This window comes from Diuraphis noxia, unplaced genomic scaffold (genome assembly GCF_037042655.1).
Source record: "Diuraphis noxia isolate RWA-SAM2 unplaced genomic scaffold, SU_Dnox_SAM2 contig0003, whole genome shotgun sequence".
NCBI classification, from domain to species: domain Eukaryota; kingdom Metazoa; phylum Arthropoda; class Insecta; order Hemiptera; family Aphididae; genus Diuraphis; species Diuraphis noxia.
The window spans coordinates 61,559,657-61,667,640 of NW_028301713.1; the positions used below are offsets into that span (position 1 = coordinate 61,559,657).

The window sequence follows — 107,984 nt, forward strand, 5'->3', positions numbered from 1 at the left end:
TATGCATAAAATAAACTTAGATACCTACGTGACGAGTAGCATTATTGCGATGCGTGATGGCTTGTAATCAATTTAATTTATTTCGACGAAAATCTTAATATTTTACTGTGATGGTACGTGGACGGACTTTAAATCAACAAATAAAATTGTAGGTACTACTTTAAAGCATATTTATTTTTATTTTCATATTATGTTACAATAGAAAACCATAATGTCAAACTAAACATATTCTCTAGAACGGAACACATAATAATCATAGATTATAAGAAATAAACTGTGTGCGATTATAGTGTATAAAATTTAAATGTTATAATTAGTAAAAATGTGGTTCAGAATTAAATGCACAAGGTATTTATAATAGGTGCAGTATAATTAATTAGATTTGAAAAGCTTGGTACTAATGCTAATTGATTTCGGTACTTATTTGTTATCACCCCACCAGTATAATAAATAGGCTATGGACCAATTGCGCCTAAAACAAAATTTGTATTTAAGGGTCAATATACCAATTGCGCTGCATATATTTTTGGGTCAGTGTACCAATTGCGCTGCATATATTTTTGGGTCAGTGTACCAATTACGCTTCTTATATTTTACGGTCAATATACCAATTGCACTTGTATTAAAATTTGCCTGATATTTATTGATCAATTGATTACTAGCTAAAGTGACTGGTTTTAATATATTTTATACCAGTATCGGGAATTTTATGAAACATTATTATTATCACGCACATATTTTGATCACGGAAGTATGCATTTGAGTGATGTACGAAAATTGTATTATATATTTTTTTAAATTAGCATATTATTATTATACCTCGTGGTGACTAAATGAATTATTTTAATATCTTAATGTAGGCAATTGTTCTTTTATACTTATGATGATTATATTCTCCTTTCCTCGTAGTGAAAAAATGTATTATTGAACAAATATATTATTCTGTAAACTAACAAAATTATATTATTCTAAATTGTAATGCCATGTTCAAATTATAATTAAAAAAAAATATTATTATTATTAAAGCATGCAAAATACAAATATCATGTAAACATCATATAAACTCAAAATCTTATTACTTTATGATTTAACCACCTATTCTCTGATTATTATTAATATTATTTTATTTTAGATTTCATTGACTAAACTGCATAAACCTTGTAAAACTGTATAATACATGTAAAAAATGTATAGAGCGCAATTGGTCTATCGACCCTAACATTTTTAGAGCGCAATTGGTCTATCGACCCTAAAATTTTTAGAGCGCAATTGGTATATCGACCCTTAAATGTTTAGAGCGCAATTGGTATATGAAAAGGTAATTTTAAGCGCAATTGGTAAACTCCCAATAAATAATGTTAAAAATAATGTTATTAAAGTGAGTGAAATTTGTGGAAATGGCCATATAATGATCATTGAGGGATCGCGATGGCGGTGTCAGAAAAGAAGTCGCTAGAAGGAAAAGGGCTTAAGAGTTGGAAATTGGCTAACTGGTTCTAGACTACCAATACATACAATTGACCATTTCATATACTACTGGGCCTGAGAAATGTCTTCAGTAACTTTTTGTAAACGTGAACTTAAAATGGGGCAAAATGCTGTGGTCTACTGGAGTAATTATCTACTTGAGGCACGTGTATGGAAGTTAGAAAATAATCAAAATAAAGAAATTGGTGGTCCCAATGACCCAATCATTTTATCGAAATAGATGAAAGTTTATTTGTGCGTAGGAAAAATAATGCTGATCGTATTCTGTCACAGCAATTGATTTTCGGTGGGATATGTCGGGAAAAAAATACGTGTTTTATAGTTATAGTGAACCTTATCGATTGGAGAAAACATTGCTACCTATAATGCAAAAATATAATATAAGACCATCACGCTCAATAATTATGTCAGATTGTTGGAAAGCTTACAATAATTTGTAGCAAGCGGGATTCCAATATAATGCTGTTAACCACATCTATAGTTTTGTTGATCTGGACACAGGGGCACACACCCAAACATCGATAGGTTGTAGGAATCTGCTAAATAGGGAAATAAAAAGCGTTATGGAACTAATAGAAATTATCTGGAATCTGATTTGGCAGAATTTATGTGGAGGACACGTCTCGGAAAAAATGATGCATTTGATTATTTGAAAAGATATTTCTGAGTTCTGGCCTCCTTTGTATATTATTATTTTTTTTTTAAATTAATAATTGTAATACATTTTTAAAATTTTTTTACTGTATTATGATATATTTTTTTCATGGCGGGGCGATGACAAACAAGTACCTTGATTTCTTAATAACCATATATTATATATTGATGGTATATAATTGCTACCGGTTAAACTATGTATCTTAATCTATGACTGATCTACAGCTATCATACCTAACTATTGAAATTTTTTTCTACCAACAGTAATAATAATAATAATAAAATTAATTCGTGGATAAATTTAATTTAAAAATCTTCAACCACCCGAGGAAGCGAATACTTCTTGATTTTAAATGTACCTACTACAATAATATTATAGAATAGAACATGAGATACGAACGCCATTCTGCAACTGTAGAGGAACTCCATTATTATATTTTCTGCTTGATATATTATTATAGTATTCTGTATACATACCTCTATACGCTCTTAACATAATCTCTACCGTATAAAGTTATAGTGTTTATATATGGTCTCCAATAGTCAGAGATTTGTAAAGTTTTCACTATGATTCATCATTCTGCGAATAAGTCCATGTTTTGTGTAGAATTTTGTACGTGCAATAGAAAATATAAACTGCAGCGCGCACTGCTCAGTGCTCACTGCAAGCACCATTGATCGCCACAGGCATTATATTAAATAATATCTACCTCTTTATTTTGAAAAGTAAAAGAGTTGGTCGGTCATTTTATTTTTTACTTTGAAAACAATTGATAGCCATTGACGTTATACAACAAAATGCTATCTACAGGTTATTGCAACTAAAGTTACCTGGGATATAACTTCGTAAAGGTTTATTTTACAAGAATTTCATTTTTTATACTTTCTATAAGATTTCCAATAGTTTGTAATCGATTAATACTAAATTAATTTCATATCAATTGCGAAAATATATTGCTTATAACTTATAAGTTATAAGTCGCGTGTAGTTAGATACTTTAATGAAGCAATTTAGGAAACGTATAGATTTTGATCGATCGTTGTTTGATTCGCTTTAACCCGACTTGAAACTGAGTAACAAATGCATACAAATATTATTATTATACTGAAAAATAATAATAATTATGTGTTTCTAATATCTACTCATTTTTAAACCCTGACAAATTCCCACTATTATTAAACAATTACAAATAGTATACATTTGTTAATCATCGTGATAAATACAATCATTTCTACATTTTAATTTTTAAGTAATAATACTCGTGAGAAATATTCACATGTTATAAAAGCTAGTGGATCTTCAAATTAACAAATCGTGGAAACAATACATAGTTTAATTTCAACACTAGTTATTTTTTTTTCGTTACGGTATGTTATAAATTGTAATATTTATATATATACACTTTATACATATATAGTTATTATATACATATAATATATATTATACTATGAAGTATTTAGTTATATTATATAAAATCAAAACACAAGTATTAATATATTTATACATATATATATATATATATATTTTTTTTTTTACTTAGAATTTTATTGTCTTAAATTATCTGTCAAAAATATAGTCATTAAAGTTGGTAATCATGTTATACATTTTGTATTACATACCTTTAAACAAACTTAGATACATTACACTATACAACGTATACTAAATAGTGAGCGCCTAAAAGGCCTATTATATGCATATTTTTTTGTATACCACTATAATTATTATTTGTTTAATATTTCACTTTTATAAAAAAATTTTGAAAACCCGATTGCAATATTTTGGGGTATATTTGTATTAAATGTATTACACAATAATAATATCATAGTTTAGTTTTGATATTTAATGATAAAGTATTAAACACAATGAATATGATAAACTTATAGTATGTATATGTTTCATGTTTATATTATGTATTATCAGTATAAACCGAAAGTACATTAAAGTAAATAGAATTGTATTTTGCCGTAAGAACGACTTTCCAATCGTGTCCCGTATATTGAAGTGAAACAGAAGGGGCCGTTTAACTTACCGGTAATTTGAACCAATTTCATAAAATAAATGCCCCGATAATTCGATAGAATGATGTCTGAGCCATTAACAAAGAATCACTTCTATAACGAGGCCACTCTAATCTTTGTTTTGTAAATAATGTCTTAACTCACTAATTTGTTATACTGTTTTATACTCATTTGTTATACTGTAATAAATTTGTTTTTCAGTTATATCTCTTATGTAATACTGTTTACTAATATCAAAATGGCGTTAATTCATAACTAAATAAATAAAATTATTATGCATTTATAATAATATAAATCAATAAAAAAATAAATATTTCTTTAACATGAGTTTAATGAATAATTTTTTGAGTATAAATACACAATTCCATGTAATAACACGTGGTCGTAGTGTTATGTTTGAAAACACAAAAAATTATAGATTGTAATATATTATTCGTAATCGGTTGACATCACGTAAATGCATTGTCGACGAATTGTCGCATGGCGTGCATTTCGTCAATGTCATTTCCAGATTTACGTGTTTGTGTCAATGTTTAATTTTCTACCGATATATCATAAAATCATAATATAATATTACAAAATATACTACGAATAAAATAAACGATGAAATTGTATGTACGGCCAGCGAATCAAGTCCGTTTCTCTGATCGTAGCAACAACATATATAACAACGCTTACAGTCGTGTTCGACTATGATTAGACTAGGACACTAGGTGTAATAATATTACACTATACCTATGCATCACGTTGAGTGAAAAACAAATTACATTAAAATATTATACAGATATTTTTTCGATTTTAAGTTATACAAATTGTTTGCAAAAAATCATAGATTATTCAAAATAATTAGCTTCATTTTTTTTATCGTCAAAACTACGAGTTCATAATTCAAATCTTTAGAGCCAATCATTGTTGTATATTATACAACAATACAACATGTTAAACTTACTTTCGTCGTTTATGGTTATTAGTTTATGATACAAAGTGAAAAGTAATGGAGAATATAGTAAATTGCAAAAAGTTTAAAAACTAAAAAAAAAATATGGAGGAAGAAAATATCAAGTGAGTTAATACTAAAATTTCATCTCAGCGCGTGTTTCTGTAAATTTATTCGAATTGTATTCTATATTTGAAATACACAATCATGGTATAATAATTGTAGTACAGAAGCAGTATTCCATTCCTATATTATGTTCTATTTAAATATAATAACGAATGAAATAACTAACCTCTCAATAATGAATTAAATTTTAACAAATAAATAAAATAAAATCAATAATTTGTTACATATTTATTCACTATTCATCTAAATACATCTCGAAAAGCGTGACCATTGAACAACTAAGAAAAATCCAAAATTAACTTTAAAATATACCGAGTAATATATGATGTTTAATTTCTAATATTAGAAAGTCATCCTTCTGACTTCAACTACAACTAAAAAGATTTTAATAATATCAGAAAAAATATAATAAACAAACCAATACATTTTTTAATTGGTTCAGAATTTAAAAATAAATATAAACTCAAAAGTGAGTAAAATGTTGATAAAATAAATTAATATGAGTTAGTTAAATTAATTCGACGTTAAAAAACGTTCATTTACAACTTTATAAGTTTGTATATAGTTACTGAACGCTAAAAAAATCTATTTAGAATAATTTATTGAACATTTCATTATTTCAAGTACGATTAGTTATTGTATTTAAAATATCAGTCTATTTGACCATTCCGCGTATCTCTCTATCACCTTATCACGTATAGATATTTTTACTGTTCAATTTTTTAACCGCGAAAACGATACCTAATAATATATTGATTATATAGTTCTGGTAATACATATTACAATATTTTCAACCATAAATATACGTTACTTATGACGTACCTAACGTAAAATTATTGGTAATATTGTGTAATATTCGTATTTTACACGTTGAGTAAATTATTATCGTGTATGTTCTATATCTACATGAATTCTATTGTTATATATTTTTTCGATAACGATCAACGAGTAACGACTACGACGAAAGTTAATAAACTGCAACAAATATGAAAATAACAAAATAATAATGGTGTGTGCTTTTATCTTAGTTGTTATTCATTATTATTTATTACAAATAAGATTATAAAATATTTAATATAATCAATCAAAACTGAAAAACACGATTTATATTTTAGCAATTTGGAGTGGTTGAGAGAGGGAGGGGGTTGAACCATCAAAACTCCCCCTTGTGCACGGGCTTGTCCATACTCGTCTAGCGAAGATCCTTCAGATATTATATCATCAGATTTTAGTTTACCAAGAGGAACGAGTTTATAGAACCGTTAAAAAATTGATGTACATTACTATACAACGTTAAACCCCTGTACCTATATAATATATACAGCTAAACAGCTTTAGGAGAATTGAGTATAATGTTACCCCACTGACTCGTTCTATACATCGTTGCAATATACCTATAAACTGTAATCACCAGGTATAAATACCGTATAAAACTGTCTCGCAAATCCATTCAAAAAAACCATAATTTACACCACTGTGTGCTACACATATTTTATTTTGTTGGAATCTCTATTAATATTCTGACGGAGCTATGGTGGGGAGGTTAGGACATGGTAGCTTATTGAACTAATGCAACTGCAGCAGTCGGTACCGAATTTCTAGATACACAGCATACGAATTGTGATCACCGTGGTCAGACCCAGTTATTATAATAATAAAATACAACAATACCTATAATGCAGGTATCATATACGACCGTACACATTATGACATAATAATAATATAATGTTTGAGCAGCCACTATAATATGTACAAGCCAAAGGGTTGGACATCGAAACGCGCAGTGGTTAGGGTCGAGGTGTTCCACGGTACTATTATCACTGGTACACGTCATTATTAATATATTTTACGACCGGTGCATCGACAAAGGGTGGTGCGGGGGTGGCCGGAGAGGATCAACTGCAGCGCAATCGGCGCAGCCCGAGGATGACGGCGGCGGTGGAACAGTATTCAACACATGGCCGGCGTCCTCGTTCTCCGCCGCCGAGTGCCCAAGTGCCGCAGACACTCGACAGTCGCCGACACACCGTCACGGAACGAGCTCGCGTCTCGTCTGTAGCTCACAAGCACGACACATCGTCACCGTCGTTAGCCGAAGTGCGTCGGAAGCGCCAATATAATAAAAATAATAATAATATTATTAAATAGTATTAGTAGGATTTTCGGTTCTCGAAAGTGTCGTCTCGATCACGGGGATCGGTGCGAATTTTTTATCGTTAAATTAATTTTCTTTCGATTTTTGTGGTTTTTTTTTATGTGCTAGAAACGAACGCAGCAGTATACGTCGTCGGTAAGTTAAACATGTAATAATTTTCGAAAATATTCACTGAGGGCCCAACGTATTGTAGGTTTATAATACGAGTAGTTTTTAATTATTATATTGTCACCGATTTTAATCCTTAGATGTAACCTATACCGTCGTCACCGTGTAGAGACTTCGTTTTCAGATTTTTGTAATTTATTATACTTATTTCCGATATTAAATTGTCTCTGGACTATTTTTATTTTGTTCACGTGTGACATTACAACTCTTTTAACGTCTATATAATTATTATTGTCAAATTTTTATTTGTCACATACCTACACTAATTGCTTTAATTATACTTTATAGAGAGACATGCTTAAACGTATTATTTTGTAATTATTTTCGTTTGTGTACAAATTTGAAATTAACTTTTGAATTTATTATATTTGAATGGATGCAGTGATGCAGATCACTCGGTTTCACTTGTGTGTTCCAATCACTCGTTTTTGAATAATAATATGTGCCTATATATATTATAATAATATGTGAAATACAGTTTACGCAGTTGCCCTAAATATATTTTTATTAAATATAATATTAACGTACTATTTATTTTAATCATTGTTTTGTACGATCCAGAATTTTAAAGTTTCATATTTCGTGATTCATATAAAAACGTACCTACATAGTCAACATTTTTGCAAGGCTTGAACAATTTTTACGTTAAACGTTGGATTTAGTTCATTTTTAAAAATTCGCTGAAACCTCCTCTGATATTTTTTATTCTTTGTATACTTATACTTGTTGTTATATACACACAATAAAACAATATTGGTTACTTGGGTGTATAAGGTTTAAAGTTTTCAACGATTTTTTTTTAACGCCAAGTCTGCGGCATCGGACGTAAAGACTAAAGGGCAAAAGGCCATTTTCTCCCCCACAGTGGATCAACAAATCGCGTGACACTCGGCCTCGGTGGCTATTCGGTTTGCACGCGAATATTCGTCGACTTTAATTATATCGCGGCGTTGCGCTCGGAATATTAATTACAATTTCAAGCCTTGATATAATATATTATGAGTTGTGTTAGAACGCGTGGTAATCCTCGTCCCTGCAGCGATGGTTTAATATAGTTATACAAAATCCCGTAATAGTCCAAATGCGTTCATGTATAGTATCATGTGTACGACGTTATATAAATTGCAAACAACACCGTACGTATAACGTGGTGTTTGCGAATATATAAAAGACTTATTGGTATACGTGCCGGCGAATATCGCAGCGGTGAGCGAACTAGAGATCGCTGGACGACACGCGCGAAAATCAACGCGGAGAGTCACGCATTGCGGACTTATTGCCAGATGTCAGCTGTAGGGTAACCATTTGCCGTGGCGCCAACACTACCTCGCCGCCATTTGAACCTCAGACCTCCACCTCACTCCTATCATCCGCCATCGCCACGATCGCGATAAGCCTTTTTCGAAAATTCGAGTTTATTTTCATTAAAAATGTATATTATATGAATATGTAGGTATGTATTTTTTTCCATTGAACAATAAAGCGCTCCAGGTTAGTTTCCATACGCGTGCATTAGCGTTTTGCATACAATGCCCGGCTAACCTAACCTTTACGATTTTACCACATTTCCATAACGCGTCGCACTCTGTACATGTTATACCTATATAAACGGATATTATTTACGAGCCTATTGACGTATGTTAATATTGTAAATACAAAAATCGACCCCAAGTTGCATATAATGTAGGTAATAGGTATAAATAACAATAATATGTACGAGAGACTTATTGCTAGCCGCGCGTGGACAACAATCGATCGACTGTACTATACGGCATACGCACAACCAACCTACCAATACCCATATTAAAATAATAATAATAATATTTCAAACGCGCGCACAACAATCAGTTTGCCGACGTTCGTTGCTATGTATCGTGTATGCGTATACGCGCGCGCGCGCGTGTGTGTGTATGACAGTATAATATTCTTATTTGACGAGGAGTAAGCTACCACCTAGAGGGTGGATTTCAAATATCATTCATGTCTACGTATGTAATACGTACTAAGAATATATATATAGGTTTACGTCGTTGGACATGCCCTGGGTAGATATTGGAAAATGATAAACATTTATTAGTTAGGTATGTCTTTAACTAAAATACCTAATCGAAATATAACATAATACAATGTCAGCTGTATATAACACAGCAATGGCATTTGTACGATGGCGAATGTAGTCTCTAGTCAGTAGGGTCATTTATGGCGGTGTCTTTCTTCCACACCGTGGACACTGACGACAAAGCGGCATATTTTGAACTCGTGTAAACTTAAAATACGAAAAATATTACAGAAATAACACCACGCAAGTGGAGACACAGTGAACGTAAAGTAAATTTACGCAATACCTATAGTATATATTATATTTATTTATTTATTTATAATAATTAAACGAACAAAGTTATTATTATTTGTGTGGCATACGGTGCACGCTAGATAGTGTGCCGTTCCGAAACAAATTCATCGCACGATACTGCAGTTATAATAATATCATATTAATATACCTACTTGAGCAAGATGTCGTTCACAGTCTGGATTTCTGTGCGCGTACAGTTCTACTGAGACTTCTAGATACCAGATGCGGCAGCAAGAACAAATAAAGCCCCCCCCCCCACACACGTATTTTACATAATAACAATAATATTACGTATATATACATATATTATACAATATGATGTTATATCCCTTTCTGGCGCGACCGGTCTCCTCTCCAGCAATAGCGATCGAAGTTAAAGACCTGCAGCGGTACACGCGTTACTTTACTGTGCGTCGTTCTAAAATAACTCTTTAGCCGTGCGTAATATATTGTGACCGTCTGCCAACATTCGGAGTACAATATTATTATACTCTGTAGACGTTTTGTCAAATGATTCGATCGGCGGCTACCACGTGTGTACACAGAACACACGCACTCCGCAGCAACCCGTCTCGAGAAACGAGAGCTCGTCCAGTCACCGTCCGCACCAATGACGTCGCGTATAGTCGTTGGTTATTCATATTATAATAATAATACCATGGCGATGACATCGGTGACCAGACGTACTTTTTTTTTTGTTTTTACGATTGCCCTAGTGTCCTTGAAGAATAATACGTATGTAAATACAATAGTAGTATACTAGCTGTACCTAATCCAAGTGAGGGGGTGATTTTGTAACGAAGGAGAACACAAATAAATGTTAAAATATGAATTTTTTAGTATTTATTAATCTTTCCACACATGACATAAGTACTTACAATAATAATATGATCGAAATAATTCCACGATTTTGTTTCTCTCCCGTACTACACCTGTAACGTAAAATATTGTGTGTTGTTTACTGAGAGTATTGTGTGTATTATCATGGATAGAAATTAATAACGAAATTGCTGGCAATAGATCAAACGAATTACATTATAGTTTATAATATATCGCGATTAACATAAATATGCGAACGTCTCGGAACGTATTAAATGGTATAGGTATATAATAATTAATTCCGACATCGTAAAAATGTTTGATGGCAGTTAAATTTTTAGTATTCCGCCGGGTGTTTTATTTGAGTCTTAAAATAATAAACTACGGTGTATAGGTACGATTTTGGCGTTCGAAGGGTATCGTCTAGTGTCTTTTACCAAGTTAACATACCTATAATATATGAAATACATCTTACAAACGATGATGGGTTCGGTGAATTCGATTTTGCCTTTTTGAAAAGAACGGCAAAAATAATTTGTAAGGGTCGTATTTTGTTGAATACCAGTCTCGGGTCCACACAAAGTCGGTTTTTTTTTTTTGCACGATACACCGCATTTGAAAAGGTGGGATATTCGATATCCTACGCTATCAAAAACCATTTTACAAATAATTTTTCTGTCCACTGTGCCGAGGGTAAATATATTTTGACAATGGCCAGGTATAGAGTACCTATACGTTCATCCACGACTTCTTAGTTCACGTCTGCGCCGGATGGATAGGAAATTCGAAAATACCTTGCCCGGGCGTGCACCGCGTAGAAAGTGTACCTATATAATATCATGTGGACTGCATATATACCTATACATGTCTTTGGTAGCTATATGTACACTATACACTCGCGTTATATAGGTGTACTCTGTGTTTCCGAAAACCGGTTGCCATGTATCTCTCTCTGTCTAATAATAATAATAATAACAACAACACATAATAATATAATATGATGCATATAAACAAACATTCTTCTATCCATCGTTCTCATCACACTGTACATCATCCATACAATACTTGTGTATTGTGTTATAAAACGAAAACATTACAGTTGCATAAGTTTATGCATAATATAATTTATATATCATTATTGTTGTTGATCGCGATGTTTTCTCAAATCTGGGTTTTTATACGGAATATTTCGCGTTTCAGCTGCATCTCGCCGCCATTCAATTGCGTTATTTTTACGACCGTCACATATTATCGTTATTCGAAAACAATATTAACCTACAAGCAGGTAAAGCGTACAAAAGATTCGGATTATTATTAATAATCATTAATCATTGACGTGTGATTAAAATTATTTCATATTAATTATACATTCATGTAGGTACATGTACATTACAATATATGTTAGCGTTTTTGTTGTATCCTCCATCGCTCTCTCCCCGCTTCATGCTGTATTTCTGTCTCGTCCGGTCCAGACGTCCAGTCACATTGTTTTATCGTATTCCGCCCAATACACTTAATGTATAATACATGTCTTGTCATCACTGGGCATACAACACACTAACACACGCGCGCACGCATAATACCCAATACCTGATTATCGGCGCTATACACAATATCGTGGTTTTGATATTTTATCGTGGTGGACATTATATTAAATACTATTATTAGTATTTTCATCAATACTACTTTATATCAGGTATTACCTATGTGGCATTGACAAGAATTATGTATTTTTTTATTGTATTCATTTTTTTTCAAATTTATTTTATTTTATATTAATTATTAATTTTACTATATATTATATAATTATTTTATTTTTAGATAAGTACTAGTTTATTACAATTAAAATCAGGATATTATAATCCTCAATAACGGACGATGTAGTCATATTAATACCATTTACTTGTATATTAACATGTTAACAACTTCAATAGTCTATTACTGTAAGATAAATAAATAATTCACTCGGTAAATCCCTCCAATCACTGCAGCAGCTGTGAATAATTTAATATAATAATATAGCCGTCCATATTCCTACGTCGAGTTATCCGAGAGTTGTCCGCGAAACGAGCACCTGTCGGCCATGATAGTATAGGTCGCGCAAAATACGTAACATACTTTTAATTTTTCCAAAACAAAATGCTAAGTTATAAAATGTGCACACTCTTAATCGTTAAGCGAATATATCATTATTAGCTCAATCATATAATTTACATCTATATTTGATATTAGTTTTTTTTTAAATCAAAATCGATATTATTTGAGATTGAGATGAAAAAAAACGTCCAAATAAACCTGTAGATCACATTATCGATGTTTACAGTAAAAAAATTGATGATCATTAAAATATCTTCCTTTTAAATTTTAATCGTTTTTTCTACATACAAGGCGTTAAAACAAAACGTGAGATGATAACGCGAATGCAAAATGTATATCTTGTTATAATATAGGTATGGTTACATCCAAATGAAATTTATTTTCACATTTTCAATTTACTTACCTCGTTACCTATTGTACACACACACTGAATAAAAAATAACAATTTCCACGTACATTCTCTTATTTTATTTGTACAATATGTAGGTATGAACGATAACTTTTTTCAATTAAAATCAACGTCACTAAAGAGTTGTGCCACGCGCGTGTCAAAGAAATTACCTTCCTTGGCGGATTGGCATCTTGACTGTGTTGTTCGTAATCAAGTGTATATTATACAATACACTATGCATCTATAATAAATATTATAAATTGATTACGGTGTATTTCTTTGAAATGTTAGAAACAGTGCCACATACCCACCCACGAGCCGCAGGTAATGTTGCCAAGGCAGTGTATCATATATTTAATCAATTTATCCAGGCCTTTAAGAAATAACAATAAACAAGGTTTTTACATTTAGCGGTCTAGACAGGTTTTTAGTTTTTACTTGTTATACATACATAATACACACACACACACACATATATATATATATATATATATATAATAATGTACCACGTTTGTTATTTTATTGTACCTACACGCATACATCTGTACAGTCTGATTTAATAATAAATTATATTTTTTTTCTTACACTGAAATACGTTGGAAATCATATTTAAAGTTTAATTGGTGTCCAAAGTGGTAATTATATACAATCTCCTTGTCACCTGGTAAATACAACTTAAAAATACTAAGAATATGGTTCATTTTCTAGGAACTATTATAATATTATAAACGGCATACATGTGCTGCTCGATTCAGATACCATCAATTATAGTGTACCTATCATAATATATTATAAAACTATTATAACTATTCGAAAATTATAACATCTCAAGGATGACTTCCCAAATTACATAACGGTTTATATTGAAATCATTTTACTTACCTATCAAAGTTATAACTATTATAAGTTAGGTACCTATATTTATTATTTTACACAATACACATTACAAATGTTTTCTGAAAAAAAACATTTGCATTAAAAGAAAATATTTAAATAATTACACTATATAATGTTATGTAAGGAAAACTCGTTAATAATAAATAAAAAGTTAAAATCTATTACTTATTCAAACGTATACGCACTTAAATTTGAGTTGGAAACTTGGGACCAAGATTTTCGAATATGGTAACACGAAATCATTAAATTTTTTGGAAACTAATTAGAATAAATTATTTTAACTGCTAAAACTCATTTTAATGTTGGTAATATCATAATATTTCCAATATATGAACTTTTTTACTGTTATTACGATTAACGAATTGTAGCATTGAGATTGAAATAATATTATACAAACAAAATGGATACGATCTTACAGAAGTCATACAGCAAAAATTATAACTTGTAATTAGTCAACTATGCAGTACTAATATCTACTGTTATGGTGGGTATCAATATTAAACCGCACTTTCAGTTGCACTTTTGTAGGCGAGCCCGTTCGATTATGCTGTTTAGTATACTACGTCCACTAAACGCGGCTCTACAGCTCTACGCTCTGCTGTATACCTTTAAGGTTTTATTTTTTTTTAAAGATTTTTCCACGTAAAATATACCCTAAAATGAGATAACACACCATTAAGACTTGAAAAAGAAACGAATGAGGAGAACACAAGTAGTTTTGGCTTCTCTCCAATAGCGGGAAAGGTGCATTTAGGTAAATATTACAAACACACAACGGCTACCATTTCGTCTTATCCCAGCACCATCCACACATCATCATAGAATATTAAACACCTGACCGCACACCGACACATTATACGGAACATTTTGTACATGTTTATTTGCAAATACATTTATTATGATATTGCATTATTATAATGTTGAAGTATATAGAGGAACTGCAGTATACATTATACCTACATAATACACGCGCACTGTATAAAACATCAATTTATATACACATAAACACGTTGCCATTTTAGTGTGGCCCACCGAAAGGCTACTGTGTCAAAGTTCAAGGGCTCGGCAGTTTTTTTTGATTTATATAATGTAAACATATATAATGTGATGCATAAATTGTGCCGGATATCGCAGGTAAAAACTAAATTTATAAATGGGATAGAAAAAAGGATATAGATTATAATAATGCATAAGTACATAATATTATACTTGCATGAATATCGATAGTTTTCAAACTACTATCATAAATTAACGTATATAAATATATTCGGCAAAGAACTATGATGTTTGGTGACATTAGCTTTTAGAAGAAACTTAATTCTTAAAATACGTTTGAATTCAAATTCTCCGTCTTATTTTTATCAAATTCAAAAATATTGTAATCTTTATATAATAATGTTAGGTATTATTTCATTGTTACAGCATAACATGCGCCTTATAATAAAACTTCTAAGATTAATGCACGTACAATATAAATCCGTTATATTCATGCCAACGTAATAGGTATTATTACATTTCAGACGATTTTTTTGATTTTATCCCGTTGGAATTATGTATAGTTTGATTTAAGATTTAACTATAAAATTATCAATTCACCACTTGGTCTAATTCTATAAAATTATTAATATCGACGCATATATTATAGGAGTTTCTTTAACGATTTAGATTTTTATTATGTATATAGGTCGTTGTAATTCGATATATAACACTGTAAAATAATATATATATTATAACTTATTTTGTTCTTATTGCATCAATCACGAAAACTATGTAATGTTTGGAAAAATATTTACAGGAAACTGTGTATTTAAATGCAGTGTATACAAAAATAATAAACATTTATATACAAACGCGGAGGGACTTATATACATGTATCAGGCATAATACGAATTATTGGATCGACCTATACTCTGCCAAATATCATCACACTGTTTCACTCTACTTAACACAGTCAACAAAGTTCATTAATGATTTTAAACAACCTCAGATTTTGGTTTCAAATATTTTTGTACATTTTAATCAAACCAAACATAATATTATATGGAGGTACATATTTATGTAAATGCGCATAGTAAGTACCTACTTAGCGATCTGCTCACGGCATGTCTTCTTATATTATGACTAACCTAAAATTACATGGTTATTACCTATGTTTTTTTCTTTAAATATATGCTATTAAAACGTCACAACCGACGTGCGTAATATAGATGCGACGTAAAGCCGCAAATCCCCCGAGGGGACGTATCTCGTAACTATTATTTCATTGAAAAGTATCGAAACGAATTCGTACATTTAATACATTCATATTATATTATATTATGATCTACGCCAAACAAATATATATAAGTATGCGTATTATGCATTTGTCGTGTGTGTATTGTGTACACAACGCTTTGATGTATTACAAAAGTATTATTTGATTATTCTAATAGTTTTTTTGGTATTACTTATTAATTATATACATGGTATTGAAATGCTTTTAATTTATTCAAAATATATTATACATTTTATTTGTTTCGTCGTATACTATAATAAACATTAGATAAATGCGCGTTTCACTTGATAATATTCTTATAGTATTCATGTATAATGATGATACTGCATCGCATTGAAACTTAATGAATTCGTGACCAAAACATTCGATAAATCTTTAAATGTTATTATTTTTATCCTTCGAATACGAGGAAGCATTAAAAATGAAATATTTGTCTTGTATAGTTGTATGCTTATATATATTACAGTAATGTTTTTATAACTTAAATGCAGGTGCATACTTAATAGATATGTTAGTTATAGGTATTATATTATATATGTATGGGTACTGAATAAATCGTAATTTATTATAAGCATTTATATATTTTTTTCAAAAATAAATTTACCACTGCCATTTGAGAAAGAGGATCGAAAATGAAACTTTGTGTCTATGTAATAAACAAATCGTCACATATTGCATTTAACCTAATTCAGTATTTTACGTGTTATGAATCTAATGATGGTTGATAATACGATTTAATATAATATGGCATGTACATTATAACTATTATTACACAATATAACGTTTATTGCGTATGAACAATAATAATATATTATAATTGAATATATTATACACTTTCTGCTATAGAGAAATAATTAATTGTTCTTGTATATTCGAGTTAAAATTTAAAAAAAATATTGAATCGCTATTGTTTCGTAATTAACTTTACCTTGAGGTTTGCCGAGTGTTAATAAACTAATTTTTAATTTACTATACGCGCATTTCTTCATATTATAAATCACCCTTATCGATAGAGCACTTTTCAGATTCATTCAAATGGTACGGTAATCGCGTTAAGTTTTATTGCCAAAATGAATAAAAGTATTAATTATTGTTCGTTGAAACACGCGTAAGGCACTGCAATTATAATAATTAATAGGTGCCTAATTAGTTTTGTGTAATTATACGATTGTATTTATTCCAAAACACTGCTGCAGCAATCGCTGCACGATGATGTTCAATGACGTTCGCAATGATAATAATTATTTAATTTCGTGTGACGTGTGTAAACCATCAACACGGCTTGTGCATCCGTTAAGAAGTATAGCGGCTATCGTGAATATTGGCATCGTGTGTTATTGCAATGGGCTAACGACATTTTCAGCAGGTGTTTATAAGTATATTATACCCATCAACATATTTGTAAGTCGCAGGAGGATAGTGATAAAAGCAAAATCGAAATATCGCGAATTGATTGCGTCGTGCACAATCAACAATCGTTCGAAATCAATTGCACCTATACGTAAAATATATAATATTAGGTATACTATATTATAATGATGAGTACTGTACCTATTATGTTATACTCTCGGACGCGGAAGTCGAAATTCGAATGTCGTAAAATCGTGTTGTCCGTCACGAATCGCATGGTCTCGGCGGCGTAGGTACCATGTACTGAAAATCTCAATTATTGCGATTATACTATTATATTTTATACTTAACGTCGTCGAGTACGTCCACCGCGGGAAGCCTTCAAGCGATAATCTTCGCGCACCTAGACCCATCATTATCGCAGTCGTATCACGCGGCAATTTGTGTACCCAAATTGTGTGCAATTTGAGTGCGGCGTGCATATCCGGTCGTCCGTCCGCGGGAATCATAGGACGCACCACTTGTTGTTTTGATGTTAATATAATATTATGTTGTGCGGCCGTGACGATTTGTTTCCTCGATAGTCGAAGATTGAATAATAAAAATAAAAAGTTATTGTGTTTACGTTTCCGCGTTACTACGACGCATATAACATTCCAAAATTGACATCCAGCACCAGTTACGATTTGGTGTAGCTTAAATATCAGAGCGAAATCACCTATTATCAAACTTAGGAACGAGTTATTATGTAACGAGTGTACAAAATATTAATACAAAAAAATAATCATATAACTCGTATAAAAATTAAAACATATATAGTAACAAAACCATCGAAGAACACATTAAACAGTGTCAACTCTTCCCGTTGATATTTATGCAACTTTAGTGTACCTATATATAATCTCATAGCCGGCTCCGGTTTACGTAGTATCATTAAAATTATTGATTTTTAATTTTTAATATTTCCCTCACGTGGGCTGTGGCCAGTCGCAATATTGTGTATAATACGACACGTTTAGCTAAATAATAAAATAACATTATAATATACGTATTTTTATAACAGTATGACAGCTACTTATGGTTTCGAGTCAACTCGCACATGCACACAACAATAATACACACGCGTTTTCAACCACTTTTTTGTCGCCGTGACGATCGTATACGAACACAATCACCCCTAGCACTAATAATAATAATAGTAATATTTACTGCGGCGATGGTGGTCGACACCATTCCACCGCAACGTGCACATCGAGTGACAGTTTCGTGTGAGCTGTCCGCCAAACGAACGTGGTCGATCGTTCTGCAACACGCGGAACGGAAAATTTACGAACCCTATCTAGAGCTGCGTGCAATAATTATATATGACCGTAAACCACGTATATACCGGGGGATGTAACCATATACCTGCTTAGGTTCGCCGTTCTTTTTTTTTCTATTCCAAATGTTCCCATGCCAACGTACCGATCGAGTCAATATTATATGCCTTACTGTATATAATAGGTACATCTAAATGTTATATGGAATCGTTACCAAGGCACAAAATATTATATCATATTATTAGAAGAGCCTTGGCGTCCAAAACAGCCTATAACACTTTTTATAAAAATGTCGGTTACACGCTAAACAATTGCCATAAAATATTCTCAAAAATACGCGAAATCGATAAATTATAGTTAAAAAATAATCATTTTACTTTGGCACAAAGTTTATTTTCCATGTGTTTATTGAATTATTTTGATCATTTCCCACAACGATTACGAGTGTGCCTGTACTCTACAGTGATTTGCTGCAGATGTGTCACCACAAAGCTGTGGCACTAAAATTTATCTTAAAGATAGCGATGATTAATGAAATTAGAAAAAAAAAATAAACGATCTTCAGTATATTATGCATCGTAACTCACTAAAATTTAAAAATTTCACAAAATTGGTCGTATCTACCTACCGTTAAAAATGTTGAAACCTTTATTTTAGACTAACGCGAGTACGGGATTATGTTAAAAGTAATACATTTTGCCTTCCGAAATCATACTGTAATGTACTTCAAGTTGTGTTTATCTTTTACGTATATTGAAAAAATAAACAAATACTTAGAAACTACTAGTAAAAACCCTTCGTAATGATAACAGGAAAATCATACGTATCCTGTCAAAATGTCAGCTTCAATAATATTTTTAGTTAGATGTAGTTAGGTGCGCAAATTCATCAGGGTCGCTTCTAATAGGTTGGCGTGTTATATTTCTTACCATCTTGGTAATATTATTGAAATTTGGTGCTCAGCTGGTCAGGCTTTTAAAGATATCAGAGCAGGATATATACATCCACGAAGAAATACTTCGACTGAAATTACATAGGAAAATGTGTACACTATCAACGAATAATATAAAAATAGTATTAATATAGTAGGATTGTGTTTGTGATGCGTATTTCTATTGCTCGATTGCTCCGTTGCAACGATTCATCCATGTGTTAATAATATTATTAGCTCAGACAATATAATATATTTTGCTGGTACACATTCCACATACCCATTTTATTACTTCCAACAAAATTATACGGAGCGATAGAACACGTGTTAGTCAAAAATAAAAATCGCAAACATCAAGATACCAGTTTTCATGTAATTCATAGCTGCATATGTACGCCAATATAATATTTATATTATTATCATGCACCTATACTTGTGAAACACAGGGAAAAGAGATTAAACGAGATGTGGTGATAATATTATGCTAAGGAGATGGGATATTATAAGTCCGCAACATTGGTGGAGATAAAAATCCGTAAAAATATAGGGTGGTTAGAGTCCGTGTCACTATAATAATATTGTGTCTCATAAAAAATCATTTTTTTATTTTACATTAGGTTTACAAAATACAAATTATTAAAGCTCATAAATGTTCATCACGCGGAGAGTTTTTGACAGGTTTTTTAAACGTAAATTTAATGTGAAATTGTAAAAATCTTCGTATAATAATACATATATGACGTGTATTTTCTACCACAGGCGTAGACCAGAGTTAAAAATAATAAGTACGTTATCATCAAGTACCTAAAGCACATATATATGTATATATAGTATGTATATGAATATGTTATACGAATTATACATGTTATACGATGTGTATAAATAAGTATATATATCATGTGGTTTGGTGAAACTGATAAAACTCTATACAGCAATAACTTAAAACTATAGCTACACATCCTGTGGTCATGCAGTACTGTAGGGTACAATATTTCGAAGAAATAAAAACACGAAGAAAAAATAATAAAAATAATAATGTGTGATAAGTCATGACTTATGATTTCAATCTACACGTGGCGTTTGACCAACTCGTGTGAGGCGCCCCACACGTCCACACTCACATATGGTGTCCGCGTTTAATTTTTCTGCATCGTCCCGTCGGCCTTCTTGCATCGTAATATAGTGTTTTTATTAACATCATATTGACCGGGTTCATTCATAACGATTTACTGCACAGCATAAATAATAATACTTAAGTAACATTATGTGTTCATCGGATGTCTTATCGGCGTACATTATAGGACGATTTGGCACATCTATATGCCGGTCGAGTACAGTATTATCAGTTATCTACATATATATTATATAACTAAACATAAGTTAGAGGGAGGAGGGTGAGACTCAAATACATTAAACAGTCACCTTCTCACATTTATAACAATATTAAAATTGAATATATTATTTTAATATAGCAGTTTGTGTAAGTTTATAAATCAAACATATAATAATAATATGTAAACTGCACATTTGTCAAAAGAATATGGGTAAACAGTTGTGGGAGGACTTCATCCCTCTCAAGTTAAACCTGTAAGACTATGTAGTATGTATAGTGACGGTAGTACGGAGGTAGTTTGGTTTTTTATTTAATTTATTAAAGCGACGTGACAGCAGGGGGCATTGTGCATATAATAATGTTATTATTATTATTGTAGTTATTTATTTTAAAAAAACACGTGACGTTTTTAAAAACGAACATTCTGCACGCGATTTACACATTGGTTTAGGTATTTTAATACATATATTTTTGAATTTTCCCCATAACCGAATACAATATAATTATAATTATTTCAGTGCGAAAATGTCGGCACTGAATAGATAGTAAAATTGTTGGCAAACAAGGATAATTCAAAGGTAGTCGACGAAGAGGGTAGCGATTCGCCACTCTTCCCCCAAGGTTAAAAAAAAAAAAGTAATTATATTAGGTAGATCGTTTAATATATAGTAAATAATAGCATGCAGTCTTTACTTCAGATGTTTCGAAATTTTACCGAAATGTATGATATCGACGAACTACCCTCTAAAAGACGAAGTCGACCATATTTTATTTTGTCGGTTATTTTGATCAGACGCGAGAAAATCGCGCACGCTTCTGCTTTTATATAAAAAGACCGCTTTCGTCGTAAAATTGCATTATCCGTCCGAGACGTGTGTTTGACGTCGTAACCGCCACAGGGGTAGTGCGTTCGTCGGCACTTATCGATACGTTTTTTTGCGACATGCTTTCTCTATATTTACGAGCACGTGAAAAATATTTACTGTTGCTTTTTGTTTTCCCGTATACCTATACCTACTGTTAATATTATTATTCGTTTTCTTTCTCTCTGTCTTTCTCCGCTACCGCAGTCGCGCTGTCCGTCCAATAATCGTCACCGAACACGTAACTGTGTTATTTTGTGCGCTGCTCACAAACCGCGCGATTGTCCGCTGCAACTCCCCCCCCCCGCCCCACACACCACGCTTCACCCGTAGTCGGCGACGTTCACTTAACCCAGATTTAATTCGATTATACTACACACACAATCATTATGTATACCTCCGTATACTGCACGCGTGTATTATGTGTATATACATGTATATTATTCGTGTGCACCTCCAGCAATAATGTAACGCTCTGTTCCAGTTCCCCGCGGACACGGTCAAGGTTTTTAGGGTCTCCCCGCTGCGGCACAGTATGACGTGTGCGTGCTGCTGCAGTTTTACAGCCATGCCGCACAGGGTGATCCGTTTAATGGTGTCTACGCTCATTATAATAAGATCTTAAATATTTTGGAAAATATGTATTAATTTGTTCACGATTCAGTGTCATTGTATAATAACATTTTTTAAATAAACTCATTTCTTACCGCCATTCGTTTTTAAATTTATCAACGAGACAATGACGTATATTTTTAGTATCATATTTCTACAGCGATCTCATTAAATAAATATTGCATTTTCAAAGTGGTTAATTATTTTTAAATTAAGATTTGTTTGAGAGAAATATTATTAATAGTGGAACTACATTATGCAAGGTACTCCACAACACTACTTCAATCATCTATAAGATGAATATATTATATATACTTTGAGTACTTATATAATTCATAACTAATTAACTACTCAGTGGAAATTGAATTACCTATGCATCGGAATTTCCGTAAAATATTATGCTTCTGAATATGTTATGTTAAAAATATAATAATTTGTTGTAATTAAAAAAAATGAAATTTTTAAAATTTACCAGTGATAAATTTTTATAATTATTTTTCTTCAAAAATATTATTTCACAATTAAATCTACAAATTGTAATAAAAACATTTTTTTAAATGAAATTAATTCTCGCATAATACATACATCACCTTGTATATAGCGTATATTATTAATTATTTTAACATACATAATTCGTTTACTGATAGACGGACAAACATTATTCTCTCCACAGAGACACATCACGCTGCACGTTGGTATACCAGCTATATGATTATATTATAGCTAGGAACTCTAATAATAATATGATCGCAAATATTTGCTATTACAATATATTTGATATCGTATACCCAAAGGACTGTATAGGATAGAGGATCCAATATAGGATCGTTGAGTCTACGACGATCACTGCACCAGGCTGAGAGTAGGTACATGAAAAGCGGTTGCACGATGGACCTGATATATAGGTAATTTAGGGAAATTGACAGTAACGCAATTATAATTATTATGTTATCGTTCGCCCCAGGCCCTAGTCTTGGCCGTAGTACACACTACACACGCGTAATGCAGCCAAATTATTTGAGTGATGTTTGGCACTCGACGTCCATCGTTGTTGCAGACCTTCCACGGCACCGTTGCTCGTTGATGATTCACTTCATCACTACATAAACTATATACCTGGTATATAATATATATAGGTATATAAATATTGTCCTATATTATGATATTGTATACACGTGTACGTATACAGAACGGAAATAATATTACATCTATCGAATCGTGTTAGTGCAGAATTGTTAGTACCGGACGGTGCTGGTTTTTAATTATTGTTCTATACGTACCGTTTTAGCTACGACCCGGTTTTAAACAGAAGTCTAAAACGTAAAAAAGTCAAGTCCGCAGTGTAAACTGACAGCTATAGCTGGTACCTATATGTCCTGGTAACATGGTGTGCACTGTTGTACCGTAATTTTTGAAAATTTGCTATACAATATTATAATTCTTATTAATATTAACTGTTTTTTTTTAAACGTTTATATCCACTTGCTGCCAGGAAAAACGATTACAGTTTGTCCCACATCCTAATACATCGCACTAGATAGGCAGATTCGACTGACTCGATATTTTGCCTCATTTTATACGTGCATGAATGTACGTGGCGACAGTTTCACCGGTATGTAACTTTTTCTCCCCTGAGGTGCGTCTTCTAGTATAATTATCACTCGAACGCGCAAAGTGTTCGCATAATTTTTTTTCCAGTATAAATTCACGAAATCTTCCGAAATTTATTTAATTGCATCTACAGATCCTTTACGACTTTCGCTCAAGTGGTAATATGCGCTTCGGTGTATGTGTACCTGCCTAATTTAAAAAAAAAAAAACTGCACACGCACACTCATAAAATATCTTTATAATAACATGTCGATAACAAATTATACATTTATAGATTAACAATTTCGAAAATGCTCATCTGCACCGTCTACTGTCGTGACTATAATTATTTATAATAATATTATGCATTTAATATCCCAAATTATTATATGAAAGTCAAAGTACGTTGTGTTTTTATTTACTATGTTTAAAAACGTGATGACCATTGTAGTTAGAGGCGATATGAAGGAATTTCGTGAATAAGATGATTGAATTGTATATCGAGAGATTTACTTGGGTTTGGAGGAGTGATTTCTAAATGCTCTATGATAGCATAATATTATTCGATTATAAAGTTAAACCCTACAGTGTGCCTTTCATTAATAATCGTATATTGTTCTAATTAAAATAATATATTTTATATCTAATGGCTGTATATGGGTATTATATTAGATATTATACTATTTTGTAATTGATAGCACACTGTGTGCTGTGTTAATTGTGATAAAGTATTTTTAATGATTTTCTGTGTGAATGTTTATGTGCAAATACTAATTACTATTTTATTATGAAATCCGTGAAAATAGAGCGTATACCGAGATAATAAAATGCACTATTGTATCCACGTGCGATTTACGGTTCATATTGTTATGGCCACGTCACAATCCAAATATTATCTTTCCTCGCCGATGTTTATACACTTCGTGTAAACTATATTATATACATGAGTCGATATGCGCTGATGTTATTCCAACGCGATCCAATATAATATTATATTGTGTATTTACTATTTACTATTTCATGATATCGATAATATTAATATGCAAATATTACAACCATTTGGCTGCAATAAAGGTATGCGCATATACAGAGTGTAACTTATATGATAAGATTGATAAGTAAATAATTTAAGAAGTATACTCATGTCACCAAATTCTCAAAAATCATATTAAAAAAAATATATTATTACGTTCCAAATTAATTTAACCAAAAGAATATTGAGCTTTAAAAAAATTTAAAAAAATAAACTACTTGGCTTAGATAAATCTTTTTACCCTAAAAAATGTTCTTATAATTAAATTCACGAAAATACGAAACTTCTTTAAATCATTTAAGAATCGGACACACTAGATTTACCTACGGATATCTCATGGCTAATGACGAACCCTCCAGCTGCGAAGCCTGTCGTCAACTATATCCGTTTGAGATACAATAATAGTAATAATGCAGTATCCTAAAATATAATATAATATTGTGATATATTAATTTCTCGGAGATGGAATTCTACATTTGTACCTACAATATTATTATGATTATTACGCGTTTCAAAACGATATATTGTGAATACTGATGCATAATAATATTATGAATAATGAATGAACGTTACGCGGATGACTGGCGAAAGTGATTTTTTTTTTGTGATCGCCTCTGATTGTCCGCGGGATGAGAAAGACTTGAACAACGCACCCGCAGGATACTGTGCGCAGGATTAACGGTTATAATTTTAAATTAACTGCGTGTTACCCTATACCTATTATGGAATCAATTCGAGTCTATAACACTACACGCGCAGAATGACTGCGGCGATGACGACGAAGACTGATGTCGGGCCGTATCTGGGTCGCGGCGAGTACGATGAATGAAATAGCAACAATGACCGAACATGTCTGACTATACAGAAGCCACACTCTAAACCGACTATATAGATTTAACGGCGGAACTTGTGTTCAGAGATTATATTATGTACTAATCGTATTTTCTGCAGATAATGGAATAAATCGTCGTGATGCAACGTCGTGTGTTGTGTGTAATAATCATTCGGGTCAGAAAATTCGATTAAAATTGAGGATAAAAAAAAACCATTTCCGGCGACATCTTATCAGAAAAATATACAGCCATATACGTCATGGTAATCTTAATGATTTATTTACCAAGTCAAAAGTTGTCGTTTGATAATAATATTATATTATGTCAGGACATCATTATAAACTGAGACGGTAAATTTTTCAATGTTGACGTCTTAAACTGCAGGACTCTAATTTATAAACATTCCCTTTTTATTCCAAACAGCAAAAAAACATCAATATACGGTGGTAACAATAACATCGATCTTAAAAAGGCTACGGTTATATTACTGTTAGGCGAATCGTCCGAAAATTCTAATTTTATTTCAAACACATCTAAACCTATATACCTATAATATGATATGTATACAGTAATGTCATTATATAATTATGTTTAACATAATATTTACCGAAGCAATGGTGTTAAGTAATACGTACTTAGGTGTACCTGTGCACAGTTTTTAAAATGCAGGTAAACTGATATATTATATTAAACGTCGGTATTATTATGAAGCACAGTTTAACGATGATTTGATTTTAATGAGCCGTTTAAATTTTAGTGCCCCAAAATGTATAACCTCCGATTTAATGATGCGTTTAACGATGGTTTTAAGAACCTATATAAGTAGCCGTTACTGACGACTGTAAAACTATATCTATGTAGGCAATAAATATTTATTTCGTTTTTCAGATTATTATCGTATAATAACATCTGACCCCGATTTTAGAAATATGCGCAATTTTCGAATGTATTATATATAATACTATTGACTATGGATTTGATAAAAATGTACGTTTAATATTATAATACATTGACGATGTAAATGTATTCACATAAATTCCGTTAAGGCAGTCACTTTCGGTTCTCCGCAATCAATATTATAATATCATTATAGACACAATATTGTTGAAAACCGTACGCGCCTATAATACCATTCTGGTGATAATATGAAATTTGCAGTTATTTGTATACTTATATATTATAATGATTTATGTTAAAAAATATATAGTATGATACATTTTTTGTACTTATAGTCGTGTTTTTGAGAGTATATTTGAATTCCAGCCCTAAAATTTTTTAATGTTTTAGATTACACACGCTGATCAAGGGCAAACAACGAAACCTCTTATAATAATGAAATGTCGCAGTTCGGTAAAGAGACCAAAATTACATTCATGAATAGCGCTCAACATTATAATGGATTAAATAAATATAGGTTCCTCCTATCTACTTAATTTATTTTTATGTACCCATACAGAATACACATCGAAAATAAAATATAAAAATGGCACAAAACAACTGAAAAATAGCATCATCGAACCCGTAAAATAATTATGCAAATATGGTATATATACACAATATAAAATCATTGCACATACAATTCGGCATCATATATAATATTATATTTCATTATTTCATTATTTATTGAAGCGCTTTTAATTTGAAATTAAATTAAATTTTTCACTATTTATATGTATTTTTTTTTTTATATTTTATAATAAAGGCTTCAATTTCTAGGTGATATCAACTTTCATTTACGACAAAAATATCGTATCTTAGCTTAAAGATTTTATTATTAACCCTCCTTTTTATTCTGATACTATTATATTATTGTTAAAGTTATTATTTTACTTTTCACTGGCGAATCAGCAGTCAAAGATATTTGTATACCAATGGTTTATTTTTGGCACGTTTCTGCTCGCTTGGATATACGGCCGAGTGTCTAGAGTCACGCACTTTTACAACTTTTTTGTTGACTTGATTTATAAATCGAAAGTAGAGTGTGGCCCCGAATTAAAACCGCAATGCTAATATTCTTCTATTTCTTCCATGGTTTAGTATAAAAGGTCAATTTGGCCTCAGTTATTTTGGCACTCAGTTTTCCTGGACCACGGTGCGGTGGCAGCGTTGTTATATAAAATATAATACTAAAAAAAAACGTATCTATCAGTGCATAGAACTGTACATGATGGCGTGGAAACTTAAACTATCACTGTAGCTTAACACACGGAAGCTTAAAATGGGACACCGGAAGTCTTGGCGCGACAGCTATAATCAAATCGCGGTCATATCGCATGATTTGACGAATTTTTTGGGGAAAATCCAAAGAACCGTCAGTTTGAAAACGTCATGACGTGGGTGGCTGAATGACGTCATTCAATCAAACGTATTTTGACACGATTTATTTCTTTCTCAAATGTGGGAGGACCTCATGACGTAACTTCCATCACTTATTGCTAATTAACTGTCCCGCTCTGTCCCTCATTAGAATACATTTAGAACACCTTCTTTCCTATCTTAGTCTCAATTTTTCTCATTCAAATAGTGCACTTTGCTCCAATAGCATCAGCCAAATAAAGGTCTTCGTCTTTTTTTTCGTTCTTTATATTTGTTTAAAAATATAAAAATGTATGAACTTTGTATATTAACGGTGTTATCTACTTAAATCTGTTCTTTTATTTGTTTTGTTTATTATTAATTATGTAGAATGGTTGAAAATGGTCTTAAATAAAACAAACAATAATAAAAAGTATTAGTAGGTAATTACTCTATTTAGAACACGACACGACATGACATATAATTTTTATAATAATAATAGTATATAGATACTAACTACTACGTACTAGTTAATAGTTACCTATATATCTATAATGCATACCTCTAACGCGATACAGACGAAAGCGATAAATACTTTACAATTACCGATGAACGTACCTATATAGGTGATATTATATTGCGATACGTAAATTAAGTAAAATTGGCTGCATAGTGCATACTCATGTATATTACTCGTATGATATTATATCAATGGTTCCAACGAGGTATTGATGCGTACGATCGGAGAATGGGATCGTGACAGTGTATTTCGACAGCCGTCGTTTCTTTCACGGGTCCTAAATTAAATTATCTACCTTATTCAATTAATATAACGTAAAAAAAAAACCCAAAATACATATTTTAGCGTAGTAATCTCAACATAATAATATCATGCCGGTGGTAAATTTAAATTACGGTCGAAATTTGACGGTAACATGACTATAATAATACTTAATAATATGATAATAATGTTTAGATACGTACGCAGTTTAAACGCGTTCGATATTTTAGTATCTATAATACGCCGTTCCCCTTATACTTATGTGTCGTATTGGTTTGGTTGTTTATTGCGAGAAAAAAATCTGACACATAATCGCGTACCTACCGTTATATCGCTGATTCATTACAGGTACCAGATACTGGTTTTTATAAGTATGCGCCAAATACGGCTTATACATGTTGTACACTCATTATATTATTATAGTTGACTCTCTCAACTTTGTATATTATATATATACTATTATTGCCTTGTACGCGAATCCAGCGACCGCGAGACGTATTAATCTATGTACGAGCAGTCGGTCATCAATTTCACCGTACGCAAGCAGTTTTGAGAATACAAATAAAATAATAATGTAATAATACAACACTAAAATACTACTGTAATAATACTATGCTGTGTAATGCGCAGTTTCAGCATAAATTCTTGACTCCGTCTTGTTATATTACGTATAATATACGTCTTTATCGGAATAAACCATTTTACTGTCTTTCTGAATATTATAAAAATTTTAAATGTTATACAATATAAAAGTTCATCATCCAGAGTCTCGTGTTGAATTTCTTCAATATTTTAATTTTATAAATAGGTATATGAGAATTTGTAGTTTCACAAAAAAACGTCCAGTACTATAAAACGCTAAAAATAATAAAATAAATATCAAATGGACTTACGAGTAACGCGGGATAATATTATTCGGAAATCAAAAATTGTATAATACATCGATTTATTTTACTAAATTTAAGTAACATGATGGTTAAATGGATTATTTTAAACGCAACATTTGATATATTGTGTTTGTATGAAGGAACACTACACTAAAACGAATTCTGCCTAATATAAATTATTTATAGCCATTGGAGTGACTTTAACTAGTACTTTAAATTTGTAACTTCGATGTTTTGTACAAATTAACTATTACATTTACCGATACTTACATAAACTTTGATTTGTTCACATCAAAATATATCATACATAATGCTGGTCCCAATTTGCATCGGCCTAGCCATGTCCCAAATAACGATTATTTCCTGGATCTATATTGCACGTTATAATGCGTAACAATATCGGACAGAGACCGGAGTGCATAGTATTTTTCCACAGTGGGTTCTGAAATTAATTCGATCAATGAAAGTATGAAACGCACGTTTCATGCTCAATAAAAACTATACCTATATGGAATATAAAAACTTACCAACAAATGTCACTTGAGCTTGTTTGATTTCGTCATAATATTTCGATAACGCGTGTCGTTTTAAGCGCCGACCTTGCGACAACAACCCACACCCACGTACACACGCACCAGCAACAGTTTTCATTGTATGGTAATTTTTCGAACCTGTTTAAATCGGGCTTGAGATAAAATAATCCGTCGTGTGGAAGGGTGGTGGTGATACCAGAGCTTCCGAAAAACCCATTAACCATATAAAATATATATAATGAAATAAAAATATATATTCACTCATAGGAGAACAATGATCTTGTTTTTGTCGATGAAAGGAAAAACGAACACGGTCAACCTCCGCAGACGTTTTTCGATTTCACCATCGCGGTATTCGGAAAACTGAAAAACACCCGAAAATATATAATGCTATAGTATATGAACCTTGACCAATAGAGTATTACAATATTTTCAATACAATAGTTGACACAAAAGGTTCTCCAGAGACTTCCCACGTTTATAAAGTTCTGGAATTTTTTTTTAACAGTGCTCTTATAGCATGTGTTTTTATTTTAATTATATGTCAATGAAACAATTATTGTATTATACAATCATCATGAAAATATGGGAAAAACCAATAGGTAACAAACTCCGGTAGAGACAGTTCATCCATCGCCAATCTCGAGTTTGCCACTGCCGTTAGGTGTTGCTTTATATTATATTATGGTAGGTGGGTATATTGTGATATTCATCCATGCTATTATAATATATGTTAATAAAATGCTAAACGCATTGGAATTTACACGAAAACTATTAAAATTAACAATATAAATCACTATATTACGACGGATGTCAAATGTAATATTATGCAATATATACCTACTACATATTGTAATAATGCACTGCAATTAATTAGAAGGTCCGCTTTAAAATGGCATAATGTATTGATGCATTAGATTAAACCTCGCGTGCGTTTATATGAGTTCTTGGCTCGGCAGTGACAGCGCTTGTTTGATGTATTATTAAACGTATTTTCTCCAATATCTACAATATATCGTTGTACTTACTGTGTGCATTAGTATGTACCTAATATACGGTGAAGACCCATACAAATATAATGCTGAAACTTAACTCTACTGCAGCAGTTAAAGACTTTCACGTGAAAATGTTGACAAATTATAATGTAAGAAAATTGAAAGGTTATTCAAAAAAAAAACTTCCAAACAAACGTACAAACGGGAAAAAGTAAGTAATGTATAAACGTAAGTAGGAATAATTGCGTTAAAAAATTGTTTAGATATTATATTCATTATAAAATATTGTCACATATTATGTGCGCTAGTATAACAACGCCCAGTAGTGGTTCAAATACCTTTTACCACATTTTGTTGTTGATGTTGTTGTGATGAAAAGTATAAAAACTCCATTCGATTAAATGTGGCGCGGCGTTGTTGCGTGGGTGAGAATAACTAGTTTAAAATATGGTCCAAGGTTTTACTGTAGTTCTAGTCAAATCGCTATATTATACTATGAAAATAATTACCGAATACTTTAAGTGTACTACCTATTATACTAAGTGTATGTATTATATTTAGTTGTTTAATATTATAAAATAATTTCATTCCGACGGGAGTTTGGCCAAAAAAATTAATATTAATAATAATAATCATGTTATGATACACCATACGAGTAAATTATCCTACACACATACACACACGCATACATTTATGTATAACCTATACCTCTACTTTGCATACAATAACTGAAAAGTGTAATAATTGTCTTGTTTTCATCGGCCTAAGGGTGAATGCCGCGTGTATACCTGGATATAACCATATTATTATACCTGTGTACCTACCTACCGGACGTATCACATATTCTAATAATAAATTAATTGTGTGTATGTCTAATTAATATTGGTATTCTTGGGTATAACAATCTTAAGAATATCAAGCGAATCATTTCATTGTTCAGCAATATTCGCTTGAATAATTTACTATCCATCCGAATCTTCAATAGCGTATGTAGTAGGTATAGGTACAATAAAATCAATCGTTCGTCTTCGTACTCACGGGGTGTCCCCTGTAATATATAATGTCCTATTTTGTTATTTCTTTTTCATAATAGTAAACACGATAAAAATCTATCCGGCGGGTATTAATGTATTATAATGTGCCTATATCATCAGTCTCATAGAACGCATTTTGGGACACAGACAGTGGTCTCTACCTCTCTCTCCTTTTCTTTAAATCAATTTGCTCGTCTACACAAGGCAATAAAAGCGTAACTGTTAATAAAGAGTTTATATCGATTGAGACAATTGATTTACAACTGAATGAATTTTTTTTTTAAATTTAATTTAGGTACATTTATTAATATTATTAGCACCTATTATTTATTAAGGTTGCTTAGAAATTTAAATAACAACTGATTACCAATGTGTAATGTTATTATATTTATTATTTATTTTTTATTTTTTTATAATTTATTTTTTTATTTCGTTTACAAAATAGGAAATATTTTGTTGGTATTAAGTTTAAAATATACACATAAATACACTAAAACAAAAACTAATTAATTAATCAGCAGCCTTAATTAAAAAATAAAAACATTATTTTATTGATTACGATATTTATATCTCTGTGCGTCTGTGTTTGTATACATTTTAGTAATATTTTCCCGTTCACATTTATACATAATAAACGTTCGGTAATTGCTTAGAATGATTTTTTTCCATACGAACGAAAATAAATAAATAAAATATGCTAACGTCCTTACAATGGGTAAAAAGCAAAGTAATAGCTGCTGATATTGACAAGAATATCTCAAGGCTGGACACTGCTATTGTGGAGAATAGACATATTTATTCTCGGGGGAGCAATTCTCGCACCGTTTTCTTTAGTGTATTGGCTATACGAAGCAGAGGGTTCGCTTAAGCTACGGCGGCGTGCCGGCGATGCCAATAAAGGATTTTTTTCTTTCCAGGAATCCTTAGAAAATGCGGAACACTCAGTATCCAGCGCCAATTATATTTCTCGAGACCAATAATCGGAGCGTTTATAATATATAATGTATATGAAATATTTGAGTTTGATCAATAACTAGAGGAGAAAAAAACAACAATAGGTATAATAAATAATAATAATAAAAATAATATACCTGCAATGATATACAGATTATAAGTCACGTAGTGATTTTTTTGTTGTTTCGGTTTTTGTTCACGTCGACTTACACTCGTCGTCGTCGTCAGGCTATTTGGCATCTAATGATAATTTCGTTTTTTCTTCGCTAGCTGATTCCAAATCTCAGTTGTAATCACAACGGATTGCACGGGACTTCAACGTTTTGTGTCCCCTGCAGAAGAGCTTTTAATTTCTATCAAGTTTTCATCATTTCCAGCTTCATCACGGAGTAGATCTAAAATTATTATTTTGAGAGTATACGTCCTCTTATACATTATACCATACTGTTGACTGGGACTTATAATTGTGCCGTCTGTCAGTTTGGCTTATTTTTTAAATATATTTTATCGATTCCACTAGGTACTATAATTTATAATACACAGTTTATATTTATCGCATATTCATTTAAATGGGTCTTTGTCCGATACGTTAAGAATTAATAAGAGTAGGTTTTAAGGTGGACATAATAATATAATATAATATATAAATATACAACATACTACCTTTATGACTTTTAAAAAACCACCATTAACTGCACACTATGTTATTTTTAAATATTATATCCCAGTTATGTGTGTACACAATAGTACTAGTAATAATCGTATAATAATAGTATAGTAATAATCGTTAACTAGTAACTACCTAATGAAAATAATATAATATTACGTTATACTACCCATATTTTAGCAAAAGGCTAATGTCCTTTTATATTACTAAATATTATTGATTTTACCATTTATATGGATATTACTTTTTAATTTTATATTATTATATTTGAATAATAAAACATATTACGACGTGATTGACTCGTAAATTTTAATTGTTAAACGTTTGTAAAAATTTTCGAAAATATTCTATAATCTATCGAGATTCGCACCTCAGTGTATAAAATAATACAATATTATTAGGCATGATCATTTGTGCAATTGTACCCTGTCAAAACTAATTAGTAGAAATTATAAAGAGTTTATTTTTTATTTTTGTGCGCTCTCTGTTGTCACTACAACGTATTTGGATGCTAGTGAGCTATATATAGTTACGAACTATAATTATTATAATATACACGACGGACGACAGCGACCACATATTTTCTCGCTCGGCATCGGAACTTCTAACTTTGTTACCGACTGAGACGTGAACCACAATATTATCGTACCTATTTACTATAAATATAAAATTTTAATGGCCATAACAGTCTGGCACAAACGTGCGCGTATATAAACACCCCAAGTCTTCGTATATAAACTTTGCAGAGAAATAATACGTAATATTATATATATCATACGGTAGTGCACGACTTTTTAATATCCTCGAACGGTGTACCGCGCATTTCGCGCCGGAAACGTTCTATTTATGCTAATCGAACGACGTGTGGAAAAAAGAAATGTTACTATTTTTTTTCAGTCGACTACCGTGGCAGTGGCGAACACTCGTATTATAATGATATTATTATTTTATATTCAATGACGATTCGACCAAACCCTACCCGATCCGAACGAGACTGGGCCGCACTATAGGCCTTCTATGACTTATACCATATATTTTATACCTATCACATGCATATACGTATATATGACGTGCACCGAAACCATCGACAGAGTGGTCATTATAATAGGTATAACAACAACGTGTCGAATTATTCCTGCAGTTGCAGCGTGTTATATTGTGGGTATAAAATATGGGTGTACATTTACCGACCGTTTCGGAGTTTCCAGCGGCACAAGAAGGCGAGTATATCACGAATTTTCGTTGCTGTGAGAAGCGAAAAGTCGTATTATCATCGTCGGCTAGCTATATAGGTATACATAATATACTTTTTGACGTATGTATATACGGACGACGGATATCCGACAAGCAACACCATAGCGACACCCATATAACAGCTGTAGACGACGTTGTAATAATATAACGTGATAATTAAATTCTCCTCACACTTTATCCTGTGTGCGCGAGTGGAATGCACGGGTGCGTTAAATAATTTTTGCCCGTGGGGCTTCGCGACCGCGACGCATAGAAAGCTGACCCTGGTCTGGAAGAAATCGAGAGCAGTTGATCAGCGCACGGACACGGCCAAGGCAAACTTTTCCCCCTTTCTTTTACCCATCTCTTTCCGTGTATAATACTCTGTGCACATAAAATAATATAATACATTACGATGTGTACCTAAGTCGCCGCATTATTATCGAGATTGCACCATTGCACGAGACGTAATGAGGAAAGTAATATTTACTCGATCATAATATTAATGAATTTTGCAGTTTAGGTTAGCCAAATAATAATCTTAGTGTACTGCAGAGTGTTACACATATTGCTATAAGTCTGCTACTAATATACCTATGTATGCCTAGACATATGTATATCTACCAGATATCACGTGTCGTAATACTCATCGATCCCCCCCCCGTATATCACACAGAACATGTATATACATATAATGATTTAAAATGATATGCGTTATTATATATTATTATACTGTCATATCATTGAATGTCGCGGCGCCTGCGAATCACACGCGTTTCGCTATGGTGTGATATCTGCAGGACAAGAGAACGACGAGCGAATAAGAAGGAGCAGAGGACATCGCGTGGTCGATTCGTCACGCCTCACGCTGCCCCCTTCGCACCTCCCGCGCAATAGTATTGCAGCGTATGAATAGAAAAAGACGCGACGAATGCGTTGAAAAACTCGACGACGATATAGTACCCAAACGTAATCGACCTCCACTGGAACACCGTCACCGCCTCGTCCGATGGTAATGAACCGCCGCTGACCAGTGTGTTATTATTGCCTATATATATATATATATATATGCACGTCTTATCTATACATGTGGGTGTGTGCGAAGTCGGTTCACGTACTGCTATAATGATGCTATGATATGACATATACTGCACACTCCGACAAACAGCCGGTCGGTTTTTTCGTTGATATATACATGACAATAAGGTAATGATGATAATATTTTTTATATAATATTATTATTATAAATTGCACCAAAAGTATTGTATACTTTGCTCGGACGTTTTGTGTACATAATAATATATATCACCCATGATGCATATTATATAAATAACGTAATGATAAATAATAGGTGGAGCCATAAATAATATTATATAGCTTACATATAATATATAGCATGTATATTGTATATTGTATACTGCGCGACAAAGAAGTATAAATACTATAATAGCGGGCGATTATTGTTTACACCAATATTTTATACGGTGACTCGCACTTTTCGGAGAGGACTTTATAACTATAGATGAAGAGCATTAGACGACGCGTTTTAAGTAAACGCAATAATATCTTAATAACAATAATATCATGACAATAACTAACATGCACAATATCGCACGAGTACGTGATTTAATCATTACAGCGAATCGAGAGTAAATCTAACGTATTCAAAGAAGATCGAAGCAAGATGATAGAGTCGTGGACCAAATTATCAATTAATATTATGTACCCGTATGTGCTTTAAATATTTCGTTCACATGCATTTTTTTTTCAAACTTGTAAATGTGTGTTCTGAAATCTGATAAACTGTTAAACTCGTTGACGTTTCTGATAAAATGCATTACATTACAACGATTCATGCAAAATATTTTAAGTAGGTATATTATGATACATGAAAGACTTATTATGGTTAAAAGTGATTAATATAATGATATGCGTGATTATTTCTGGATCAGGTTCGTCTCTTTGAGCAGTTGAAGAAGAATCGATGTTGTCTCTGGATTGGGTTAGGTAACCTAGCCTTCACATGGGTTTGGGGATCATTAGATGTTCGTGGGGTCATTCGTCAGGAGGCATTCGGTTAACAGACGCAGTTATGATGTTGCATGAAATGCATTTCCGTTGTTCATTTTAGGTTTATAATATTTATTAGGAGTTTTATGTTGAGATGAGTGGTAATTTGATGATAATTTTTATTTATGTAAAGCATGCAATAATTATTCTTAACACATCCCCATTTTGTCATCGCCAATTGAGCACGTATATCGTATAAAATAAAATATAATATTTATAAAAACTTTGATCGAATGGAATATAGTGAGTAATTGAGAGAGGGAAATGGGGGCTAAAAATATAATATTTACGAAGCGTAAACGGTATTTTTTTGTCGGAAAAATCTATAGTGTATCATACTATAAATTTATTTCTATTTTTTTGTTTTTAAAATTTTATTGTTCTTTTCGCCGTTAAATAGGATTATGCGACGGCCGTTTTACTCGGAATTAACATATTATAATATCGATTGAACAACGGCCCGCCCGCACAAAAATCGTTCGAGTGGAATGGTCTAGTTTGTTTTTTAGCGGACAGGTCACGCGCGTAGGATTTACAACTATTTAGGACCGTACACGACGAAGGAAACTTATAACCGCTATATTCATTGGAATGTACAGCTAATACAGCAACAGCCACATCATTGACTAAGACATAGCGGCGTCAGCGTGGCTTAGGATTTTCAGTTTTTTTTTATTATTAATTAGCTTTCGATTCGGAGCATCGAACCGGTCTACGTCCTAGAATGTTTGGACAGACGGTGGCGCCCGCGCGTCCTTGGCTGGTCTTGGTGCCGGATGTGCGTGGAAGCTCTGCGGGAATATCCGCAAATGATAATTTACGATAATTATTTTACATTACAATATTATTATATGCCATAAACGTATATATTTACTACGCTATAACGTTATAACATTTTGGTTTCTACATAATATTCTTCGATAAAACGTGATTTTTTGATGACATTTCATTAAAATAAATGTCATTGTGTAACATAGAAATTCCTTCAAAACAAAATATGTATTAAATAGGTATTTAAGCAGTTTTCTTTCACTATTTTATTATACTATTATATATATATATTTGATAGTTATGCTAAGAGTTTTATTGTTAAAACAAAGGAGTGACATTTACATTTAAGTACCATAATAAAATTTTAGGCGCAATATTTTATGCAGTTGCATAACAACAACAGGATATTTTAGATGGATTCGTGATGAAAAACCCGATAGCTCTAAGTATTGGAACACTAAATTCGATTTCCAGCTCTATAAAAAAAAATAGTTTTCATTATTCATACCTAATAAGTATAATATAATAATTTATGCATCAAAACCATCGTATCAAAATACATTTTTATTTGTCGACTTCAACAGTCAATAATAATAAATATTGCAGTAGGTGTTGTGTAACTATGCTATCCAAGTGATTTTATGAACGCTTTGAAAAAGGCAGTCGATCGTATGGTTGCCGATGATTCATATCATCGTTTAACCATTGGGAACAAATATTTAGCTTAATTACAGAATATTGTACCTGCATTTGTTCTCTCGTTGGTTTTGTTTATTATATTAATTTAACTTTTAAGTGAATTATGAGATTATGACCATTTTTAAATATTAATATTTTGAATATTCATAACCCAGACTTGAGATTTTTTTTTTTTCCTTATTTGTAATACACAATCTGTACACAATCGGCACAATAAGAGTATGAGCTAAGACAATAAAAAAGACTTGAGATTTAAATTTAAAACATTGAAACATCTTAAAGCTCCAACGGAAGGATACAGATGATATTATGTTCTTGTGTCTTTAAGTTAGATAATGGTATGTCAATTAACGATAACCACAAAAAATCGAAAATACCGAATAAAGATTATGGTGTGTTATGCACTTATGCTTTAGTATGATGGAGATATAACATGCAAGTACGACATGTTCTTAATGTAACGTATTTGAGTCTACCTTGTAACGCCTTTTAATAGAGTAGATCGGAATAACTTCTACAGCATACTTATAACATTGCTGCAATGTTCCAATAGTTTTGGCCCTTGTGATGAGATCCATAGTCAGATCAACTATCTTTGATTAATGAACCCTTTTATACCTATTAATTTGACCAGTGACCACATACTTGTACAGTATTATTATTTATTATACATAGATTACAAGAGAGAATACTACGGTACTGTCCTTGATCAACGTTACCCAATTGACTCATACTTATACACTCATACGTCAAACATCAAACAACAATAATAATATGATTGGTCATCTTTGTCATGATCGATAACAAGGTCTAACCCATAATATGATATACACATATAGGTTAGGTATTTATATAGGTACTTATAGTTATTTGTACACGCATACATAATATTATATACTTAAACAATCTACTACAAACACAAACAGTATACTACAATACTCGTGTGTATGAAATGTGTGTGATTCTTAAATACTATAATTATATATAAAACCTAATATATTTTGTAAACACTTAATTTTGTTTATCTTCATATTCACCTATAATTCAAAAAATCAATATTGCACGTAAAATGTCAATAAAAAAAAGGTGAGAATGGTGCATGTATTATGCTGTGGACGCTGTGGTAGTTAGTCTTAAGACAGCGTTACCTAACGGCTAACTATGAATTATGATACCTAATTGTTTCATTTTAAAAGTCGACTTCTGTACAGTATTTGAGGTTAATCACCGAGTTAAAAAATAATTGAAAAAAAAGCAAACACGTGATATACACTTGTACAACATTTCGAAATTATATAGGACCTATTGTATACCAGCTACTATTTATTATGTGGATACCCGCCTCTTACATTCTTTTTTATCGGCATTGCAGTGGCTACAACTTTTGTTGCGATTATTATTACTTCAAAAGAATTGCAGTGTTTATCGCATTAAAACCTTGTAACTGGCGTTTCATGCGCGTGTTGTAATCCACCGGCAGATTCGAACTAAGACAAATTCGCTCAGACCTCTCATGTAACAGCTACTACTATATAATATGCAATAATAATATTACAAGTATGTAGTGAGAAAAATAATAATATAACAGGACACACAACCTTTGTGTACGATAATCCATATCCAACTGTTCCAACTGCAAAAATTTAGTATATATTATTATTACATTGTAATATAGTGTTTATATGGTTTTTTTTGTTTTTTTCTAACGCATATTGGTATTGTTTTTGTTACAGCCGGTAGACGTCGAGGTCTCCAAGCTAATGATCAATGAAGTAAGTGCAGACATGACGTGATGAAAACGTGTGCAATTATTATTTACATTAAGTACAAGTTAATACGCATATTAGAACTCACTCGGAGAACAATAATATAATAATATGTGGATTGTGTCTGGGTTGTTATATATATATATATATATATATATATATATTCTAAAATCTGAATTCATGGTGTTATAACGATAATTCATGTATATAGTATAAACAAGTACATACTACATAATATACTAGTTTGGTATATTCACACCAGATTTTACACCTATATAATGTTATACGTATTTTGCACACGTATCAAGTATTTTCTGTATGTCTGAAGTAATGAAGTATATAATATATTATAATACAAAACGTGTATTGGAGAGTTATGAAATCTATATAATAATTATAAGTTATATCGTTGTGTATAATTTGTTATACAGATGATTCTTAACTATGGCTCCTCAGTCCTCATAAATTTAACGCACCTATACTGCAGATATCGTTTGTATATAAACAAATACAATTTTAGACTTTTTCAGATAATATCTTAATCATACTAATATTACAATTAAACACAATGGCTATATACTTCTAACGTATTAATTCGTTCAAAGAACACCGAAAACACTTTGAAATTTTCTTGAAATCGTTGTATTCTCCTTATAGTCCCAATAGCTGCGCTACTAACATACAAAACTTGTGGGGTGATGGGGGCTGAATCGATATACCAGATACCTATTATACCTTGGTTGTAAACGGGGAAACAAAAATAATTCACTGCGCTGTACAATATAAGCCGGTGGTAACAATTTTACAGTCACTACGGTATACCTACTTATAATCACCCCGCCCTATATATGTAGTGTATAGGTCATACAACAATTGTCTATTTGTCTTGTAACGTGCACACATAATAATATAATATTATTATCATTATATTGTACCTGCACATAAAAAGCAACCGCCCACTCTGTCACCACTCGCCGGTATATTACAATACTTTAATTATTTACAGTTTCGCAATGCTCTTCGTGTTCATGCGACAAATTCATTATACGTATATATCTCATACTATAATATACACTGGCCGCACATTGTTGCGGAGAATTTTGGTTTGATGGCAATGATTCTTGTACATGAGCGGTCCTCGCCGTCGTCGTCGTCGCAACTAAAAGGTCTTTTAGATTATGGCATCTGTCACGATTCTTCGCAAAGACTAAAAGAGGAAAATATTTTATACAACAATTTCACAGTCCATAATCACGTCCTCATACAGAGGCGTAGATAGATAAATAAATCGAGGGCGGGGATGAGTGAGAGAAAACCAAAACCGTCACCGATATCCACGACGAGTATATAATATTAAAATGACGGTAGCGCAAAAAATAAGTATCTCTGGTCTGTAATCCTGCAGTAGATAAATATAAGCAAGCTTGTCGTGTAAAATATGTGCATAATATATATAGGTGTATACGGCGTATGATATATAATAATATTATATTGTACGGTTCGCGCACAAAATTGCTGTAACGACTGACCTTAAACGATTTAAACGCGCGTGTATTTCAACGCTGCGGGTTTGTTTTTTCTCTCTTCTATTCCCAAGTCCATCGTCGCTGTATATTTTTATTTTTTAGTCTAATCCTAATTGTTTTTATCATTATTATTGTTGTTGTTGATCGTCGGAGCGAGGTGCTTGACCGAAAACGTATGCGTGTACACATACACACACATTTCACACGTAGGTTTAAGCGATGACAACAAACTGCTCGTCCTCAATTATTATCCGCGTGTAAACGACGATGACGGCTATATAATATGTATATTATGCGTGTATATACGACCACGTCGATTGTCAATACAGCTCAGCGATGTATATACGACTTTACGATGGTAATGATTACCCTATGCGCGCACATGTATTGGTCGACAATACGTAAAATAATAATAATCATAATAATATACCGTTTGATGAAAATTAATATATTCATATATATTCATCGTGTGACGTTGTCATGATAATTTTACAATATTATTCTGCTGAACATGCGTAGGCGCAAAACGAAGACGATCCGGGTTTCTTTTACACAAATTACTTATACCAGTTATACCTTATACCTGTGTATGTATTTTAATACGTCGTCGCATATTATGACGAGAGTCGCAATAAGCTACCGATGTGACTGATGCATTTCCAGCCTTCCAGGTCATAACTAAATAAAAAATGTATATTGTATGTATGTATTAGGTTAATTAATAATAATAATTGTGACTTCAAAGTCTTCTCTCTAGAATAAAAGAAACTAATGAATTATCTGCAGTATTAATAATAAAATATAACATATCATAATATAAAAAATATCTGACGCAAATTCTGTGAAACCAATTTTTTTTTCTAGTTATTTTTTAATTTTACATTTTACATTTTTGTGGATCTATAGTGCGGCAATAAATATCGAATACTTCAGTCCCCTAATTTTATTAATGATAATGATATATAATATATATTCAATTTTTCATTGTCCTAATGTGAAGAGAATTTCTTATAACGTAACTTTTTTTTATAGTCGCTAATATAAGATTGTCTTATTTTATTTATGATTTTGTTTCGTTGTCGCAATATTATAATAATATTAATAATAATACAAGTACTAATCGTCGTCGATAGCTCAATTTATATGCGAGAGCGATCTACTGTGGGCAGTAATATTATAAATTACAATACGTACATAATATACGTATTAATTGTTAATATAATAGAGACGTAATAGAGTGATGGTAATTGAATCTGTCTGTTATCAACGGGGATGTCATAAAAATATAATACGTTCATCAAACTCTAAAAGCATTTTAAATTTCAATTAATCCTGAAATTCCGGTAAAAACCCCTTAGCCCCACTACAAAGGCACCAACAAAATATAGCTGAGGGGGGGAGAGCTAAAGTCAATACCTAGTTTCTGATAATAATACAGCTCGTATTATTATTATTATTATTTTGTAGAGAGATATAAATAATTGATATCAACTAAAATAGAGAGGGGCGTGTCCCTCCCGGCAACCCCTGCAGGCTCTCTTGCACCTTGGTCTCATCAGCACCCCCTGGCTACGCCACTGATGTTATAACAAATACGCATATATACGAGCTGACTATTATCGGCAGTATAACGTCATTAAAATTACGATTCGTGCATTGTAATAACCTACACACAGGTCGTTTCGAGCAAATATCAATTTCGTTATATAATTGATGTCGCTCTCGCCACTGCTATGATTCGCGACGCTGATCACAGAGTCCTGATGACCCGGTGCAGAGGAGACTTTTCTATGGAAACGTTGAGTCGTGATCTTCTGCTGCAGTGCAGTCGTCGTTTCTCTTACGATCTTCTTCCGCTTCTATATAATATCATTATCATAACACTCAGACGTAAACCGTATACAATTTATATGTGTATACTCACAGACCCAACTGCGACTCAAATTTTACGTACTTCCACCATACACGTTTCACGGTCTTGCATTTAAGAGTTAAGACACGCCAAGTTGTTTTCGCTTAAGATAGGAAAATAACAATTGGATACAAAGTCGTCGAAGTTTTTTACGGCAATCTGAGAGAATATATTTATTATACATTCCGAAGTTCCGTACCGCCTGTTGTAAATATTTAGATACATAGTTGGTATATTTTTGTAATAATATAATTCGGTGAAACGATGGTCCCTCATTTTGTAAAAATTGAAATTATTTACAAACGTAAATATTTGTCTTAATTGAAAACCATTGCATGTTTTAAAAATAAAAAATAAATAAATAATTAAATACTAATTAATATTGTGAACATAGTTAGCTATACATTGTAACATACATATTATATATTATTGAAAATTTTGATTTTAGTAAATAGTAATTACCTATGTTATTTAAAAAAAAAAAATCAAAAATTCTACTTGATAATTATTCTTTTTCACCAAGTCACAGGCATATACAGACATATGTTGTTGCTGAGATCAATTGCAAGGCAATCGAGTGGAAACACTAAACGGTGTAATATTATATAGTCTGCTGCAGTTGCTTGTAATCTGTTGATTAAAGCTGATATACACATAATAATATCTATAATCTGAGTATTATATTATCGTCCGTGAAGTGATGACAATTACTCATACAGATCGAGTTTTTCGCAACGCTAATTATTTTTTTTTTTTAGTTTATTAAGTCTTCAACAACACAGGTTTTTAGCCTACTTTAAACAAATGTTAAACAATAAGAGAATATATGTATACATTATAATTTAGTATGAATTTTACAACATTATTATTATTATTATTATTATTATTATTTATAATGGATATTTAGTGTTCATATTATGGAAAAATGTACCGATTACAGCTGTGTTCTCATCTTTGAAGCCTCGGTGGAGAAAAACAGGATTTTGAAGTATCTTGCGCGCTTCAGTGTATTTGGGGCAGGTGATGACAATGTGCTCAATCGTTAATGTTGTGTTGCATGTATCACATATTGGTGCTGGTTCTTTTTTATTAGATATACGCATAGATTAAGCGGGAATGACCTATTTTGGCTCGAGTGACGGTTACTTCTTCTCTTCGCTTAACCAATTATAGTTAAAGTTTTATAAAAAGATATTCTTTTTCCAATATATTTAATTCGAATTTCCCAAACAAAATATTTACGCGTAATTCTGGTCTATGCGTATCAAGATGCAATTATAATACCTATGTTACCACTTTAAAAATAGCGTATCAGCTGCAGTATCCACAGAGCATATAGCGATATCTCGAGCTCCCGAGTAGATGATTTACACACGTGTGAAATATATTAGGATGAAGAAAAACAACCTGGTGAAACGTCAATATAATATTATCTATGATAGAATATAATATAGTTCCTAAACATTTATGTCAACATTCTGTTACTTATAGATTTAATTGATGACTGAATAAATTATAAGATATTATCGCACAATTTTTGAAATGATTTAAAATTAGTTCAAGTCACACTTCGTGGTTTACCCCAGTTCAACTTCAATTAAAAGCAAACGGGAATCAACAACTCCTTCATTTATCAAAGTATAAGCCATGCCATGACTCATGAGTGAACTTTGGCTGCAGATTTATACAATATACGTATTATATTATTACAGTTGAATATCATATACTGCTCGTCTGCTCGTGTCGACTCTGATTTAAATTTATAAATTAATTATTGTTGAACAAATATAAAAGTAGGTAGGTATAAAGGTATAATAATATGTATTATACATTGTTTTATTCACAATAAATTACCAACGGTATAGTTACACCTTACGGCTTACACCTAGCAAAAACCAATTAAATATCTGAAATTCATACACCGTTCTATTTAATGCATAATATTAATAATAAATATTATACTTTTTCTTAATAAAAACGCGTGTTCATTAAAATAATATAATGTACCTACATCATACACATTACACTAATTGTACTATGTGTCTAGAAAGTTAGTAAACGTTCTGCGCATACTGACGAGCATACAGTAAATGGACCTATATTTCAACTTTCTAGACACACTATACACAATTAATGTACGTATGCACAATATATATACAGACATTCCAATAGATTTAAAATCCATTCGTTTATAATAATTTATTTTAAGAAAATGAAAATTCAACAGTTTAACTATGCATAATTTATAACTTTGTAAACCGATATTCAATAATTATAATTATGCAAAACACATTAAAAAAAAAAAAAAAAAAAAACATATATTAAATTGTTATATTATATTTGAACAGCCCATTGGTTGATAAAATTAATGATCTACAATAGTATTACATATCATGATATGAAGTAAAATAAAATATTGTTTTAAAGTGGTTTCAAATTTCAATACCTAGGTATTGTGTAATCAAATAGATCAACATATTATAATAATGTTCTAACATACTTAATAACGTTAAAAAAAAATTGTATTTTGCATTATTTTATATTATTATTATTATTGTTAGTTCGAAAACGCTATAAATTTCCAACGGATAAACAATAACCAAAGCCAAAAACCATTAAATTCAGATTTTAGCATTGCAAGAAATATTGTCTCGGATGTCTATACGTATACGTGTATTGCTGAGGTGTCTGCATTGCAGTGTGGCCCTTGGCATACAATCGAACATTTATAGAAAACCGCATTTGCACCGGATGGACGGCATGATAAATAATGTATATGACAACATTGTGGAGGTGAAAAGTGTGCTGCAACCGTGTCAACGAATCGTGAGGTTTTTTCATGGGCAGTCCGTGCAGTCGTGTACATATTTAACTCGGAATTTTATTTTTTACTATTCATCTAACAAAAAGTTCAAACAGATCATCTGAGACGGTCGGGAAAATTTCCAAAAACATAAAATCTACGGCTGTTTATGAGATAGAAAAAAAATCAAACGCACATATGACGACAGTCGCACTAGGGACGTGTTATTTACGCGTAGGGGCTAATATTTTCTGTCCCCCATTCGCGTAAGTTTTCCGTCACGTTTTCCCACCGCATTTGGATGCTGAAAATCAGGTTAAATTGCGTTTTCGAAAAGTTAAATGTGCCTAATATTACATAATATATTTCAAATGTCGAATCGGTATCATAGACTATTATAGCAGACCTTTCAGCATGTGGTCTGCAGCTGATTACGTTGACATCACAGCGATGTAATGTTTATTATAATATTCACTGATCGCGTTCTTCTTTCCATCACGGGTGAAAAAAAAATTGAAATTGCCGCAATACCGTCTACACCGGAAGTCGACCACCTCTTTACTTACACGGGCCATATATTTCCGGGCTAGCTGTTCGGAGAGAGAGGATGAGGAATTACACTCGCTTAATCGCAAGATCATTCTAATGGTTAACCATCATAAGTGTAAACCTAAGTACCTACTATAGTGTATTATAGTTTTGTAATATACGTTTTCACCTTTTAAGGGCTTAAGGATAACCTTGTGCATCCAACCCCACCAAAAAAAATAACCATCTCATGATACCACGTCTTGGCGCTGTTATTTATCACGTGTACCGCGAGTGGTATAGGTATGACTAAAAAATATAAGCATATTAATATAACGCACACCATACGTTTTTTGGACCAGTATAATTATTACTTGTATTATTATTATTATTCTACCGGGAAACGGTTTTAGTTTCATGTGCGTGTTGAGTAACGACACGGCGATTATACGATGTATTATTTATTAATCATTATTATAAATGGTATTATAGCACGGCGAAGACGCGTTTGATTTTGCGTTATTTTGCCGTTTGCCACGGACTTCTATATGATATTATAGGAAATATAATATGCAGTAATAATAATAATATTATACTCGTCGTTCGAATATAACATACAAAACATAGATAGGTTTTCTCTCCGGAGCCCGCCGAGTTTTGCATAACGTTGTTATTACGCGTGAAGTTCCATATGAAATAATAATACGAATTTATTTTGTATACCTATAAATATTTTTGTAATATTATTTTGTTTTACGGCAAACGAGTCGGACGAGTGACAAAAAATAAAAATAACTAAACGTAATATATACCTATAATACAGTTAGGTTTTTTAGCGGAAAAGAAAAATCCGGTCCGTGACATTAAACGCGTGTAGGTTCCTGTTGTAACCGCAGTGTAGGTACATAATATTATAACCACTGCTTTTAAAGGTTGTCGGATGAAAGTGATGTTCCTCTCGGCTTCACACCAAATAACAATGACCAACTGCAAGACCATCTGACCTAATTGCAGTGTATGACTTGTTGGTACGCACGTAAAATATAATAAATATATAAATATAGTATATGGGTGTGTGACATGTGTTTGTGTGTGTGTTTACTCTGTCATGTAGATATTATTATAAACATCAACCCCTTTTTTTAAATATTTGTGAATCATACTGATAAACATCGAAATCATTTTTCCGCACCGAGTGGTATAATATATTATATGCATGCGTACAGTGTCAAATGTGTGTATCATTAACACGCATGTCAATGTTTTCCCGAAATAATAAAAAAAAACCACCTTTCTAGTTCAAGGCAATCGTTGAACCGAGTGACTGCATTTATATTTTTCAAATGTATGACTTAAATATTAAAATATGAATGTATACCTACATAATATATGCATAAAAAAGGGTAAAAAACGTAAGCGTATCAAATTTAACAAACGATTGTTTAAAAAAAAAAAAAAATGTTTTCGTTTTGTAGGTAATATAATATAAATAAGACATTGGAACGTATGATAATTTCATTATGTTTAGACAACCTATAATACTTTTTTTTTAATGAGAGCAGTCACATAATATAACATTATAACTCTTAATAAAGGTCACAATAATATGTGAATATCAACTTATAATAAGTACGAGAACTTAATCAATAAGTAACTATTATAGTATAATAATTGAACGGCTGCATCTGAGTTGAGACCAGTCAAGTCTATGATGTATTTTTTACCACAAGTATGGTTAAAAATGATTTTCATCCAATAAAAATATTATATTATTATTTATTACAGTTTAAAAAAAATATGATATAGTATACGATATGAACTGAAAATATATTTAAGTGCTGAAAATCAAATAATAAATATGTAAACTATACAATATAAAGTTATTTTTTTAAATTATATTTAAACTTCTCATACCTATAATTAATTTACATAAAAATATTTTTTACCAATAAAACTATGTATCTAGGTACATCATTTGTTTTTACAAAAAATGTTTATCATCAGAAGCATGATGTTTTCAATGTATTTTATAATATGGGATATGTATTTTTAGTATTTTATTTTTAACCTTTTGTGTTATGTAATATTATATTTTGAACAATTTTAATAATTTATATTCATTTTTTTTTTTGGCCAAAAATATATCATAGGTAATACTAAGTCTTTTAAAATAGGGGGGAGAATGTTATTAGGCTAATTAAATTTGTGACCCAACTAGTAAACTACCAGTGATTAATCATTAACACCTAGTATTTGGGATCCCACTTGGATGCTCCGAAGTTAACGTAGCTATTCCGAAACAGCTGATTGTGGTGTGTGCTTATTTAAAATTAAATTAGCTTTATAGAATTAATATCGTCTTAATAGGCAGTATAACACTATCATAGTAAACTACAATATTCAACTATTCCACCATGGGATAGTTTGTTTTTTAAAATGTGGTTATTAATGACTATAATAGCAAAATCGTTTTACCCAAACACTATTGATTACGGTGACAATTTAATAATATCTTTAGAGTTTTAAATATCAACCACTTACCTTACCAGTAACCATTGTATTTGATTGTTATGTGATGATTACCAGCTACAATTAAATATTTATTTAATAAAATTTTCAACTGCATTGATCCGTGAAAACATTGATTAAAATACGTAGGTATAATATAATTCGTTCCAGTCGAAATATATTGAAGTATTGTTTAGATCGATTAATTTATTCTGATTGCAGATTTTTTTTCGATAGGTAATGGGTTTTTGAAGAACTCTTTTTATATTAGTCATCAAATTTCCTTTGAAATATTTATGAAACCGGGGTGACTAATAATTTGAATACGAAATACAATTTTTAAACGAATATTACCCACGGTTTATTTATTCTCGTAATCGTATTCGACAATTGAACGGTACGTTAAACTTTATGATATTGGACATTCGAAACAAACACTTTATTATTTGATTAATTCTATCTGTAAAAAATGAGTTCATAATCAACATAGTATAGGTACTCTATGATAAAATACAAAAAGTATAAAAATACCTCAAGGTTTAATAGTCTACTATTAAAACGCGTTTAAAGTAAATAGAAAACGACGGTCTATAAAAAGTAATTCAAATTGGATGAGGAAAATATGTAAAACAACCTAAGTATGTATTTATACTTAATTAATGTAGCTCATTTATTTCAATTTTCGATAAATTAAATCATTTAAAATATCAATAACAATGATTATGTAAATTATATTTTTTTAATTTTGTGATGTATCACTTCAATTATTATATTTTTAGTAGTTTAATAATAGTATCATGGAGATCTATTAAAATGTTGATAGGTACCCTTAATTTCAAATGACTCATCCTAGGTATGATATTTAAATGATTTTTAGTTTAGATTAGACTAGAGTAGAATGGGCTATGTCATATAATAAAGCCTAATAAAAGTTCTGAAACTGATTATAAAAACACTCATTTTTATACAAAGGAAATTCAAATCAATCAACATTTAAGATTTAACATATATACTACATAACTAAACTTTATATTGGTACTTCATTATACACATGAATAGGTTCATGAATAGGTACCTACCTTTTTATGTTACATATTGCATATAAGCACTTGCAGTAAAGGAGTATCATACAAATAAACTATTTAAATTTTATTTTCTTCAGTCGAATAATAGCCGATCAACGAAGTAAAATAGTGAGAGGGGGAGAAAGTCGTGATTACCCAAGTGGCGTCTGGCGTATGGCGTATTGCAATTATTTGGTACTGTGATCGTGCGCAATGTATTTTCCGTCATTCCAACTTAACGGTACACTTGTTTGAAAAATTAGATGGATAACCTCTGTAGACTGAGGTGAATAAAAAACAATTCTCGTATAAGTATATACCGCTGTATGTTCTAAGTACAAATTTCTAAATAAATATTAATCATTTTATTAACTTTCAGCAGAGCTTAGACGTCTTATATTATATATGTTGGCTTTAACATTCGTAATACGGTTATATAGTGATACACTTCATTAGAATTTGATTGGAAAAAAAAGTACTCTCACCGTCATATGATGGTTGTACGCATGTTAATATTAGATTCGATCTATAATTACTAAAACCTAGTTTTTGCAGGATGTTTTTTATTTACAATTTACATACATGTCAACAAATAATAAACAGTGTATTAATTAATATTATTAATTAAATAAAGTTTAAATTGCCTGATTCTGGTGCAATATATACGTCAGGGTATGCTTTGAGCAAACATAGACAAAATGAAATATATCGTGTGTACACATATTAATAAATAAACCAGAGAGTAGGTAACGCAAAAACGGCGAGTACACACAAGCCGATCGTGTAGTTGATGAACTCCGAGAGGCAAATTTTTAAATTTTTTTGTTGTGTTTGAGAGCTTATGACTATAATACATACATTATTTACATGGTATAGCGGACACGCGATTCCTGGTTCAAACTATTTACCCTTTTAACCCTAAATATGTGTGGCGTGTCAGCTAATGGTGTGAACAAAAATAAACCCGTAAAGAGAAATTAAGGCGACGGCTCCGTTCAAGTGGATAGACAACTAAACTCAAACGAGATGAGAATAATATAATTCAATGCAAATGACATGGTACACAGGCGGACAATCAAAATAAACGTTAACCGGCCACGTCGTGTAATAATGTACGCATGTGCTATTTAGCGGAATCGATATTAGATTGTTACTTCAATTGGGATTTATACAGGTCGCATTCGATCTATACACACGGTACATGACATTATTGTTATAATACTGCGCATAATATAATAATATATTATTACGATGTGTATTACTTCTGGGTGAAATATTCGATACGTGGGCTTTATATAATGTCGTACACTATAACGATTGATATAATTCAATCATTAAAATATTATACATCGACGACAAACCAACATTCTAATCTCTAGGTCACGCGTACAATATAATAATAATAATAATGGTAATAAAAAACACTTTGTATACGAAAACATAGAATTTGGCCGTATCGACATCATATTCGTTAAGTAGACGCATTATATATACATAATATCATACCTAGTATTATTATCATAGGTTTCGAGTACTATGTGTAGTACTAGGTACTTGATCGCCCATTGAAAAAAATATTTTTTCTTCTAAATAATGAATATTTTTGTAATCATAATATCATCTTTCTGAATATCCCCCTCCATTGTGTATTTGATAACATGCCATCACCATGTGTCGTATACCTATAAGTAATACGAGTGGTAACACGTTGTTCAGTTTGGCGTATAACGACTATCGAGACCAAAATGCTTAAACATCGACGGTCATCGAAAGTCAAAAGACGCCCACAAAAGTGTCGGATCGTTGTATGAATATGTTAGGTACGGTATCTGCCGCTGGTAGTCGTATACAGTGTGTAACAGAAAGATATGAGAGAATGTCATACATATTTTATATAGTTTTTATAATACAGAGAGGAGAGTGGTTACTTCCTTATTTAAAAAAATCATAATACAAAAAGTAATGGCAATATTGATTTAATTATTTTTTTCTGTGTATAGGGGTACATTTAAAGTTTTATTTTATTTGGTTTTAAAAATGACATCTCGGAGGTGGCCACCGTTCTCGTCAATGCGCTGAGATAGTCGGAATTTGAAATCGTTGTCCACTTTTTCCAACATATCTGTGTTTACGAAGGCAATGGCAGCACGAATATTGTTTTTGAGGTGATGAAGGGTCTTTGGACGATCCGTGTACACCAACGATTTAAGGTAGTCCCACAGGAAAAAACCACATGGGGCTAAATAATAAATATGTATGTTTTATCTGTCATATCTTTTTGTTACACTCTGTATTATATTAAGACGCCAAACCAGCTCTTTGATTCCTCTGGGAAGTGATTCATGATGTTATATCGCCGTCACGTGGACGTTCCGGAAACGATTGTTATGTATTATTATTATTACCATTAGATTTTGGTGTCACGCTCGCGTGTGATTCGGAGATTCGCTTTCCCCTCCATCGCATGAAAATAATAATAAAATACTATATGCACGTCGCTGTCGTCTGTAATCTGGTATTTATGTAAATGTCGTGTGTTTCAGGTTCGGTAATGGTGTACAAGACGTCGTTACTAGCGAGCAGTTTAGATTATGCTGACAAGACGCAACTGGCTACTACGACTGAGCGTCGTTTTGAATGTAGCTGTATTGTTCTATTTCGGGTCCTACTTGACCATCGGGTACGTGAAACGATGACGAAGATTTCTTTTTCTCGTCCTACGTCGTCGAGTGTATCTATAGTACTGATTCTGCAATTGTAGAATTCGCGGATTCAATTAATGCGTTAATTGTCGAGTGCATTGTGCCATTTACCTATTATTATAATACTCTTCGATTAACGTGTTTATCGTTGTATCATATTGTAATAATTATTTGGGTAATGTTTCTAAACGGTTTTGCTGTTGTAGAAATGGAAACTCAGAAATCGTGGAGGAGGTGCAGATGTCCGGAAGGAACTTGGCCTCCATCGCCGAAGCCTCTCAAAACGGGGAAAAAGAAACGGCGGCGTACTTCTACCAGAGCGCGTCCGGCGGATCAGCCAACTATCCTGAGTTAGCGCTTTTGGGCAGCATACAGCCAATCGCTGGGCAACCACAGCAACAGCAACAACAACAGGGTTCATCTGCCCAAACACCCGTTCAAGGTATGGTTAGAAAAAAAAGTGCACAATAATGTACAAAAAAGTTTTTGTACCGACGTGACGTCGTACGTTGTTCAGAACAAAATCAATAAATAATATTTCTATATTGGGCCTGTATTTTCCCGCTAGAGAAACTGAATACCTCTTCTGGTTTCAAGTGTGCAGCCCGTCGTCTTGAATCACTTTCAATAATATTCACTTCAGTCGTGTACTCGCGTCTACTTGCAGCAGAGTGTATTTTATACAGCACGCAGCGTGGTCGATATTATTATATTATATATATATTATAGACACTATCAAATACTTCCTCGCCCATTACCTCCACTTGTCACCCCTCCACTACCCTTCCACAAAACAGAAAACAAACTCGCTGCAAACACATGATGCCAAATACAGCAACCTCCCACTTGACCAGACGTTGCGGGTTTCCAGTAGACCACAACATCATATTATAATATATATTATATAGCATATTATAGCTGCTGCCCACGACGATACGCGTTTGTATTTATAAACATAATATATACGTATAACATTATTATTGTTATTATATGTACCTACCACTCCCCCTACCTGCATGTAGGTGCTCTATAAAGATGTCAATATATCATTTAGATATTTCTTTTTTACACTCAACTTTAACGAAAGCGATAAATTCGCGGTTGGCGATACCACGCGATTCTGGGTGGCAGACTGCGTTACAACGAGTGTCACTGTGTCAGAGTATAGACCGTCTTCCTTAACAATATTATGTTGTGTACGATAAATTATTCTCCATGCACTCGTAGTGGTTGCTGCACACCCACTCTTATTATATAGATACTCTATAATCCTCTTAAATATTACATTCTGCACCTCGGAATTTCATCATAAATTACACAGTGGAAAGTAGACGACACAAAAACCTAAACTAAAACTAAAAAAATTCCGTACGCTTCCAATGTTGTCCCTATAATATAGGACATTATATTATAATGTGTTGCCGTATTCGTATATGTTGCTCTTTATGTAACACGTTATTTTCTTCCCTTTAACATAATTCTATAATCATCATATTATAAACGGTCATTGTGGAACAATAATATTTAATTGCTATTACCCCTTCGAAGAAATAACCATAAGACACGTGAGTACAAGCGGAATGTGGGGGTTGGTAAATATATTTTACTCGATATAATATCGATTATGATTTATGTGCCTGGAACACACTGCGCAAGAGGACGCGCGCGAGTACCTATATTTTACATTGAACGTTGCATTTGAGTTTTAGTTAGCGTTTTTAAATTATGCCCACTTAATGTAAAACATATACTTATATAATAAGCACCGTAATATCGTTTACGTCGTTCATACAATTATCTAATATTGTATATAGGGACTTGTATCATGATCGTTTCGAAACAAAATTTTTGCACGTTTTCAGTATGCCCTAAAACCCTCCGGATACATAAGCAGGCGCAGGTGTTTAAAAAACGAAAAAAAAATGGTCTTTATTGTTCACTTCGGATGACCTGACGTGGTGGGGGTTAAGCGCCGCCGTACTTACGTACACAATGACGAAAATGCGACGGACGGTCGGACACGGCCATCGTGTTATATATGCGCTTTGTAGTAATACGCGAAATCCGAAGGGGAAAATATCTGAAACAACGGACAGTGTTTGTTTTATAATTATGTTTTTTGTCCAATTACCTCGTGCTAATAAAACTCGTTGCTGTCCAGAGGTCGTCCTTGGAGGAAAAAACACGTTACATATAGCTATACGAGTATAATATAGCTGCCCGTTTTTGATAAGATGGCGACCGCGCTCTTCTCGGTGCGCACTGTATAGACGCATTCACCCGCCAAGGTGACAATTGGGGAAAAGACTGAAGTGCAAAGCCGAATAATTTGATTCGGTGAATAGGAAATGAAATTTTTCGCAAGGTCGTGAAAACGGATGACATCACTTATCATGCGGTTAACCCGAAACGACGTTAAGTACATTGCAATATAAATAAATATATAGATACATAATATATATATAGGTACCTAATCCATAAATAATACCACTTATTGTTATAATGATAAATCGTGAAATATATTAAGTATTTAGTATAGATAACCGTTAACCAGAGAGTGGCAACACAATACGACAATTTAGATCATAATTTATTCTGATTCGATATCATAAAAAATATATTGTTAGAATTAATCACTTTACATAGTTTATCCATCATTGAAACCTGAGCGATTAGGTATAATAACATCAATTTCTAATCTTTTTTTCACCGAGAAACCGTTATTTTACAACATTGCAATTTCATTACATCGACAAATGAAATTATACAGCTGCATGTACCATACAAAATCTATTATAACTATTTTATGTATATATATTATTATATGTATACATAATATTATAAACTCAGGTATTTGATAAAATTGGATTACACTAAAAATAATTTATTATTAATTTAAAAAACCCTAAATAAATAACTTTAAAAATACTCAAATTCGTCATAATTGAATTGATAAAACATAAAATATGTACTATAAATGTTGAATAGTAATAAACCTATAACCTACTCATTTAATTACGATGACATGCCCTTATGATTCAACTACAATTATAAAGCTACCGATTTCTAAAGAGAAAACATATTATGTGATATAATTAATAAGTAATTTCATATTATTAAATTATTTGATTCGAGCTTCTGGTGTTTAACTATCAAGTTGGACAACGTATAAATAGCTTAACTGCAAAAGGAAAAAAATCAATTCAAGGATTTCGTACGAGTGGCCAAATAATTTTCGAGCGAGTATAGGTATACTTGCATCATCACCGTCCGTCTCAGTAAACTCTCGCCATTCTAAAACACTTGACATATAAAATGGGTAAACAAAATAAATACATCCGTAGATTATCTGCCGGGATACAGATAAGCTAATCCGTGATTTTAAGCCAATGATTGTGTTTTACAGAACACATTTTCATGCAGTTTGTACAATATGCAATATTATTAACGCTGTAATAATATATTATATACACTGCTGGGAGTATTGTAACACTAATACACATGCATAATAAACATAAAAATATAGTAAATAAAAAACATGTTTACAAAATCATAACTAGTTTAAACAAATTAAAATTGAACTTCAAGGCAATCCACAATCACTATATAAGTATAATATAGGTACTAAACGGTGGGAGCGATCAAAAGTTATACATTTTAAATGCATTTATTCTCGGCCGTTGCTATTTTTACCGTATTTTAGCTAATTAAAAAGAAAATTACTGTGTAGCAGTTATTCCCGATAATGTAAATTGGATTCCGTTGCACGGCGGACTATCATTATTTATTAAAATGTACGGCCACGTAGTATTTTTAGTTTATGATATGATGATGTATATAAAATATTAGAGTTTTGGGCACTGTGTTAGGTGTACGTCATGTACACGTCATGTATTTTACGATGTGTCTAGTGTATGCTTAGCATAAAAACATGCGTATCAGATTCTAACGGTGCAGTTCGTCTGATTAAACCGACTGTATTATCGAACACGAAAATCACGAACTTTTTTTTATCCCTTACCTATATATTGTGGGGACAAACCAAAAACTCGTCTACATGAAATGCTGTAACGAAATCTGAGTAAAAAAAAAATGTACATCGTTTATTACTCAACACGATTGCGTGGTGTATATTGCAATATTATATTTTATTATTTATATTCGTGAACCGCCGTGGCTGCCCCGCCGCAGTTTTGTACGCCACCGTTTTAAAGCTAAAGTTTTTTTCTAAGCTATCCGTATTAAGCATATTTTACATAATATAAATAATTCATGTATTATAGCTAGGAGGCACGAGTTATGTGCTTACGTTTAATCATAGTAAAACCATCGTCGTTATTGCGTATTGTGTTTTCCCAGCGTAGGCCTCTGCCGCAGGGTTAAAATATACATTTCCCCTCGAATTAAAAAAAAAAAAACGCATTTAGTTTTGTCTACGCAAGGTATAAAATATATGCGTTTCGTGCCGTTTTGACTGACTGTTATTATTATTTTGTACACTGAATTAATACAAATCGTAAAACATATACCCTCCGTGTACGAGGATCCTCGTCGACTACGTTCATGCGGTGCTTAGTAATCGAGATCATCGTTTAAAGGCACAGTATATATACAAAAACAAAAAAAACAAACAAAGTCAACTGAATGCAACTTGTCACGTGGCGGTCGTCGTCAAGGGCGATTTCCTTCCTCCATCCACTTTTGCTACAACAAGTACAATACACAAAAAAACAAATGATATTTCGTCGTTATCTCTGCCGTGTAATCGCCGAAATCCCACGCTTGCTATGCATTGTATGATGTATATTACATAGGTAGCTTTTAATTACATATAATACATGTACGATGGGTACGACGTAATTATTTTTGGCCATATGAAAATTCGTGTTGACGTGTTGTCATTATAACATTATTGTAATTTTATATAATTATCTTTGGTCACATTCGTGCGATGGCGTATTTCGAGGAGCTATTACATATATTATGCTATCATTACGTCGCTTCACAATCACACGCGCTCGTCAAATTGCGGACTTGAAAAAAAAAATCGAAAAAAATATATGTATATAATTGCAGCGTGCAGTTTTTCCACACACCCTACCTCTTCCGTTCCTCCTACCTTCCCGCTCACGTTTGGCGGTGTTCGCGTTTACGAGACAATTTTCACGCGCAAGATCCACACATTCGAACGACTGATTACACTGCGACAATAATATACGTTTTATCGTCGCAATATTATGCGTACGTAAACATCACACTCTCCAGCCACTACAACAACGAAATCGCACAATATGCAATAGTTACGACGAGTGCATAATTAAAAACGAAAACTGAGCGCGAAGGAATTCAATTGTGACGCGTGCCCTGATTTACCGATTTACATCGCTTCGGAAACCACACAACCTTCTACCTTGCGAATTCCTCCCTCCTCTGATGATTATTATTCACTTATTATTCATTATAATTTATAGGTGCTATATATAACATGTACTTACTATGTATAGTTGCTACTACTATATTACCACATACAATTTCGACCTTATGAAAAATGTTTTGATATTTAGGTATATATTATAATTTCGATCGCAAGCAGCGTCATTGACTTATTCACGCGGACGTCGATGACATCCGTCGTTTCTGTGGAGTGGTCGAGTGGTGGAGGAGTACTCCACAGACTAGTTTACTATTATAACGTGAATATTATGTTTTTGAGCTGTATACATATTTTTTTTTTTGATCAATTTTTCGTGAGGTTTTCGTTGTCGTTTTATAGTTACTTATAAACAAAAACAAATTTAATATGATTCATAGATTTTTCTTGTAGATGAAAAATATTGAGTAGCGTGTTATGTTTTTTCTTTTTTTTAATAATTAATGGCGTTTTGTTTCCGGTCGTAACAACCGTTTCGGGCGAGCGTCTTTATCGTAAAGATACGTATATATACTAGTACCAGACTATATTAGGATATTATGATTTTCCGAGATTTAAGCCCATCGACCCTCCGCCTTAGCCATTGAGATTTTCGTAAAAACGTTTATCGGCAAGTAGTTGTTAAAACGATTTTCTGAGATAATAATAATTTAGGTCGCTAGCTCACCGTGAAAGTATGTCCAATTAATATAATATCATTAATAGTTTACCTAAACAATATCAAAGACGTGACGTGTTAATTTGCAGACCGTTCTGTGACCTGAATCTGGGAAACTATATTTCAAATTTTAAAATAAATTATTATAAACCGTACTCATCGATTTATTAAAGAATTAACTGTAATTACATGGTAACATTTTAAAAACTCTTTTCATAATAAAAAAAATAATAAGAATATATACATCAATGTATAACTAATGTATTTTTTACGTACATATGACATTGAAACGCAAAGTACCAGAACAGCTTAACTGATAAAAAGCTATTATTTTAGGAGACATTTTTTGATCTCTCTTGGCTGTGACTATAATTATATTTTTGTTAGTTGAGTTATCATCTTTTGTAGACTGAATTTTTAAAATAATTGAATTATTTCAACGTTTTAAGTTTGAATTTTTTCTAGGTCAAGCTTTATAAGTGTTAAAAGGCAAGGTCATCATATCAGACCATGACGATCACATGATGTACCTTAGCCATGTTAATGCATGTGCCTATAAATAATAAAATAATAATAATTAATAATCGTGGTTTACAGGGACGACGTTGCGGGACGATGGTCATGTGATGCGCATCAAACCCAAAACAGTGGTCGCCGCGGCCGAATCGTTGGACGCGGCCGACACTTCGTCCGCTTCAGGCGGTGGCGGATCGGCGGCGGCCGCGCCGGCGGAATCGTGGACGCCCGAAAAAAAAGACGCGCCAACACAACAGCAGCAGACGTCGACCACGACGACCACATCGGCGACGACCACCGCCGGCACGTCGTTTGTGGCCGCCGTGGCCATGGCGATGACAAACACGGCCGTGGTACAACAGGTCCGACCACTCCGCGAGCTGCTCGGCTGTCAGGACAAGTCCAATCGCCGGCGGATCGCTCAGCGTGGCGATTATTGGGTGCTTTACAACTACGTGCCGGCACGCCGATGGTTCCGGTGCGAAGAGTCCATCACGTACACTACGCACGCCGACTTCACGTTCCTCGACAATCTGGAACCGCTTTTGGACAGGTAAATTTACAAGGTGCTTCCAATCCGACCTCAAACGTGGTTCGACGTTTGAGGTGTATAGAGGGAAGTTTTAGTTGGAAGCCGGAGAGGTGGTGGGTGGTAGCATGACGACAATTTCAGTGGTGATCGCAACGTGAAAACATTTTAAACAGCTGTTTACCGTTTTGTTTCGCCGTATTTTTTCCAACCATTTTAACATAAAAAAAAATGATGAAAACGATTTTTCGATTACAGCAAAAAGATGAATTAGTTTTGAAATTACAGCTTTTGACATTTATCATATATGTGTACATCGTCTATTTTTTCGAACAAACACTCGTATATTATAACCTACATAAACAATAAATAAGAGCTTCAAATTTTTACCTACTATCAAAAAAATCAGAATTAAAACCAAGTGATTTAACATAAAAACACTGACTTATCTCAAAAATACCCACATGTATCGAAAAGTTCGATAATTTCTTCTTAGTAAATGTTATCCACCGTTGTGGTCGTAAACATAATATTTATTGACAATCGTTATCGTATCCGATCGGCAGGTGGCGAGGACCAATATCGGTGGCGCTGTACACGCCGGGCAACGACTTCGTGCCCACGCTGGCCTCGATCCGATACTTAAGGCAGTGCGGTTCGCCGCTGGTGGCCGAGTACGTCACGTTCCACATGTACTTCGGGTCGGGGCACGTGCCCAAGTCGGTGCCGCACACGGACCACGACATCGACGCGCTGGTGGCCAACTGTTCGGCACCGCCGCCGTGGACGAACGCGACGACCGCGTACAAGGGCCAGAAGAAGCTGCTGTATCCGGTGAACGTTGGCCGGAACGTGGCCCGCGAGTCGGCCACCACGCACTACGTCCTTCCGTCCGACATCGAGCTTTACCCCAGCCCGGGCGTCATCGATGGGTTCATGGACCTGGTCCGGAGACAAGACCCGCCACTCCGGCGCCCGAAGCCAATGGTGTTCCCGTTACCGATATTTGAGCTGGCGTCGCACATGAAATTGCCGGCTGACAAAAAAGAGCTGGTGAGTAAAAAAATATTATTTTTTTTTATCAATCAAAAACTGTCCACGACATCAGCTCTGGCCATATTCGACGTGACATTACATTGCAAATGATTTTACAAATCACATAATATTGGTTACTTAATAAATGATGATTACAAAAAAATTGAAATATACTAAAAAAGTATTACCTAGCTTTGTATGATGTATATGGTTCCTATTTCTAAGATGAATGGAGCTGAATGAGCTTATAGAGATCCGTTGTTGGGATCAGAGTTGAGTATATTTCATCTAGGTGATCGGATATTTATAGAATTGCCCTAACTCCTTGTCGTCGTATATTAAGTTAGAATATGTTTTTCTGTGGGGTAGGCCCCACGACATAGAGAATCTTCTTAGTCCATTAAAAGTGAGTGGTCATTATCCTAAGATGATCTCATGTTTTCTTGTTCAATCATGGTTTTAAATAACAGGAAAGAGAAAAAGTCGAACGGATTTTTTTACTTCGTTTAGCTTGGTTCATTTGATTCCATTTTACACAGAAATTATGCGTCGTTTTGTGTTATTACTCTCTTAAGTCTTTATGGAAAACGATAGGGGGAAACGATGAGAGCATCTGTGGATAAGTGTAAGAGTTTAGTGGTCGAATCTGAAGGTTCGTTGCCATTTATATATTTCAGTGGTCAGGGACTATATTATATTATTATTATTATTATGACTACCGTCTACCATTGTCAATGTATAATACTTATTATTTCATTCAACGACGACGAGTCACCGCAACTGATATTTTTTATAACAATATCTTCTACACCAATATCGCGTCGGTACTTACGATTTACGACCGCGATCGGCCGCCGCCGTCTTTTCATAATTATACGCGTAACATATTATAATGTATTATTATATTCATCTGAAAATAGTTTAAGGTCCGACAATATAATATAATACGAAAAGTTATAGTTTTTATTTTATGCAACAGTTTACGGTTTTAAACGAGTTTTTAAATCATTGTAAGAGCTGAAAAGTATAAGTTTGCTATTCAATGAAAATCTCGTTAAAATAACTTAACTTTTTCTTTGCATGTGCCTAACAATAAAAATACGCTCAGTTATAATATTATATATAGTGCACTGGCACCCAAAAGAAATAATGATTTAATAGTGTAAATATAGTACTTTGACGATATACAGCGAGGAAAAAAATATAGTAAAATTAAAATAACTAAATGTTCTGATAATAATATGTATTTAGGAGTTTAATTAAAATTTTAAGGTGATAATTATTATTGTATACCTAAAATGCACTTTAGAGATATTGAAAATGTACACTGTTGTGTGCATTGTGCACTTACACACGAAATAACATAATAATTTTTACTTCACAAATAATTATCGCATAATATCGCCAAATGTTTCTGTATTATTACAGTTACATCACGAGATGTAATATTATTGGGTGAAAGCAAATACGCGTGCTACTTTAAACGCAATCCAGTGATCCACCGTCTTGACGAAGTCGTCTTTTAACGAAAAGTATACTTTAAATTTCAATATTTGTTATAATAATCTCTCTAGTCAGCGACTGCATTAAGCGTTTAATTTAATATATAAACGTCGTGGCGTTGTAATCACTGACCACTGATTTCTGATCAATAATCAGTGAGTTACAAGAGGTTGGAAAAATATAGTACCTATTAACGTCCACGACGATATTATTAATCGATCTATTATTCGGTTTGTCTGAAAATTAAAAATGTTTTGTTTTGAAATTCGTGCGTTTGAGTTAAGATTCCGAATAGCTGCCAAGGTATAATAATAAACGCTGCACACCTATACTTGCTTTCGTGAGAGTTAGATTCGTGTAAATTAAAAATAACGCCAAGAAGATTTTTATTATTCAAACCGCGTCCATTCCGTCTTTGTACCATTACACAGCGAGCACATTAATTATTGCAATGTACAGACAATCTGTGGTAGCACATTTAAACACATCTCATGTTTTTTTTCCCTTCAAACTACTTACGAGTACATAATAACAATAATAATTGGAAGTTACGAAAATAATAATTATATATTTAAAGCGTATTGAGTTGTATGACACTTCGATGTATTTTGTCCGAAAAGACATAATCATCACATCTTCCGCTGTATACGAACGATAGTATAATATACTATATAGTATATACCAATGCCAATTATTAATTATTATCATCTCAATTAATCAAAAAAATTTGTTGGATTAGTTAAGATTTTCTTCCGAAAAAATTAAATCGTAAGACTTGAAATTTCTAATGGAATTCCCTGGTCGTTTGTTAATTAATTATGATTATCACTGCAAGTATAAGCTATTTTTAAATTAACATTCAGACTACCTACAAATAAAAATGTATCAGAAACTTCAAGTATCGCAAATTTTTGGTTATTCAGACTTTCAATTTCAAATATTTCCTAATTTTACGGTTTAATTTATTATACAATTTAAGATTTTAATACTTGGGTGATATCGATATGGAATCGGGTACTAAAATAGTAATATTATACAGAATTAAAACTTCAAAAATAAAGATATTGATTTGAGATTTTATCTATTGTAGCCTTCTCGTGAACTCGTGACTAACAATATATTTTATAATATTATACGTATTTTCAAAGCCAATAGCTGTCTTAAAATGCAAAGTATACCTTATTGTACATTTATCGTAGATACTGAGCTGAAGGTACCAAACTATTTACGTTGATATTTAAAATAATTTAAAGCTCACTCACATTTAAAATACATTCATTTTAATTTTAAATGTAAAAATTTACATATTAATCCGAGAATAAAAAATGAAATAAAATCTAAATGGATATTTTGGTGCTTTTAAAGCTCATAATTGCATGCACACATATTTAATAGATTTTTATGGCATTCAAGTCCAATATTTAGACATAGTAGGACTTTCCACGGATCAAATCGAGATATTTTGTTCAATTTAGGAATAATAATATGTTAGTAATTTCTGTTCATGTGTTATATCAAAGGATGGCATAATAATAAGACAGTGCTTAATAGGTAATAAGCTATTACAAAATAAATTAACGATTTTTCCTTTAACGATAAAACAAATACAAAAAAACACGACCGAGATACCATGAACGTTAATGGGTTGTATAGTGATATACCCACGGTAACAAACCACGCATACCATTCGATATCTGTACACGTAGAGTAGGTAGGTAAAACTCAGTTAAAACCAAAATCTGAAAGTACATTATAATTTTTTATAAGCAGGCCTACGAGTGCAAAGTTAAAACAATTACAGGAAAAAAGGTGTTCGTCAATCGTGCTGAATGTTTTAGACTATACCTAAATAATATTATTGTGTTATCATTATGCATACAGATATATAATAAAATATACGTCATACGTATATAGTTAATTATAAATGAATAATTTATTGAATTTACGTTTTAGTCGATTTCGACATTTGTGTAATTTTATTACACGCATAATATGCGGTAAAAGTAAAAAAATCGAATAAATTATAAAAACAAAAACACGTTTAAAATGTTAATTAAAATTTGTTTTTATATATATACAATGCGATTATGACGCATATTTTTGATAAATTAGAAATTTTGAAATAAAACACTGTTTAAGTTTCACCTTTAGTTACTAAACATATACTTCTATCGTCTATTACTACTTTCTCAGTAATTATATTTATTTATTATTTTTGAAACGATCGGCTCAATATTGGCGACTATGAATATTTATTACCATCAAACATCGTTAGCTTAGCTCAATGAATATAACTTTTTCCTATATTCTATCTAAATTAATATACAAATCGAATCAGATTGGAGTAGGGCCGAAATTATGAAAATAATATCATCTGTTTAAACCGTTATTACCTATTATTGTTTCTCATTATGAAGTTACGTGAACGCTGCAATATTTATTATATAAAGCACAAAAAGACTGGGTTTTTGGCTCGTACAATATATTATTGTTATTTTTATTTCATATACTATATTGCTGTTGTCCGACCGTTTTACATTGCGCAATGCACCGGTTGGCAGTAAAACTTGGTACAGCATATCTACAGGGTGTTTTAGCAAGTATAGTCAGTAGTCACAGCTAGACATTTAAAATCTGATTTTTGGAATTTTTCAAATATATTCATATAAAGACCATATTTTCAAATTCTTGAAATTGTTTGTGTTTCGTAAGAGTGTTCTGTGGAGATACAAACTTAGTAGATACAAAGGTCTATATGACACCTAACGAAATAATGAAATAATATATAAATAAATAATTTTTTATAATATTGTATGCGTAAATTATGTTTATCAAACACGATAGATAAATTAATATTATAACGAAAATAATTTTCATGTTGCTTTTTTTTGTATTTCGTAAGGATCTTCAATCTAAAAAGCAAAAAAATACGTAACAGTATTATTTCTAGTTACAAATTACTCAAACATAATTATAATAATTACATACGTTAATTATGCAAGATATATTATAATGTATTAAACACTAAAAACCTGTGATCAAAATTTCACCAACAAAGCCTTTAGATAAAATGGTTAACCGTGTATGGCTAAATTGGGTTTTTTCTGTTGTTATCCAGTACCTATATATTATTTTAGCCATTATATAATATTATTATTTTAATAATTTTATTTGTGCATAATTTTTTAAAATGAAAAATTATAATTTCCTTTTTTTTGATTAAAGTCGTTCATTTATATTACATAATACCTAAGTCATCTCGTATATTATAGACTATATAGTGCTCAACCTTAAGAGGATAAAGCACTTAACTTACTCTGTCAGGTATCAGTACTATAATATGCGTATATTATTATATTATACAGAAACCCATCCTATAAAATAGTGTGATATAGTAACACGCTATAACAACACGGCTATACGCTACATAATAGGTCATAATGCATGCTTGGTGAATCAGGCTGTATAATGTACACGTATAATTTTATATTATTTCTTCACCAATGTACCACGTGAATTTGCACACAAACTGCGGGCACTGCATTATAATGATTTATCCAAATCATTGGTGTTCTGCTGGCATAGCTTTTCGGTAAAACGACGTCCGAGAGACGGACTAAATATAATATTTAAGACGATTGCGCAACATATTTCCGTGATGGTTTTTAAGGGGATTCGGTGCGTTAGGGGTACTAAGCAAACCTACCTACCTATCATTCGATCAATACGAGTAGAATATTTTCAACAAAATATTAGATAAAATAGACGGTCAATAAAAGCAGATAAATATAATATTATAATATTATTTTTGTAGAATTATGTCGATAAAAATTGTATTAATAAATTAACGGCGTTTGAAATAGAAACATCTGCGGTGTTTTTCCGGAAACATTTTATTTTTTAAAGTTCCTTACTTTAGACGTTGAGTTGATTGGCCCAATTCAGACATTTGGCCAATACGACATATATATTATATTATAATATTAGCATCGGTAGTTTGAGAACTTGGCTTAATTCTTGATTTCTTTTTTTTGCGAAAACATTTTTATATTCTTGAAAGCTCTTCGCTATTCCGAATATCGAGCGTTTTTTTCGTGCGAAAAGTTCCGTCTCGGAAAAACTATACAGTTTTGTATACAATGCACGATTATATTATTATTTTTATTATTATTCGGAAAACGCCACGACGTACATTAATAAAATCCAGAGGTCGGTCATAAAACTCAAGCGAGAACCCAATAATTAGCTGGAAAAAAATACCTTAACGGCGGGGGAAAAACTAATTTCGGTTTTACTACTCAACATGTTCAACCAGCTATAGCGGTCTGCGGGTTAAATTCTGTTTATCAGGTATAGGTGCACAGTATTATTAAAATTCGATGGAGCCGGAGGTGGCGAAATTTGTTTTACGATTTTCCGGCAAAACGAGTGAAGACACCTATAATAATATTACATGGTATATTATAATATAATTATAGTAAATCAAGGCCTCCTCCACTACGGTGACACACGGTCAACCGCGTCGAGGACGACGACGATGACGACGACGTCAATATTCTCGTCTTTGATTCGGTTTTAAAGTTCAAGTTCAAAGAGAAACGAAACCCAACAGCTAACAAAGCCTGTAATAAAAATATACAATACTAATACGCGCGTATAATGTATATTTTCACGGTTCGTCTGTATTGGCGGCGACCAACTGCAACAGGAAATATGTTATTATATAAAAAAATAATAATAATAATAATATGTAAGAACAATCCGTTGTTAACGGTATGAGAACGGCGGTGGATCATTCTTATATGTACGTATAGAATACTACAGAGATATTACGGGTGAGCGCTTAATATTATATAGTGCTATATTATTAGGTGCATTACATATTATTATATTATGATGTATACAGGGTGGTGATTTACCAAGTTGTTCACCTAATATTCATTATTCATTAATATTCTTTTAACTTCCATGCGCAGGCAGGTGCTTTAGTAAAGACCATGTTTTCGAGTACTTACATGAATATTTTGTAACTGAGGACCATTCCTTTTTCACTGTAGATCGTTTTAAAAACAGATTTTTTTAAATGTTGATGTATATAACCTGAAAAAATGTCCTTAAGTTACTTTTTTTATTATTATTAAAATATAGTAATTATAATCTATACTCTACACATATGGTACGAAAAGTAATTTTGGTTAAAGTTACAATAAATAGCCAGACTGTCAGATTGAGAAAGCACTCAGTATAGTGTCACTCGACAAGTTATCTTTAAAATTCAAAAAACGAAATTCGAATGAAAGAGAATAAAATGGTGGTGCGCGTACTCGATAAATCATCCTGTATATATTAAATTTAAACCTACCTACTACCCAGTAGCGCATAATCCGATGGTTATCGTGTCATCGCCATCCTCGCGCGGATATAATATTATCTCGGCCGCCGGTAACTCAATGTTATAATAGTATTATGTACCTACTACTGCATTAGATACCAAATACGCAGAACAATAGAAATTTTATAAACAAATACGAATATTTGAATTATGGTTCCATTGATGAACCGCAAGGTTGTAGATCTGCGGATGCACAATAGAGCGTAAGAGCGAGAAATAAAGAAAAGAAAAGGAAGCATTATATTATATTATCATTATATATACCATTTCGAGCGACCGACACACAGATTCTGCCGTTGCCCATAGACGTTTTGAAATACCCGTATAAACGTACTTATATTTCGCAATAAATTTATCTGTTTGTTTTAGTCATTTTTTACAGAAATACGCTGTCCAAAAGACTTTCCACAATAAAAAAAATAAATAGCCGATGACATTATAGAGATAAAAAAAACTGCATTTGTAAATGTCTCACAGCTCCTCGCGTAGCTTGTTATTCGATATAAGAGCAAATAATTGTTAATTCAAATTTCAAAACGATAAAATTCCTACGCGGGCGTCAACTTTCTAATTAAAAAGTTATTCTTTTTTTCAAAATCTTTTTAACTTTTAGGGTGGATTTTGAGATTTGATTAAACTTTTAGCGTTAAATATAAACTTATTTTTCGTTAACTAATAATACTTCGCAGTATAAAACTGTACAAGTAAAATAAATAGTTAATGTATGCGAAAAAAAATGTATATTGTATTATTATATTAGTACTACACCATAACGAATGCTTTCTGGAATCGGTTGCCTTGAAATTCGTCGCGGGTCCGGTTGAGGAGAGGGACGGACCTGCAAGAGTCAGATAATAAGTGTTTAATTTACTTTTCATTACTATATTCAATATATTTTTCATGTTTTAATTTTTTATGATGGTCTGAAACTTAAACAAATAATTGTTTTGTTAATCATTGTTCTTTATTTTAATAATAATTCCGGCGATTGAGTTCTATATACATTTTGGAACCGATACTAAATCATACTGATGTCATAACGGGGTGAAAGAACTTTTTATTAAAATGTATATCATATACAGCATTATTAAAATCGTCGACGGACGGTCCGTGAAAAACTATACCGCACATAATATATACATTTATGTAAAGTGTTATGAGTTATAGTATATTTTCTTCGTTTGGGGGATGAAAAACGATTGTCCACACCGAATTAATATATATCATAATACATTTTCACATTTAAATAATTGGGTTCAAAGTTGTAATGTGTATATATACACCTAAATAATTGACTAACACCTCGACCGTTTGTGAAACACATTCCAAGGTCGATAATAATATTACATACCATATTATATCGTAAGCACACACGTGCAGGTAATTATAATACATAGGTATCATCGCGTTGTAAATCGCTGCATTATTTCGTTTTTGTAATTCACACCCCCTCTCACGCCAACAGACTGCAGTCGCTAGTCGACATTTCGATCGATATATATACCGTATGTGTCCCAAAAAACAGGGGCCACTTTACCACTCATTACCATGAAAATATTTTTCAATTCTGTTTGCGGGACATTAAACTATAGACTAATGGATCATAAATTTCTATGACTTACAATTTTTTTAACTCATGTATCTTGCGCATGCGCAATAAAACTTAAATTTTTTTTAATGGCAACCTGTAATTTGAATATCATATTCGGGTTTATCGATTTTTTTCAAGCCATTTTGATGTATCAACTTGTGTCCTAAACCCAAAATTGACTAAACTAGAGCTATGGAGAATTTAAAATATTAAAAAATTAAATTTATAATAAGTTCCACATTTTAATAGGTATAGGTAGGTAAATAACAAAAATAGAAATACCAATGCTTATTATTATTTTAATAGATACTTAATTATAGGTAATTCTGATGGAAACAAAAATACACTTCTTCTTCTTTTTTGGTCTCGGCCAATTAAGACCATATGCAATTTCATAATGTGTAATAATAAAATAAAATAATAATTCATAAATAGTAAATAGTTAATTAATTTAATAATAATAATTTTGAAAAAAAATATGTACGTACTACAGTTAGAAAAAAAAAATTAAATAAATTAAATTTTTAAATTTTTTTAATTCTCCATAGCTCTAGTTTAGTCAATTTTGGGTTTAGGACACAAGTTGATGCATCAAAATGGCTTGAAAAAAATCAATAAACCCGAATATGATATTCAAATTTTACAGGTTGCCATTAAAAAATGTAAGTTTTATTGCGCATGCGCAAGATACATGAGTTAAAAAAATTGTAAGTCATATAAATTTATGATCCATTAGTCTAGTTTAATGTCCCGCAAACAGAATTGAAAAATATTTTCATGGTAATGAGTGGTAAAGTGGCCCCTGTTTTTTGGGACACACGGTATATATATATATATATTCTGCCATGCGACTTAATTATATTATTATTATTTTAATCTATATTATTAAAACATTTATCAATACGGGTACACATATTTATGTTATACACTTACTAGCATAACGAAAATCAAAATCATCTCAAAAACGATTACCTATATTACTGTCGTCTAACATAGTGTTCTATTATTAATTATTAGTCGGTTATTTTATATATATTTTTTAATTTTCCCGTACACACCACTAGTGTAGGATGATATTTATGAACTTTAATATTATTATATTGTCGTAATGGATTCCTCCCGGGGACAGAATTTACTGCTTTATATATGGAAAATACGCGTTTCCGGAGCGTAATTGATTCAGTCTTAAATTACGAGCGCATAATAATTACGAGACGATGGCATTAATTATTACACATTCATAACAAGCGGCCGAACTCGTACTTAGAAAATAATATCTAAAACGCGTCTGATTTATTTATCGATGACGTTATGTAGGTAGTAGGTACGTGTTTTATGTTATAAAAGTTATTCATTTACCCGAATCTGTCTTAATATAATTATACGCTCTGCAGCTCTACAGCCAACGGTCACTATAATATGAGGAAACTCGTTTGTCTCCGTCGTAGTTTTTAGTAAAGCCACGTGAAATTATCGAAAGAAAGAATAACAAAAACGAGTTTGGAGTGTGTACATCAAAAGCGAATGTAAAATTATTATTGTGCCGTTCAATCTATATAATATACATGTATATTATTATTATTATATTTAATAGGAATTATAATAATAATAATAAAAATAATTAAAATTGTTGTCGCGAATACCACGACCTTTGGCCTTTGCGAAACAAAAAAGCAAATGCCAAATGATGACTATGTACTGCGGTAAAATTCCCAAGCGTTATAATCCTTGTGAATCGCTTTTTAATACGTCACCGGTCGGGTGCAGTGCGGTGGCGGGTGAAGTGGGTGGTGGCTGATGGTTTTAGCCATACTCGGCAATAATATTATAAAAGTTTGGCTTATCCCCCTGCCCCCTAACGTTATAATAATAATAATAATAATATTAATGGTACGGTGAGAACTGAAGAGACGTGTCGGCGCGGTTAAAAAGAAACAAAAGCCGAGCCTCACTGGCGACGAGATTATGCGTCGCGGCGTTGGTGTTCGGCATCATCATCCGTGACATCGTTCGTCCGGGTGGGCGTACCATTAAAATAATATTGTTTATGAAATAATAGTTCATGGTATTCGCCTTTTATCGAGATTATATTATAATCCTGACGCGTTTGGTGGAAATTAATTTGACCAGAAGATATTGTTTTATTAAAATTTAATGAACAGTCACGATCATATAAAACAACAAACTTTTTTCAAACGAGTATCACCATTTTATTATTTATATATAATTTGATAATTAGATGAATTTTATGACTATAACACTCCGTTCGGAATCTAAAAAAAAATTAGAATAAAAGTTACCAACGAAGATAAATAAATACCGCAAAATAAAAATAAAAATAGACAAAGTCATAATAAGTGCACCAAACCATTTAAAATTATACGAACGTTGCGTAATAATTTATGGACTCCATCACGAGGACATGACCGTGTCGCCATGGAATAAAAAATAATAACCGTATCATCGGTGTCGGATACAAGGAGTGATTAAAAACTAAACAAAACAGATTTACGAATCAATCTCGTCCTAATAACGGATCCATAAGTGTTTCAAATGTGGGAGGAGGGTGATTTTTTTTTTTAATTTTATGAAGTTGCAAACATCTTCTATGCCAAGTCGTGACCCCTGTCTCCTGCTATAACCAAATAAAAATAAAAAATAAAATTCCCAGACAAAATTAATCAATATTCATAATTTTATCAGTAATAGGTAAATTATATTTTATATTTTATTTACCTATTATAGGTACCTATAATCATTTAAATTTAGTACCCGCTTCCATAACTCTTAATTTTGAATAAATTAATGAATGCAATATATTCTTCCTCATTAAAAAAAAAACTTCGTTTAAAACTTACAATTTGATGTTCTATGCAATTTGATATTGACATATAATTTTTTTTCGGAAAACTCGGCCCAAAGGGAGGGGTAGACAATCGCCCTCCTCTTTGTTATTATCATCGTCTCATCCTTTGGCAACCGGCTCCATCTCATACACGTATTTCATCTATCTGTACAACCACGACTGATTATATATATATATAACTCAGGCGTTACGATATCATAAACTTTCACTCTGTAGTCTTTGTAGGATATTGATCTTTGTTGTTATCGTCGTCTATACCGATCCCTCGTTTTATCTGATACAATCGTATAATAATTAAATATTTTAAAACACTAATTACGATCCGAACATATGTTTGCTATAATTTTATTTTATATGATACCTACACTCAACGGTGCGTTGGCAATTTTCGATTCATATTTTATATTTACTTCAACAGGTGTCGATGCTTAAGAACGGTTCGGCCATCACTTTCCACAAAAAAGTGTGTCCCGACTGCCACACAGTGCCCAAGTTCAAGGAATGGGCCAGCGCCAAACCCAAGCCTGGAATCAGCGTGTTCCACACGGGAAAGCGGACTGGATACCATCTGCACTGGGAGCCGATATTCATCGGTACACACAACGATCCGTTGTACGACGAGAGACTGAGCTGGGAGGGTAAAATGGACAAAATGACCCAGGTATGTGAACGTGGATATAGATTGTTATGACCGACAATATATTAAAATTAATGATTATTTTAATTTATATAATAATAAGTTGGGTTTGTACATGTCAATGTGTATTTTTCTTTATTTACTTGGAATAATTGTTCTGATTAAATAGATATGTCGAAGTTTTGAAATAGGTACAATTGGTACATATTTATTTGGTAGTTAAATTGTTTTTTATATATTCAATAGTTAACATTAATATACGTTACGTACCTATTGTAATACTTATAGATAGTTTCATATTTTATAATCAAGATAAATTTATAATTTTCAGAATATTTTATTGGTGTCAAAATTCATACTAAATTAATGTATTACTTGGTAATTATTGTTATTAATTCAATTAATTCAATCGTTTTACAGAAATTCGATAAAAATTACTAAAAATTAAAAATATACCTTTCGATTGTTACAATTTACACTTACTATATTTTTAAGAAATTTACGCTGTTTTCCAAGTGTTTGTATGCACCTTTACCTATACAAGTATAAACACATTATCATATCATTATGCATATTATATTGGTATACCTTTAGTATATATTGACGGGTTTATTGGTCCCGTTGGATGTCTTCACGAAAATCAAAACAATAATCGATCATCGTGCCTTAACAATATTAAGAATAATAATAATAACACAATTTAGATATGCTAATTCCCTATCGTAAAAATATTATTATATCCAATAATAATTTAATATACACGATGAATGCCCTCGGGATCATCGCGATCGTAATATTCCAGCCTCGCTCCGAGTAACACGTGTAATATATTCGTGTGATAAACCTTTCCTTCTACACATGATTGTTCACATAAAATTTATGAATCGTACATAATATCTAATTTTCTATTCATGTATTAAACGTTTATATTAATATAATTTCATAATTTTGCTATCCCCGATAAAATGTAGTTGCATAATACACGAAATAAGAGCAACAGCAAAATAACGTTTGATGAGCAAAAAAAAAAAATAACTTTATTCTGTCAAGTGGCACACGACAATTTTCAAACTGAGGTGTGCACGCGGATCATTAAAGGTGGTGTCGATGATCCGATGCATAATCGCTGATTACGGTGGGGGGGGGAGTGAGGTGGTATTAATCGTGACGATTGTGACATAAACGATTATAGAACGTAAAGTGCGATCGCCGTGTCTCGGTGCCCACACCATACTCATTGTTTCGTTTTTTGTGCACAGGGTTATACGCTGTGCGTGCTCGACTACGAGTTCCACATACTGGACAACGCTTTCCTGACACACAAGCCGGGCATCAAGACGCTGAAAAAGGACCCGGCCCGACAGGTGCTCGCGTCCAAGACGTACAGTCTCATCAAGAAAGTCATACTCCCCGAGCTCAAGGTCCTGTACGGCGTGAAAAAAGGATGCGCCGTGTAGTGTATGACGATACACACATATATGCATATTGTATATATATATATACACACACACACACATCTATTATATAGGGATGCACGGTCGCGCCGAGGACACTCGCGCGCGTTAGGGACCACAGGTCAGTGAAATGTCCAACCGGACTTGCAATAGCTTTTATTTACACACTATTATAGTATAGTATTATATTTCTAAAGATTATTTTATATTATATAGTGTAATATAATTTATGAACAAATTGATTTTTTTTTTTTTTAGGCATACTCTCCATTTTTTGACGATTTTACACAATTTATGCATAAAAATGGGTTGTGCATGCCTAATAAATTAAATTATCATAATATACGTACACTTTACAAGTGTACAGAGTATCTATATAATGAAGTATAGACATAATGTTTAAACGAGTTTTGTTTTATAATTTATATCATTCTGTTTCTTTTTCTTTTTCAGATAGACTCATCGACTGATAGATTAAATGTATACGCTTCCTTTATTAATTTCCCCCGGATATCATCCAACGTACAATCACGTGGTCTGTGCATGCGTGTGCGTATGTGGGTTGGTGTACAGTACTTATTGGGACGAGTGTTTCATTTCCGACAGCGACATAATAATGATATGATATTCTACTATATACGCGTCGCCGCCGTGTTATCTCTCGCGTCACTTTTTTTTTATTATAATTTATATTTATATCGTAACAATATTATCGTGTAAAATAAGTTATATATTTTTTTAATATTATTACTCAGCCTATATACGTATATAATAGCGCGATGTACATGATAGTAGGTACCTACTACCATTGTATCGTGTGTGTTCTCGTCGGGAAAAAAATTGTAATTTTTTTTTTTTGTTAACGCCTGTACAAAATAGATGCCAATTTTTAGTTTTATACGTGTATATTTGAAGCCTTCAATCAAACGGATTTATTATACTTTCTTGACCACACCACTCGACACGTTAAAGCTTTGCATTATATTATTTTTCACTTTTATTTGTCTTCTCTATAATATTATGTTGATTTGTCTAACACATTTTATCTTCTTGAACGAGCAATATAATATTTCCTTTTCTGTTTACTATTGTACTTCTTTAATTTTGGTGTTTGGGATATTTTCAAAGGGATAAAAAGGATCGCCTCCAATTGCAAACGTTTAGACAATCTTCCATTGACATTTTTAGTATAGAATCATTCACTCTTCTTACTTCTCACTCCACGCTCACTTAATTTGTCAAAAGCCTTTTATTTACCTTTATTTTTTAGTCAATTTGAGTATCAAAACGTTTATGCTATTCGATGCGATCATTATGTATTGTTTTAAGTCTTTTTGTATACAATGATTATTATTATTATTATTATTATATACTATCATTAAGTAGTTTGTGATTTAATATTTATGCCATTTTATAAAATTATAATTTGCCAATGAATCCGCTGATCTATTATTATATGCGTATACGTATTGATGATGTCAAATAAATATGTAGGCATATAATATTAAGTTAATCTAATTAGCGTATAAGAAAAATATGTACGATAAATAGTTATTAAATACACACGAGAAGAATATATACAGTCATTATATTATACTTTTATTATTATTATTATATTGCTAGTACGACTATCGTTAATATATTATATTATATATATTATGATTATAAAAAATATGAATATATTTTACGAAAAAATCAGTATAACGATATAGAAGACATTATAACGTTTTATTGTGATCTCTCGTATGCTTGTAAGATTATTTTTTATAGACTAATCAATGTTAACGACGAAGATATAACCAAATCGTTATTTATCGAATTTTAGATCTTATATAATACTTAACCACATATGGTACACGTATATTGTAACAGTATAGATATTAAAAGTTATAACAGTTTGATATTTAAAAAAATTATTATTATTAATGTTCAATGTCGTACCATTTTATTGTTATCCAAAATAATGTGAAGATGTATAATATTTTTACCGATAGAAATACTTTTTATAGTTCGTCAAAAAAAAAAAATTTGCTTGTAAGAATCAATTGCCAATATAATATAATATACGGAAATGATATTTATAATTTATTTAAAAGTAATAAAGTTATATACGTTGTAATGTTTAGTATTTGTCTTTTCTCGCCATTTCTTTCCCCGACACAAATAACTACAACTTGATGAAAAATTCCAAAATGTCGTTTCTGAACATTTTATCGTCAGTGTAATATTATAATAGGTATTGTGTAATTAACGCAATACAAAAATTCAATATTATTATCATCAATATTGTAGTATAATAAAAATATACTACCATATAATATATTTTTTAACCCTTATCAAATATGCTAATTGTGCAAAATTGTACAGATTGTATATATATTGTGTAAAATAAACCATATAATACACGAAGATCATATTCCGCACTTCTTAATTGCAGCAAAGTCGTGCTCAAAGTTACTTATTTTTTTTACCAAATTTGAGTTTATAACCGATAAAATATTTTCATCATATAACTGATATTTATTTTAACTTTTGCTACTGTGTATGTATATAGCCGTTATATTTTCACCTTTAAATTAGATTTTTTTCTACACATTTAAACAAAAACATTTCATATACGAAAGAGTATTTTAATATCTTATTTGTCTGTAAATATTTTAATACAAATAAAGAAGAAAAAAATATAACAGCTTCCTTAATAAATCGGTTATTAATGATTTTTTTTTATCTATCGATAACGTTCCACCAGCTTTCACACAAATTCTAATATTATGCTGCTACAGATGGTTTTCTTTAAACTGTCATTGAAATGCTTTTATCTATTAAAAAAAAAAAACACAACAATTCTCTACATATATATATACACTCGATGACAAGAAATAAAACTTGTTGGTTCTTGTAATACTCAAAACATATTATCTAGCGTTTGATTCGTGCAATCAGGGAAATATACATACCTATTATAATACAATATATATTTTGATTAGCTAGTATACAAGTATAAGTAGGTACCTACTTAGTTATTATTTTAATTTTAGACAAAGAATACTAACTTATTTCAAAAATAAGTTATTGATCTGTGAACGACCACTTTTATTAATTGTTATAATGATTTGTCCATCATAATATTGACTTTCGAAGAAATATTTTTTAATTATAATCATTCCAAGTTTGAGAACTATAATAGCGTAAAACGAATTACATACGATATACCATCAAAATGTAATTTTGTATATCATATTATTGTATGCACGCCGACATTGTTGTAAAAGTGTTATTTAGCTAGCTCAGAGATTATATTGTATTTATTAAAAAAATATAAGTTTAAATTTGAAAATCAAAAGTTTATAGCATATTTCATTCACAAACTAGAGTCAAACCCTTAAAAGCAATACATGTCAAAATCATACGAGTTTTCAAACATATTAGAAAATAGAAAAAAAATCAACAATAATTTATGAATCAAAAATTAGTGTTCACTATTAAACCGATCTTTTATTATGACTTTGTGGTGTATACCTATACTACACTTATTCGTTTTTCAGATAATATATTGTTGAACAATAATAATTGTTCTATTAACAAACGGTGTGATATACACAAGTATTCTGTACACGGCATCGCTGAAATATATATAGGGGTTCATAATATAACGGTTGTGTATATACATCATAATACAAGCTACTTATAATTGTGTAACCAGCGTGTTATTTTTTTCGCGTGCACAAGACTGACGTTTTGTGTTTAATATATTGTTTTGAATAACACAACGACATGCTAGGCGCCTATAAGCATTCGGGTATACCAACCTCGTGCGCGAACTACCTAAAATTATAGACGTACTTATTTAATAATATTAATATCTCAAAACACACACCGGAAACGGTTCGAGTGATTCTGTGAATAAATCGTGACGAAATCATGAGCATTTCGAATTATTCAACAAATCTGGAGTACCCGCGTGGAGGAGTGTCACGCAAATGGTACCAAAATGCGATGCACTAAAAAAAAGTAAAGTATTTAAAACGCAGAACGTGCACGCGCATGATATTGCACGAGTCATCGGGTTTTGGCGGCAGCTTTACTCATATGCGTGAAACTGAGTAAAACGCTGTGCGCCGTGTTTTCAATGATCGGTAATCTTGTGAAAGATACTTTTTTTAAAGTTTTATTCAAATACTTATTTTGTAAAATTCAAAATACGAATTTTAATACACCAGAGCAATAGCATTTGACTACGAATATAAATACACGAAAAAAAGTTTTTTAGATACTCTCAAATAATTTCATTTTTTTTTTTTTTTAATATAATGTATGTTTTACTTGATTAATCGATTGAACCGATTATTATGTTTTATATTTATTTTATATGGATTATATATTTTTACACCACAACATTAGTGGAACTTCAAAATGTTCAACTATTTTATTTTTATTTTATGTTTTTTGTCAAATGATTTGATTTTTAGTTGAGTATTATTAACAACTAACAAATATAACTAACAGTAAAAATATAAATTATTATACAAACCTATTCTCAATTTTTATTTTTATTTAGCCTCCAGTCAAGTGCCATTAGTGGGTGGCTTCTTACTCATGTACTCATGTCTTATATGTAACCCTTATCAAATATGCTAATTGTGCATAATTGTACAGATTGTATATATTATTGTGTAAAAAAAAAAAAATTATTTTACGAGATATAAATCAATGTATAAACTAAAAATAATTTTTGAAGTATTTGAAAATAAGTATTTCGTATTTGATTTTAAATATAAATACTTTGAAGTTCGAAAACGTATACAAAATACTTTTATGCACTGAATTATACTTTAAATGTATTCAGATTTCAGAATACGTTTTTAAATATACTTGATGTAATTTGTATTTTTAATACTTCTTTCATAAATATTTTATGTTTATCTCAAATGTTTACTTGTTCAAAATAATTATTTATGAATATTTGAATTAAATAATTAAAGAATACATTCTTGAATTGATTATTTTAACATATTAAGTTACCAACCAACTTCAGCAAAGTAGATATGAATTTTAGATATCTTCTCATCTATATATCCTATCAAATTTTAGAACTCTTAAGAGCATGAGATATTATTTTAAGACATTTATTTTTAAAATTGTAACATATGACATAAAAATATTGTTTGTTACATTATGGCGGTAAAAGAAAAAAGTATAAAGGTTTTGGAATAAAATATAAAGAAAAAGTATTTTTAAAGTATTTAAATACCTATAAATATTCGAATACGTAACCAGACTGCTGGTCGGTGCTACATTGAAGTGAGTGATACACTCGTTTTTATTCACAAGCCATCGTTTTGGTCACGATAAGTTATATATGTCGTAATTTTATTGTTGGCCAAATAAATGTGTCTAGGTATATTATTAAAATATGATTTTTCAATATTCGGCTTTAGTATACTTTGGTGTACATCAATACTTCGCTATTTATATAATATCATTTTAGAAACCGAAATCGTTTAAAAGTGTTGATAATCAAGAATGTTGTTGATCGGTTCAATAATACATTGTTGACTCGAAAAAATGGTAACACGATAGTATTTCTTAATATTTGTGTACCAATAATATGAAAAAATTCAGATTAATAATATTATTTTTGTAAGAATAATAATAATTTATAGTTTTTATACGACTAAAAATATCAGTACTCTATGTCGTATACCTCAACATAAACGATTTATATTAAAATACCTACCTTGGCTATTAAAATAGATTTTGTTTGAAACGTTGTTAATCTTCGAAGACCACGAAACATTTGAATCAGTAGCAATGAGTTGTAGAGTAGTAATGACTAGTGAAAAAATAATCTGGTCGCAACAGAATAAAAATATATTAAGAATTTAAGAAGCATAACTCATTGATCATATGCTCAAAACCATGTAATAGCACAAATTGTATAACTTATAAAATACAATTTATTCAAATTATCCTATTTTGGTTATAACAAATAAATGTTATTAATTACAGTTTTTTATCAAATATTAATTTTATGTTAAGCATTACATTACCGCATTTAATGAAGATTAACTGAAATCATTGTAAAAGATTAAAAAAAAAATCACCTTCACCATTGCCATCAAAAAATATTTAATACCTACCTAGTTGAATAAAATCTTAACTCTTGAAATATCTGGTTATTACCTAATGTTTTTTACTCACTATTCTTTTTTTAGTATCGTAAGTAGGTCATAACAAATTTGGATTTTGATCAAATTAAAAAAACAATTATTTACATGCTTAATTTGTACTGATTAAAAGTGTATAGAACTGTTATTATTTTATTGTTTGAAATAAATATATTGACTTTTTACGATGATATTTTTACTAATGATTTTTTAAATCAAAATTTTAATATTTTAGATATTTAAAACAGTAATTTAAAAACATTCTTAGCAATACTGATCCGAGTTTTTAACTCCTATATTCTACGCAAGATTTTTCCATAACACAATATGCGTTGGCGCGGCGTAATGTATAGGCAAAATAGGTACTTTACTGTTTCGAGAACATTTTTAAATATTTAACTAACTAAATTTTTTATTTACTTTATAATTAATATTATACACCGCACAATGCTTCGTCGTGTTTATTCGAGAGCCCGCCTGCCTACTTAAATGTAATCTCTTTAGTCTTCGTGCTCAAAACTTTAAAACTTACACAACAATTTTAATACTCAATGAAAATTAATAATTTAGCTTTTTAAATATTTATATAAATTAGTTATATAAATAGCTGCTAAAGATTTTTAATGTTAAGATGAACCACGAAAAACTTCAATCTACACTATATCATTGTGACTTTTTAATAAAGTCATTTTTAAAAAGTCTTACTGAGGAAGCACGTTACTGATGAAAAACACATGACGAAAAACTAGCGCTGAATATTATACTATTTTGGTTTATTATTATTTATTATTATATTACAGTTAATCTTTTGTTATTTCTTGTGTTAGACGATGCTGATGAGAACAAAATAAAGTTTAGTCAAATTAATCAATAGACCAAATAAATTTGGAATCTACGACACGATACGATTGACGTGATGGTTTCTGAACTTCGGCTTCTGTATAATTTCACACAAGTTATGTTTTTAATGCATTCAAATTAACAACTATCTCGCAATACAACGATTAGATATAAAAAGGTCGAATAAAAGATTTTTGTCTCTTATTTTGTTCATAAATAACAAACAGTATAGAAACTTAAAGTTGAAAGTTAGAAGAACGGACCATGCAAATCTCCAGTTGAAACAGTAAGTACATTAAAATAATGATTCAATTGATGCGAAAAACTGTTACGTACCAATTTACTGATTTAATGAGTAATAAAATAATCGATTCTATTTATAAAAATGATTAGTTATAATAATGATGTGAATTAAATGTGTATGTGAAAATAAAAATTTCTACCTAAACTGTTGTAACATCATCAGTTATATAATATATTTTTTAAAGCTATAAATTCTTCATTATTTTAATTTGTTTGTCAAGAATGATGTTAGTAAAAAGTTAACTATGAAAAATGAAATATTTTTTTTAAATTTATAATGTGAATTTACTATAGAATATAATTTCCATGGTTTGTATATTATGTGTGGGGTAAATCTACCACCCCCTCCACCACGATTCCAAGCTTATAATTTATTGTGTGGGTTGTGCAGCTGAAGTTGTCTTGTCTCACTCTCTCACTCGTAAAAAAGTTTGCACCACCACTATACGAGTGAATACCTACACATTTGTAGGTTACTTAATTTGCACCATCACGTTCGTTCGGTGATATTATTTTTAATGGTGTAATTTGGCTTGGGTGCCAAACCGTCGAACGGTGACGATGTAACTGAACAAACGACCGTTGCATTATTTCACAGCGACTCTTTTACGGTTTTTTTTTGTTCTTTTAAATTAAACGAGGCTGAACAAAGAATCAAAATTTGAAAAAAAATATAAAATTAATCTTCTAGTACCATGCGATCGATTTCAACCGTTGTCGTCGCAGAATGTTCTATTTTATCGACGTATTTATACGCACGATCTGGTAGATTGCCAAACCGTTCTTTTTCCAACTTCCGAAAATATTTTTCTTCAAAAACCTAGCGAATAAAAGATGAAAAATAAATCAACATTATTATTATGCTATGCGTGTTTTTTCTGTCACTTTCCGACCACAAAAGTTTATCGACGTTAATTTTTAATGCAAATCGTATATCATAGGTATTTTTAAAAATTTGAAATCACTCGTTCATCGTTGGCACTTATACTATTAACACAACTGTTTACCGTATAGCATTAGGTATATAGTATACACAATATCCATTGTAGAAGATTCAATCGCTGATAGCTATTATTATTGTAATTTGTAGGTACCTATAGACAAAAGAAAAACATCTATCTATGTATCTATCTTGCGATTTACCTGCAAGCATGATGGTCACCACTATTTTTTCTTCAATAACAAATATATTCAAATTCCGTTTTTTGAAATTATTAAACATTTTAAAAGATTAAATTTTAAATTTTTTGTACTATTTAAAGACTCACCTGTGGTGATTCTAACTTTTATTTTTCAAATGAGAATCTGTCTTTTTACTGCAAATTATTTAGTGGATAGCGATTTTACAAAAATATAATATAAACGTAACTTTTAATCTAGTATTTAGTATGACATAATGCTTGAATTATTTTTACAAAACCATAAATGTTGCTGCATAATTAATATTAATTACTAAAATTTTCAAACCATCATTGTCCCTAAATCTTCCAAACTTATTATTCTCCATATATATTATCTTTAGTATACAAAGTTGAAAAACTCAAAAACCACTCGAAACATTTTATTCATAATTTTCAGAAAAATCATCATCTAAATACTACGAAAGAGAAGTTCTCATTTGAAAAACAGAAGTTTGTATATCCACAAAACACTTTTCAAGTATCAAGTACTAAAACTCTCAAGAATAATAAAATATCGTCTTTAGATATACACCTATATTTAAAACTTCTAAATACCTTTATTACTGAAGGATAATTAGGTGTTGATCATGCTTGTTTAATCACCCAATATAAAAATATTAAATCTCATGCTTAACTTAACATATATATATATATATCTTTATTTCGATGCAACATACTTATAGAAAAATAAGAAACAAAATAATAATTTTTTTTTGTACTTACATACATTCAAGAACTCGTAATATCATGAATAATTTAATTGTTACTCAATTTGCGCCTGGGTGGTAATCATTTTATTATTATCGCAATGGAACAAATACATATAAAATATTTTATTAGAGATTTTGTAAATTATCTATCTCCTTTAAGCGTTGTCGGTGTTATAGATAGAGAGTTTTACATAATTTATATAAATACAATAAAATTGTGATTTTAAACCGAGCATACTGGAGAATCACTCTGTATAATGCGTATGTATACGAATGTTGTTTAATAAAACTACTAATCAATTAGTTCAGATTTTGTTAGGTTAGAAAAAATTCTTCAAAAGTAATATTTGTCACAATGTTATTCTATCTATTTCCTGACAAAACAGGTTTATACATCAACGCCACGGTATTGTTACATACGAATAGTCATAATGTCGTATCCAATGATAACCTGCTTTTCCTGTTTAACATATCAATCATTTTTTTGATATTTTCGTATTGATTTGCAACATTTTATACAATGATGTAATTATTAAAAAACAATTTTAATAATTGTTTCCTGACATAATCGTTATAAAATACCTAACGAAAATATCAAACAGCCTTAATTGTCATATAACAAACTAACATGAACCCTGCTCAGACAACTCCCCTGTTCTACTTACAGTTGAAACTTCACCCCCTATTAAACCTCTACTTTCATCCATCACGAATGGTCACACGAATTAGGAACACTTTCAACTTACTTAGATAAACAAATAAATCTAAAAACTCGACTTTAATCTCCCTCCGATATCGATGATGTAATTAACTCGTTTACCACTTGTATCCAAACAGGCACCTGGTCTTCGTCTACTCTATATAATGCCACCAAAATCTACAAATCAAAATATACCTACTTACGTTAAACATCTAATTGCTATTATGCGTCAAGCTAGAGCTATCTCAGTAAAGAACTCAGTATCCCTTTGACAAACTATTTGCCACTATAATAATTTAATACAAAAACTAAAATGCACTCTCTCGGAAATTCGAACAGAGAGTTTTAATAAACATCTCTCCTCACTCACCACAAAAGACAACTCGATATGGAAAGCTATGAAAATTATATTACGAACTTCATCACAAACATACGTCTTTAAAAATCCAAACGGTACCTGGACAACAAGTGACAAAGAAAAGGCAGACATTTTTCGTGAACACCTCTCGTGACTTTTAAACCACACTACTCATTACTCAGTCCCACCAAAGTTGACGAAATAAACACATTTCTTGACTCTCCTTTGCCTATGAAATGCCATGCAAACATATATTTCCTCATTAAGTTGCATATCTAATTAATAAATTACAGAAACACAAATATCCCGGTTATGATTTAATCACATCCTAGGTTTCAGTTCATCTCCCAAAAAAGGTTTACTGTTCCTTACTTTTATATACATTTTTATGATAAGGATCGCCTACTTTGCTTTACTGTAGAAATACTCAATAATAATCCTTAAAAGTATCCTACCAATCATGAGAATAAACCTTCCCGATACTCAATTCAGATTTAGACACAATCATTCCATAATACATCAGATCCACTCTCTTGTAGGTAAGATCTCTTTTTCTTTCGAAGAAAAGCTCATATGCACAGGAGTGATACTAACCAAACAAAATCGCTCCACTCTACCGTCACACTACACTCCAGAGATTATCCAAAACTATTCGTCAATAATCTCTACCCTACTCTTAAAACGTCAAATATTTTGGACTAACCCTAGACCGCCGGCTCACATGAGCTCCTCATATACGCTCCAAACGTTTAATGTTCAATGATCGTAGCCACCAGCGACGACACCTATTGACCTCTAAACATATTTATCTGAACAATAAACTCCTTATACATAAAATGCTACTTAAATAACCAATATGGGTCTATGGTATATACAGCTCTGGGGATTAGCAAAACCAACTAACATCAATAGAATACAAATCTATAAATCCAAAACTCTAAGACAAATCTCTAAAGCACCTTATTACATTTCCAATCACACACTTCATCATGTCCCCTCTAAACCCTTTGTTGCAGACGTGGCTAAAACACACTACAGAAGATTCCATAATCGTCTTTTAAACCACAGAAACCCACTCATGCACGATATCTCTTCCTTGACTATCCCTGGAAATCCTCCTAAACAGCTCAAGTGAAAATGGTATAGAAACCTACTGACAGACTAATATTCAATTTTAATATTCATATATAATTTTTTTTTAATTGTAGTACCTCCAACTGGAAGGCTTCTATGCTCTGTTATATATATATATTTTTTATTTTTATTTTTATAACTATCTATTACCTCAGTTGTTCTTGTTGTTCTTTTTTGAAACAGATTGAATAAAACATTGTAAAAACAAAAAAAAATTGTTTCACCCTGTAACACGAATAAGAAATGCACTTGTAAATTGTAAACGGCTGTCGATCATAATATTCATACATACAAAAAAAAATATAGTATATTATTATTTACCGTATTTTAATCCATGTGCGAATGTAATTATTCATATTAGGTTTTAAATTATACTGAATTTAATATTATATTATTATTGTGTTTTAGTTCGTGGCTTAATGTTTTGTACGTACGAATTCGTTTGATTGTTAATATTTAGGTAATTTATCTAATATTAACACCATATTTCAGTATGAACACGAACTATGATATTTAGTAAATTTGTTTGTCTAAACTCGAAACAAAGTATAGGTACCTAATAACATACAGATATAAGGTTTAGTATTATTATTAGGTGGATATTCGAAATATTATGTGATTAAAATCGTATTATTATTTATTTTTATCAATATTTACCACGACGTAGTACTCCACGAACGCAGAACCTATACTATCTGAATGTCTATAGTATATACACACGAAATACACACTAGGATCGTGATAATATACATTTATGCATAAGACACTAAATCGAGCGATACCGCGACGATCATTCAAAGTCATCATGACAATACTATATAGTTCGTACTTATAATCAAATATTTTGTACTTTTACTGGGGATTTTATCAATATTATCACTTGTGTATGAATGGCTTACTATAATTATACATACTGAAAAAGTGAAAACCATTAAGATACAAAGCATGAATGTATAAACGTTATTATAGTTAATAATGTTATCAGACATCCCATTTTATAACACACATAATATCGAACAATATCGGCACTCAAATTATGAATATTGATACATTTTGTGTCCAAAAAATATTTTTTGTAAAGGTACAATAGATTAACTAATATTTAGATCAATGGTGGTTGGTATAATAGTACGAGTAATATGATAAATTTTAAATTAAAAAATGTACATTAATTCACATATTATTATTATACAGAGATATATCACAATATATTTTGATAGTAGTTATTATTTATCAAAACACACGATAAATTAACTGCCTGACTCATTAATCAAATTATCGGTATTGTATTATGAAATTAAGTTGGTAAATTTGAAAAGAAAAAGTATAAATATTCAAAAGGATGCAACCGTATTTATAAGGGTGAGACCGTAAAAAATGCTTAATTAATTGCGGCGGTAATTAAGGTTGGGAGTAAAAAAATTTCAAAACACATACATAAAAATAATACTAGTATATCATAGACATATTATAATATACTGTACAATTAATTAAATTACCCATTATTGTGTAGAAAACTTGTTTTTAAATAAATACGTTTATGAGCAGATATTTGTTTCCATATAATATAAAATATAATACATGGCATATCGTTATTTTAATTTCAAAACAACATTTATTTCGTCATCATATTATATTATGCGCTTTATGTGTATAGCTAGTAATACTTTTTAATTGCATTAGTTAAAATACTACAAGAAAAAGAATCCGAAAAAACGGTGTTGAATATGAAAAAAAAAACAAATACAAGTTAAATTATAAACATAAACCTAAAAAAATGTACTTATGCGCACACAAATTACAAATACATATATACAAAACTGATTGATGCGTTAAGTAGATTAATTATAAAAATTGAATTTAAAAAAAAATCATTGAAAAATAAACATGTTTATGTGATATGGTCGTTAATACATTCACGGTATAGCGAATAACTTACTTTTGGTTTATATAGTGTATATATTTATTTATGTGTTTTGTATGTATGACGTATGTGTATACTGTATATGTACATATGTATGTATGTACTATGTATATCAGTGGTTTTATGTATAAATTGTGAAACGCATAACGTACGAATTTTGCAACATAGTGATTAAATGTAATCATTATTGATCAATAAGTTCTAATTTCATTGACATGAAATAATATATTTATTGTTCTATACAAAAAATATATATATTAATAACGATTGAGTAATAAGTGTGAATATATTTAGCTTATAGATTATATATTTTATATAAAAGTATATTCGATCATGATGAACCACGATAATCAAATCATCATTGAAGTCTGATTGTTTGAATATGAATGACACTCTATCCATTAAGAAAAACATGTAATCCTTGTAACTTTCTGCGGCCGAATGCACTTTATAGGTACATATTATTTTTTCATTATTCACCATCGTTTCGATGAAACTTCGTCGAGTAATTACTATCGATATAATATCTCTATCACGATTTCATATAAAAATCGATAAGACTGAAATTGAATTCATTGAAAGATGTAGAAAAAAATTGAAGTTCAAATCCAATATAGCTATATGCATATAAAAGACTTAACACCCGAAAATTCATTTAAAACCAATCATATACAAAAATGCGTGCCTATAAAATAAAATACTAAATATTGGTTTGAAATTTTCGAATAGACAACATATTTGATGCCTAGAAACTCATTAAATTTATTAAATAGTACATAAGTATTATATTATAATACATTAATTAAGTTGGTGTTCAAAATTGGCGAAAGTACCTCCAAACCCAGTTTAAATCACACTCACTTGACGCATAGTATTTTTAGAAGACTTCGAAGACCAAACACACAACTAGTAAAAAAGGTATTTCTCTGTGAATTATTTGTAACATTGTAAAAATATTGGGCGCGTTGAACGTCATTTTTAATTTTGCTACGTTTAATATTTTGCACTCGTTTACCGACCTAATGTCACCTAATACCTAATCCAACCAATGCTTATTTCTCTTTAAGTTGTATTATTATTCGTATTCAAACGTGTGATAAACGTTCAAAAATTAATCAAATTAATTTAATATGTTCAACACTTTTTATACATTTATACTGTACAGCCGTATAGGTATACAATTTCAGACGTAGGTACAGACCACATAGCGATGACCTTCAACAAATGCACTTAGTTGTGTTATCAATAATTGTTCAGTGAAAGTGAAGATCCTTGGTCAACAATCGTTAGGATAAACAAATATTTCAAGAATTTTAATAATAATAGTGATTTCTGTGTATAATAGCAGGTTTAATAACAACGGTCTATAATAGTGGCATTCGGGAGTTTATCGAGTTTCTTATCATGGCTTAAAAATCTATAAGTCACGAGTCATCTCGTTCGTTCAATTTCATTCAATACGCCAATAAGTACACACACACACAAATATATATAATAGGGCCATAGTAATATTATAATAATAACAAGTGTCGATTGATATCATACGATGAGGAGCTGCGATACAATGAATATAAGTAATAATATATATCATATTGTGATGTTTGCTTTCTCACTTTTTGAAATGTCCAACCACATGTATCTATAATATTAGGTAATATACAGGTAATCATATTTAGCAGACACTATTAGAGTCTTGTAATCCATAAAATATCTATATCATAATGCGCTTGATTTGACACGAATTCTGCCTAAAATTTTATTTCATATATTACGTATAAGTAGCTAATATCTATAATAATAGCAAAGCAAATCATCGTTATACCTTTGGATGAGTTATTTTGTTATCTATAAATCTATTACATTCTAACCTCGGCGTGGAATAATTTTACACTGAAACGCACTAACACACACACTCACACACCCGTCTCTCAGTATTCAGTCATATTTATACATAATATTATTCATTTATAATACGAGTGGTATCGAGTGAGTGGCTAACACAATTTCCAAGGATCGCGATTTGAATAAATAGGTAACATATAATATATCAAACGGATTGAATAAACTGCGTGTTTATATATTTCATGCATTACATGTCATCTTCAAATCGAATATATTATTATTAGATAATCAGTGATTAAAATAGTGTGATTTTGAACACAAAGCGTGCAATTAGAATTTCAAAAATTTGTTGTTAAGAATAACACTTGATATTGAAATTATTGAATAAACAACACATTTTATTGACAGACATCAACTGTCAATATAATTTTTTTATTATTCATTTTTTCTTTGACATTTTTTCAATTTCAACGTGGAAACTACTTAGTGTAGCAGTATTGAGTGTATTATTATTTATTTCCAGCTTAGTGTATGAATATTATGAATGTTGGTAGGTGCAACAGTTATTCAAAATTCAATATCTCACTAGAACCTTAATAATAATAGTTTTAATTTTTGTTAATATTTTAGGGTTAAATGATTAGCTGCAATGCCGAACTTTTAATTAATTATTACACATAATAATCTTAAGAAATCTGGGTGGGTCATTACTTTTGCCATCAATATATTATATAGTATTATGGTATACCATGATTTTACCTGATATCGGTTTATATAATGATTTACTCTTATACACGTAAAATTAAACATGCTACTATATTAGTAAGATGATTATCCATTCAATGCAGTTGTTTCATGCATTAATGATAAACACTGTCATTTTGGGAACCACGATTGAGTTATCGACCATTGACAAATATAAAAATAATAAACCTAAATACTCGGTAAAATAGTATAACATTATCTAGGCGATAGTTTCCTCGTTTTGGCATGAATAACAGTAACCTACTAGCCTGGATGTGATTAATGTTTACTAGTTTACTAGACAACACTATAGTTTGCACTAATCAAACGACGACGTCGACAATAATTGTACTTATAATGTTAGCCTTATAAAGATGGTAAATAGAAATAACATTATTACGTCCTGGTACTTCTACAACAGCAACCACTACATCTATTGCCCACTAAAACTATTGTCGTTGTGGGCAATTATTGTTGCCAAACAAAACGATTCCGAATAACACACAAGCAGATGCGTAATTTTCGCATATTTTAGTATTAATGGAACTGACAAAAATTACGACACACTTTTTAAGGAGTAACAGATGTACACAGTATAAAAACGTTGCAGGTTGACAGATTAAATTCCTTTCGGTACTATTAAGCGAAGAGAAAAATTTCACTGAAAAATGTGGGATGAATCGGTACGGAGATGCCCACGCGGGAATACACAACTTTGAACGTATAATATACGACCCACGACATCGAGGCTATATGTATTAATTCATAGTACCTAATAGTATATATGCGCTTTTGAACATGATTTTAAGTACAATTTTCATCTAACATTTTTCGCCACCAACCCCGATGAGTGCACTAGAGTGCATTTGTTGTGTAATATCATGTGTATCGGTAAATACTATAAATTATACAGCAATGTATTATAACAACAATTACAATTTCATATACTATATTGCACTTATTCGCTGGAAAGGATATCAGCGCACCATTTATTTCCCCTTTCTCTGCTCTGATCAACGCGCAACATATCAAATTTATGTTTAAGGCAACCAATCCTGAGTTGTTACTTTTAATATTAGAATGAATTCGGTTATTATCAAATTTTAAGCTAAGAACATTATCTGTTTATCTCTACGTTGGATTCTTAACGATATTTTAATTTTTAGACAATTTATAAGCGTTTGAAACTTCGAAACAATAGTAAGTTTTATGCTTTTCTTATGAGTTGTGATTTAAATGGTACCTATTATATTATATTACAATTATTATAATATGTTACTTATCTATAAACATATGGTAGGTACCTACCTAATAGTGTAAATTCCATTTAAATGTATATTTACTTTTGTCATATTGTAGGTATATCAATTTTTATTTTTTGCACTGGGAGGTGAGAGAGCAGTACTACTAGTTCGCTTAGTGGTTTTGGTGGATTTTTGGGTCCCGGAGGACCCTGTCCCACTTCCAGGGAACATGCGAATTGCTTATAGTATTACGTAATAAAATGTGACACAGGCGGTGACGGCGGTCAATGACCTTACGTGACGGCTGCTGATAGCCAACTGAATATTATTATATGACATAGGTATACCGGCCAGATATAAAGTACGAAGTACTATTTTTCATGTTAAGCTCTATCACCATCATCCATCAATTTAGCACCATCGGCGGTCTCGCCGTGGTGTTGAAGCGATTCGCTATGGACTTACTTCGTGTTCGTTGATATGAAGATTTTTAATTTTAAAAAAAAAAAATGTAGATAGATTGTCACCAGTCACTTTGGTTGTCCGCCAATGGGTAGGGAAAGAAAAATAAGTGTCAGTATATTATGTGTTATAAATTATTATTATAATATGTTGTGCGAGGATTATCGCAATTTTAGGGCTTAGGGCTTCTCACCGATAATGACTGGCTGACAATAGTATATTATAATATATATTATACATTACAAATAAATTTTTTTTTTTATTATTGATGAAGCGTCAACTACAGAGGTTATTAGCTTTAACAAGAGTATATTACATTTATACATTATTATAATGAATATGCTTCAATGAAGTCATGAATCAAAAATGTAATTGAAGTTAGTTCAATAGTTTGAAGTTGAATGTGAATAAAAAGTTTTTCTAAAGAGTTATTAGATAAAAATCCAGTTCGTTCTTGAATGCTTTTAACTACGAGACTTAAGATATAGATAATTTAACTGAATGGCCTTTATCTTTTTTCGTGGAAAACGATCTCTCACGTAATACGAGAATGTGACTAAGCAATATGTGTGGATTTGCTATGAAGTAGGTATAGCTGCATATTAACATTATCTAAGTTTCAAAATTCAAAATTTTCAATATTAAAAACCAATCAAAATTACGATAAATAAATATGTACAAGTGAAGCTGTAACTTGATAAATGGTATGTGAAGTTATTTTATGGATTTAAAAAAAAAGGAAAAATGATTATTTCTCAACTTAAATTAATGTAGGTAATTGAATATTATTTAAATGATATTTAAAATCATAATTTTAGGTTTCTATTTGAAATAATTACAGAATTTCCGTATAGAAAAAATATAATTTATCAAATTTGAGGCAATATGTTAAAATATTATAAAATGTACCTAGTATGGTTTTTTTGGTGTTTTTTTGACGGGGCGCACTTGAATACTGTTCGGGATTTTATTACGACACTCGTATGGAGGACCGATATCTGCTGAAACTAACTTATCAAACACCGACATAATTAAATTTTTCGGTTACAATATATATCGCGTAGATCGTGTCACATAGGTTCGTGCTATGGGCGACGTAGTCTTACTAGTTCGCACAAAATTATCCAGCAACAAATGCCTATATAACCGGTCTAGAGTGTCTGGAAGACGTAGCAGTTTTGTTAAACATTAATAATAGGCCAATAATTGTGTTCGTAAGCGCTTATTAACCACCCAGTCGTAGAATGGACATCGCCGACTATGGTAAAGTAATGAGTCTACACAATTCAATTTTAATTGCTGACGACCTGAACGCTAAGCACACAAACTGGGGCTGTCGTAACCCGAACGGTGTCAAACTTCAATATTTTATTGACAACACTCCTTACACAATATCTGCACCAAATGATCCTACCTACTTTCCTACGGACATTAATAGACTTCCTGACATATTAGATATTTTATTAATAAAATCATTTTCGTTTATATGCAATCAAGAAACTCTCGCAGAGCTTGACTCTAAGTATATACCAATAAAAATCACTATTAACTCGTCGTCACTATCTTATCAGTCCAACAAGTCTTTAATTAAAGGTAAACCTAACTGGAACATATTATTCTCTAGCCATGTAAATTCAAATTTAGTAATACCAAAAGCTATTCCAACGATCCAAGCGGCTGACCAAATGGCCGAACACCTTATTATAGTTATTGCAGAAGCCGCACGAGCTCACGCAACTTGTAAACATTGGTGTTTTTCTACAACACATTTCTTCCTTAATTCAAAGTAAACACCGTGCTAGACGTATTTAGCGAGCCCAAAGAAGCGCGGAAAATAAAAGGTCATTAAATAAACTCACTTTAAAGACGTGAAAACGGCTTTACAAAACTACCGTGTGTCGTTCTATAACAACTACTTGTCAAATATGCAACCGGGTGATTCAAATCTATGGAAGGCGACCAAAAGATTATTGAATCAGGAAATAAACGTAATTCCCCTTCTCCGTGTTTGCAAATCAACTAGTGACATCTGATTTAGACAAATGCTACGTTTTTTCGGAATTGTTACACAATACATTCTCTACTAATTAAATTACTGATCCATATAACGAACGACGGGTCCAAAATTTATTGAATTTACCTGATTACTCTGTCCAAGAATGTATGAACTATGTTACTCCAAATGAAATCAAACTTATCGTCAAAAAACTGCCAAATAAAGCTCCGGGTCACGATCACATTACTAACCTGATGGTTAAAAAACTTCCCACCAAAGGACTCGTTTTTATGACCTCATTATTCAATTTTTGCTACGCACTGGACACTTTCCACTCAGCTGAAAGATAGCATCAGTAATTTTAATCAAAAAACCAGGAAACGATAAAATAAACCCTGACAACTATAGACCGATAAGCCTGTTAACCTTCTTATCAAAAATATTCGAAAAAGTCATACACACTATAGGCTACAAAACTATCTGCATATCTTAGATCTTATTCCGAAATTCCGATTCTGGTTAGATCTAACCACTCGACAGTACAATAACTTTTTCGCATAACGGAGCATATCAATAATTTATTCGAAAAGCACTGCCATACCGGCGCTGTTTTTATCGACGTCTCTAAAGCGTTCGACAAAATGTGGCACGAAGGCCTATTATACAAATTAAAATTATTCAGTACGCCAAAATACTTATTCAATATTATTAAATCCTTTTTATCCAACAGACAGTTCTCAGTCAAAATAAATGACTCTAAGTCTAACCTTCAGCCTATATCTCTACAGGTGTACCCCAAGGCTCAAAGTCGGGTCCTATCTTATTCAATATCTTCATATCAGATATACCCGAGTAACCACGCACCAACATTGCTCTTTTCGCAAACGATACCACAATTTACAGCGAATTCCGAAATCTTGAAGTGACAACATACAACCTACAAAATCACATTAACGTACTTTAAATGTGGTGTAAAAACTGGAAAATACAAATACACAATTCTAAAAGCTCAACAGTTATATTTAGCCTACGTCGCTACTCTACTCCTCCACTGCTAAAAAAGCGAATCTATACCCTGGCAGCCATCCGTCAAGTATCTCGGAGCTACACTAGATAAGAGGCTAACCTGGTAGCCACACATATCCACAAAACTTCAACAAGCATACCAATGCCTCTCAATGTCATTTCCAATTCTTAACAAAAAATCAGCTGTACAAAAAAAATATACCTACAAGCAACTATTTTGCCTTCTACTAACCTATGCTTGCCCTATCGGGGGTAACTGCTCAGCTACACATATAAGAAAAATTCAAATTTTCCAAAATAAAATCTTAAGAACATTAAAAAACGCACCATGGTTCGTATAAAATGTAAACCTTCATAAAAACCTCCAAATTCCAGAAATCCAGGACCAAAATAAGGGCCCTTGCTACTAATTTCCATAACTGACTTCAAAAATCAACAATTACACTTCAACTTTAATATATGTCCACCACCTATAAGACGTCTCAAGCGTGGCCGTCCACACAATCTTATCAACAAAAACTCTTATTATTATTATATCCATTTTCAACTCATATATTTTTTTTCACTTTCAATTGTCTAACCTTATCTCTACTATTGTTATTATCAACTAATGTTACCATGCTTAAATTGTCATAAACTTATCTTTATATATCAGTAGATGTAGATAGCCTACTTGGTTATATAGGAATGTTTTACTTTAATAAAATAATAATAACAAAAAAAAGGTATATCTATTAAATATTTTTTTCAATGATTACCTTATTCAAATAAATAACTTGAATTTGTATTACACCATTTTAATTATAACGAACTAATTTACCGTTATACTTGTATTGTCTTATACTACATTGTTTTTTTTTTTAAATAAAAAAAAAAAACTTATATAATATTGTATTATTACATTATAATGTATTCAACATTATTTTGCTTAGTCAACAATTTATCAAATTAATACGATCATGGTTTTTATTTATCACAATGACAATTTAAATTATGTTGGTTTGACAAATATCATGTTAGCTAAATGACAACAATATAATTGTCAAACTAACATAATTTTTTTTTTATATGATCAGGATTTTTTCAGTGTCGATAATAGGTATATACATAAAAAAAAAGTTAGTATGATAAAAAAGTGTTTATAGAACAAAAAAAAACATAAATTTAAAACCAACACACAACTATAACATGTTATAATATGCTTGTTAGTGGAATATATGCAAGGCACACGAAAATCCATTAATTAAAATCGTGAAAGCTGATATAGGATATACTGAGTTACAACAGCTTTGTGAAACACTTCTCGTCATCCCTTCCACAGCTTCGGTTGAAAGATCTTTCAGCACAATGAATAAAGTTCTTACAAAGACAAGAAAAATAATGCTTCCAGGAACCTTAATGCATTGTATGCTTATCAGTATTGAAGGGCCTGACATTCCAACAGAAGATTTCTTGAACAAAACGGTAGATTTGTACGTAGCTAAAAAATCGCTGAATTCGATTTCTTTAGAGGTTAAAATAATTTAATAACAATGATAATATCATTTCTAAATTGTTTAAATTAAATTAAAATTTGATAATTTTTTTACAAAAAATAACGTAAAAATATTTTTTTCTAGCTATTATTATTATTTTTTTTTTTTGTACCTAGGTATATTGAACTTAACATACATGTATTTAAAAATAAGGTTGATATATAATAATACTATGTGTATATGTAAAACTTAATGTGAAATGTTGTTTGGTACGTATGTATTTAATTATAATGTTCACAGTCATAACAGACTACCTATTATAATATAATCATGTGATATTGTATAAATAAAACAATACATGTTATAATTGCCGCTCTGATTTTTTCAAATGCCCCTCCGAAGAAAATTGTCTGAAAGGAACTTAGGAAGCAGACCATAAGCATAAGCATACCTATGTACGACATTTTCATGAAAAATAATTCGATTTATTTTACAATTATTAATCTTTATTGTTATATAAAATATGTTGAACTAATTTTTCAACAAAAACATTGCACGCTTCCTAGGTGAAATATTACTTAAGATGTTTGGAGAATTTACATAATTTAACTTCGTATTAGTGTATAATGCCGTCAATAAGCATTTACATTTTGATTGTAACCCAATGGAGTGGCACTGCAGGAGAGTAACCTTACAGTTAAATATCGATATATTAAATGTCTATATTACAATAATTGTAGTATAGAGCGTTAATGTATGAGATTTAATTGATTTTTAAATATCTGTGTAGTCATAAAAAACTAAACTAAAAGTTCGATAATCGAATTTTATACATAAAAATACTAAGAACATTTGTCTTCTTCTGAATGCGAATTAAAAAATGTATGCTGTAACTCAAAAATATTAACAGTAACCAAATGGTTGAAAATTTCTCAAAAAAATAATACCAAAAAAAACAACTTTCGAATCCATTTCGAATGAAATGTAGGTACATAAGTACCATCCTACACTAGGACTAATAGTCCCTAAAAATTGTTTTAAAATATATAAAAACCTATTGGGTAGATGTCTAATTGTTAAACATGTATTAATTATTGTACTCGGATAATTTTTACTAACTAAAATATTAATAGATGAATTTTGGGATTTTTCATTTCACCGCAGTTGATTTCAGTGACTAAACAGGTATACCTACTCCATTCAAGGAATAAAAAAAATCTATGAATTTGGAAATATGGTCCTTATGATAATGATTGTACTTAAAAATCCCAAAATGCGAATAAATATTCAGCATGAAATAAAAATAAAAAGTGGGAGTGAGCGCGCTCGTTGGTAAATCACTCTGCGCGGGTCTGCATATTATTTTAGTTTTATGATAATAATATCATCGTCGTAACGTGGAATAATGCCGGCAGCGGCACGATCAGTGCGCTTTGCTGACGAAAAAAAACACACGAATACACGATATATGTATGTATAGATCACCTATAAATATTAAATAACATATTAAATATTGTGTAGGCAGGTACAGTGACACATATATTACTCATAGTACCTACCTGTGTAATCCTAAGTAAACGCCGCGCAATCCGTCGTCGTGACAGCAGCCGACTCGATATCGAAACTCACACTGAGTCGGCTCCATGGAAATCCATCACCTCTATTATTACCTTATATTATTATTATTGATATGTCATATGTGTATACAGTTACACTGTATACGACACAACGTCATATATACGTATATACCCAGGTAGGTACACCAACGCCTAGGTAAGTACCTATACCTACTTGTAGTTGTATACACCTATACTTTATGAAATTGATCTCCAGTATAGCACTGCCGCAGCACCGAGGGCGGTTAAACTCACGAATTCATGTCAAACGAAATATTACTGTTTCTATACGCGTTTTTATTTTAAGAAGTACAACAACCATCGACGATGACCGACCGACCGAGGGAGGACGCGCGGCCGCGAGTGTAACGTTCGATTGTTTCGCGCGGAGTATCCCCATCGAGATTATAAAAATAATAATAACAATAATAATAGCTATTATAAAAAATAGTTTACTCGGGATAGGAATTATAACTGTCGTGCATATTACCCGTCGCCGGACGTCGCGTATAATATTGAGAAATTCTGCACGTGCAGGTTTGTCTTTGCTGTATATGGACACTATTGTCTATTAGATAATTATATTATTATTATTATTATTATTATTATAGTTACATAAAAATATAATAACATGATATTAAGAATAAAAAATATATCAAACGTAATGTTTTTCAATAGTTATTTGAAATACGAAGACGAATGTATTTAAGGGCGTCAGACCGGTTTTTCCAATTTTCCATAATTCTATACAATTTGAATTTTATGCTTTAGTTCTTAATCTAATCATAACACTCTTCCAATAATCTACTGCCCAATATCTATAACTTTGAAATGTTCTCTTCTTTTCAATTAAAAGAAATTAACAAATACTCTGTAGAACGCGAGAATTTTTCCTGTAATACGTGTTTTTGTGCACCGGCTCCGACGCCCAAATTTTAATTACCTATACAAACTTGTTTACGGGCTGAGGGTGAGTTGCGGCCCAACCTTTCGTTTCCGGTATTGGAGACCGGTGAATTCCGGCCCGATAATATTTTAGGTATAGGTTAGTTGCGGCCCGAGTAATTATCATTACATATGTACCTTACTTGTATAGTATATATTATATTATATACCTATTACCTATGTACCGTATAAACGAATAACGATAAACGAAATGTTCAATACGTATGGGAAGTTATATTTTTGTATAGGTATAATATGATAAAGATAATATAGATGGTTTTATCTTATTATCTGCCATATATGACTTACATTATGAATGCTTTGATTTTTTTTGGACATTATTATCATAATATATTACACCAATTATACTTTTATTTTTTTAAATTATTTTTTTTAAATATTATGTCATAATATTAATATATTATATTATATTCTATAATTTTATAAATACTTTTATTTTATTTACGACCAATATTAATATAAGAACGACAATTTTATTTATACTAGAAAATACCTACATAATATTGTGATGTTTATATACTATTACTATATATAGACATATAATATATAATATATATATATATATATATATATATATATATGTAATATATACATTATTGTATGGCCGCAATTCGTACGTACCTCTCATAAACCCGGGCCGCAACTCGTACGTTATTTAGGGTTTGGACCGCAACTCACCAACACTGTGTTTACGATAGGTCGTTGGGACCGAATTCTATCTATCTAAGTTCTTTCTTTATTATCCAAGTATTTAATTATTACTATATGATTGTTGAATGTGTATTAAATTGAATAGAGATAAATGCCTATAAAACTAAAGGCAATTTTAATTATTTAAAATATATTTTTAGGCTGTTAAAGATTAGAGCCAAACCATAACTTTTTTTTACACGAGGAGCAGCAGCCGTATAAGAAAAATAATAACATGCAATTTTAATGACAACAATAAATTTACAGGAAAAACTGATATGCTTTGTAAAATATACCGCCTTCAATAATTGTTATTACTTATGTGAAAGAAAAATATTTCTTATAGCTCACAGTAGACTCCGAATTTGATTCTAGTAGTTATAAACTAAGGAATATAAGTTTTAAATAAACCAAAATGTTGAAATATTAAGACGCTAATAATAGATTCTTTAATTTGAAATTTCCAATTCCGATGCAAGCTGTAATAGAGTAAGATATACTCTTTGAAATAAAAATAATCATCCGCATTGGCTCCGACACCTTTATAAATACTTTTTAAAAATCTTATTCCAAATGTATTTTGATTGTATTTAAATACATAACAAGTAAATTTAATAACTTAATAATTTAATATTCTTATCCACAATTTGACCCATGGTTCGATACTGTAACAGGTAACAGGTTTTCAGTTCTAACTCTTTTGCATATTTACAAATGGACGTGTATAGTTGTCCCCACAATTTGATACTAAATATTCATTTGATTTTAGTATGATGATAAACTCAAATCATAACAATATATAAATCACATTTTTAGGTCATTCTGCTTTCGTCATCGTATTTGGTAGCAGAAAAATAAGAATAATAAAATTATATTTTATTACACCTACTGGTGAGTTGTGGCAATATAATAAATTATTATTAATCGTTTTTTATCTAACTTTCTCGATGTACTTCGGCTATTTGTTTATTTTATAAAAAATGTTTGACACCTTTTAACAAGACTAATAAAAATTTAACTGCCAAAAAAAAATTAAAAAAACAGAACTCTTCATAACATTTCTAAAATATTAATTCATAATTATGTAATGACAATTAAATTGAAATTAAAATTAAGATGGAATATAATAACATCAATACGCATTAGTATGATAATAATTCTAATCCCATACTAAGCTTTATAAATGTGCATCTATATCTATCACTCTAATTTATTCTTTAAAAATTGAAAACTAGATCTCACCTGACCAAAATAAAATATTGAATCTATCTTTGTGGTTATTTCAAAAATCAAATCTTATACACCAAACATTTTATATTTATTATTTACCACAGCAAATTGTTTGACTGAACTGGAAACTAATGCTAAAATATTTTCAATATTTACCGAATAAAAATTCTAAGTTATCAAACATTTTGTAAAGAAATAAAAAAAAGTAATTTAATTATTTGCTGAGGTCACCTGCGAAAGTTCTACCAATACACTGACTAAATACATGTTTGTCTGACTAGTATAATAAATCTATCATCAAACTTCTTAAGAACTCAAAAGTTGTATACTTGATATAATATTAACTGTAAGAAGACACATCGATAGTTATTGTTGGGAACTTACATCCAATCACATAAACTAAATTCATAAAAGTGGATTTTGGACAAAACGTAAGATTGTGTGAAAAAATATGTTGGAAGCAAAAACTAATATATTTTAAAATTAATATACCTTTGTACTCAAATTGAAATTTAAGCTACCTAAGCTATCAGACATATACCACAATTTTTGAATTGTTAAAGTTAAGAGCACACTAGATCTTACTGTAACAATCTTCTCAGATATGCATATTCAATGCATATTGAAAAGCTCTGTAACCTACAGTTCCGAAAGTCACGATAGTTTTGTAACGTTCTCTCTGCAATAGCAATCAGACCACCGCAAATGCATAGTCTTCCACAATTTACAATAATTCCATATCCAATCACCATTTCAATTTTAATAGCAATAATGTTATAATTAATTCCTGATAGCAGTTAAAATTGGAATGATAATGATATTTCCGACCAAACATAATTACAAGCTATCAATTCAAATACCAAACATTCAACCCATATGAATAAAAGTTATACATCTAAATGAAAACCTAAAGGTTCAAATAACTTCTTTCATAAACGAATTTAAAACTCTTATTAACCATTTATCTCACATCAGAGAGTTGTTATAGAAAAATTTATTTTTCAAATAATTGAAAACTAACAAAAATACCTAATTTTATTCTTCATTAATATTATTATATGAGACATGAATTGATTACTAAAATAAAAAAATTCAACATTTAATATGCAATTAAAAAAAATTGCATCGCGTTAATTATAGAAACCAGTGATTTAACAACAGAAATCAACATAAATTAAAAATCAAATTAATGTGTTTTTTGTGAAGGGTTTACCTACTTATAAATATACCTAGAGGTGCCTAATTTCTTATAAATGTTTTTAAATATATTTTTAAAATATATTTACTATGAGCATTTTAATGAATTATAGATTAAAAAAAAACATAATTATATAAAAATAATAATTTCGTTTTTTTAATAACAAATAACAAAATAAAGAATTCACTTATCGTTGAGGAGTTATACTTTAGTCAACCAACCTAAAATACAATAAATTTATACTAAAAATAAGTACTGGAGAATCCTTGAAGATTAATTCAAATCTAGCAACTTCTTAGAAAGTAGTAATATACTAATATAGGTACAAACATTTACATTTATTTTTATGACCATGGCTACAGTTTTTTTTTTTGGATAATAGGTATTAGTACAAAGTACAAATAGTGCAACTGTTTTGGCTTTAATAAATTATTTGAAATTCCGAGATATTGAAGTATATCTAAGTGGACTAATTTTGGTCTTAATTTACTAATATTTTACACTATGGTGCAACAGTTATAAGAGTTTCATATTGGATACGTAAGATGAGACATAACTTCCAATTTTGAAACAAATTAGTTAAATTAATTATTATAAAACTTTTAGACTTGCATTGTAATTAAAACAAAATACGGATCACGACAGAAATTGTCTTAATTTTTCAATAAAAAAAAGTTTAGTTAATTGATGTTGTATAGAAGAAGATGAATAATTTTTAAAAAAAATATGGAGGAAGAAGATAGTCAATAACTTTAAGAGTACCTACTGGGGCATCTATTAGTCTATTACATTGGTTAAAATGTATGTTTTATAAAGACACATTTTAAAATTCCTACTCATAATATTATCAGAATAATATTTATTTATAACCTGTTTGCCTTGATTTGTTTCTCTTATTCATTTTATAAAAAATAATATGTAATATTAATATATTGATTACAGATTCACAGAAGTGTCTATGTATAAATTATGAAGTGCAAAATGTATAAACTGTGAATTTATATATTAGTAAAAATCCCTTTGATTTTTATTTGCTTACAAAATTATTTTACAATAGTTTACCAAATAATATTGCCATAATTTGCTTTAAACCAAGGAAAATAATTTTGAAATATTTAAATAATTTATATAAAATAAAAACCAGAATAATAAATTTTACGTCAAGGTAGAATGATACAAACGAATGTATAATACTGGTTTCACATAATAATATGATCATCTGTTATGATCGCACAATGACTGGATCAGTCTGGTTGGCGGTCTCGTTGGTCGGTATCAATTGGTTGAGTTTTCATTTATAAAATGTGTGTGCTTGTATAAGAGACTGTAACGATATAATTTAATGGGTTTGTCCATTTCGCACATTTGAACACAAACATAGGTTTTTGTATATTTTTAAAAGCTTGAGGTTAACTTGCGTTGTACTGCAATATAAAAGATCCATTAAAAACATAAAGAGAGAAACGTTGTATAAATCTTCTCAAGGAGTTTTTAAAAAAATAATTTAGCTTTATAGCAACCAACATGAACATGTATAATATACTTTCAGCAGCTTCTCAGACTTCAATCATTAAATGCGTGATGAAAAATTGTGGGTACTTCAAAACCTAAGCATTAAACAAATTCTGCAAATGAATAATGTTATATTTATGTAACGTTTAGACATTTTCATAAGTATATTCATGCATTATATAAAAGTAAAGAAACCAATTATATTATTAATAGGTTGTGTGTAGAGTGCCTGAAGCGCAAACAAATACCTACAATAAAATCTAATGCTGTATATAGGAAGTCGTTTTTGTATGCCATTGAGTGTTTGATACTCCGAGGTCTATATAACTAATTATACTTTTTAGATTTAGAAGAGTTTTTGAAACAACAATATATCGTATCAACTTGTATGCTGGTAATATACTAATATTAAATTAATTCAAGAAAAAAAATAAAATAACGTGCCATCAACTAAAAAATGTCGAGATAAAATAACAATTAAATTAAATTAACGAATTTGAAAAACAAGGAACGGCAATAATATCATCATTGTATATTATAATAATGCTGAAAGTTGAAAGCCAAATTAATTTTTATCTTGCTCCTTAAAACGAGATTAACCAGATTTTAAAATGTGTTCTCAATTACAGTTAACTATCATTATTAATTGTAGAATTTAAAATATAGAAATGACACTGAATAATCATTTCTAAAATACATACATAAGCAATACCAAAATATTGATTTTAATACTTGATATAATATACGAATTATCTTCGTAGATGAAAAGTTAGTGAAAAAATTATAGTTTATAAGTAACGTTAATAACAATTAAAGCAAAATAGATATCTATAAATTAAAAGTCTTTAATTATTGATTTATAAAATCTTAATTATTCGTTACTTAATTGTCATTGAAATATAATATTGTATACAACAGTCATACACCAAATAAATGTACACAAATAAATAATCATACAAATTTGAATATTTCTGTAGACAAAATAAATTACCTATCTAGGAAAATCGTTATGTAATGGAAAAATTGTATTTTGTTAAAAAATACATTAAAAAATCGTCGATTACGCAAATGCAGGGTAGCGGATTTACATATTTCACAATTGAATTAATTTTTGAAGTTCCAATATTATTCATTTATTTGTAAATATACTTTTTAATAAACCTATCGTTAATCAGCATATTATATAGATATGAAAAACGTCGAACTTTGATTATTATAACTCTGTACTTATATACCACCTACCTATTGATATCACATATTTCGGAACGACGAATAACGATAATAAATTCAATGAAATAACCGGGAAAATAGTTCATCAATAATTAAAACAATTGCGTCCAATATCGATGCACTCGGTCTACCTATGATTACAGAAATCCGCTGACGACGGATGTGCATCGTTTACAAACGACGTGACCGTGCGTCGTCGGTTTAAATTAAATGCACACACGTCTTGTGTCAGAAGAAAGATCAGTCGCCGATGAGCTGTGCTCGTCGACCTCGTGTCGAAACTTCCGATGTACGGCGGCAACAGGTTAAATTATAAGACGTATGATATATCCATTCGATAACGCACATATTAAGGAAAAAAAATATACATAACATATTATATTGCAGTAGATAGGTATACTTATTCGATTTAAATTACGCGCGTTGTCCGACTATACAAGACGAATACAGCATACACGCGATTCACAAGTCACAACTAAAGTACCTATAACGATGTAACCATGGTAAATATTATATTATATTAAGTACTCGTACCTGTATACATAAAAATTACAAAAACTCTGTCGCGGCGACACGGCGGCGGCGCGTCTGCCAACACGTTGTCGTCGACCTTGCCTCGAGGGCGACAACGACGGGTGCAGTGGTCGCCACGATGCTAACAGGGAGGGGGCAAAGATGAATAAAAATACAATTTAAATTAACATATTAAATATTTTTACTATAACCATATAATAAACTAACAAAAAAAAAATCACCGTCATCGATGGATACCTATATATTTTATATACAGAAATAATAACTATATATAGGACGTGTATTTAATCTCAAACCTCCGAGTGCTCTAAAACATAATAATATTAATCTAATGCTTGTCAATCATATATTCATTTCTTATATCAAAGAAAACCGAAACTTTTAAATTGTTTTTTTTTCTACTATTAAGTGTATCTTTCAGAAATCTGCGCCATTACGACACATTAAAAAAAAAATGAAAGGAATAGTTGCAGATAAACAATCTCTAGATGGTCAAAAGTTAAAAAAATAAGATATTTTTATAGACTTTGTACTTATACTACCCACATTTATGACTTATTATTGTAGGTAATAATTTATGTCAAATTATCCAATATTAATTTAAAATAAAATAGTAAGAACTTAAGCTAACGAAAAAATCCATGTTTTATGTAAATATTTTGTACATGGTTATTATTAATAACTTATTAATAACCAGCTAGTGAGTAATTCTATAATGCTTTTAACATACTACATATAGGATATTATTATGTTATATATCAGAGATACTACTCATTTAATAAGAACGTAATATATAGAGTGATTCACTAAACAGCACACTTATACGGAGTAGTATTTTTAAATACAGAGTAGGTCACGGAAAATAGGTATAAAATAGCAGATATAATTTAGAATACTTTAGACGTAAGTATACATCCATTTCATCACAATTTTCTGGTAAGAATTACATAGCATTTAAAATTTTAAAAATGTTATCGATATCCATCTAATTCATAGTACAAAGCAAGTTAGTCCAAAAAAAAATAGAGTGAACACCTTGAAGCTAACATCATTAATTGATGCAGTTTCTGCTGTTATTGCATTTTTCCCTCGAACTCACGGAGAACGTAAGTCCGAGGCTCCATAATATGAATGTAATTCAACTACATTTCCTGACGAATCCATCGTCCACCTATGCAATATATTGTACTCAAAGACTATATTTTTACATAATTTTATTTGTTTATACCATTTAAATAATACCCTGTGGAAATATCAATTTCAATTTTTTAAATGAAAATCTCTTTTTTCCCCTAAAAATTGTTTAGCAAATGGATTTT

General features: G+C 31.0%; 1 protein-coding gene across 3 annotated transcripts; it reads left to right on the plus strand.

The window, feature by feature from the left end:
* Window positions 1-7,216: 7,216 nt before the first annotated feature.
* Window positions 7,217-77,702, plus strand: LOC107163628 (uncharacterized). 3 transcript variants are annotated; one of them, XM_089222807.1, is made up of 9 exons: window positions 7,217-7,514; window positions 40,896-40,934; window positions 53,813-53,949; window positions 54,178-54,413; window positions 60,658-61,129; window positions 61,672-62,158; window positions 73,911-74,153; window positions 75,389-75,704; window positions 76,037-77,702. In XM_089222807.1, the coding sequence occupies exons 3-8, from the start codon at window positions 53,861-53,863 to the stop codon at window positions 75,584-75,586; spliced, it is 1,725 nt and encodes a 574-aa protein (XP_089078933.1). In that variant the 5' UTR covers window positions 7,217-7,514; window positions 40,896-40,934; window positions 53,813-53,860; the 3' UTR covers window positions 75,587-75,704; window positions 76,037-77,702. The 3 variants fall into 3 exon arrangements, with proteins under 3 accessions (XP_089078933.1, XP_089078935.1, XP_089078934.1); XM_089222809.1 differs by having other exon boundaries at window positions 76,041-77,702; XM_089222808.1 differs by lacking the exon at window positions 40,896-40,934.
* Window positions 77,703-107,984: the final 30,282 nt, after the last annotated feature.

Coding starts and splice junctions, on each gene's coding strand:
- LOC107163628 (XM_089222807.1), top strand. CDS start 53,861: ATGCTGACAAGACGCAACTGGCTACTACGACTGAGCGTCGTTTTGAAT. Junction 53,950..54,177: donor GGGTCCTACTTGACCATCGG/GTACGTGAAACG, acceptor TTGCTGTTGTAG/AAATGGAAACTCAGAAATCG. Junction 62,159..73,910: donor CGGCTGACAAAAAAGAGCTG/GTGAGTAAAAAA, acceptor TTACTTCAACAG/GTGTCGATGCTTAAGAACGG.